The sequence below is a fragment of the Notamacropus eugenii genome, chromosome 2, assembly GCF_028372415.1.
Source record: "Notamacropus eugenii isolate mMacEug1 chromosome 2, mMacEug1.pri_v2, whole genome shotgun sequence".
NCBI classification, from domain to species: domain Eukaryota; kingdom Metazoa; phylum Chordata; class Mammalia; order Diprotodontia; family Macropodidae; genus Notamacropus; species Notamacropus eugenii.
This window is the reverse complement of record NC_092873.1, coordinates 349,789,182-349,924,214: the sequence shown is the minus strand read 5'-3', so window position 1 is coordinate 349,924,214 and position 135,033 is coordinate 349,789,182. Positions and strand designations below refer to the sequence as shown.

Below are 135,033 nucleotides of genomic sequence, written 5' to 3'. Positions count from 1 at the left end.
CTGAGGGCTGCCTGATGCCTTCACCAAGAGGGGTACAGGGACGGTAGTGGAGGTGAACCCTGGGGAATTTTGTCTTTAAGCTGATGCTGCTGGTGTCTGGTAAAGCTTAGGTTATAACTACCCAGAAGGGCCCGGAGCAGAAGAAGAGGGGTTGAGAGTTGCTCAGTCAATCATTAGAGACTAGTGACAGGAGAGGGTGAAATGTGGAAGTTTGAGGAGATAGTGTCCAAAGGGTAAGTGGAGTTGTGTTGAAGATAAGCCCTTCAACTGGCTAGCATGGAGAGGGTGGGATGGGACATATCTTCCTATACTTTGCTTGGACATTCTTGGAGTCACGTCATGGCCCGTTATTGGTTTGAAGGCCCTCATTTTGGAGACCACTGAACTAAAGGCCCTCAAAGGTCCCTTCCAGTTTTAAATGTATGATCCTAATATAAATTATTATTACCCGAATATCCTTATAAGTCAAATCTTCTCCATAACTTTTTCCTCTTGAAAGTGGGGAATTGGACTAAATCAAGTCATTCCCATATTTTTTTAAACCACCATAAAATTTCATGTACATGATTTCAGGTTGGGAATAGGTTGGCAAAGCTGGAGATCAATAAAGTTAGGGCAGTCAGGATAATATCAATATCCATTAATTGAGAAAATGTATAACAACAAGAAGCTACTATAAATTTAATGTTTTTAAATGAATTCACCAAATTTATTAACCCCAATAGCATTCACATACATTTGAACATTCATAATACACATGTGTATGAGGCAGATTAAAAATTAGCTCCATAGAAAGCAGATTTGCACATTTGTTTGAGCTTTCCATTGATTGCACTGGCACAAGGAACTTCAAGTGAAGAACTTCCTCTACCAAGGCAGATCAGCACCTTCTCTACAACTTATAGTCTTGCAGGAGAGGGGAAATGTCTTGCTTGGGTTTATACAGAGTCAGTATTTTAACTCAGGTCTTCCTGAGTATAAATGTAACTCTCTGTCCACTAGACCAAACTGCCTTTCCCAGTATAACATTTGTCATGTTGAATCACCTAAGTTAAATCAACAAGAATGTATTAATTGCTAACTATGTGCCAGGCAGTGTACCAAGCAATGGAAATACAAATATAAGCTCCCCCTCCCCCGCAAAAAAGGTAGTCCCTGTCCTCAAGGAGCTTACATTCAAATACAGGAAAACAACCCTTAAAAGCAAGCTAAAAAGCTAGGAAGGGAAGGGTTGGAGGGATAAAGAAAGAAGTCCAGCAAATTGGGATTGGATCCCAGAGAGGAATGAAGGAGTGAGCATGGCTGGCCCAGGCACTTCCTTAAAATGAAGATTTGGGGGAGGAAATGACCAATAAGAGTATTTAGGAAGAGGGTCTTCTAGGATGAGAAAGCAATTGTGACATGGGAAAGAAAGAAAACCAGAGAGTCAGGATCAGAGCCCAGAGAGGAAATACATGCAAATTGCCAGGTATAGAATTTCTCCTGTGGATCTCCATTAATTGCTAGTATATGTGTGGAAACTCCCTTCATCCCCTACTCATATTTCAGAAGGATGCATAAGGGAAAATGGAGAGGAGAAGGAGAGAAGGAGAAAGAGAGAGAAACAATCACTGGCTTGTTTGAGAGAGACAGAGACAGAGAGACTGTGAAGGGAGACTTCAACTCTTTCAACAAGATTCTATCTCCCTGATTCTAAGTCACCAATCATCTTGGAGACAGCCCCATTAACTAGTGAAGAATTAAAAGGTTTTCCTATGTCCTTAACAGTGTATATATGCCTCTCTCCATGGAAGATGCTCCTCAGATGTCCTCAGGCATAGTTCATGCCCTATAATCTTATCAAGTAGACTGGGGAATTTCATCAAGTTTAGACAGATTTAATTATGTGTGTGCTGGTCAGTGCTTAACAACTGGGGGGAAATGTAAGGTGCAACACACTTTTAGTTTTCACTATTAACATTTTCTCCATCACTTTTTAAAGTCTAAATAATTAACAAAACAATAAATCAGTAGCATTGTGCTAAGGGATAAATGCTCACACCGAAAATTTAACTATTAGCTTTCATAAACAGGTTCCAACCCATCAAACACTTCAGAACTTTATCTGCCTTCCTTGCATATTACAAAATAAATACATGAGTGAATAAATGAAGGCGTGAGCATGGCTGAAAGTGATAGAAGTCAGGGGATCAGGAGTAGTAACTGGGGAAATCAGGAAAGTTATTGAAGGAGAAAGAGTATCCAGGTCTAGGTAAGATCCCCTGCATACATAGGTACAGGGGCAGGAGATAGAGTGCTTCTAGCTGTAATATTAGTAAGAAAGATTAACAATCAGCCTTGGAAAGATAGGTTAGATTTCAAAAACATGGCTGATAGGCTTTGTTTTTCTTAATGATACATATTAGTTACAAGTGAATAGTTTTCTTTGTAGGCAATGATAAACGTGCAACCAAAAGATAGCATCGCTGAAACATTTCCTTATTCTATTTTAGGAGGCAATTGGGATGAAATGACTTGCCCAGGGTCACATAACTAATAAGTATCTAAAGTCACATTTGAACTCAGGTCCTCCTGACTCCAGGGCCAGTACTCTATCCACTGTGTCATCTAATTGCCCTGAAACATTTAAGGCATAGAGAAAAACAAAAAAGTATGAATGGAAACATAGAACAATTTTGTGTCTATCTTATTTAATGATAGTGTAAGATACATTTCTTTAAAATATATAAAACTATTTCAGGTTTTTTCTGTCACGTCCAACTCTTTGTGACCCTTTTGGGGTTTTCTCAGCAAAGATACTGAAATAGTTTGCCATTTCCTTCTCCAGCTCATTTTACAGATGAGGAAACTGAGGCAAACAGGGTTAAATGACTTGCCCAGGGTCACACAGCCAGAAAGTGTCTGAGGTTAAACTTGAACTCAGAAATATAAGTCTTCCCAAATTCAGGCCTAGACTTCTATCCATGGCGCCTCCCAGCTTTGAGACTATTGCAGAAGTGCAAATGCAAGAGCTTTTAACCTTTTTTTGTGCCACAGATCTCTTGAGCAGTCTGGTGAAGCCTGTGGACCTCTTTTCAGAATATTTGTAAATGTCCAAAATGAAATACATTGTTGCAAAGGAAATAATAGGTTAATGAAGATAAAGATACAGTTTTCTTTTTTCTCATCCAAGTTCACAGACCTCATAAAATCTATCCACAGACTTCTAGACCCTACATTAAGAACCCCCGATCTAACTGAGATTTAATGCAGCCCTGAAGGTGAGTAGTTAGATGTGACAGATGTTGAGAAGATAGAACTGGCAAGACTTGGCAACTGATTGGCTATAGGAGAATCTTTAGACTCTCTTTTTTTTAACCTTCCTCTATAGTATCTCTTCCCCAATGATAGTCCCCCCCCCTGCAAACACACTCATGCACACACACTCATATACACATAACCATACACATGGTTGGTCTCAGTTGTTTCAGTCAGTGAGTGTGTATTGAGAACCTGCAGAGCTCTGTCCTAGATCCTTCTTTTAATTCCTACCATAGCCCCTCTACTCAGGAACTCATTTCTTCTTAGCTACAATATTGTAACAGCCTCCTAACTGGTCTTCTTTCATCTAGTTTCTCTCTTCTCCAATCCATCCTTTACACACTACCTGCCTAAGTAATCATCCCAGTTCAGGTCTCTCTAGTGATGTGATTCCTCTACTCAGTAATCTTCACTGCCTCTCCATTACCTACTGACTTAATATAAACTTCTTTTTAAAAAATACTCATTTTAAACTTAAATACATAGAGACCAAAAAAAGAACATTTCCATGTATACAATACAACATAAAAAGAGGATTCAATATAAAACCATGCAATTCCCCTTCAGACTGCTTACTTTTTTTGAAAAACTATATAATAAATACTAGACATCATTTTCAAAGCTATATCATTTTTCTGTGCTTCTTTCTAAGTTTTCTTTTGTTCTCTGCTATACGCTCTATTTCTTTTTCTCCCTCCCCACTCTACTCTAGAGAAAGCCACAATTAGACACAAATACATGTTATATTTATTATATGTTATATTACATATTATGTAAATAGTATATGTATATAACCATACTGTACATATGTCTATTTATCAGTTCTTTCTCTAGATGGGGATAGCATCTTCCTTCTCAGGTTCTTTGTAGTTGATCTGAGTATTTATAATATTCAAAATGACTTAGTCATTCAAATTTGTTTTTAGAACAATATTGCTTTTACTGTATACAATGTTGTCTTGGTTCTGCTCATCTCATTCTTTATTATTTCATGTGTCTTTCCATGTTTTTCTAAAATCAATCAGCTTATCCTTTCTTACAGCACAATAATATTCCACCAAAATCATATACTACCACTTGTTTAACCATTCCCCAATTGATGAGCATTCCCTCAATTCGATATAAACTTCTGATCAAGTAGAAATAGGTAGTAAGAAGACCAAACAAAATGATAAATCAGTAGCATTTTGCTAAGGGATAAGTGCTCACACAGAAAATTTAACTATCAGTTTTCATAAACAGGTTCCAACACATCAGACACCTCAGAACTTAATCTGCCTTCCTTGCATAGACAAAATAAATACAGACCTCAGCCTCAGCAGCAGGTACCACAGAAATGTGCCAACATGGCAGGTCAGGGAGTTTATAGAATCATAGCTTCTTGGGATCTGAAGTAACCTTAGGTTGTCATCTAGTGAATCCCCTCAGCAGAATTCTGGCCCCTTTCCCAACCCCACCAAAGTGCTTAAATTCTGATACTACCTCAAGAGACGGTTCAGTTCAAGACAGCAGTTGGAGCAATATCTCAAGAGTATAATCCCAGAGAAAAGAGAATAAGCATGTGACTGACACTGTGCTAAGTTCTTTACACATATTATCTCATTTGATAGAGGCAGATGCTGTTATGCTCCCCTTTTTATAGTTGAGGTAACTGAGACAGGCAGCAGTTAAGTGACTTGCCCAGAGTCACCTAGCTAGTGTCTAACTCAGGATTTGAACTCAGATCTTCCTGAGTCTAGATCTAGCACTGTGTGCTATGGTGCTACCCAGCTACAAGAAGGGAGGGGTAGGGTGGAATTAAGAGATTCTATCCTGGGGTCCTCCATATCCAAATGAGAAAACTTACATGGGCATACATCCAGGCCAGCGCCAAGCCATGACAGGACCTCTTGACTTCTCTCCATATTTAGGCTCTAATATGTGGTTATGTCACCTTTTCTGTATTTCGTTTCTACCCAAAAAAATAATGGAGCCTAGGAGCCTAGGAGCTTTTAGAGCAACCATAAGATATATTCCTGTTGGGGTTCCACACTCCATCTCCATAAACACATTCCAACTCAAACTCAAAGGAAATAGGCAGGAGAGTTAGGTAAAGGAACTAAGAATTTACTGTTGGCAGAGGTGGCCAGTTCTCAGGACCATAAATATTGAAAACAAAACACCCCCATTATGGCCCCAGTCCTAAACACTTCACTCATAGTTTTCACTGGAAACATTCCTTGCTTTTCTCCTGCTCTTGCTACTTCAAACATGTTGGTTTCCCCACTGTTTAGGCCAGATCTGATTTAGTCCAGGCTCAGGTTTGGAATGAAATAAATACTTGTAGACCAAATAACAATTTGCAAAAAGAACTCTACTTGACAAGAGCATAGAAAGGAGAGTTTTAAAAAATATATTATTACTTCAGTTTGATACATCTCCCCTCCACTATACGTTGAGGTATGTTCACTAGAATGGCAGCAAGGAGTCCATCAAGTCTGAGGACCCCTTACTCCTCTTTTGCTGGGCTTTTTATGTATCAAGTCACTATAAAAGCTATTTCAACAGTTCAAGTTTAGTCCCCTGAGTCAAATAAGTTTCAAGGACAGCTTTATTGCCTTATAGAAAAAACTAGTTTAAACTACATGGCAGGTATTTTCCACTCTTAGTAGTCTTGTTCCTAAGACATTCCACTCCTTGGTGGCAAGGTCCCATAGGTCTTAAAGGAAATCTTCTACCACTTAAGTGTCCTTAGGGAACAATACTGGAGAATTCTGCCTCAAGTATTTTAGAATCCTGGTAGAGACAGCACTAGAGAAGAAGAAAAATATATAGACACCCAAAAAAGTTAATTAGTCAACAAGCATTTATTAAAATCAGTCAACAATCATTAATAAGGCACTTGGCATGTGCCAGGCACTGTGCTAAGTGCTGGGGGTCCAAGAAAGGTAAAAACACAGTCCTTGTCCTCAAGAAGCTTGTAAAGACAGCAAGAAATAGAACTGTCTCATGGAGGAATGACAAAACAGAGCAGAGACTGAAGACCATAAATGTCAGGTTACCCTACCCCAATTTTCACTCTGTCCCAGCTGCATTGAAGAGTTGAAAAGTGTCCATATTCTCCATTCTCACCCAGGCATACCTGGGCCCTCTTATAATTCCTTTACTTGAACCAATCTGATACACCAATTGTGTATTATTTCATAGGACCAGTATTTGTATATGTTTCATGTGTTCCATGTAAGCTCTATGAGGACAGTGACCATATATTATTTCAGTTTTGTTTTTCTTGTAGCACCTAGCACAATGCTCCATACACAGTATAGTTTAATAAATACTTGTTTAATTGACTTGATGTACTAACTATAATAGATGTTCAAAGTAAGGATATATCACTATAGGCAGTCAAGAAATTCTTCACAGACTTCAAAAGACTGGATGGCAAAGGATATCTCCTACCCCTTAGCGGAAATGTGGTTGGGAGAGGTATGGAAAGAGTCAGGCATGGCCACTACATGGATTATGCAGAATCACAGATTTATAGCTGGAAGAAGGGAACAAGCATTTATGAAGCACCTTCTGTGTACCAAATACCATGCTAAGGGCTTCCAAATATTATCTCATTTGGAAAAAAAACTGTAGAGGTCATCCAGTCCAGCCTCTCCATTCATTATAAAGATGAGGAAACTAAGCCAGTAAGTATCTTTGTCAGAATTCAAATTCAGATCTTTTTGATCTCAAATATAGTACTCTGTCCACTGTATCACTGCTTATCTATACAAGGAGGTCCCAACTAGTTCAAATTATGAATCCCCTAAAATGGTTTCATTCTTCAAATTCATATTGTATATTTTCATTGGGGTGAAATCAATTACTATACATAATTATAATTTTAAATAAATGTGAATTCAAATACATGTAACTACTTCAGATGATTCATTATTCACATTAATGTGGACCTGAATATACATCTTTATTTTATTGGAGGGGGATTTTTGGGCAGTGATAGTGATGTTAAAAAAAATATTGTTTAAAGGAAAAAAAAATATAATACAATGAGGGGGTCCCTTTGATTTCTGAGAGAAATATTTAAAGCAAAGACTTCATAGCCTTTGAGGTGAGACTTGGACTGGACCCTAAAGAAAGGTGTAGAAGGGAAAGGGAAGGTTACCACAGACTAGAGAAGTAGTGGAGACAAAGACCTTAAGCCAGTCCTCCATTGGTAAGTCTCTTCCCCAGGATGACTCATCTTCTCCAAAAGGAAAAAGCAGATGCTGACACTCGATCTATAATCAGAATACAGGTGAGAAAGTAGCTGAGGGACACCTGATTGAGGTAATAAAGTAAAGTGGAAAGAGCTTTGGACCTAGAACCAGGAGAACTGAGTTCATAATCCAGCTCCAACGCTTACTATCTGTGTGTGATCTTTAGACAATCACAGTCTCTGAATCTGTTTCCTTCTCTGTGAAATGGGGATGGTAATAACATTTGTTCTATCTGCTAGGTGGTATAGTAGATAGAGTGCCAGGCCTGGATTCAGAAAGACTCTCCTCTGTGAGTTCAAATCCAGCCTCAGATCTTACTAGCTAGTGTGACACTGGGCAAGTCATTTAACTCTGTTTGCCTCATCTATAAAGTGAGTCGGTGAAGGAAATGGCAAATAACTTTAGTATCTTTGCTAGGAAAACCCCAAATGGAGTCACAAAAAGTCAGAAATGACTGAGCATCATTTATTTGTGTTGATGTGAAGAAAGTACAATATTTTTGTAAATCAGTCAGCATTTAAGTGCTTACCTATGCAGCATTTAATGATCTAAACACTAGGGATACAATGAAAGGCAAAAACATAGGATCACAAATCTAGAGGTAGAAAAAAATCTAAAAAGCCAACAAAATTCAGTCTCTTCACTTTACAGACAAGAAAACTGAGGCACCAAAAAGGTAGGATTTTTGGTTTTATTTTCTTTTAAGATATACCTAGGGCCACACAGCCAGTTAGGTGTCTGAGAAAGGATTTGAATGCGGGCCTTTGTGACTCCAAATGTAGCACTTTATCCTCAGTGCCACCTGAATCCCAGTCCTGTCCTCAAGGAGCTTCCATAAAGTGCTATACAAATTGTAACGAGCCACCCTTGTTGTTGCTTTCTAAGCTTACCGTGAGACAAAGGGAAGTTGTTTTAGGGAGCTCCCAGGTTGTCCATTCTTCTCATTACCCAGCAATGGTGGGTGGATGGGGGTGCCCTATAACTCCCTCCTTGGCAGAGCCACTTAACCTCAACTCCTCCCTGCTGCCTCCAGTGTTTTTCTCCTTGATCTGCTTTACAAGCCCAAGTCCCTCCTACTGAAGGCCTAGCTTGTACTAACTTGCCTCTTCACCTCCACCCTTATCCTTTTAATAGCTCCAAACTAAAGTGCTGCCTTCTCTCCCCACTATTCAGTTTTCAGTCCTAACCAGGGCATAGAGTCTACAAGGACTCAATCAACCATGCTGGCCATTCCCCTCCCTCCTCCCAACTTCCTGGTTGCTAAGAGCTCCCTCCCCTCCTCCTGGAGGAGAAAAGAGCTGAGAGAGACAAGTTGGATGTCTCCATTTTCAGTGGGCTGAGGGAGATGACTCATATGCATTGATGCTTCCATGGATTGAGGGACTAGAGAGATGAATGGGATGCAAGGCAGAGGGAGGAGCTGAAAGTGGTTCTGGGGGGAGGATTGTTTGGTGCCTTTATTCTGCCTGTGTCAATTTCTTCAGCAACATCTGCAGTGCGTGGGGTAGAGTGATTCCATGGGCTGGCAGGCTGAACTGACGGTGTCGGGTGCTGACGTTGGATTTCTGCCTGCCGGCCTGGCCCCAGGAATCAGAAGTGTTCATGAATGACTCACCTGCTTATCAGGGTGATTCATTCCTCTGTCGGGGATTGGGGAGCAGTCTCTCTGTGGGCACACACAACTACACATCAACAACTTGAGTAAAATCTGTTCATAGCTGGTGTCAGGAAAGAGGGCAGCATCTGTTCTATAGGCTTCCTGTGTGTGAGAGATGGAGAAAAGCATGTTACTATAGACACAGACATGATTTGACATGATTCGATTGAAGTAGATCCACACATAGTAGAATCAGGTGCTTTACAGTCAAATTTGACTATGCATGTGAGGCTAAAGACAACATTATCATATACACAACTCCACAGATAGGTACATATGCTACCAGGGTGTAACTAGCAGACTGTAAGTGCCCCAGGGAACCACTCACGGAGGAAAGGGGAGATGCTATCACTCCCCAGGGGCTTCTTCCTTTGTACCCATTAGGATTCTGGGGGGTGGGCTAATGCTGAGGGTAACACTAATCTCTCTCTACCAACCCTCCAGCAAATTAATTTGTGTCCTCACAACTTCAGCTACTTCCAGCTCAGATAAAGTGTGTGTGTATGCCTTGGACTAGATCGGTGCTTTCATTGGCAAGAAAATTCTATCAATGCAAATCAGCATTGGCTCTGCAATTTAAAGAGCTGCCAGAGCACAAAGTACAGGTGACTTGCCCAAAGCTACACACACAGCCAACATTTCAGAGGTCTTCCTAACTCTCAAGCCAGCTCTTTATCTACTACTCCACACTGCTGCACACAACTGTCTACTGTACAAACACACACACTCCACATACCCAAACAAACATCTGTATAACTCCATACACAGCATATGAATGTATGTGAAATGTCACAATACAGCATTACACCCATAAGTCAAGCCACACACCATACACATCTAAACATACTCTCCCTGTAGATATAGGCTTACTCACTGAACCACACTAGTACAGGTATGTACATACATATACAAGAGCATGTACATGTGCATATGCACGCACACATTCACATAACAAAAATAGAAAAAAGCTCTACTCTTAACAAAAGTGCATAAAAATATATTGAAATAGATGCGAACTGCCACCATTGTAACCATATGGCATATACCAAATACATGCATGGATATAAACACAAGCTTAGTATATACATAGACAAATGCTGTAATGTAAGGTAATGTATAAATTACTTTATTACATGATGATGATGCTACCAACCCAATGTTAGTATGTTCCACAATCCTCACTTCCTTCCCATTACAACATTGGATTCCCATCCTGGGTACCTTGGTATAGGTAGTTGAGGCTTTGACTTATCCTACCATGGGATGGGCCAACCTGGTCAGCCATCTCTGCTACCATATGGGTAGTACCCCCTCCCCCTTCCTAGCACACCTTTGTTGTGTTCTCCCTTTAAAATTTAAGTCCTCAAGGTTAGGTTGTCTTGCTTGCTTGGCATTTAGTACAGTGCTTGGCATATAGAAAGTCCTTAATAAATGTTTTATTCAACTAGCTATCCATCCACCCACCCATCCATCCATCTATCTATTCTAAGTTGTAATATTTTCAATAGTAGGGATAGATTGTAGTGAATCATTCACACTCTTTTGCCTCATTGCTTTTGCAACCATAATAATGATTACTCAAGATCTCAGAGCCCTTTAAAGTTTACAAAGCTCTTTTCTCATAATAACCCTCTGTTTAGCATGGTAGTTGGCATATAGTAGATACATTAAAATACTTGTGAAATGATTGAGTGAATGAATGAATACTATGAGATTGGTAATACATGTATTATTATCCCTATTTTAGACAGAAGGAAACTGAGGATCGGTGATGGCCATGGTCACACATAGATAATGTGGTCACACACCTGGGGCCAGGCCAGCAGGCAGAAATCCAACATCAAATCAAGATTTGAATCCAAGTTTCTTGGTGTCAAGTCTAGTGCTGGTCTACAATATCATACTGCCTCTACAGTACCCTTGTTTTTGAGCAAGTTGGTCATTAGTAAGGGCAAAGTGTGTAGCCATGGGTCAGAGCAATGCTAACTAGTTCCCATTAGGTAGAATACATAAAAGTACTTAAAGTATGATCCCTATGACCTGATTCTGGTCATCACTCTGTCACTTACCTGGTGACTGATTGTGGGCAAATAGTTTGATTCCTCTAGGCCTCATTTTTCTCATCTTTAATATGAAGGGATGGGAGTAAAATAATCTCTAAGGTCCTATTTAGGTGAGAAAGGCTATATTTGTATAGCAAATATTAATCAAGCAAGGAAATATTTATCAAGTGCCTATGATGTGTCAAATACTGTGCTAGATCCTAAAGATACAAAAACAGAAATGAAAGCTTTTGCCCTCAAGGAGTTTACATGCTAATAGGGAAAACATATGTGTTTATACATATATGAAACACATAAACATTATACATATAAAGCAGATACAAGGTAAATATTCACTCCTCTCCTCCCCCACCTCCATTTCCCCACATATCAGTATCATAGAAGCTCAAGGTTTGAAAGGATCTCAGAGGTGATCTAGTACTGAAACAGGAATCCCTTGTACAAGATACATGATGAATGGTCATCCAGACTTTGCTTGAAGATCTTAAATGAGGGACAGACTACTACTTTCTGAGACATCTCATTCCACTCTAATAGTTAGGGAATTTGTCCTTCAATTAAGCCTAAATGTGTCTCTTTTCTACTTCTACCTTTTGTTCCTAGTTTTGCCCTCTTGAGCCAAACTGAACAAATATAATGTCTTTACCACAGCATTTTATTCTCCTTCCTGAACTCTATGGTCCAGCCATACTGCTGTATATACTTATACATGTACATGCTATCTCCCTCAATAGAATGTAAGCTCCTTGAGGGTAGTGATTGTTTCATTCTTTTTGTTTTCTGCAGCATCTAGCACAGTGCAGAATAGTAAGTGCAGAATAAATGTTCGCTGATTGATTGATCTCTATAACTTGAGCTCTTGCTTATTCTCTTTTGTTTTTGAATTATTGTTTTTCTCTGGAATCAGGAATAAGAGAGAGAGAAAGACATAGATAGAAGATAGAGGAGAGGGAGAAGAGGAAACAGAGAAAGGCAGAAGCCTCTCTACAAGATTGCTTCCTCTATTTCCTTTTAACTTTATTTTATATACAGTAAGCTATGTTATTGTAACATTCTAAGTTTGCTTCGTTTCTGAATCTGAAGGATGCAGTAGCTTGTGAAGAAGAGAGCCCAGATGGGATAGGGGCTTATGAGTTAGATACATAAGCATAAGTTATAACTTATTATTTGAGCAATATTATATTAATTTTGGACCTAGCAATTGAATGTTAATCCATACTGATTAGCATTGCCAGAGAAGCAAGGGCTTGGCCGGGGGAGAAAAAACTAGGCATTTGCAGGCTGAGTGCTATCTGGTGGCTAATAGGGATTCTGCAGCCTCTTAGAAAGGCTCTCTTGTTTATATAGCAGAAAGAAACTGACAAAGCAACTGGTCTAATGGCTCAAGAAAAGCATCACTTGTTGAACAACTCAGATACTGCATTCCCTTGCTGGATAACTAATATAGTGACATACTGTCTCTCTATAGGCTTAAAGAGGACTGTATTCAAGACTCACAATCCAAAGACACCAGTGAAGGAGGTCAGGGTCATGAGTGTCACATCCCATTAAATTTTATTTTACTAAATTTTGCTAAATATTTTAATCTGTAGAGGTCTTTTGAAATTATGACTGTAATTCAGCATGGTAGCTATCCTTCCTTGCTTTGTGCCATCTGAAGTTCCATCATAATCATCATTAGCACTCGATTAGAACTTTAATATTATTATTTAATATTATTGTTGACCCTCACAACAGCTCCAGGAGGGAAGTACTATTATGATTCCCATTTTAAAGATGAAGAAACCAAAGTAGACAAAGTTCAAGTGACTTGTCCTGAATCACACAGCTGGTAAATGCCTGAGGCTGGATTCGAACTCAGGTCTTTCTGACTTCAGGCTAAATGCTCTAAACCAAAATGTTAGACAGCAAAGAGACAAGTATTTGTGGGTTTCCTGTCTCATTCTAGGTTGTGTTTTAGGACTTCCTGCTGTCTAGTACTTCTGATTAAATCTCTCTCAGATAGTTTTGCCTAGCCTTTCACCTTTTCTTTGCACCTCCTTTTCATTGTGGTCCAAGTCTCTTGACACCCTTAAAGTTTGGGTCACCTGTTGTACTTTGGAGAACTTAGAATCAGTCAAAGGAAGACTGTTGAACTGAAATAACAGAATCATTTTGCAAGAAGGCCCTCTCCAATCCTAAACTCAGATGCCTCTTCTTACCTGCTTTCTGCATCATCCCTAAAATTTTTCAAATCTAAAATTTCCACTTTTTCCTTATTCCCTAACCACCAATTTAGGTCAGATTCTCATCGCCTCTCATCTGGATTACTGCTATGGTTGTCTAATTGGTCTCCCTGCTTCAAGTCTCTCTCAACACTGCATAGCTGCCAAAGTGATTTTCCATAAGCACAGACCTGATCATATCATTCCCCTCCTCAATAAACTTCAATGGTTGCCTGTTGTCTTTAGTATCAAATATAAACTCCACTGTTTAGCTTTTAAAGTCCTTTATAATCTAGCCTCCCACCTGTTTTTCCAAGCTCAATGTATATTACTCCCCCTCCTACACTTTGTGATTCAACCAAACTGACTTCTCTTTGTTTCCAATATTGTTGTTTGTCCTTCCTTTTTGAAGAGGACCGATGACATCACAGCAAGGGATTTACATGAGACAGAGTTGCACAAAGTTGGCACCTCACTCTATCTTCCTGAGTCATTGAAGTCCAGTGGCAAAACAAAAATCCAGACAACTGAGATGGCCTGGGCTGCAGTGGATGACCTTGTGGTCTTTGATGCAGAACCAAGCTCTAAGTACTCCACAGTGCCTGTTTCAGAGGCCTTCATGGCTGTTGGAACAAATTGTTCTCATCCATCCATTCCACCAGGGGAAATCTTCACATGCTTGGGATAGACAATCTCCTAATTCATCTATGGATTTGAGGCCAGTCAGTTATCGTCAACCTGGTTTAGCTCGTCTGCTGAGACAGTTTTACCAGGGTGTAGCCACTTCTTGTGCAACTTCTTGGAGCCACAGGTGAGAATAGAGTGCCAGGTGGACACCAAAGGTGGATGAGCAGTCCTGAAAAGGACTTGCTTGGCCAGCCCTCACACCAAAGCTTCTAATCCTCCGAGAACATTCTATACACCCCAGTTCCTCTTATACAAAGCACTCTGTCTCACATCTCCATTTGTACTGGTTGTCCAGCATGCCTGGAATGCACTCCTTCCTCAGCTCTGCATCTTAGAATCTTTCTTCCAAAAGTGCTCATGGAGCACTTTCTAAGTGAAGTTTTTGCTGATTCCCCCAACTACTAAAGCCTTTCCTCACTAACCTATACTGTATTTAACTTATTCTTGTTCAGTTGTGGCCCTATTTGGAGTTTCCTTGGCAAAGATACTAGAGTGATTTACCATTTCCTTCTCCAGCTCATTTTATAGATGAGAAAGCTGAGGTAAACAGGGTTAAGTGACTTGTCCAGTGTTACAAAGCTGGCTAGTAAGTGACTGGATTTGAACTCATGAAAATGAGCCTTTCTGACACTAGGTCTGGCATTCTGTGCACTATGGCGCCCCCTAGCTGCCCCAGAAGCACTTTAGTAAGTGCTTTTTCATTCATTAATTCATAGTCCAGTCAAGTGATGATGGGAGCCTGAACTTTCTCCATACTCTTCTGCTACATTATTACACTACAATTTGTTTAGGCATTCCCCCAACTGATGGAAATACATTTTCCTCCCAAGTTTGTTCTTTGCTACCACAAAAAGTACTGCTACAAATATTTTTGTGTACATGGGAACTTTTCTTCTAACTTGGACCTCAATTGGTGCTTTACCATTTCTAGGTCAAAGGGTATTAGGGGCATTTTTAGTATAATTCTAAATTATTTTCCTGCATGTTTGGATCTATTCACAGCTCTACCACTATTTGTGTTTCAGACCAATTTTCAAGATATCTCAATCCAAACCAATGACCTTACCTGATTTCCTGGAGGCCCATCAATCAGTCATTCAGCAAACATTTTGTTAAGAACCTACCAAAATGGGGTCACAGTCAGACACGACGGAAATGACTCAGCAGGAGCAAGAACAACGACAAAGCACTTCTAGCTGCCAGACACTGAGGATGTTGTCCTTGTTCAGTTATTTCAGCTGTGTCTGACTCCTCATGACCCCATTTGGGGTTTTCTTGGCAAAGATACTGGAGTGGTTTGCCATTTCCTTCAACAGATCATTTTACAGATGAGAAAACTGAGGCAAATAGGATTTAGAGACTTGCCCAGGGTCACACAGCTAGTGTCTGAGACAGATTTGAACTCATGAAGATGAGTCTTCTTAACTCCATGTCCGGTACTCTATCTACTGTGGCATCTAGCGGCCCCTAATCACTGAGGATACAAATAACAAAAAGAGAAAAAAAAGCAAATATAGTCCCTGCCCTCAAAGAAATTATACTCTAATGGGAGGAGGATAGGAGAACAATAGCCAGGGGGAGACACACTGGTCTACTTGTCTGAAAGTTACTGAGATGGTTAGTACGGCCACAAGGGAGTAGATTTACACACCCCATGCTGTGAGTAGGTTGACATACCCTAACCAGAAAAAATGGCAGAGTTTATTTGATCACGGTTCATCATTCCAAAACTACAGAGGGTAGAAAGCAAGAGGGCTCCACCAAGCTGGGGGAGAGGGAGACAGAGCAGAAGTTCCTCCAGGTCATGGTCTCTGGTACTGTATTTGGCAGGCAGGATGTTGCTGAGGGGGCTGCAATAACCTAATTGATCATTTTGTCTCTCCCCTCCACAGCATATTCTCTGTGAGACTGCCAGGCTATTATTCCCAAAGCACATAGGTCTGGCCATGTCTCCCCTGATCAAGAAACTCCAGCGGCTCTTTCTTTCCATAGGATAAAATACACTCTTCTGTTTGACTTTTAAAGCTCTTATCAATCTGGCACCTTCCAGGCTTATTATATATTACTCTCCTTTATGAATTGTACATTCCATCTAAGATGTCCTTGCTGCCATGTTGTTTCCTATACCTATGTTCTATCTTCCATCGTGTCTTTGAATATTCCCAGAATCCACTGTTTTCACCTCCCCCCCTTAAAATCCTTAGTTTCCTCAAAAATTTATTTCAGTTGCTATCTCCTATGGGAAACCTCCCTATTCTCATCCCCACTCCCCAGTTGCCAGTACCCTGACTCCTAAAAAGTTACTTTGTATATATATTTAATTTCTATGGACATATTTTTCCATGTAAAATATAAGCTCCTTGAGTAAAAATTATTTGTTTTTTTCTATTTCCCTAGCACCTAAACACAATGGCTGGCATATAGTCAGTGCTTAATAAATGTGTGTTGACCTGAATTGAAATGGGAGCACCCTGGTCAAAGTCCTGGTCACTCTGCCTTGGTTTTGACTCTGGTAGTGGCCATGTGAACGGAGGGAAGGGAGAAGGATTGGAGAGGTGTTATTGCTAGAGGTATAAATTGCAGCTTGGAAGGAATCCTGGTCAGGCTGCTATATGGTAAGCCCTCCTTTGACCACCAGGTGCTTTGGTGCTTTGACTAAATACAACTGGGGAGGACATTCAGGGCAATTTGGTCTCTCTGTGGCTAGGTCAGTTCTAGGTTGCAGTGCCATGTCAAATCCAGAGGAGAGAAGGGAACTAAAACCCAGAAATGTTTTTATCCCCCTAGGTTGGGAAATGAGCTCTTAGCTTAGTCATTAGCACTTAGTAAACACTTAATAATTGATTTTCATCTAGTCATTCCTATTAGAGTTACTAAAGAGGGAGGGGCAGGGCAAAGAGTGACAGGATTACTGAATTCTGTTCCCAGTACCTTTCTAGGAATTCCTTCCCCACTAAATTTTGCTTCCACTCAGTGGGTGGATTACTACACCTGGAGTCAGCAAAGTCTGAGTTCCAGTACAGCATCAGACACCTTCTAGTTACGTGACCCTGGACAAGTTATTTCACCTCAGTTTGCCTCAGTTTCCTCATCTGCAAAATGGGAATAATAACAGTACTTACCTTCCAGGGTTGTTGTAAGGACCAAATAAGATAATTTTTGTAAAGCACATGACAAGTCTTACAACACTACATGGGCACTAGGCTTGGAATCAGGAAGACTCATGAGTTCAAATTCAAACGCTAACTAGCTGTGTGACCCTGGGCAAATCACTTCACTCTATGTGCCTCAGTTTCCTCATCTGTAAAAGGAGCTAGAGAAGGAAAGGGCAAACCATTTCAATGTCTTTGCCAAGAAAACTCCAAATGGGGTCACCAAGAATGGGCCAGAACTGAATCACAAACAGCATTATATAAATGTTATCATTATTATTCCACCTGGATTGATAAGGAGAAAATAGTCCTGTGTCAGGAAGGATCAGAACTTGCTGGGAAGGTCCACAGAGATGGTCCTACTCTAACCTACAGGCTTCTTGGGTTATGGGTGCTGGACAGCCCCATTATGAAATACAGAAGTACAGCATAGATCTCTAAGCAATCTTAAGCTATGTATATATATATATATATATATACACATATTTTAACCAAAGAACCTTCAAGGTATGTAATTTTGCTGCTTCTCTGCTTGGTCTCTAATGATAAAATGAAGTAGGAAAGGGAGGGTGAAAGTAGAAATTTTCCATTCGCTTGTTGCCGTTTGTGAAGCTATGGAGGCTTTGGACCTGAATTCTGCACTGGGCTTTTGATGAGGGGACTCCTGCAGATAGGGGGGACATCTTTTTCTATTGACCTGCTCTCTCTCCTGGGCTGGGTTAGGGTCGCCCTCCAGTGCCATTTTGTGGGTCTGGGTCCTGATAGGACGCTCAGGCTCTTCAGCCACCCACCGGGCCAGCCTGGACTCCGAAGCGCTTCAGGAGCACCGGCAAAGCCTAAGAGGACCTAAGGAGCGCCCACGTGCAGAACAAAGATCCAGACACAGAATAAGAGGCAAAGAGGGGGCTGGGATTGGGGTAGCACCTCTCTAGTGCCTCGGAACCCGACTTTGCTAACTTATTCTTTAAGCGACCTTGAACAAGTTCTTCCCCCTCTCTGGACCTCAATTTCTTCCTCTGTAAAATGGGAGCACGACTTGCTCATCTCTAAATTCCCTTCCCCCGTAAACTTAGGACCCAGGGGCACGCAGTCTCTCCAGAAGACGTCGCTGGGGGGCAGCAGAGAGCTCTCGACTTTGCCTTTAAGTTAGAGAAGGAAGAGGAGGAGTTTGCGTCCTCCGGAAGAAATCAGACCCTCCCCGAACCCCTCTCCGCCTCCCTCCCCTTGCCGGCCTCTCCTTTAAGACGTCGGTGACGTAGGCGAGCGGCGGCCGTTTCGAATCCAGGCCTCAGGAATTGTGCTTCTCCAGCTCCCGATTCGGGAGCCCTTCACTCCAGCTGCAGGAGCTCCGGCCTTAGCCAGACTGTGTTGCCGGAGCCTGGGCCTACTTGTTCCTGTCACCCGCCGCGACGAGCCCGGGCCTAGGCCCGAGCTCGAGTCCATGGCGGAGGATGAAAGGGAGCCCCCCCGCTATCGTCATGGTAATCTCTAATGGCCTCGGGCTTTTTCCTCTTTCCTTCCCCCCCCCCCACGTGGTAAATTAACTAGCGCGCCCGTCCCGCCCCTCCCCCGCCCTCCCGGCGCGTTCGAGGCGCTTTCCCCCCGATCTTGGCCCTGCCCAGAGGAGCTGGGGCAGCGGGGAGGGGGGTGGGGGAGCCTTCTCGCTCCCTCCCCACGAGCCCCGCTGAGCCCTGCCCTTTGATGTTTCCTACGGGCACCCCTCAGTTCAGCTCAGTCCCCTTCTCTGTGACCTTGCCTGCCCTGTCTGCCGGACCCCGGATTGTCTGCATCAGTTTCAGCCCCATCCGACAGGCATTAATTAAAGGGCCGGGGGAGCTTTGCATTTCATCTCCCCTGACCCAGAGCGAGGGGTCTGATTTTTCGAGCCTTTGAAAGGGTATTTCCAGAATCCCAAGGCTGAGACAAGTTCCCCCAGCCCCCTTTGTTTGCGACTTTAAGGCCTGGCCTGAGGAGTACTGCTCATAAGAGGTCCCTTGTTCCCAGCTTTGACTTTGGGGTGACCCGAGCGCGATTCAGTAACCTCCCCTTTGCAACCTCTGGCAGAGTGATTCAGGATAAGCTATATTATGGGGAGGAAGGCTTCTGAGTATTGGAAAAAAAATCCTGCCCCTGCCCTTCTCCGATGTTGCCCATCCTCCTCAAGTTTCAGCAAAAAACCAAAACACATCATAGTCCTGACAGTTTGTTAGGCCATTAGAACTGGCAAGAGAAATGGTGAGGACAGAATGTACTTGTAAATAGTAACTTTCTCACTCACATGTTTCTCCCTCTTCCCTCCTTCCCATTTATTTTCCTTTCAGGCTTGTAGTTTGCAGAACCTATTTGCTGTGGAAGATGAATTTGAAGATGAGGTGAGGAAGCCTTTGTGATCTGAGATGAGAGATATTCTCACTTGGGTTGTAAACATCTTGGCCTAGAACATATCCACCTGACTCCAGTTCCTTCGGTTGACTTTCATAGTGGATTTTCTCAGTCTTTGAGAGACTGGAAAATGGAGAAAAAGCTAAAAGCCTAGTCATGTGTCTTGAAAAAAAGCCCATCAAAAGGTGGTTTATTACTTTAAATCTCAGAATGACATTCTGTTGAAGTATATGTTTATGACATATTTAAGATAGGGAAGGAGCATTTTATAAGCATTTTGAGAGATAGCATGGTGTGATTTCTACCACAGATCTCATGAGCTCAGGAGTTACAAAGTACAGTGGGCCAAGCCAATGTCTGTACCACGTTCAGTATATATTAGGAACACCCCAGGAGGGATTGGGGTGGGGTTAGAGGGCATCAGGCTGCCAATGAAGAAGCAGACTGGTTCAGGTTTGAAACAGACTAGATCAAAGCTCCTTTATTGATCCGTAGTGGAATCTGGCCTATGACTAGCCTTTGTACTTCCACTCTGGGTAAGATGAGGAGTCTTTTTTGAGAGGTAGAAGAAGGAAGGAAGGAAGGGGTGGGGGAGGGAAGGAGGAGGAAATAGAGAGGAAAAGGAAAGGGGGAGAGAGAGAAAAGGATGGAAAGGGAGTACATTAGAAAAAAATCAAGACCTGGTTTCTGCTCCTGGCTTTGCTATTAAATAACTGCCTTATCATGGGCAAACTACTTATACCTCTCTGGACCTTAGGATTTTTGTCTGTAAATGTACTATATGATTTCTAACTCTTCCAACTTTCAGATTCTAAGAGTGTAGGTTGTTATTAGCTTGTGAAACCCTGAGAACTTAACTTACTTCTTCAAGGTCATGTAATTCAGGTAGAACCCAGGACTGGGACCCAAATCTTTTGATTCTGAGGCCAAGACATTGAACCTTTTTCATCTTTGTTTACTCATTACTGGACTGTGAACTCATCTCTCTAGAGAACTTGTGTAGAAACTTGTATCCAGTCTAGGCCAACAAGTCAGCTGTAACTTATAGTCTTAGAGCTTTTTGAGGCATTCAGAGGGTAAGTGACTTGTCCAAGGTCATACAAGCAGAATAACAGACATTTTCTGAGTATTTACTAGATGCCAGGCACTGTGCTAGTATATGTATATACAGCCAGGGTATGTGTCAAACTATACAGGGGTCTCATGCATCAGCTGTTGTACCCATGGCACTTAATGTAATATATGCTTTTCCCCCCTTTCATCATCATCAAAATGCTTTTGTGCATAGTTTCACATGGCACTGTCATAGACTTTGTATGAGGAAAGCTATGTAAAATCACTCCTTACTCACTAGGCTAAGAGTTTACATGATTCTCCTCTTGAGGGAGGAGGAAATGGAGTCACTGAGAGGGTAGGGGCTTATTTCAGTCAGTCAGTAAGCATTTATTAAGTACTTAGGTCACCTCCTTCAAAACTGGTATCTTTGGGTTGCTTCATGGTATGGGAACTCCAAGTCTCTTATTTTCTCAGCTATGAAATTCAGAATTGTCAGGTTTTCTTGAACAGAAGGTTTGCTCTTGCCTTGTCTCTCAGCTTTGGAGAGGTGTGATCACAGGCTAAAAAAAAAAAGACTGTTGAAATAACTCCTTTTTAGTCTTGCCAGGTGACAGCAGAACCTTCCAGTTGCAAATTGGGGACAGATCTGAGCCTCAGAGTTGGATTGGGGGAAGGTGGAGCCTATGTTTGAGGATTCATATTTCTCCATCCATGAAAATGAGAAGACAGTCTTTCCCCCATCCACCATGAATGGACTTGTGCCTAAGAAGGCTCACTTAGGAAAGCAGGGGAATCCATAAACATTAGGCATCATTTGGGCTTTATCATAACAGTTGTTCTTTTATGATCATTAGTTCTAACCCCTAACCTAATCCATTCTGGGGTTTACTGTTGTGATAATAGACAAGGCAAAAGACCATCCTCTTCCTGACCTCCTAGCCAACTTCCTGTTGATTAAAGTGAACAGTTCTGATTGATTCTAGGGAACAGATCTTTTGAGCCTGAAAGTGCCAACTTTGCCTTGTTTACCAACTAGGAGCTTCACTTGATTTAACCTGCTAGAAAAAGTAGCTAACTTCTCTACATTTTGTGGGTGTAGGATCTTTCCAAAGTTGCCTGGAACTATATGTACTTGTGTGGAGCTGGTGAGGTCCACATTGTCAGTAGGAGCTAGGAACTAGGAATCTATTCCCAGTTCTGTCAATGGAAATGCTCTGTGACTTTGGACAGTTCACTTTTGGTCCTTTGTTCTTTCAGTCCCCTAATTGCTTCCCAACAACAAGGATAATAAGGTGACATTTCTAAGGTACTTTGAAATTCTTGGATAAGGACTAGTTTGCTATGAAACTGGGTGGCCCCTTGTTTCAGGCTACATTGACTCATCTTAGTGATTGCTAAATTGATTGAGATCTCCATCCAAATGGGTTGTTATTCTTGTAGTAACATCATGCATTGAAAAGAGCATAAAACTCAGTCTAGGATGTTATGGGATTAGACTTCAAGGTCAAAGTGAGAGGAGGTGACAACACTGTTGGTTTGTCTTGCCTTCTTTTCTGTCTCTATTAGTACATGTATCTAGAAGAATGTGTGCAAGAAGACTTACCTTTTTGATTCTCTCATTTGTCTTAGATGTTAACACCTGATTCCTCTGGTCCTTTTGGCAGGATTTCTTGTCAGCTGTAGTGGACACTGAGAACAAGTTCACCAGTTCGCTGTCTGTAAATCCAGGATGCCTGAAATCTATGTGTTCTGAGGTCAAAGCTGCCAAGCAGGCATCGACATCTGGGCAACTGATTTCCTGCTCCACTCTTCCTTCAGGGACTTCGAGTCTGTCAACCCAGGGTCTCAGACTCCCTACCCCTAGTATGCCCAAGGCAGAAGGGCATTCTCCTAAGAAATCAACACTCCTAAGACTGTCCTCTTCTCCTAGCTTAGCTGGAGGAGCTAGAGATCTAGGCAGAGTGATCCCAGAAGGAGTAACCACAGAACCTCATGCACATTTTTCTCTTGTGAACAAATATCCAGTGGCTGGTACCACTGTGACAAATAAACAGGATGAGTTCAATATGCTATCATGCATGGAACTGAGGCAGGGGAATTCAGATGTGAAAAACGAGTTTCCAAGGCAGAAGGAGGACCATGTGCAAGTCAAAAGGCTCCGAGTGTCAGAACTGGGAGAATCTTGTTGTCAAGGGTCAGTAGTCACCAGACTGGCTGAGCCCCTACTCTCAGCTCCCATCACCCACCATGGGACCCCACAGCACATTATGAGACCTGGTGCTTCCAGCAGCCTTACTTTCCCGACTGGCTTACAAACTCCCACTCAGTCCACCTCCTGGCAAGCTGGTCCTAGGGGCAGTCATCTACATGTGCCTCAGCCTCTCCAAGTTGCTAAGTGTTATCCTCAGAATGTTTCTCAAAATAATTCCCTAATACCTCAGCCATACCAATCTCCACATTCCTGGGAAAGTGGAAAACCTAGAGTTCTGGGGCCAACTATTCCCAGTCTAAACTCTTCCATTTTCCCAGTGGCTAGATCTGGCCAGAGACCCTTAGAGTCCCGAGCTCTGGTCTCTTCTGTTGAGTCTCTTGTCTTTACCCCATCCACTTCCTGTTCTTCCCTGGCAGCCTCAGGGATTCTTCAAACCCCTGTAGTCACAAACCACCTTGTACAGCTGGTTACTGCTACCAGTCGGACACCTGGGATGCCTGCCCATATGCCCACTCGGGCTAAAACCCGCCGCTTTCCTGGACCAGCTGGCATCTTGCCTCACCAGGTAAATGACTGGAATTTTCAGGAAATTTGAGAGGATAGAGAGCTTCTGCAACAACATGTCTTGGCAGCATTTGATCTGATTGATCAGGAAGTAGCATCCCTACCAGTGAGGAACAAGAAAGGGACAAAAATGGTCCTTCCAATGCAAAGGGGCTAAAGGAGGTAGGAAAATGATACCACTCCTCTCTTGATTCTCCTGGTAGAAAAGAGATGCAAGTTAGCAGTAAGGAAGAAGGGAGTTGTATCTATAAGGACTTGACAGTCACACCATATTTAGGATCCTGGATCAGTGGAGATGCTGTGGGCTGGTCTAGCGGCAACAAAGACCCCTGCTAGGAGAATTTGATTCCCAAACAACATTGACCAACTCTTTCAGTTCCCTTGCATTTTGGGGAATGTCTGAGTAGTCTCAACTTGCTGATGGGGATGGGAGTGTATTCCGAAAAGGAATTTAAGGCTAGAGTCCACTGAAATCTTTACTTGAGAGCTAGGAACTTTTCTTTTGTCCTGCACCACACTAGGGGAAGATGTTTAGTCTTGAGAATAGCTGGCTAGCCTGAAGAATGGGAAGCAGTAGCACTGTTTTGCTCTGGGGGGAGGATGTGTAGGTTAGCTGGCCCTAACAAGTAGCCTCTTCAACCCCATGGGCCAGTTGCAACTTCCTCATGTTCCTCCAAAGATCCCCAGTGGCATATTTTTTAAGCCTGTTAGTGAGGCTCCTGCGACATAGAAAAATTTAATGTGTTAATTGTCCCTTATAGTTTTCCTGAACAAATTATGTAACCCAGACGCAAAGCTGTTCTAGTAAATAACAGCTGCTGAGTTTATTATTCAAACTGCATTCTCTGTCTTTCCTTTTAGCACAGTGGAAAAAATCTGGAGGAGGTCATGATATCAACTCCTCAGACTCCAACTCATGGTGCACTAGCTAAGTTCCGGACAGAGGTAACTTGCTCAATGACCATGGTCGCTTTGCCCAAATCAGAACTAGATTTCATCATTCAGTGGGATGGTCATATGGGAAGAAGCATTCCTGTTTGAGAATGAGTTCCCAACAATTTAACAGTTTGAGCATCTTCAATGATATTGTGGGATCAAAGGGGCATTTCAAATTGTAGGCTTAGAAGAGACAGCCACAAAAGGCCCCATTGGATAGGGACCTCTTCTCATATCAGCCAGACTCCTAATTGATGGCACAGATCTACTTTTATTCTCTTTCCTCAGACTGGAATCTTTGCAAATATAAAATAAGGGCTCTAATGTCTCCTTTCCGCAAGGTTAGGGGTAAGAGACAGTTATTTTGTTAAATCACGGAGAATGACTGATTGGGTGACTAGAGCTTTTTCTGCCAGTAAATCCGTGTGTGAACAATGGGTAAATCATTTAACCTCTCTGCAACTCAGTTTTCTTATCTGTAAAATGAGGTGTAGGAGTAGCAGGGGTAGATTTGGGCTATATGGTCTCTAATATATCTTCCAGTTATAAATCCTTAATAGGTTCCCTCTAGCCAGATCTCTGAGTCTATGACTTAGTCATCTACCCCAAACTCTGATTCTAGTTTGTTGTCCTTTCATTTGAAGGGTTTTTGTCTTTGGTTTTAATGTTTTAAAATAGTTTTATTTAGCATCACCTCCCTCATCTATTGAACTCTCTATTTTTCAAGTGTCACAGTAAATAACAATCTAAGCTCAAAACATCCATAAGATGGTTTTGGGCCTTGATCAGCCTTATAGAGCTAGAGCCAGAGGGACACTGAGAATAGAGCTAGGTAAGAAAAGGAGCATGTGTCATTTTATTTTTCAGCTGACAGATGTCTTTGGGAACTGAATTCCTGTTGCACCCAAAGCTCTTTCTGGGCATATCTACACCAAAAATTTAAAAACTTTGCCTTTTTAAAAATCAAAACCCTCTAAAAGGATCTGACAGCATTTTCTTGAACTGTTAGTGTAAGTACTTCATCTTTAAACTTTGGCATGGATAGGAAGAGATGGAGATTGTGTTTTGTTTAGGAAAGTGATCTCCCCTTTCTGCCACCTACTTCTAAGCCAAAGAAATTTTAGTGGGATGAAAACTCACTCACCAAGGTTCCACTTCTTACCCTTGCTCCAGGAAATACCCAGTTCCCAGCCCTCAGAGGAGGATTTTGAGCATGGCCCCTGGCTGACTATGAAAGCTGAATTGGGACTAGATGACCAAGACCCTGCCTGCTTCCTCCACGAGTACAGTATTGTCATGGTATTGCGGAAGGTAAGAGGGAAGCCTTTCCATCTCATCCCTCCTTCCCCCATGGTGGGAAAGGCATCTCTTTGTTTTTCACAAACCCGTCCCTGATCCATTGGCCCCATCCCCCCTTATATATCCTTGACCAGGAAGGGCTTTGTCATTGCCCGTCTCTGGGATATTTCTAGGCCCCAGAGTGGGTTTAGTGAGACAATAGGAGTAGGTTGCCTTTTAGTTTTGGGGTATATTTCATAGTCCATTTATGTGTATCATCATCTTTTTAAGGGTGCCTTTTTATAGAATAAATATACAAATATTAAAAGAAAAGAAGGTAGAGAAGGGGAAGATTAATCAGCCTCTAGGCAATATGGAGAGGCAGAGTTGAGCGCTCTGTTTAGATTATCCTTAGGACAGAAAGTGATTTCACTTGGGTTTGTATAAATGGCACCTCCAACCTGTAGATCCCAGCTCCTCATCTGTCCCACCCCACCAGCAGCCTCTCATGATCTCTACTGATCCCTTTAAATAGGCTGCCCTGAAGCAACTTCCCAGGAACAAAGTTCCTACCATGGCTGTGATGATCAAATCTCTGAGCCGAAGTACAGTAGATGCCAGTGTGGTGTTCAGAGATCCTACAGGTGAGCAGCAGGGCCTTGTAGCCCAACTGACCTGGGGTGGGAGGCCGCTTCCATGACCTCAAAGTTCACAGCAATAGATGATTCTTAGTCTTTTAGAAATATACTAGAATCTTGGATGGTAGGAGCTGGAAGGGACTGTGGAAGCCAGTGATCTTGATAGCATATCTAGCCATTTTATCCTTTGCTTGGAACATTTGTGGCAACAAGGAACTTACTGCATCAGAAGACAGTGTATTACATTGTTCATTAATTCCTAATTTCTAGAACATTATTCTTCCATGTTGAACCAGGCTGCCTGCCTGTCTGTGGCTTCCATTCACTGGTTCATATTCCCTGCTACACAAAATCTGGTCTCTCTTCTAGATGACACATATATCTGAAGGTTGTTTTTCTGTTCTCCCTTCTACCTCCACCACCAAATGTTCCTTGTTTTTTAAATTATTGCATTTGTTTTCAGTGTTCTACAATCACTTCCATATAGCTTAGATTTTTTTCCCCTACCTCCCTACTCCTTCCCCCCTACCTCCCTACTCCTTCCCTGAGACAGCATACAATTTTATATAGGTTCTACACATACATTCCTATCAAATACATTTTCACCTTTGTCATGTTGCATAGAAGAATTAAAATGAATGGGAGAAATCATAAAACAAAACATAATACAAAAGAAAATGGTCTACTTCATTCTGCTATTGAATTCCATAGTTCTTTCTCTGGATGTGGAAGGCATTTTGCTTCAAGAAACCTTGGGGGTTTTCTAAGTTCCTGAATTACAATGAAGTTCCAAGTCTACCAGAAAAATTCCTTGCACACTGTGGTTGTTCCTGTGTACAAAGTTCTCCTGGTTTTGCTTCTTTCACTCAGCATCAGTTCATATAAGTCTTTCCAGGCCTCTCTGAAGTCCTCCTGTTCATCATTGCTTATAGCATAGTAGTATTCCATTACATTCATATACCACAATTTATTCAGCCATTCCCCAGTTGATGGGCATCCCCCAAATGTTCCTTTTCTTTAAATGAAATATTCCATGGTACAATACATGGAGCCTTAACTCTGGAGATAGGCCCTGGGTTAGCTGCCCATCCCTGACACTACCTTCATCACCTTAAACAAATCACTTACCCTCTTGCACTTCAGTATTTTCATCTATAAAATGAGGCAGTTGGATGAAATGGACTCTAAGGCACCTCCTGACTCTAGATCAATGATTCTACTTGAATGGAGCTCCGGTCTCATCAGTGTAGGTACTCTTTCTAAAACTGCAAATCACAATCCATCATACTTTCTCATTCTGTGTATCTTTTGTCCATGTCTTCCTGGAAAACTTCCTTAAGAGGTTTATGCAATGTGCCTTACAAGAGTCTTCTAGGTATCTTAACATTACATAGGTACCAGTGTGGCTTGAAGGCTGTCTGTTATCCTTTGCTCATGTTATTTGACCAACTTAATTTATTTTTTTTCCCCATAATATTACAATCCCCAGGTCTGCTGATTTATTTTTCATTGGCCATATTTTCATTTGGCTACTTCCTGTTTACATAATAGAAGGTACTTTTCATCTCCAACTTGATTTCTTGTGTAATCTTACATGTCTATGTTGGTATCTTTTAATTTGTTTTTTTTTGCATGCATTTCATCTTGGGATAAGGTGATGCAACCTATTTATGTCTACCATGAATCTTCTGTTGTCTGTTGGATGGCTTCCAATTTATTCTTTGGAGATGATAGTATTTTACAATTCATAGCCACATAACATCACAATTAAAATGATTGTGTTAAGAATATGGTGGGGGTTTTTTTACTTAATAAATTTTTTAGTGAAATAAAGTTGAATTTGATATACTGTGATACATAGCTACAGTGTAGCGTCTCAGTAAAATTTTCTTTGAATCCTCTCATATACACTATACTATGGTTATCTTATTTGAGAGTGCATATTACATTACATTGCATATTAATAAATTAACATATGGCTTACACAAAACAATGTACTATAGAAACTTAAGACAATGCCATTAAGTCAAAAGATCTTTGTATGTGAATAATCTCTTTTCGTTGTAGAAACATTTCAGTGCATGCTACATCTTCCGTATTATCACTTGAAATTTACACGTGCTGGTTTTACTGACACTTCAGCTGTCACAATACTTTGTATCCCCAAATTTGATAAGCCACCTCTGATTAAACCACATGTAAATGCCAAATAGTTAGGAGCATGATCTAAATACTGTTTTCCTGTCTACATCTGAGTCAGGATTCAAAATTTGTTGCTTTGAAACACGTAGATGCCCTGATGATTAGTCCTTAAATTATCACTTTGTTTCTTGAAAACAGTGGTCTGGAAATCTTTGCAAATGAACTTCATGATATCTAATTCATCCTTGAACCTTGCAGTATCCTTTGTAAACCTTTCTATCAATCCATGTCCTACCCATGTTCTCCATCTTAGTAATGCATTTTCCATTTTCCACTTCCCCCTGATCTGTAGACTTGCGGACGCTAGTCACCATCTCGTTGTGGAGAAGCAAGAAAAGTGGCTTGTCTGCCATTTTTCTCTGACTCCAGGGACCCCGGGAGGGTCGAGGTCAGGGCCCATGCATGGCCATCTCTTCCTGGGGTGGCTGTTCCAGAGCTTGAACCTGCAGGCAGCCAGGGGTGAGGACTTTACCAAGTCCTCTGAGGTGCTGGCCCTTGACCAGGAAGCCCAGCCACAGGCATGGCCATGACCCCTGTTTTGTTTTTTGTTTTTTTTAAAGATAGGTTATTTTAGAGGAGAGCTTAGGCTCATTTAAAGCACTAATTTGGTCCTCTCTCTACCACCTATTCAGTTCTCAGCCCAGCTCACTGTTCATCTGCAGTGTCCACTTGATGTATATGTACTGATGGAGTAGCTCTACAAGCTGTCCATCCAGCTACAGATCATAAACTTGTGCAAGTCTTTCCAGGCTTTTCTTTTCTTTTTTTTTTAATGTATTTATTTATTTCTAGTTTTCAGCATTCATTTCCACAAGATTTTGAGTTCCAGATTTTCTCCCCATCTCTCCACCCACCCCAAGACACTGCATTCTGATTACCCTTTCCCCCAATCTGCCCTTCCTTCTATCATTCGCTTCCCTTCCCTTATCCTCATCTCCTCTATTTTCTTGTAGGGCAAGATAGATCTCTATACCCCATTACCTGTATCTCTTATTTCCCAGTTGTATGAAAAAACAATTTTTAGCATTCATTTTTAAAACTTTGAGTTCCAACTTCTCTCCCTTCCTCTCTCCCCACCCATCCCCACTGAGAAGGCAAACAATTCAATATAGGTTATACATGTGTAGTTACGTAAAAGACTTCCATAAAAGTCATGTTGTGAAAGACTAACTATATTTCCCTCCATCCTATCCTGCCCCCCATTTAATTCTGTTCTCTCTTTTGACCTTTCTCCTTTTTCTGTTTTCCCCAAAAGTGTTTCCTTCTAATTGTTCCCTTCTCCCCTTTGCCTTCCCTTCTGTCATCCCCCCCACCCCAACTTGTCCCCTTCTCCTCTACTTTCCTGTAGTGTAAGATAGATTTTCATAGCAAATTGAGTGTGCATGTTATTCCCTCCTTAAGCCAAATGTGATGAGAATAAGCTTCATGTTTTCCCTCTCACCTCCCCTCCTTTCCCCTCCATTGAAAACTTTTTCTTGCCTTTTTTATGAGAGATAATTTGTCCCATTCCATTTCTCCCTTTCTCCTCCCAATATGTTTCTCACACCATAATTTTATTTTTTTTAGGTATCATCCCTTCCTGTTCAACTCACCCTATGCCCTCTGTCTATGTGGATATAATCCCTCCAACTACCCAAATACTGAGAAAAGTCTCAAGAGTTACAAATATTATCTTTCCATGTAGGAATATAAGCAGTTCAACTTTAGTAAGCCCCTTATGATTTCTCTTTCCTGTTTACCTTTTCATGCTTCTCTTCATTCTTGTTTTTGAAAGACAGATTTTCTATTCAGCTCTGATCTTTTCATCAAGAATGCTTGAAAGTCCTCTATTTCATTGAATGACCATTTTTTCCCCTGAAGTATTATACTCAGTTTTACTGGGTAGGTAATTCTTGGTTTTAATCCTAGTTCCTTTGACTTCTGGAATATCCTATTCCACACCCTTCGATCCCTTAGTATAAAAGCTGCTAAATCTTGTGTTATCCTGACTGTACTTCCGTAGTACTGGAATTGTTTCATTCTGGCTGCTTGCAATATTTTCTCCTTGACCTGGGAACTCTGGAGTTTGGGTACAATATTCCTAGGAGTTTTTCTTTTTCTTTTTTTTCTTTTTTTTAAAAATTTATTTATTTAACTTTTAACATTCATTTTCACAAAATTTTGGGTTCCAATTTTTCTTCCCATTTATCCCCTCCCCCCACTCCAAAACACCAAGCATTCTAATTGCCCCATCTGCCCTCCCTTCCATCATCCCTCCCTTTTCTTGTCCCCATCTTCTCTTTTGTCCTGTAGGGCAAGATAACTTTCTATACCCCATTACCTGTATTTCTTATTTCCTAGTAGCAAGAACAGTACTCCACAGTTGTTCCTAAAACTTTGAGTTCCAACTTCTCTTCATCCCTCCCTCCCCACCCATTCCCTTTGGGAAGGCAAGCAATTCAATATAGGACATATCTGTGTAGTTTTGCAAATGACTTCTATAGTAGTCGCGTTGTGTAAGACTACCTATATTTCCCTCCATCCTATCCTGTCCCCCATTGCTTCTATTCTCTCTTTTGATCCTGTCCCTCCCCAAGAGTGTTGACTTCAAATTGCTCCCTCCTCCCATTGCCCTCCCTTCCATCATTCCCCCCACCCTGCTTATCCCCTTCACCCCCACTTTGCTGTATTGTAAGATAGGTTTTCATACCAAAATGAGTGTGCATTTTATTCCTTCCTTTAGTGGAATGTGATGAGAGTAAACTTCATGTTTTTCTCTCACCTCCCCTCTTTTTCCCTCCACTAAAAAGTCTTTTGCTTGCCTCTTTTATGAGAGATAATTTGCCCCATTCCATTTCTCCCTTTCTCCTCCCAATATATTTCTCTCTCACCCCTTAATTTCATTTTTTTAAGATATGATCCCATCCTATTCAATTCACTCTGTGCTCTTTGTCTGTGTGTGTGTGTGTGTGTGTGTGTGTGTGTGTGTGTGTGTGATCCCACCAACTACCCAGATACTGAAAAGTTTCAAGAGTTACAAATATTGTCTTTCCATGTAGGAATGTAAACAGTTCAACTTTAGTAAGTCCCTTATGACTTCTCTTTGCTGTTTACCTTTTCATACTTCTCTTCATTCTTGTGTTTGAAAGTCAGATTTTCTTTTCAGCTCTGGTCTTTTCATCAAGAATGCTTGAAAGTCCTTGATTCCATTGAAAGACCATTTTTTCCCCTGAAGTATTATACTCAGTTTTGCTGGGTAGGTGATTCTTGGTTTTAGTCCTAGTTCCTTTGACTTCTGGAATATCATATTCCACACCCTTCTATCCCTTAATGTAGAAGCTGCTAGATCTTGTGTTATCCTGATTGTATTTCCACAGTACTTGAATTGTTTCTTTCTAGCGGCTTACAATATTTTCTCCTTGACCAGGGAACTCTGGAATTTGGCCACAATGTTCCTAGGAGTTTCTCTTTTTGGATCTCTTTCAGGTGGTGATCGGTAGATTCTTTCGATATTTATTTTGCCCTCTGGTTCTAGAATATCAGGGCAGTTTTCCTTGATAATTTCATGAAAGATGATGTCTAGGCTCCTTTTTTGATCATGGCTTTCAGGTAGTCCCATAATTTTTAAATTGTCTCTCCTGGATCTATTTTCCAGGTGAGTTGTTTTTCCAATGAGATATTTCACATTATCTTCCATTTTTTCATTCTTTTGGTTTTGTTTTGTGATTTCTTGGTTTTTCATAAAGTCATTAGCCTCCATCTGTTCCATTCTAATTTTGAAATAACTATTTTCTTTGGTGAGCTTTTGAATCTCCTTTTCCATTTGGCTAATTCTGCTTTTGAAAGTATTCTTCTCCTCATTGGCTTTTTGAACCTCTTTTGCCATTTGAGTTAGCCTATTTTTCAAGGTGTTGTTTTCTTAAGCATATTTTTGGGTCTCCTTTAGCAAGGTGTTGACCTGCTTTTCATGCTTTTCTTGCATCTCTCTCATTTCTCTTCCCAGTTTTTCCTCCACCTCTCTAACTTGATTTTCAAAATCCTTTTTGAGCTCTTCCATGGCCTGAGCCCATTGAATATTTATTCTGGATGTTTGGGATACAGAAGCCTTGACTTTTGTGTCTTTCCCTGATGGTAAGCCTTGTTCTTCTTCAACCGAAAGGATGGGAGGAGATATCTGTTCACCAAGAAAGTAACCTTCTATGGTCTTACTTTTTTTCCCTTTTCTGGGCATTTTCCCAGCCAGTGGCTTGACTTCTGAGTTTTCTTTCCACCCCCACCTCGCCTCCAGATCCGCCCAGCCAGCGCTTGGGGTCTGAGATTCAAATGCTGCTTCCCAGCCTCAGGGCTTTTGGCAGGGGCGGGGCTGCTATTCAGTGTGAGATTAAGTTCAGGTGCTCAGGTGGGGGTAGGGCAGCCACATGGGACTCAGTTCCCTCAGGGGGTTTGTGCAGAGACCTTCAACAATGGATCTGAGCTCCTGCCTGCTTTGGGAGCCCTTGTCTGCTGCTGCCTCTGCTGCTTCCTCCTGAGGGGGCCTGAGTTATGGAGACACCCTGCTCCCCTCTCTGCGAGCCAAAAAGACTCTCTAACTGACCTTTGCTGCTTGTGGGTGGAGGGACCTGTGTGGCTGCTGGAGATTCTGTCCCTGAAGCCTGCTGGGATCTACTCCTCTCGGTGCCACTCTCGGCCAAGGCAGGGCTGGGCTCTGCTCCAGGTTTAGTGCACGACAGACCTTTGGTGTCGGTTTTTCAGGTCCCTCTGGAACAGAAATCTCTTCCACTCTGTTGTTCTGTGGCTTCTGCTGCTCCAGAATTTGTTGGGAGTTCTTCTTTACAGGTATTTTATGGGCTGTGGGCTTGGAGCTAGCATATGTGTACCTTTTTACTCCACCATCTTGGCTCCTCGAGTTTTTCTTTTTGGATCTCTTTCAGGAGGTGATTGGTGGATTCTTTCAATATTTATTTTATCCTCTGGTTCTAGAATATCAGGGCAGTTTTCCTTGATAATTTCATGAAAGATAATGTCTAGGCTCTTTTTTTGATCATAACTTTCAGGTAGTCCCATAATTTTTAAATTGTCTCTCCTGGATCTATTTTCCAGGTCTCATTTCCAATGAGATATTTCACATTGTCTGCTATTTTTCATTCCTTTGATTTTGTTTTATAATTTCTTGAGTTTCCATAAAATCATTAGCTTTCATCTGCTCCATTTTAATCTTTAAGGAATTATTTTCTTCAGTGAGCTTTTGGGTCTCCTTTACCATCTGGCCAGTTCTGCTTTCTAGGGCATTCTTCTCATTGGCTTTTTAGATCTCCTTTGCCATTTGGGTTAGTCTATTTTTTAAAGTGTTATTTTCTTCAGCATTTTTTTGGATTGCCTTTAGTAAGCAGTTGACTCATTTTTCATGATTTTTTTGCATCACTCTCATTTCTCTTCCCAGTTTTCGCTCTACTTCTCTTACTTGATTTTCAAGATCCTTTTTGAGCTTTTCCATGGCCTGAGACCAATTCATATTTTTCTTGCAGGCTTTGGATGGTGGAGCTTTGACTTTCTTCTCTTTGTATGCTTTGGTCTTCCTTGTCACTAAAGTAAAATTCTATAGTCTGATTCTTTTTCCAGTTTTTGCTCAGTTTCCCAGCCATTTACTTGACTTTTGAGCTCTTTGTCAAGGTAGTTCCCTGCTTCCAGTGGGGGTGGGAGTGTACTGTCAGCCACTCAATTCCCCCACAACCTGTGGGTCTGGAGCTCCAGAAACAGTGGCTGCAGCTACCCCTGCTGTTGCTGTTACAGCTACCCCTGGAATGGGTTCCTCTGCCCCCTCTCCCCTCTACCTCCCTAGGGCTGGGGCTGGACCATTCCACTCTTCTGCACTGGTCCCACAGGTTTTTCCCACTGACCTTCCAATTTATCCTCAGTGTTTTGGGGTCATGAAGTCTGGAAACTACCACAAGTGCGAGAGATTCAGCCTCCCCCAAGGCCTGTTCAAGTCTCCTCTGAGCACTCATGGCCCTCACTGGACTGCGTTCTGCTCCCAGCATGGCACGATAGACACTTCCTGGCAACCTTCCAGGCTGTCTTGGGCTGGAGATATGCTTCACTCCACCGTTCTGTGGGTTCTGCAACTCCAGAATTTGTTTAGATCCATTTTTTATAGGTATTTGGCTGGGCTTGGCAGGAGTGCTCTAGAAAGCCTATTCTGTTACTCTGCCATCTTGGTTCCCTTTCCAGGTTTTTCCAAAAGCATCCTGCTCATCCTTTCTTATAGCACAATAGTGCTCCATCACAATCACATAGCACATTTTGTTCAGCCATTCCCCAATTGATGGACATCCTCCCAAGTTCCAATTCTGTGCCACCAGAAAGTATTTGCTATAAATATTTCTGTACGCATGAGTCCTTTTCCCTTTTGTTTTTTTTCCTCTTTTTCGATACAGACCTAGTAGTAACACTGCTGGTCAAAGAGTATGCAGTTTTGTAGTCCTTTGGGCATAGTTCGAAATTGCTGTAAAGAATGGTGTGTGTGTTTGTCCTTCGTTGCCAAAGAAGACCAGGCCATCAGAGAAATGATGACATGACTTGCACTTGATTTTGTTTTCATTGAGGGAGGGCTGTGCAGGTCACCAGCCTCACTTCTCCTCCAGAGTCATCTGAATCCAGTGACCAGATATTCATCAGGGTGACTGAAGAGAACCCAGGATGAGGCAGTTGGGGTTAAGTGACTTGCCCAAGGTCACACAGCTAGTGAGTGTCAAGTGTCTGAGGTGAGATTTGAACTCAGGTCTTTCTGACTCCTGGACTGGTGCTCTATCCATTGCACCACCTAGCTGCCCCAAAGAATGGTTGAATCAATTCACAACTCCACTAACAATGCATTAATGTTTCATTTTTTCCACATCCCTTCCCAGCATTTGTCAATTTTCCTTTTCTGTCCTATTAGCCAATCTAATAGGTATGAGGTAGTACCTCAGAATTGTTTCGATTTGCATTCCTCCATTGGATAGCAGATTAGAGCACCTTTTCATATGGCTTCAGGTAGCTTTGATTATTTTATGTGAAAATTGTTCATATCTCTTGATCATTTATCAATTTGGGAATGGTTCCTTTTTTTGTAAATTTGGCTCAGTTCTCTACATATTTGAAAAATAATGCCTTTATCAGAGAAACTTACTTCAAGATTTTTTTCACAATTATGATTGCTAAATGTTATTTACCTCCGTCTAATTTGCCTCTCCCCACCTGATTTATTCTATTCTTTCTCTTCTTTCACCCTGTCCCTTCTCAAAAGTGTTTTACCTCTGACTACCACCTCCCTCAATCTGCCCTCTCTTCTATCACACACCTCCCCCCCTCCCCCATCCCTTTCCCCTCCTACTTTCCTGTATGGTAAGATAGGTTTCTATATCCCATTGAGTGTGTTTGTTATTCCCTCTTAGAGCCAATTCTGATGATAGTAATTCACTCAATTTCCCCCCACCCTTCCCCATCTTCCCCTCCACCATAAAAGCTTTTTCTTGCCTCTCTTATGTGAGATAATTTTACCCTATGCTGACCTTCTCCCTTTCTTCCAATATATTCCTCTTTCTAATCCCTTAATTTTATTTTTTAGATATCATTCCTTCTAACTCATACCTGTGCCCTCTTTATATATATATATATATATATATATATATATGTATGTATATATGTATGTATATACACACACAAATACACACTCTAACTGCCTTAATAATGAGAAAGTTTTTATGAGTTACAAATATCATCTTCCTATGTAGGAATGTAAATAGTTTAACATCATTAAGTCTCTTTTGATTTCCCTTTCCTGTTTACCTTTTTATGTTTTTCTTGAGTCTTATATTTAAGTCAGATTGTCTATTTAGCTCTAGTCTTTTCATCGAGAATTCTTGAAAGTCATACGATGTCCATTGTTCCCCCTGAAGGATTATATTTAGTTTTTCTGAGTAGGTGATTTCTCGGTTGTAATCCTAACTCCTTTGACCTCTGGAGTATCATATTCTAAGCCCTCTCTCATTCTTTAATGTAGAAACTGCTAAATCGTGTGTTATCCTGACTGTGGCTTCCCAATACTTGAATGGTTTCTTTCTGGCTGCTTGCAGTGTTCTTTGTTTGACCTGGGAGCTCTGCAATTTGGCTGTCATATTCCTGGGAGTTTTCATTTTGGTATCACTTTCAGGAAGTGATCGGTGGATCCTTTCAATTTCCATTTTAGCCTCAGGTTTTAGAATTTCAGGGCAGTTTTCCTTTATAATTTCTAAAAAGATGATGTCTAGGCTCTTTTTTTTTTTTTTGATCATGGCTTTCAGGTAGTCCATTAATTTTTAAATGATCTCTATTGATTGTATTTTCTAGGTCAGCTCATTTTGCAGCAAGATTTCACGTTGTTTTTAATTTTTTTCATTCTTCTGTTTTTTATTGTTTCTTATTGTTCACTTCTACTTTTTAAGGAATTTTTTCTTTAGTGAATTTTTGTGCCTCTTTTTTCCGTTTTTGGCCAATTCTGCTTTTCAGAGCATTTCTTCCCCTCATTGGCTTTTTGTACCTCTTTTGCCATTTGGACTAGTGTGTTTTTTAAGGTGTTATTTTCTTCGATAATTTTTTGGGTCCCTTTTACCAAGTTGTTGATTCTTTTTTCAAAATTTTCTTGCATCACTCTCATTTCTCTTCTCAATTTTTCTTCCTCCTCTCAATGATTTTCAAAATCCTTTTTGAGCTCTTCCATGGCCCGAGACCAATTCATATTTGGATGTTGGAACTTTGATTTTATTATATGCTTCTGAGTGTGTGTTTTGATCTTCCTTGTCCATCATAATAACTTTCTGTGGTCAGAGTTTTCTTTTTTTGTTGTTTGCTCATTTTTACAGCCTATTTCTTGAGTTTTAACTCCTTGTGAAAGTGGGGCTCTGCTTCCTGGGTGGAGGGTGCACTGTTCTAAGCTTCAGGGGTTTTGCACAACTGTTTTCAGAGGTACTTCAAGGGATCTCAAGTTTTCAGTTCTTCCAAGGTGGTATGATCTAAGGAGAGGTGCATTTACCATTCTCCTGGCTTATGTTCTGGTCTGGAGTGACCACAAACACTTTTCTGCCCTGGGACTGTGATGAGGGTCCCTGCTCCATTGTGGTTGCAAGCTAGTGTGTGCTAGTACTCCTCCTTTCCCTGGGACTGCCTGCCAGGACTGCTACCCTGATCTGAGTGTGGGCAAAACAACAGAGTCCTGCCCCTAGTTCCAGCAAAAGAGATTGCTGTAATCTTCTTCCAATCAGTTGTTCAGCCCCTGGAACATCTCTGGGTCAAGAGCTCTGGAAGCAGCTGTTGCCACTGCTGATTCAGTGGCTCCCAAGGCCTGCTCCTGATTTGCTGGTATCTGGCCTGCACTGATGCAGCCTGCACTGGACTATTCTCCGTTCTCACCCAGGTATGATAGACCTTTCCTGCCAACTTTCTAAATTATCTTTGGCTGGAAATTTATTTCACCCTGGCCTTTTGTGGGTTCTGCCACTTCAGGAATTGTTTTATGGCATTATCTAAAGGTGTTTGGAGGGGTTTCAAGGACAGCTTAGGTGAGTTGCTGCCTTTTCTCTGTCAGTGGCTTTGTCTCCATTATAAAAATCCTTGCAGATCTTTTCCATCACCTAGTGTTGTTCTCCTTCCAGTGTTATCTTTCATTCAGTACCCTTGAGATGACTTTGCTAACTTAATTCTCTCACCAAACTTTATTTAGTTTTACTATCTTCTGCTTCTTTCTGATGTGTGCTGTTCTTCCACTTAAGAGTTTACAAATAAATTTTTATTCTAAACTAGTATTTCCCTGGTATTTCCCTTAGTTTCAGTATCTTTCTGCTTGGCAAATAATTTCAAGTCTTTGCTGATTTAGGTTCTTTTTATCTTTTTGTTAAGGCAATTGATTTACTTTTTAGAAAAAAAATTATTGGTATCTGTGGTTTTTATGCTACCATTTTGGAATATGTCCATCCTCTTCCCCCTACCCAGGAAACTTCCTTGTAACAGAGAATAAAAAAGAAAGATGGGAGAAAAAGCAGTTTAGCAAAACTAACCAAGACATCAGTGAAATCTGATAGTGTATCTTCCCTACTCTTATCCTTCCATGCCATCAAAGAAAGGAGCAAAGTGTATTTTCTCTTCCCTTCCTGAGACCAAGCTTTGGTCAGTATAACTAGCTTTACACAGTATAATCACTCAGTTTTGTTGGATTTATTATTTTCATTTACAATTTACGTTGTAATAATTGTATATATTGTTTTTTTGGCTCTGATTACTTCACTTTGCATCAGTTTACATAAGTTCTATGCATCTCTGAACTCTTCATATTTATCTTTTTTAATGTCAAGGTAATATTCCGTTGTCTTCATCTACAACAGTTATTTAACTATGCCCTAATCAATAAGTGTCTACTTTGTTTTCAGTTCTTTGCTGTTACAATAAATGCTGTTATTAATATTTTGTCACATAGGACCTTTCTGTCTTTGACCTCCTTGGGATATGATGGCAATTGATATGCATCAGCTAAACTTATGAATGATTTTTGTGGAATATATATGTGTCAGGAATTCTTAACTTTTTTAGTGTCATGGTCCCCCATTTTGGCATTCTGATAAAGCCTGTGAACCTCTTCTGAGAATATTTTTAACTTTATAGAATCAAATACACAGGATTACAAAGGAAGCCAGTTATATTGAAATACCGTTGTCAGGGGGCAGCTTGTTGGCACAGTGGGTAGAGCATTGGCCCTGGAGTCAGAAGGACCTGAGTTCAAATCTGGCCTCAGACACTTGCTAGCTAGGTAACCCTGGGCAAGTAATTTAACCCCAATTGTTCCTCCCCCAGAAAAATACATGGGAGTATACTTGCCAAGATAAACCTAGGAACTACATGAAATATGGTTGTCAGAAGTTCCATTAACCTCTGATCTATATTTTCATTATCAGTAACTTTTAATCAGCCAGTTTGGAGTTGTTTTAGTTGTATGCCATATCTTTTGTATTTATTTTTCTAGCTTTATACTAATTTTGATCTTAGCTCTACCAAATCAGTGGTCTGACTATAAAACTGATTCAAAAGTGACTTCTACATCAGGGATAAGTTGTTTTCTGTGGTTGAAAGATAACTAGCTTAATTTTTGTGGTATGACCACTGCATGTCCAGTGTTTTCTAATTATTTTCTCAGAATTTTCATGTTCTACAGGTGTGAGTTTTTGTGTAGTCTATAAGTCTTTGTCTTCTCTGTCTTTATTCCTTACTTTTTTTTTTTTTGCAGGGGGGTGGGGTTGGCCATTGTCACTTATTCCCACTTTTGTGTTGAAGTCATTTGGGATCAAAGAATATGTTAATTTTATTTGAAGGTCTTCAGAATGTTTTTCCTAAGATTTCTTTACCTGTTCATCCTCTGAAACAGGTGTTGGTACATACTTTGCAATTAATTTCCTAATTGTCTTTGTACAAACACTTAGCATGAGCACTGCATGAGATGAACAAGAAGGGTGTTTCTTGTTGCCTTTGAACTCTCAATAAAACTTAACTCCAGCTTCTTCATTTTTCTTTGCAATGAGAATCTGTGAGCCATCTTTCCATTTAGTTGCAACTTCCTTCTGTCTTTTGGTTATGATTATAATGAGAACATCAAGTTGACTTGATTCACTTTCCGTTAGTTTGTCCGTTTGTTGCCATTGGACAAAGATCTCCCATTTAGAGGACCAGCAGATAAGTTAGTTTCTAGATGGTTTAAGAACTTTGATTCATAGTACACTTTTCTACTCCTTTGCCACTGTCATTGCAGAAATGAAAGGGGCTTCTTTGGTATTTCTGTTGAAATTATCTAGGGTTCTAGGACTTGGGGACATTTTGTATTTTTCTTTGTTTCATAGAAACAAAGAAATTTCAAAGAATTCATCACCAGTGGCCAGTGTAAGAATGATGAGTCTTTCCATACTTCAGGAGACTAGTTCTCAGAGAGTAGGCTCAAGCTCTTGCTGGGAGTGTCTCATGAACATTTTCCCCTTCAATACTTCTCATTGTTTTTTGAAGCAATATTGCTTTTAATCTTTTTCTGTCCTCCTACTGTGACATATAAAAAGTTCAAGAGACATAATTTCTGAATACTTAATCATTTTATTAATCATGCTAGCATATAATTAATAAAGGGTCAGTGATACTCTTGATTGCCAAAGACCTTTTTTGAAACTCACTTAATACTTATATGCTCTTGGAAGAGTGGGTATTCCTGAAGGTGGCAATCAACTGATTGGTTAATAATAAATGAGATGGATGAATATTATAATGAGAGGTAGGCTTATTCTAATGAGAAGCTGGGGGAGACATGACTCTGATCACTCAGTCTTGGTCAAAGAGACTTATCTATACCCATATCACCCATCTAGGGTAATCTAAACAAAAGGGCGAGTTCATATTTTCCTCGATCTGGTTGAGTAAAACACAATGGGTCAAAATCCATCAATTCACCTAAACTAAAATTTCTTTACCTTTTGAACAGATCTGTTTTCCTTCTCAGGAAAGGGTACTTCAAAGGCTGCCTGAATAACCCACTGATTTTTGAATGAGGAAGTAGAAAAAGGAAAAACCTTGGTCCTAATTCAATAAATGGAGAGAATCAATAAATAGAAATAATCATTTCTCTCACTCCATGAGATTTTGCAAATCAGTCAGTCAAGAAGCATTTATGAAGTCTCTATAGTATTTCAGACACTGTATTAAGCCATAGGCACACAAAGACAAAGTTAAAAACAGCCCCTGCCCTTAAAGGACTTACATTAGAATGAGGGAGATGACAGGTATGTATATAATACATGTAAAACAGATATAAGGCAGTTTTGGGTGGGATTAAATTAGCAGCAGGGGAGCCAGAAAAGATGTTGTGAGAAGGTAATATTTGAGTTGATTCTAGAAAGAAACCAAGGATTTGAAGAGGGGCAGAAATGAGGAACAGGAGTCATTCTGAGGAGGAGGGACAGAAAGGAGGGGGCACGTGGTATGGAACTGGGAGGAAAATAATGCTTAAGAATGAAAAAGTAGGAAGTGGTTAGGTGGTGAAGCCATTGAAATGTCAAAACGGGAGTTTATGTTTGATCCTAGAGGCAATAGGGAGTAACTGGAGTTTATTGCAATAGTGACATGGTTGTACCTGTACTTTAGGAAAAGGACTTTGGTGCAGTGTGCAGGATATGCTGGCATAGGGAGACCAAATAGGAAGCTACTGCAATTTTGTAACAAGGTGAGATGTAATAAGGGCCTGAATGGTGAGTGTGATTGTTAGTTGGAGAGGAGAGTACATATACAAGAGGTTGATTGAAACAAGATTAATATGTGGAGGATAATACTGAGGGCATGAAACTGCAAGAATGGAAGGGCAATGCTACCCTTAGTAGGAACAGGGAAGTTCAGTTAGAGGGGTAAGTTTGAGGGGAAAGATACTGAGTTCTTGCTTTAGACATGTTGAATTTGAGATGTGTATGGGACATCTTGTTGGAAATATCCAAGAGGCCATTTGTGGTGTAGGACTGGTGTTCATGAGAGACACCAGAGCTGAATATATAGATTGATGAGTCGTCTGCATAAAGGTGGTAATTGAATGCTTAGTTATTAATAAAGTCACCAAATGAGATAAAGTAGAGAGAAAAGAGGAGGTCCAGGGCAGAACCTTGGGATACACCCACAGTTAGCAGGCATAATATGGATGTCAGATTAACAGAATTTTCTAGTCTTATAGTTAGGAGGAGACCACCAAAAAAAAAAGAGAGAGAAAAGAGAAAGTATCCAGGAGGAAATGAGGTGGTTAACTGTATCTAGTGCTACAGGAGGAAGTGCTTTTAAGAATATCATATTCTGCAAAGTCCTGTGTGATACTGGCTGTAGCTCCTCAATATTTGAATTGTTTTTTTCTGGCTGCCTGCAGTATTTTCTCCTTTACTTGATAGTTCTGAAATTTGGCAACGATATTCCTTGGTGTTTTTAGTTTGGGGTTCCTTTCAGGGAATGAATGCTGCATTCTTTTGATGACTGTTTTGCCTTCTGGGTCTAGGACTTCTGGGCAGTTTTCCTTGATGATTTCTTGGATGATATTGTCCAGGCTCTTTTTTCATCATGGCTTTCTGGTAGACCAATGATCCTTAGATTTTTCTCTCCTGGATGTGTTTTCCAGGTCAGTTGTTTTTCCAATTAGATATTTTACATTTTCTTCTATTTTTTCATTCTTTAGATTCTATTTGACTGATTCTTGATATCTCATAGATTCATTAGCTTCTACTTGTCCAATTCTAATTTTTATCAAATTGTTTTCTTGACTTAACTTTTGCATCTCCTTTTCCATGTGTCCAATTGTTCCTTTTAAGGGGTTATTTTCTTCAGATAGGTTTTGTACTTCCTTTTCTATTTGTCCAATTGTCCTTTTAAATTCTTCTGTGATTTCTTTTTTCATATTTTTAAAGTCATTGGTCAGTTTTTCTTCTATTTCTCTAATTTGGCTTTTAAAATCCTTCCTGAGCTCTTCCAAGAAGACTCTTTGTGTTTCAGACCAGTTCATATTCCCTTCTTGTTTCAGATGGCAGTACAATCTCAATGCTGACCTCTTTGGTATTTGTGTTTTGGTCCTTGTCCCCATAGAAAGATTCTATGGTCCTTTCTTTTTTGCTTTGCTTCTTACTCATGATAATCACCATTTTCCTGGCTTTTAAAGTAGATCTCTGTGTCTGGGGTACTGGGGGCTCTGTGCCACAGTTTTTGTGCCTAAAACTTGAGGCTTTCTGTGTTGTGGCCTCTGGTTCTTTCAAGCTAAAAGCTAAAATGCTGCAACTCACCTGGTGCTAAGCTGGCTGATGTTGGAAAGCAGAGGCCAGGTGAGATCTTTTTGGGTTTCCCTGAAGTTACCCTGGAGCTAACTTGTTAAGTATGGGGAAGGGGTGGTCTGGCACAGGAGGTCTCCTCTGCTGAGGTAGAGCATAGGTAAGCTCAGCAGTTGGTGATCCTGTTTGCACTAGTGTCTATCCAATTCCCCTGGGGTGCTGAGGCACACTTGGGGTCCTGGTGTTGGCAGTTGTTGGCTTCACCTCCTTAGGGCTCAGGATCATCTCCCAGTTTGTTGAGGTGGGGCTGTCTGGGACAGCTCTGATCCTGCACTGGTCCTCTTCAGCCACAGCAAGACAGATCCTCCTTAACAATCTTCCTAGCCTCACAGGCCAAGAGTCTGTTTACCCCTTCAGCTGCTCCCACTGTTCCAGGATTTTTCCCAGGGAGATATTATCTGGGCTCATCAGGGTCAAAAAGGGGAGAGAGATAGCAATTACCAATCACTCTGCCAGCTTGCAGTGCTTTTAAGATGATAAAAACTGAGAAGATACCATTAAAATTTGGTGATTGAGATTATTGGTAATTTTGGGTAAAGCAGTTTCTGTTGAGTGAAGTCAGAAGCAAGATGGGGGTTGATAAGAATTGAGGGAGGGAAGTGGGGATAGCAGTTATAGACAGCTTTTTCAAGGAGTTTGACTGAAAAAGGAAGGAAATATATAGGATGATAGTGAAGTGTTTTGTTTTTAAGGATTGAGGAAACTTGGACTTGTTTGTAGGCAGCAGGGAAGGAACCATTAGATAGAGATTGAAGGTTAGAGAGAAGGAGATGATAATGAAGGCAGTCTGATAGATAAAATGGGAAGGGATGGGCTCAAGGATACATTGTGAGAAGAGCTTCCTTTCTTTCCCTTTCAGTTGAGGTAAAGAAAGAGAGTTCTTAGCAGTTAGCTAAGAGGGTAGGGAGAAGGCCTAGTGTTGAAGGCTTAAGAATAGAAGAGAAGGTTTGAAATGGCTGCTGTGAAAAGAAGGCTAGAGAATCAGTTACGAGTTGAGTAAAAGGATTGCCTTGCTGCAGTGAAAGCCCAGCTGAGATCAGAAAACATAAATTTGTAGTGGACCCAGTTAGTAAGACTCTGAGACTTCCTCCAGCTTGGTATGTGAATAAGAATGTAGAAGGTGGGTGGTGGGAATAATCCAGGGTTGGGATTCGGCAGTTGAACAAATTAACAAAATTTGAGAGTAGAGGACTTTGTAGAATTGAATTGTTTCACTGAGAAGCTAAGATTGGGAAGAATGTGTTGGCAGAGCAGGGGTAATGGCCTGGCAAAATACTAAGGATTCTATAGGTTTGGGAATTAAAGGCAGGGAAAGAAATAGAATGATAGGAGATTATGATCCAATAAAAGAAGTTCAGTGTTGTTGATCATAGGTGGAGAAAACTTAGGCATAATTGCAAGATCAAGGATATGACCATCTCTATTTCCCTGAGGTAGAGTGGAGAAGGAGGTCATGGGAGCAGAGTAGATTGAAGAACCTGGAGGTTGGAGTATTTGCTGGAGCTTCAACATATATGCTTAAGTCTTGTAGTATGAGAGTGAGAGGGAAACTGTGAGGTGCTGAACTCATTAAAAAAGAGGGAAAATGTTCTGGCTCACAGTGAAAGGGACTTCATCATCTATTTAGTGCATGCACTATTTAGTGCATGAAAGGAATCCCCCTATAATATACCACCAATTTGTGCTTGAAGACTTCCAAGGAAGGGAACCCACCATCTTTCAAGGAAGCCCACTTTGAGGCAGCTTTAATTATTAGGAAAATGTGAGGCATCTCATGTCATAACAAGTCATAACTGACCTGGAAAACAGGTTGAGGAGAAAAAAATGTATCATTGGCTACCAGAATGCCCTGATCAAAAAAAAAAAAAGCCTAGAAATCATATTTCAAGAAATCTCAAAAGAAAATTGCCCAGATTTCTTAGAACCAGAAGACATAGTAGAAATAGAAAGAAACCACTAATGATCTCCTGAAAGAAACTTCAAACTGAAAATTCCCAGGAACATCATAGCAAAGTCCAGAGCTTCCAGAGTTAAAGAAAATTTGCTGCAAATAGCCAAAAAGTAAAAATTCAAGGAGGAGGAGGAGCCATGGTCTAGATTACATATGATTTAGTAGTTGCCACTACTAAAGGAACGTAGAGATTTGAATGTGATATTCCAGAACACAAAGGATATAGGCCAACAACCAAGAGTGACTTACCCAGAAAAACTGAGTATAATCTCAGAGGAGGAAAAAATGGATCGTTAGTGAAATAGACTTCCATGTATTCCTGATGAAAATACCAGAACTTGTAGATATTTTGAAGTCCAAACACAGGAGTTAAAAGAAACATGAAAAGATACACACAAATGAACAATGATAAAGGACTAACCAACAATAAATAACTTACATTCTAATATGGAGGGATCATATATATGTCTCCTCAGAACCCTGTTATCATTAGGGGTCATAGAGGGAGTTTAATTAGATAAGACCTGGGAATGGTTCTATTATGTCTTGATTTTCTTGAAAACTGAATGGAAGAAAGTGGGAAAAATGGAAGGAAGATTTGGAAAAATCATCTCATATAATTAGAGGATTTGGGGTGAAGAGGAATTGGGGTAGAGAGGCTGCAACTTGAACTTCACTCTCATTTAAACTCCTTAAAGGAGGGCAGAATAAACAGAGTTGGATGCAGAAGTCTCACTTTACTGATCAGGGAAATAGGGAATGGAGAGAAGGGAGAATTGGAGGGTAGATTAAGAGAGGGGTTAGTCTTAAGCAAAACAAACTAAAGGTGCCCAAAATTATGTGTACCTCTTTCTGAGGAGGCAAAGAATGAGAGACTGGGCGATTTCCATAAATTGGAGAATGGCTGAACAAATTATGGTGCATGCATGTGACAGAATTATGGTGTATAAGTTGCTGCGTAAGAAATGATGGAGATGGTTTTAGAGAAACCTGGGAAGCTTTGTATGGATTGATGCGAGTTGACATGAACAGAACCAGGAGAACAATTTATATGATGACAACAATATGCTAAAAGCTAACAACTTTGAAAGAATTAGGAGCTCTGATCAGTTTAAACGACCAACCACAATTTCAGAGGACTCATGATAAAACAAGCCACTTATCTCCTAATGGAGAGGTGAAGGACTCAGTGCAGAATGAGACATATCTATTTTTTGAACTTGGACTTATTTTGCTTAAGTATACATGATTATAACAGGTTTTGTTTTTCTTTTGTTCTCATTGTGGGGAAAGGGGGAACTAAGGTGAGAAAGAGAAAGGACTGGTTTTTGCTAATTGAAAAAATATATATAAAATTTGAAAATAAATAAGAGCTATACTCTTCTTAACACAACCCAAGATCATTTTTTGGCTTCTATATAACACTGCTGACTCATAGCTTGCAGTCCACAAAAACTCCGAGATCCTTTCAGAACAACTGTTTAACCTCATTTCTCTCATCTTATACTTGTGAAGTTGATTATTTTGTACTCAAGTGCAAGACTACATTTTGTCGTATTAGATTCAGCCCCAAAGCTCTAACTTGGGGAGGTCATGTTGGATCTTGTCATCCAGTGATCTCCCAGCTTTGGGCTGTCTCAAATTTGAGGAGCATAGCATATCTGCTTTTATCTTAAGTCATTGATAAAAATGTTAAATATCCCAAAGCCAAGTGCAGATCCCTGGGGTTCTCCACTGGAGACCTCTTGCTATACCAATATCAAACCTTTAGCAACTACTCTTTGAGGCCATCTTACCAGTACGGCATCTGTCTGATTGCATTATCATCTAATCCATATTCTTCTCCACAAGAGTAGTATGTGATACTGTACCTTATCAAGTGCTTTATTAAATCTAGGTAAACTATAGTTGTAGCATTTCCTCTCATCTGCTAATTTGTAATCCTGTCAAAAAATGAAAAGGTTAGTCTTACATGACCTGTTCTTTTTGTATCTATCTATCTATTTATCTATCTAATCCCCCCATTACATGTAAAAACAATTTTTTATATTTGTTGAGTTTTCAAAATTTTGAGTTCCAATTTCTTTTCTCCCCTCCCTGAGGCAGTAAGTGGTCTGATATAGGGTGTAGTTGTGAAACCATGTACAACACGACCTGTTCTTCATGAAACTAAACTAGCTCTTTGTAATCACCATTTTCCTTCTAGATTTTTGCCTACCATCTTTTTCATGATCTGTGCTAGAATTTTCCTGAAATCAAAGTCTAGCTCACTGGCCTATATTTTTCAGGCACTGTTCTCTTCCCTTCTTCCAAAAATTGGAGCAACATTTGCCCTTCTAAAACCTAGTGGTACTTTTCCTGTTTTCCGTGATCTTTCCAGTGTCATTGACCCTGGTTCAGCAGTCCCATCAGCCAGTTCTTTCAGGTCCTGAGGATGTCATTCATCTGGGCCTGGTGACTTGAATTCGTCAAGGGAATCTCAGTGTTCTCTTCCTATCTCCTTACTTACCTTAGGCATCACACCCCTGTTAGTCCTTCTTGTTCTGTCATTTCCAGTGTATGAAGTTCATTCTCATTTGCAGAGAAGATAGAAACAAGGTAAGAAAGAAGCATCTTTGTCTTTTCTTTGTTGTCATGTATCATCCCATCTACTCCAAGCAAAGCTCCTATCTCTTCTAGATTCTTGTTTTCTCTCCAATTTGACTTTTTAAAAAGCTATTCTTTGTTCCCAGCTTCCCTCCCTGGTCTCAAATCATTTTGAGATGTGACATTCCAAGCATTATTTTTAAAGCACTGTGCTGTGCTCCTGTATGCATCCTGTTATTTGGCTTTGCTTTCATATTCTGTACATTTTTCTTAAATTTAAGTTGGTTGAGAAGTTCCCTGTACGTCCACATAATCTCTTCAGACAAATCCCATTTTTTTCTCCCCATGGGATTGTTTCTCTTTATGGTTTCAGAATTTCATTCTTAGCTTCTTACGTCCCTCCTTGGATGACTGCCCCTGAAACATTTTAGTTCATGGCATCCTCTATACTTTTGCCCCTGCTTGCACTGCCCCCCACCTTCCCATCCTCATCCTAGAGTAGTTTCCGAGACAGAAGGTTATTTAGAAAGAGTAGGAGAAGAGAGAAGGGCTTTTAGCCAAATAATGAGAAGCAAATAGTGTAGATGGCTTGGAGGACTTTGGGATGAGTGAGATAGGTTGGAGGTTGAACTGGGAAAGGGAAAATTTGGGAGAAACTGGAGAAAACTTGAAGTCATGCAGTCTCTTGGCCCACTTACTAGTCTAGAGTGTACTTCTTGGATGAAAGGGAAGTAGGATTAAAGACAAGGAGAAACAAAAAAGATCAGGAAATAGATCATGAAGAGGTAAACTGAGGAAGGAAAAGGTAGATGACATGACAGAAAAGGTAAGTTAGAGGATTAAACAAATTAATGGAGTGGTGGGTAGAACAAATTGGGGAACACATAGGAAATTTAGTGTAAGGTTGGAGAGAAGAACTTTTCTTGAGTAGTCTGAGAGTACATTTCATTTGGAAAAGAGAATGAGAGAGGGTGCCAGTTTGCTCATCGTAGGGGACATTAGTCTAAGCACAGTGTCAGTGGATGGGAGGAGCCTGTTGAGTTGGCAATTCTTTTTGGTCTCACCTCATAGTCTCCCTGTCTACAGGGTGTGGACCCCTGAGAGGTGCATATACCTGCTTTACCACAAGAATCCCTGCTATAAATATCCCCGGTTCTATTGAGTGATCATTTATCGTGTTTTAAGATATCTTTCGATCAGCTTCGTAGGAGCACACTCTAGCTTCTCCATGTCTCTTAAAATTTGGCACCTAAAACTGAATATACTACTGTACATGTAGTGCTGCTCTATTCGCTGTCATTTTGCTCCTAAGAGGTTAGGAGGAGGAGGAGGGGGAGGCGCTTGGGGTATGGCTACATGTGACCTGTTTTATCTGTCTCTGGTCTGTTGCAGGAGAGATGCAAGGTACAGTGCACCGGCTGCTGTTGGAGGAGAGACAGAATGAGCTGAAGACTGGCTCTGTCCTGCTGCTGAAGCAGGTAAAGGAATTAGAGTAGTAAGGACCATTTATGTTAAACCAGCCTGACTTTGGAGATTGTCCCAAATCACAAGAGTACGTTGATATAGTGCTTTAAAGTGCTTCACCTATGTTAGCCTGTCCCAGTGCTGTGACTTCCACATAATGGCTTAGCTGGCTACATTTTCTCCGGCAACCGAAATATGACAGTTCTGTGACAAAACCTTGAGCACTTTGTTCTGTAGCTTTGGGCCACTTAGAGAAGAGCTGGCCTTGATAGAGTGCTTTAAAGTTTGCAAAATGCTGTCCATCCATTATCTCATATGATATCCTGTTTCTGCTGAGCTTACTCCTATTTCTTTGGTGTTGGTTCTTCCTCCCTAGTGCTGGAGAGAGGCAGGAAGAGGGACTTGGGTCATGGTATAAAGATTTCTGCATGACCATGGTGGAGAGCAGTCCGAATCTTATGTCCAGATGGGTGCCACTAAGGGGGGTTAGCCTTGAGTACCTATTGGACTGTGACCATCTCCTTCCCACGTTCCCCAGATTGGAGTGTTCTCCCCCTCACTTCGCAATCACTACCTCAATGTGACACCCAACAACCTGGTCCAGATTTACAACCCAGATTCAGGAGATGGGAAAGTCCCCAGGAGCTCTCAGCCCCTTGCCAAGGTAAGAAGGCCTTCAGAGACTGGGCAGTTGGGAGAACACAAAGGATCCCTTCTTTTTTCCCTTTCTTTTCTCCCATTTCTTTCCCTTTCATCTTCTAACCCGTTTTCTTCCTTAGTATCTCCTGCTTCCCAGAGGGGCTAACACGGGGAGCAATGTTCTTTTGAATATGACTCCTCTTTTCCTGGGTCCCCATTCCTGACAAAGTAGTAAGGTGAGCATGTTGTCTACGTGAGCAGGCCAGGTTCCCTGCTGTCCTCAAGTATCTTATTGAAGACTTCAGAGTTTGAGGTGCTGACAATCACTGTAAGTTTAACTAAGAATTGGGGTCCCCAGGGTGGAAAAGGTGATGGAGAGCCAAAGAGTTTGCAGAGCCAGGCAATAGGCCAGCCAACCTAATGTGTTATAATAAACTCACTCCTTTCTGCCATTGCTGTCTTGGAGAAGGGGGAGGATATGGGGCTTGGAGGACTTTGAGTTGAAAATGGAGAAACTTGGGCCCAGGGCACTGTGTTACTCTGGCTGTGCTGAGAGCATAGTACTTTGGATGCTCTGGGGCATCAGGCATGACCTTTTCTTTCCCTACCCCATACGCTGCCCAAACCCTCCCTTCTTCTTATCTGAGGTTTGTGCTGGGTTCAACAGGATATTGCTCTGGCAGTGCCCTAGTGTCTTTGGGCTTGCCTTAATGTAGTGGGCTGAGTTCTGGTTCTAACTTTGCCCCTAATTAGTTATGTGGCCCAGACAGGCCTGGCTAAAATTTTTCTCTGTATTGTTATATAAGGGGGTTCTTGGAGACCCCCATATGACCATGGATTGAATAACAATAATAATGATATCCAACGCTTAAATGACGTTTACAGTGTGCCAGGCACTGCCCTAAACACTTCATAATTATTGCCCTATTTGATCCACACAACAGTTCTGGGAGGTAGGTATTATTATTCCCATTTAACAAATGAGGAAACTGAGGTAGACAGAGGTGAAGTGACTCACTTAGAGTCACACAGCTGCTAAGTGTCTAAGGCTGGATTTGAACTCTAGTCTCCCCTCATTCCAGGCCTAGCAATGTTTTATCCACTGTTTTTATCCACCTCTCTCAGGGCTCTGACAGCCCTGACATTCTGTCTCCGGTTATGTCTCAATTTTTCTGACTCTTCCCTTTCTCAGAGAACCAAACCATCTACTCTTGATTCTCTATGTATAGTTAAGTAAAGTTTTAGGAAATTTGTGGGTTTTTTTTTAATTGATAAGTTTTCCACCGTCTCCTCACTCCACTTTAAAAAAATTCATTCCCTAAAAAAGGCAAGTAAGCCTGTCGGATGACATGATTTCCATGGTTACTTATTAATCCCAGGCCAGTTTCTCCAGAAGGGTGCCATCATTCAATGTGTGGTCAGGGAATTCAGATGCCCTTTGATATCAACTCATTTAGACAGAATTGGGAAGGAGAATTTGATACCTGAAACTCACAGATGTTTCAACATGAAGCAAATGGCTTTTTGGAACATTGGATATTTTGGGTAATTCCTGCTACAGCTTTTCTCCTTTAGCAATATGACTAAAATATGGCTATATTTGCTTGAGCTTAGAAGCCCCTTTGGGCAAGTGTGCCCCCTGATTGTGTGCCCCCTGACTCTCCCTCTCCCACCCTGATGAAGGCTGAAAAACTCTAGATACTCTATTTAATTCTTTGGGGCATTTTCAGATTTCTAGACCTGTCCAGTCAGAACCTCTGTGTCAGCCTCTTGCCCTTGAGAGCTCCTCTAGTACTCTTCATTGTGTTGGGCAACCGGGAGAGGAACCCAGCACAGCCAGAGAGGAGGTGGCCCCCACAGAACTTCCTGAAGAAGGTAAGAAAGTCAGCCTCTGTCCAGGAGAAGAGACATCTTTATTGCTGCTCTTTCATAAAGAATGACCCAGTCAGGCTCTTGACTACGGCCAGTTTTGTCCTTCTGTCTTTGGAGCTTTGGATCTCCCAAATCCTACTTGGTTGAGTCTTGTGTTGCAGGCCACCTGGCTATGAAAAGGATAGCACCCTGTGATTTGGGGGGAGAGGATTGTAAATGATTATTGGGGTGTTTAGGGCAGTGATTCTACTTATAGCTTTGGTTGTTGGCAGTAATAGGTGGAATTCTTATCAGTGTGACCATAGATGTGTTACTTAACCTTTCAAATCCTCACTCTTCCCAGCTGTAGAGTGGCAGTAATAATATCTGCATCACCCATCCCATGGTTATTATTGGGAGAGTGATCTGTAAAATTTAAAGGACTATAGGAATGTATGGTGGTATTTGGTGTGTGTACGTGTGTATGTAGGTGCTTTAAAGTTTGCAGCATATTTGGCATATCTTATTTCACTGAAGGCCACAAAAAAGGGAAACTTACATGGAAGGATGGGAATGCCCCAGGACCAGGGGTTGGATACTTCCCCAGAAGAAGCTGGGTACATCTAAAGGCCAGTCAGCTGCAATGTCTGGGGCACCTTCTTCTAATCCAAGGACACAGTCCCCACTAGGGTATCATAGCAGAGACAAGTAATCCTAGAACACTTGAGTCCCCAGTGTGTGTCTGCATCTCGAGCCAAGCTAACTACTGTCATCCTTCCTTTTGTGCTGTGCAGATGATCTGGATGAGCTTCTAGGTGAGCTGCCTGAGGACTTCTTCTCTGAGGACAGTGGCTGGTGAGACAGGACCACAAGGAGCTGGCATTGCCTTGTTTGTTTTAAGTCAGGCATGGACATGTCTAACCTTGTGAAAGAGTGGATGATGGCAAGGCACTGTGTTCTTGCCTTAGCAGATAACCTTGTGAGCATATCAGCTGTCCCTCTACTACCTGTTTCCAAGAGAGCTCTCCTCATTTTCCAGGTCAGAGTATCTCCTTCTTAACAGTTTCTGTCCTTGGAGACAATGGGGGTCTTATGTATAATCCAGCTTGGCTCTAGAAAACATCCATTCAATCAAAGACTTGTTTCCTTGTCCTTTTATCACTTTGGTCTCCATTCTTTGGATAGTTGGAGAGACAGAAACAAATAGGGACATGTTTAGAACTGCTTAGAACTACTGTTTGCCTCCCTCATCTCCCCACCTGGTGTTACATTATCAGTTCATTTTCAGTCAGAACCATGTATTCTTCTACTCATCCTATCCCAGAAAAACTACTTCACTTAAGCCTGAATTATTTATTTTCCCCTAACACAAGGGCTATGCTGAAGTTCCACAGTTTAACTGGTGCAGGAGGCTTTCAGGTTTAGGGTCAAGGAGTTAAGAGTATTGTGCCATATTCTGAAATAAAGTATGGTGCCGTTTTGGACTTTAGGCTATGCTCTTCTGCCAAATTCTCTTGTGACTTCTTCTGTATGTCCTTATATGTCCTACTCATCTTCCTGGATGCCATAATGTTGTGAGGGAGGGCTGAGCACTCATCCCAGAGAGCCTTCGTAGAAGAAGACACTATAACCTTAACTGTTAGTCTCCTACTGCAGTGATTTCAGTAGTTTACTCCCAAATCAGGGACTGATCAGAGAGGAGGGTGGGACACAGTTCTTTATATTTGTCCCATCCCTAAAATGTCTCAATTAATGCAGTTGGGGAAATAGAGTTGGCCTCACATCTGCTGCTCATTGCCAGAAAAGGAGAAAACCCAAAGGTTAGGCCTTCCGGGGTTAGGTTTGAATTGCCAACTTGCTCTCAAGGACCACCTTATTTAGGCCTGGGGCTTCTCTCTAAAACGTTAACTTCCCGTTTTCTAAAATGTATCACCATTGTGAAACTAAAGAGAGAAAAGGAAAGGCTGAAGGGGATGGAGGAGGCAATCAGTTATTCAGTAAGCATTTCCAGCTCTTGGACACTGTACTGTAACGGATGAAACAACTCCTATCACAGGGATTTTACATTCTAAGGTGGGAAACTACTAACTGTACATATGTATATGTGTATATGTCTATTCAGAATAAATAGAAAATTAATAAATACAAGTAATTAAATGTAATGTTGCTTGAGAGGGGAGACACTGGCAATTGCTGATACTAAGAAAGGCTTAATGAAAAGTTGGTGCTTGAGTTGGGGGTTCAAGGAAGTGAGAGATTCTAGGAGTCAGAGGTGAGACGCATGGACATTTCAGACATGAAGAGCAGCCAATGCAAAAGCACAGTGGGGTAGCCTGAGGGACTGATGATGCCTGTGCCATATCTGGCACTGTGGACTAGCCCTGATCTATTTTTCTTACGTGAATATTTTACTATATCTAAACTGGACTTTTTTCCATCTCTCACATCACCTAATCATTTTTATCTCTACCAAGGTAATCTGCCTAGAATATTCCTGTCCTTCCTCCTGCCCCAGTCTCATCCCATCAGACCCCCATCTAACTTTCAAGGCCCAGATCAGTCTTGTCTCCATGAAACTCCTTCAGGATCTTCCAGCCCATAGACCTTTCTCTTCTGAACTCTATTAATACATGTTGAAAAAAATAGCTATAGAGTTTAGAGCTGGAAAGGACTTTAGAAATGTTCTTAGTATACAGAGGAAGAAACTGAGGCCCATTGAGTTGAAGGGACTTGTCCAGGTCATCCTAATAAACAGATTCAGGATTCAAATTCATTGCTATTTTTCCTATACCATAATACCTCTCATAAGGCACGGCACATTCTACCTTGCACTGTAGTTACTAGAGTTATGTGTCTAGGCCTTTCAGTTACAGTGTAAACTGGTGGAAAACAGTGATTGTGTCCTTTGTATATCACATAGCACCTTGCTCAGAATCTGTGCTCAGTAAATATGAAGCAGCCTCTGTATGTTCATAGTAAAACGGAGGGTAGAAAAGAAAACCCTGTTCCACTCAAGTTGCTTAGCTCCTTGGGGAGCATGAGAGATGGACAGAGATACTCTGGGTCCCACGATGAGGGTGCCCTTCAGTTTAGTGCTCTCCACTGGTCAAGGATGGAGAAGGTGCCAAGAGTGGGTCTGGCAGGGGAGTGCGCTGTTTCAATTCCACTCCCTCCCATCCACAATTCACCTTGAGTATTTTGTGCTCCTTCGAGAGAGGATAGGAGTACACACTACCCACTTTGGCTCCCTTCGCCCCACCCTGCTTTGCTGATCTCCAGCCATGAGAATTCAGGTGTGGGTTGCTAACTGCTGTAACTAGATGACTGCAGTTTAATTATACAATAATGAGTTCCAATAGGGTTAATCATAGCTGATTCTATAGAGGCACCTTTCTCTGATTTCCAAAGCACTTTCTGGTCATGATCTCATTCCTGCACAAAGCATCTCAGAGAAGAGGGGAGGGATCCTTTACCCACCCACTCACTTCCCTAACTATTTACCCCTATCTACTCAGGACAGGTGGAACCAGAGGCAGGGTGAGGTGAGTGGGCTGGTTTAGGAAAACAGTAAGATGATAGAGCCAAAACAACCTCAAGTGCTCAGGTGTTTAAACCAAAGTAGGACCCAAGTACACTTATTAAGCAGGGCTGGGGGTGTGGGGGTGAGAAGGGTGGACAGCTGTAACATCAAACATAGCTTTGGCAGGGAAGAAACGTGAAGGCAGAGAGCTCTGGATAGGTTTAAAACAAAAAGAGGCCTTTAATCCCTTGGGCAGTAGCACAGCATGGTGTATCAGGAGGGAGGAGGTGCTCAAAAAACTGAGGTCATCCAACAAGTTCAGTTACCCTTGGGTTATATCAGGCTCCTGCTGTGTCTTAGGATAACTGTGAAAGACCCCTCCTTTACCTTAGGAAAGCTGGCAGAAGCTAGATTGCTGCTCCCTGTACTGACAAAGATGCTGTTTCTTGGCCTCATTCCTCCCTCTAGAGGTGTCTGAGTAAAGCTGCCATCTCCATGTGGAGACATGAGTTTGCTATATACCACTTCCTTGAATCTTAGTGTTGGAAAGACACCAAGTCCAACCCAAGCAGGAACAAACTGTAAGCTATCCCCGAAGAAGTAGTTATCCATGGTCTGCCTGAAGACCTGTTTTACTTTTGGACAATTTTCTCCCTTCCTATAACTGCTCAGGCACCTAGGAGGTGATCAGACTTGCCAATTCAGGAGGAGTAGGAGCTTGGCTGAGGGAGAGGAGAATGGACTGCTCTTTGGCCCTTTTCAGGCTATTATTTGTACCCTGGTTTATTGCCTGGGCTAGAGGGAGAATGGAAGGGAAGGAGATAAAAGTGTGGGCAGTGGCTAACTGTTGGCCTTCTCCTTTTAAGTCCCTGTGATGAAGGAAGGTTTTGTACTAGGTTTTGTACTCTTGTCCTGTTTGGAGGCTGAAGGCATGTCTCCTTGCTAACTTTGGTGACTGATTCCATCTCCCTTTACCTCCTGGGTCTGTCAGTCATCCAAACAACTGATGAATGGAGCCTCTTCTGACTAGGAAAACCCAGGCCACTTGATTTCCCCCCACCCAAACTTGGTTTACTTACCCAGGACCTTGCCATTGGGATCCAGAGAATAGCCTCAGCTGGGACCTTCTGTACATCCCAGCATGGAAGTAAACATGTTAATAAGACAGCATGGCCTCTGGAGGGGGCTCAGGCCCAAGTTTCTCTCTACTGGGACCATGACGCTGCACAAAACCTGTTGATCAGATTGCCGGGGAGGCCTATTTATAGCCTCAGCTGCTCCTGAACAAACAGCTTTGGCAAAGGGGGCTCCTCAGAGCGAGATGGGAATGTAGTGTGAGCCTGATATTGCTTGGGTGCCCGCTCTCATAAATTGGGTCCACCCCAGCATGGCGAGGGAGACATTCCCCTTCACTTCTTCCACTTTGCGCTCACTTCGCCTGCAGCAAGAATGGCTGGAATGGGAAGATCGGCGCCGGGCAGCTGCCTGGCAACGCTTCAACCGGAGGTGCCCCCCAAGCACCCGGACCCAACTTACCCGGACCCCTTGCTATTGCCGTGATCCGGCTATCCATAATGCCCTGTTTGTGGGTGATCTACAACGGATCCAGGCCCTGTTCCAGGATGAAGCAACAGCCAACATGATTGTGGAGACTGTCAGTGACCAGCTGGCATGGTCAGCTGAACTGGGTAAGGGCCATCAAGAAGGCACCTACATGGGTAGAAAGAGGGCAATGAAAAGAATGTCATTGGGTAAGCATTTTAGACATCACTCCCTACCCACTGCTGGCATTGACACCAAGATGGGACCTCCTCCTTTCCCCCAATGGAGAATGTTCCCCAAGTTCTTAGGAAATACTGTTCAGCTTACTGCTCCCTATTTTTTTTTTTTTGGTAGAGGAACAGTAGTGACTTGTGACCCTCACCAATGTCCAGTGTTTCATCTGGTATCTTGAGAATTTTCCTAGCCATCTTGGTAGAAAATCCTTCATCCTGTCCACCCCATAGTCCTTCTGTTCTCATGCCCCATGGGGGAAATAGTTGTGTCCATCCCTTTCTTCCCAGTTTTGTCTTATTCTCCTCATGACCCCTATTTAATGGTATGTATTTCTTGTTCCCCCTTCCCTAGGACTCTGGGTACTCACCCCAAGGACCAAGCAGACAACCCCATTACAAATTCTGGCAGCCCGAGGCTACACCAACTGTGTCCGCCACCTGATCCTTCAGGGGGCTGATCTGGATGCCCGAATCGGGGGGCAGACAGCCTTGCATGAGGCCTGTGCCCAGGCCCAGACAGACTGTGTGAGGTTGCTGCTTGAATTTGGAGCCAAAGCTAATGTGCTATCAGAGGAAGGCATGGCCCCCCTCCACCTCTGTACTACCCCTGAGTCTTTACGGTAGGTTCCTTTGAGGCTGAGATTTAACTTGGCGTAGAATAGTTGGATAGTCATTTATAGTTTTGTTTTTCATTTGATTTCCCTACTAGATTGAAAACCCTGTGTGTGGGCAGGGACCATGTCTTTTTCTTTGTGTACATGTCCCAGTGTCTTGCAGAAAAGAAGGCAAGTTCTCTTGCTCAGCAGAACTCTAGGTTACCATAAGATGGGAAGGGAATGTTGGCTAAGGGAAATTAGGGAAGTCCAGAGCGGAGCTAGAGGAAGAAGCTGGCCAAGGGAGTCCCTGTACAAAAGGATGCTGATGAGCTTTTATGTCCATCAATCTTTGTAGCTCTAAAGACTTTCAAACTCCTTGGATCCTTACTTTTATCCTGAGGGGTTGGAGGAACAGATCCAAGGGGCTTAGGATCTTCGGTAGGGAATTGACTCTGGTTTTCCTGTTACCCCCTCCAGATGTGCCAAATTACTACTGGAAATGGGAGCGTCTGTGAACCTGCCCTCAAGGGAAAGTAAAGTTACGCCCTTGCATGTGGCTGCTGGTCGGGGCTTAGAAGAACATGTAGCCTTGTACCTGCAGTATGGGGCTGATGTGGCCCTGCGTACAGGCCAAGGCGAGACTGCCCTCAACTCAGCCTGTGCTGGGGCTGAGGGGCCAGGACGCCAGCATGAGGGGGTAGTCCAGCAGCTCCTGGAGGCTGGGGCAGATCCCCAGGCAGCAGGCCGAAAGCGCCACACACCACTCCACAATGCTTGTGTCAATGGTTGTGAGCGTCTGGCGGAACTGCTGCTGTATCATGGGGCAAAGGCTGATGTTCCCAATGGGGCCGGACACACACCCATGGACTGTGCTGTACAGGCAGCTGAGGATGTCCCCAACAGGAAGCCTGAGGTCCTTATCGCTGTTCTGCTGGACTATGGGGCTCAGCCCATCCGCCCAGAGGTGATGGAAGACAGAGGGACAGGACAGTCTGGGGTGGGGTAAGGCTAGTTGGGGGGGGGGGGGGGGTATAAGGGTGTGGCAGGATGTTGGCCTTTGGGGCAAGATGATGATTTCAAGAAGAAAGCCAGTCAAGGGGAGGACAAAAGAGGAATGTCCTGGAGGTTCTGTTGTCTTGGCCTTGGTGATGGCTTATCTTAGCTCCTCTTAGACCTTTTCTAACTCCTAGTTATGTGCTTAATTTGGGGTGGAAATAAGGGGGTAGGAATTGAATTGTTTGGGGTCCAGCGGATAAGGAATAGGGAAAGCAACTGGAAGCTAGAAGGTTGGGGAACATGCCTTAGTGGGAAAAATGCATGGAAAAGGGAAGAGAAAAACCCTAATCATATCCTACTCTCTCCATCTAGTTCCTCTAGGACTCAGGAAATGTGATCTCATTCACCTGGGTCTGGGATAAAGGGAAGATGAGTAGTACTTGCTTCTAGTGTCCTGTCTTCTCCTTTGCCCTCTCCCACAGATGTTGAAGCTGTGTGCTTCATCTCCACAAGCCCTGGAAGTACTGCTCAATGCCTACCCTTGTGTCCCACCTAGTGAAACCTGGGTGGAGGCTGTGCCCCCAGAATTATGGCAGGTATGTCTGGTGGTATGTCTCCTGTAGGCTTAACCCTATGCAAGGCACGAGAGGAGAAATGGACACCTCACCTTCAGAGACACCCCTACCCCCACCCCAAGAGACAAGACACAGAGTTGTCTGAACAGAGCTCTTCCCATCAGTGAGTGGAGGCAGGGAGAAAAGCTGGCAAATGGTTTTAGCCATGTAAGGCTTACTTGCAGGAAGGAACTGGGGAGGTGTGTTGGAAAAGGAGGAGGAGGACCTCATCTGAAAGAATGAAATATGAATTGCTTACATGAAAATCATTCTAGACTCATCCTGAGAGCCTAAACACACCTTTCCTCCTCTGCTGTCCCTACCCTCCACCAGTCCCCCAAATCAGTGCGCTCTTTTGTACCTGTTGCCCAGGTACATTTCCTAAATCGTTAGGGGCCCCTGAGAATGGAGTTGGGCAGTGCCCATCTCCATCTGACCTAGATTGTCCTCTTAACAGGACAGCTGTGAGGCAAGGATACTGAGTGAATTAACTTTCTGTCCTGGCTTAGGAGCATGAAGCCTTCTACAACTCAGCCTTCCAAATGGCAAACCAGCCCCGGCGGCTGCAACACCTGGCAAGGCACGCCCTGCGGAGCTACCTCAGGAATCACTGTCGCCTTGCTGTATCCCAGCTTCCACTGCCCCCTGCCCTGAAGGACTACATGCTCCTTCGGATCGAGGGGAGCATTCAGTGAGCTTGAGTTAAGGAAGGTGCCCGAGGCCCAGGTCCTGTTTGTGGCTGTACAACCCTTCTCACTTAGAGGAAGAAGCTCTTGGAGAGCAGTGGTTTTCAGCCCTTTAAGGGCATGGGACCACACTCAAATAGAGCAGAGAACATCATGGAAAACCTCGTCCCCTCACCCCCAAAAAGCCCAATTAATGAGGATGCTCAATGGGAATTTTTATTAAACAAGAGCAAATAGCATGACAAACCTAAGTATGCATGTTGTCATAACGTAAACAGGAACCCCCCCTCACAGCTTGCTTGGAGGATAGATTTGTCAAGACAGAACCAGTGCTTGGGGAGAAGCGGGAGGTGGGAATCTCAGGGCTCCATTCTTCTGTCTCTTACATGTAAAGGGCATTGCTTTGGGGTATGGCTATAGAGAAGCTAGAACCCAAAGGATTTCCTGCCCCATCATCTCATGGACAGAAGCAGTGGACAAATGAGTAACCAGTGTCATGTACTCTCGAGTCTTGCACCTTCATATCCTCTTAGATTCCCCCATCTTCCTGTTCCCCGGCTCCCAGTCAAGGCACATGGCTTGCAGGCAGATGCCTCGTTTTCTACTCCATTCCCGTTCCGGACCAGTACAAGAGATGGCTTGGCCCGGGCCGGAGGAGAGGGGATGAAGAGAGATGGGGAGACTGCCCGTCTCTCCTCCTCCCCTCCAGCCCGAGGCTGGTCCTTGTGAACAATCGGTGATCACAGTCCGAGCCATCCTTATGTTCAGGGTCTCACTGGGGAGATGGAGGAGTTGGGCAACGAGATCCAGAGGGAATATGGCATCCAGATCTCGGCTCCACCCGTGTGGATTTGTTGAATTTTAAGTTTCCTGTGTCCGAAAAATGAAGGGGCGTGATCGACTAAATGCGCTTTGGTCAGGCCCCTTCCAGCTCCTAACCCTCTGGTCCTACCTGCCAGCTGTGTGACGTGAATCCCCTCCTCTCTAGAAGCCTCAGTTTCCTCCTCTATAAAACGGGGCTTAGACAAGGGCTGTCTTTTAGGTCCTACCCAGCAGGCCTGAAGCAGCGGAGGAGCCCATCGAGGCCGACCCACCTCCAGCGGCTTCTTCCCGCTCACACCCAAACAAGTCCAGGATGCGCTGCCCCCGCCCCTCGATGCCGCCCATTGCTGCTGGCCATGCCCTTCGGAGGGGCCCGCCCTCCTTCCCTACTGGTCTCTGCCCGCAGCTTCCCCGGAAGTCGGTTGTTCAAAAGGACCCTGTTACAGCGGCTCCTAGTCCTCGGCAACGGCGACGTAGAGAGAGCGGAGGCGGGACTTCCCGCCTAGGGTCCAAGTAGCTTCCGGCGCGAGCCGGAAGACCCGGTCCTGAAAGGAATTGGGGCTGCCGATGCCCCCCCGCCCCACCTCCCCCGGACGGGCAGGTGAGATCTGGGACTGTCCCGGCGCATTCAGGACGCCTGGACAGGTTAGGTGAGGGCCCTCGGGGAACGGCAGCCGGGCCGGCCCCCCTGATCCTGTGCCGGGCGTTCTGCTCCCTTCTCCAGCCTGTACCCTCCGTTTCCCAGGACCCCCCGCGGCCACCCCTCGGCCCCTCCCTCTGGGTCCTGGCCCCGCCCCCGCCCTGATTTTGCGGGGGTGGTGGGGTATGACCTCTGACCCCACCCTGGGAGCGTCCTCGGGGCTGGGAGGCAAAAGACGGGTGAGGCCCGGGACATGAGCGCGAGCGCGGGCCCGGCCCGGTCCAGCCCTGTTCCTGGGGAGTGGGGGGGGGGAACCGAGAGGGGAGCTGCCCCCTTGAGGAGGGCAGGGGTCCAGTCCAAGTCCGGGGAGGAGCCCGCCCCGTCCAACCAGCCATCAAGCCCCCCCTTTGTGCCAGGTGCCGTCCGATCCCTGCTGGGGATGCCTGCCCCCCGGGAGCTTAGCTTAGCCGGGTGGCGCAGGGGCGGCGTGCGAGGGCCCTTGGGGTCTTGTGTCCAGTGCCTAGAGCGAGCCCAGAGGGAAGACCCCCGGGGTCCCTTCGTGCCCAGACGGGAGGAGAGCAAGCGTGGGGCCCAGGGCCGTGTCCCCGCTCCGGCCCGAGTCTTGTCCTCCCTCACGGTTCCGGACACGCTGACCGCTTTCCCAAGCCTGCCGTGTCCTGAGACTCAAAACTGGGTCCCCAGCGCCCTAGGGGCAGGGGGAAATGAAAGGACAAGTTTAGGAAGCTTTAGGTGACAGCGTTGGGTCCTGAAAGGACTCCCCTGTTCCTCGGAGGCGACTTAAGCCAGGTCCGCGAGCTCCCCCACTCTCACAACAGCAGATCTGCCTGACCCCCCCAAAGCAGACTTGAGAAGCACTGACCAATGAAGAGTCCGGCGTGACCCGGGGGAGCCGGGGCCCAAAGAATGGTTTGGGGTTAGAGAACAGACCCAAGTAGGGATTGTCTTTCATGGTATTTGGAAATTTGAGGTTCACACTGGAGGACAGGTTTTATTCTTGGTCATAGAGGATTCTCCCCTCCATAAGCACCAGAGTCCATTTTCCCTTGAGTTGGGACCGTAGTGACAAAAGCAGGAGACCACAGTTGCCCTCTTCAGGCCCCAGCTAATACTCTCCTCCTTGTGCCCCTGCAGCTCAGACCCAGTGAGAATTCCAGCCATGGAACCACCTGATACCACCCTCATTGAAGGCGTGGGCAATGAGGTGACAGTGGTGGTAGGTGTGGTGGTGTTGGTGTTGGCCCTCATACTGGCCTGGCTCTCCACCTACGTGGCAGATGCTGGCAGTAGCCAGCTCCTGGGCACCATTGTGGCAGCTGGTGACAGCTCTGTGCTCCGTCTCGGTCACGTGGAACACCTTGTCGGGGGGCCGGGCACCTCGGAGCCAGCTGAGCCCACCCATCTTGAAGAGGGTACTGAGGAGAAAGCTGAGGAGGAAGGTGGGGGGGACTCAGCAGGTGAGCCTGGTGCTGGGGGCGGGGTTGAGCCAGGCCTGGACCGCCTGCTTGACATACAGGGGCTGCCTGATCGGGCAGCTAGTGGTGAGGGCAGCAGTCCAGAGGCTTCCCTGAGGTCTGAGGGTAGCACCCATCTTCTGCCTAACCCTGGCCTCATCAACGTTCGGCTTAAATTCCTCAATGACACAGAGGAGCTGGCAGTGGCCAGGCCTGAGGACACCGTGGGCACCCTCAAGAGGTAAGCAAGGGAAGGTGGGTTCCCTGGCCCTTAGGTAGGAAGGCTGGTACAAGACCAGCACACCTGAGAGGTCTCTGGGAATGTGCGATTAAGCTACTCTCCCTTCCTAAATTTGTCTTTTTTTCTGTCCCCCAACTCTTGTCCATCATTCTAACTTTTGCCTCCTGTTTTCCTAGCAAATACTTTCCTGGGCAGGAGAATCAGATGAAACTGATTTACCAAGGCCGCCTACTGCAGGATCCCGCTCGAACCCTGCGCTCCCTAAACATCACTGACAACTGTGTAATCCACTGTCACCGATCACCCCCTGGGCCAACAGCCTCTGGCCCCTCTGCACTGCCCACCTCGCCCAGCACAGAGCCGCCGGGTCTCAGTGTTAATGTGGGCAGCCTCATGGTGCCTGTGTTTGTGGTGCTGCTGGGTGTGGTCTGGTACTTCCGTATCAACTACCGACAGTTCTTTACAGCACCTGCCACTGTCTCTTTGGTAGGGGTCACTGTCTTCTTCAGCTTCCTGGTCTTTGGGATGTATGGACGATAAAGACATCATGGGTGGGAGAAGAAGAGCCACAGTCTTCCTTCCCCTCCCTGTTTCCCTGCCCAGAGTTGGGTGCCAAGGACCCCAGGGCCAGTGGTGGTCAGTAAAAGGGATGTGGGCCCTCCATGGGAAGGAGGCACATGGCCTCTTCCATGCCCTTGACTCTACCCCAAGCAGGGTGACCATGCCCCTTCCCCTGCCCATCAGCAACTCTCAGGTAGAAATGCGGCCTCCCCTCCTCCCCCCCAGACACACATACCCCTGATGCCAGTGTGAGTGATTGCCCTCCCCTTGGGTGGGCACTTGGTAGAGGTGCAGGCTCTTAGGTGACCCTAGGATATAGAGGGGCTCCCTGCCAGCTGCCCTCATCTCTTTTGTGTGCCACCAGCTTTGCACGCACTGGAGCCCCTGGCCTGTCCAGCTTCCTGCATGGTTGCTCTCTGTATTGGGTAGCCAGCTAGGGGAGTGTAGCAGCATCAACAGCATGTTTGCCAGGGGCAGCAGGGCCCCTGTGCCTAGTCATCAGCCAAACCACCTCCTCCTTTCTTTGGTCAAGTCAATAGTTTCTTTGTAAGATGACCAAATTTAGTCTGTTTCAGGAAGGGGGTGGGCAGGGCAGGGCAGGGCCAAGGTATCTCATTGGACCAGCTCTTTCCTTCAGCCCCTTGGACTTCTGAGTAGTGATAGCAGGATGCTTCTCACATTCTGGAATTTCCAAGGTTCTCCCCTTTTCTAGAGCATTTTGCTTGTGTACTTTTTTTTTTTTTTTACAAAATTCTTTAGTTAAGACAGAACTCTGGGAGTCAGAGGCGAGACCCTAGGATCAAGAAATGCAGGAATAGGGCTAGGACTGCTACTGCCTCAAATCCATGGCCAGGACACAGTAAAGAAATGTTGGCACTATCATGCCGTCTATGACTGAAATAACTTTGCCCTTGTGGCATGGAGACTTCTGCCCCTGGGGCTCCTGACTCGATGGCCACTGCCTATGATTGAATAAAGTTTTGCTTTTGTGGCCAGCCTTGGTCGCTCAAAGTTGCTGCTGAGCTTTCATTCCGTTGACAAATGGGTAAATCTCCAGCCCTTCCCCCAGAGTGATTGTGGAGGATGAACAAGCATAGTTAACAACAGGAAAATGCAATTTATTTACACCAGCAGCCAAGGGGGATAGGGAATACACAGCGTTTACAAAGTTAGCTACCTGTACAAGATGGATTACATATGCAAAAATAAAATTTCAAAACCACAGGACAGCAACACCCCCTCCCTCCCAATGGCCCCAGCATGCAATAATGCCAGGTAGGTGGCCCCTGGGCATGCAGGGAGGGACTGATGCATGGAAGGAGAAAAGCCACCGGCCACACACACAAAAAATCAATACAGAACCCCCACACACATACTTGGACACATGATAGACTGACTACAGGATGGACAATACATCTAGCTGAGAACTGGGGGAAGGATGGGAAGCAAAATCCACATAGCCTGTTACAAGAGAAGGGAAGGGAAGGGAGAGGCCTGGAAAGCTCCTAACCCAGCAATTAAAGGGCAATAAGCCCTCTTTCCTCAAAGGGAAAGAAATTGTTCTCTAAAGATCCCAGCTGGGCCAGGCTCATCTCATGTAGCCCAGCAGGGAGTGGGGCTGTGCCCTGAGAGGTGAACTGTAGTTGGGTAAATCAACATTGGGAAATCTCCCGAACTGCTTCCTAGCTCTACCTCTTCAGACAGTAAGGGCAATGGAGGAACCACCTGGGCCTTGGTATAATAAAAGGAGCATCACTGGGCCCTGGCAGCTACAACCACCTCTCACAAAGTGAGGGTTCCATGCCCCAACCACCCAGCATGTTTGCCTCTTCCTCTCCAATACCAACCTGCTTCCAAGACATGATTTGGAAGGGCTAAGGGGTACTAGGCTTCCTCCTGTAAAGAGGGAGGGATTGCCCTGGGCCCAGCCTGTACTTTAACTCATTCAGGTTTGGCTTTATTTCTTCCTTTAAAAAACAAAACCAAATTCTTGGGTTAAAAACCAACCTGTAACCAGGCCCAGCCAGGAAGTTGGAGATGGTGGGAAGGGTGCCCCAATCTGCTACTTCTGCTAGCTATCCAGAACCCACCTAAATTTGTTAATCCAGTCCTGACTACTCATGCTAGGATCTAGCAGGCCAAATCAATGATGAATTCCCCTATTCTGGGAGGAAAGATATACATGCCCACCCCATTAGGTTACTCGGGATATTGTCTGTTTCAAGCCTAGTAGTATTCCCACCAACTTTCAAAACTGATAAACATCCCAAACCCCTAGCCTTTATGATTCTGAGTGGTAGGGTAGAGAGAAGGGAATACTTCCTTCCCAACTTTGCAGAATACACTGGACAATATCTGGTCTCCTACCACATCTCTTTCTCTTCTGGTACAAGCCTATGGGTACCACATCTACCCTCTTCCCACCCACTATATAAAATCAGGACTCTCCTCAGAGTGTCAGACTACAAATCCAGAATAAATAACTTGGGGAAAAAAGCTAAGAAGGAAAGGCAAGAGATGAACTAAAGCACATAGGAATGAAAGAGGGCGGCAAGCAGCAAATAAGGACCTGGGGAGTCCTATCAGGACAAAAGGGTAAGCAGGGGAAACTTGGGGCCACCCTGAGGGTGAGGCTGGGCCCTTTCCCAGGGCAGGGGATGAGGTAAGAAAACATTTCAAATAAAGCAGCACCGTTCCCACTCACTATGGGGCCCTGTCCCCCAAGGGTTCTGGGATTTAGGGAAAAAGGAAAAGGAAAAGTTCTGAGAAGCACTTTCCCCTTCCTCCCCTCTCCCTTCCCATTCCCTGAAGCCAGAGGTTTCTGGCAGGCCCTCCTGGCTCTCCAACAGAGGGGCAGCTCCCATGGCCCGGGTGGCCCCTAAGATACTGAGGAGAAAGGTGGAGAGGGGAACCAGTCTGAACTGCCCCAAGAAGGGAATATTCTGTGCCTACCCACCCACTCCAGGAAGAGGGGTCACTGGACAGGACTCTGGAAATGGGCAGCACAGTAGCCCTCAGCCACAAGCACCAGACCCATTCACATTGTGCAGGGGCAGACAGGCCTCTTTGGGGCTCAGTTCCCAATGCACAGCCCCCTGAATATCCACAATGCACCTTCCATGGGATTTCATTCATTCCCTGGGGGGAAAGGCAGGCAGTGTATGCACCCTAGCATGGTATCCAAGTCTGGCCCCCTCTCCTCAATCCCAGCTGGACATCCAGGAAATCACAGAATAAATAGAAAAACACTCTCCCCCAAAAAACTTGTTCAAGGCAGAGTATGTCCAGGTCTGAGTACTGCACGCCTGAGGGTTGTGCACAGTCAATAGGATCCTGCCATCATGCTGTGGTTCAAACCAGGAGCTGGCACGACCCCCCCCCCATACTTCACAACCCCAAATCCCCAGCCTTTGCTGAAGGCTGCCACCTGTCAACCAGAATGGGGGGTGGGGGGAGATTGGATCAGACAAGGGAACACCCTCCAGCCTCTGGTCAGTTGATGTCATCATAGATGCTTGGGGTGGGGGGCGCAGGGGGCTTCGGCTTCTTCTTCTTGTTGGAGCTGAGGCCTGGAGCTGCCCCCACCACACTCAGATGGGGTTTCTTTTTCTTGGTCTTCCTTGATTCGGAGTTATTAGTGCCTGAGGAGGAAGGCACAGAGAATGAATCTGGGGAAGGCTATTTGAAAATGCCCTGTTATCTAATCTGTAGGGCACACATTTCTACACCTCTACCCCCCTCGTGGGAAGAATAACACTCAGAGACACTAAGAATTCTTTACTGCCTCCCTAACAGTTTCTCCCCATTCCCCCAATCCTCACCCCACCCCCCAGCCAGGTTCTCACTCGTCTTGGAAGAAGCAGAGTCGGAGGGTGAAAGATCAGAGGAGCCGTCCCACTGTAACCGGCTCATCAGGGCCTGGCTCTCCGCCACATCAAAGCTGTCATTCTCTACAGAGCCCTCTGCCTCAGGCAAAGGGCTGTAGGTGAGAGATATTAGGGACATTGGTCATCACCTGAGGTCACTCTCCACCCCCACCCTAAGCCCAGCATCCCTTTACAGTTGCTGCTTACGCTGAGGGGCCCAGGAAGTAGACACGCACAGCCCGCCTCTGCTCATCCGTGTGCTGGGGGCATCGAAGGGACCTGTGAGGGAAATGTTCGTGACAGCCCAAACGTAGCCAGGAAACTCAGATGCCTACATTCTTTGGGCCCTCTGGACACATCCTCTCTTGGTAAAGGAGGAAGGTTTGTATAGGAAGCTCTGATTCCTTTACTATGCAACAAAGTATGAAGTTTTACCTACAATGGCAGGCAGAGTGTATCTAGTATATCTCTGTGACTCCACACCAAAGGAGAGGGAATCATTCCCAGAGACATCTGAAACCCATGGCCCATCTCAAGGGTTAGGAGAGAAGATAATGCTATTTAGCTTGGCACTCCTTGGAGGGTAGAGAAGCAAACGCTCCACATTTCCCCACTCCACTCGTCCCAACTCCGGCCCCTGCTTACCTAGTGCACATTTTCTTTGTGTGTTCAGAGATCACCCCACATTGCTATAAGAAGAACACAAAGCCAAGGTGAGGACAAAAAGACAAATCTACACCATATTATTAATTAGCCCCTCCTCCCTAAATTCTAGATCCCACATTTTAAAATGATAGCAACACGCCCTCCTCGCAATCCCCAGATCAGAACAGATGAGGCTGTCAGCCAGATGGAATCATTAGGAAAGGGCTGTCCTGCCACTCCCTTCACCTCCTCCACCATTTTTCTCTCACTTCACAGCTTCCCAGACCCAGATACCTCCCCTTCCTAGGATCTCACTGTGGTAAGCAGGGTTCGAAGTTCCTCAGGACCTAGGGTTTCATAGTTGATCCCAGAAGAGTTGCTATACTGTGAAAAGATTAAAGAAGGTCAGTGAGAGGTAACATGAGGAAAATGAGTTGGAAGCGTTAATCAGGCACTAGTGGACACACAACATCTCTTAAGTTGCAAGGTTCTACAATCACAGTTTTTCAAGTCAATCCTTTCAAGCTGCACAGGAGAGGAAATCAGGCAGGAGGAGGTCCCCAAACTACTCACTATTTCTGTTAGAACATCATGCAATTTGCTCTAATATGAGGAGCAACACACTCCCAACTTGAGACAATTGAATCCATATGGTGAAAAATTCACCCCACCCAAGGATGAAAAAATGTAGAGAAACTGTCAGAGATGGGACAGGCCCTACTTACCTTAAAAGGATCTGAATTGCTGCTAAGTTCCCCTGAAGAAGAAAAACAAAACAAAACAGGAGGGTGACTGGATACCAAGGTACAGGCAGATGGGCCTGTAAATAACCAGGAGGATGTAAGGGGGACAGAAGGGTCACTGACTCTCCCTGGATGGCTTTCTTAGTCTCTTATCCCCAGAGTCACAGTCATAAGTCCTCCCTGGCCCCACTTACCATTTTTGTGTTTTAATGACTTGGACCTTCGAGGGGAGTTGGGGTTCTGGAAAGTGAGAAAAGGGTTAGGGTATAGTGGAGCAAAGAAGCAGGAAAGGCAAAGGGGTTGACATAAGAACACCCGAAGTCCCCAGTCTACTCCCCCAAGTCCCCTTTAAGCTCTAGTACTTAGCTACCCTGTTGCCAAATCAACCAAAGATACCCTTAGCCTGAAGCCCACAAAGGCCCCCTGAAGGCCCAGAGGGAAGCCTATCTTCTCTGTGTACCCCCCACTCTACTATTCCTCTGTCTGCCCATCTCTCACCTTGTCTGATTTTCTCTTCTTTGCTATGAGGAGAAAAGGAAGATGATTGCAATTACCTGAAGTTTCCAAATCTAAGACACCCACAAGGAAAAGCACAACATATCCCCACAATAGAAGCATGACCTGAATATCGTCCGGCCCCCAGCCCCTGCTCCCCATTTCCCCAGGTTGATCTACACTACCTTTCTTCTCTGAGCCATAGAACCAGTCGTTGTCATTGATGTCATCATTGTCTTCCTGGTCACTCTCAGATTTATTCATGTTGTTGCTACTGGCGATCCTGTCCAGAGGAGAGGGGAGATGGTCATGGGGATATCTTCATGACCCCCACCCTAGAGCTTCCCTCAGGCCCCTTCCTCTGCTCACTGTGGTGCCTGCCCACTCACCGACGGTTGGCAATGCGACTGCTATTCCGGCCCATGCCCAGACATTTCTCCAGGTGGGGAGCAAAGCGGGAGGCAGCAATGCTGCGGCTGCAGTTGGGGCAAACACATTCCTTGTTCTTCCACTGATTGTACACTTGCCCAAAGATATCCACACCAGGCTGGTCTACAATCTCTGGGGAGGTGAGGGTCACAAAGATCAGGGTAAGGAGGAGGATCCTTTATATACCTTTAGTAAACAGTCCTGATTTCACACACAACTGCCCCTTGAGCTATGACATGCAGCTCCTCATGGGCAGAGATGGACACATGGGACTGGGAGAGAAAATAAAGATCTGCTGTTTCTAAGGAAGGCTCTGAAGGTCATGTCTACCCACCGCAGAATTTAGCAATCATGGTGCAGATGGCACAGGCAGGAAAGTAATACTAAGCCTCAGCCAGGACATGACAAAGAATACACTCCTACTTGCACACTGCTACCCTGTTTACCTACCTCCTGCACCCCAACCCTCACCCCCAAGTCAGAAAAGGCAAGGCTGTTTTTTAAAGCATTAGGTCTTTTCAATTCCCACTCAATTCCTAGACCCGAGAGAGTTAGTCCATAAGATCCAGCCCTATACCACAACTAACCATAAGAACCCCAAGCCACACAGCAAGGAAAATTAACTCTCCCCAAGGCCAAGGTTCACACTCTACGGAGACATGAAGTAAGCCTCGAGGATAGAATTTGTATCATTTCCACCATCTGAGCCTCACCAAAGTCCTTCATGCTGTCAGGGTCTGTGTCATCTAAGAAGAAGTAGCCACACTTGACAGCCCGGTGCACCTCAAAGCAGAGTCCCAGACAAGCATCTTCCACCAGGTCTGTGTAAATCTCATGAGCGATGGCCTGGGCCCCCCAAAAGAACAAGAGTGATTGCAGGGGCCCTTTTCACTTGAGCCTTACTTCCCTAATGTTACCTACAACTGCTTCAGACCCAAGCACGAGAGGCCCAGCCTCCATCCTGAATTCCTATTCTTCTTTCTCCCAGTTCTCAAGGCTTTCAGTTATTCCTTTCCCCAAAAAAGTGGTTATCCCATATTCCTGGAGCCTAACGTTGATAGCTGAAAGGAACTTCAGAGATCATCTAGTCTATCCTCAGAACATTTCATTCAACCTCCTCATTTTTCAAAAGGAAAAACTTAGTTATGGAAAGTTGATGTGACCTGTCCAAGGTCACACAGGTAGAAAATGGCAAATGCACAATTTGAACTCAAGCCTTTTCTAACTCGAAATCCTCCGGTGCCTTTTCTACCCAACGGTTTCTCTTTGCTGCTGATAATGAATATAGATAACCAGAAAACAAAGATGACAGACAAACAGATGGGAGAGAGCTCTCACCTCCAGCTTGCTGTTATCCAGGCCAGACAAAGACATTTCCTCCATTTTCATTTGCAAACTCTCGTGGAGAAGACGTTCTGACTGCTCATAGCACAGCAGGAGGCCACACAGCTGTACACATGGAGGGTTGGGGGAGGAAGGGTAGCTTAAGTCCAGAGGATCTCTACTACCTACTCTCCCCCAGCCCCAGCTCCCCTCTCCCTTCATAATTTACTGATCCCTGAGTTCTTCCACCTTGTTTAAAAATATTCTTTCAGTGGTTGGAAACCTGAAACTCTCTTGAAGTAGGGTGGAAGGGAGAAAATTATACAGATTCCTAAGCTTGACCCTTTCCACCATCATACACACATCTCATCCCCAAAGTGACTTCTGTTTTGCCATGGTGGCCACAGAAGGCCTGGAGCTATGCCACCTTAGGTAACTCCCTGTCCTAGACCTTTGCCGAATTCTCACATAAATTTAGAGAAAGAAGGTATCTTACGGATTTTCTAGTCCAACCACTTCACTTTACAAATTAAGAAACTAAGACCCAGAATAGTTAAATGACTTACCCAAAGTCATAGTAACTGGCAGGAGGACCCTGGGTCTCTCCTCATGAAATAAAACCAAACCAAAGCAAGGAAGCTAACCTTGTAAGAAGGTTAAGATAAAGGAGCAAGGAACCGGGCAGGATTTTTGCATTACAGTGCAGAGAAATGGATTTTGAATCACAGAACCAGGGTTTTAGTCTTGGCTCTATCACTTAATACTTGTGACCTTGGGCAAATTACTTAACCTACTAACCTTAGGGCCTCCCTTTCCTTATCAGTAAAGTGTAGAGGGTGGAACTGAGGAGCTCTTAAATTCTTGCCAGTTGTACACCTCTTATTCAGCATTGATTAAGGATTAAGAGCTAGGAATTGGAAGATCTCCCCCAGCCCCCACCCAACAATCCCATGCCCAAGGAGGACAGCATGGCAGAAAGCAGTAACCCATCTCACCGGTTCCCTCCTCCCAACAGTGGAGTCTCTGGAGGTGTCAAGGAGCCCCCCTCCCCCTTTAGGGCTAAGAATACCCTAGGGCTTGTGAATGGAGGTAGGAACGAGGCACTTAGGTTGGGGACTTTAGTTTTTCTCCCCCACCCTGCCCGATACTGCATTGACGCTGCATCACCCTGGGGGGGGGGGGGGGTAGGGAGGAGCCCAAACCACACCAGTTCCCATCTCTTCCAGTCCTGGGGAGAAACAAGGTCCTGCCCCACCCCACAACCTCCCAGGCCCGGGCATCCTCCCTGCCCTGCCCCGCAGGAAGGGGTGCTCCAGGGGACTATTGTCCGAGCTCCTCAGGGCAACCTGGTCTTCCCTCCCAAACAAAGGGCAGCGCCTTCCTCGGCCCCGGGGGCCTCCCCCATCCCAAGACAAGCGCGGGGGGAGGGGAGGAGGGAAAGAGGGCACGCCACACCCCGGGACCGAGAAACACCCACTGCTTCCGGGACTTGGGGGAGGGGCGGGGAAGAGAACGCGGGCCCGGCAGCGGCGGGTCAGAGGGCGCGAGGGTCAAGGGTCAGGGGGCGGAGGCACGGGACCCCAGGCCCCTCCCCTCCCCCCTCACTCACCCCGCCCGGGGGGCTGCGCCGGGGCCCCGGGGCCTCTCGGCCTCTCAGGGCCGCGTCCTCCGGCGGCGGCGACGGCGGCGGCTGCTGCTGCTGCTGCTGCTACTTCTCCGGGGACCCATGTCCGTCCGTCCGTCCGCCCTCGCCTCGCCTCCCGGAGCCGGGGGTCGAGCCGCCTCCTCCCCCCCGCCGCCGCCTCAGCGGGCGGCCATGGCCCCTTCCTTCCCCTCCCTCCTGGCCTCGCTGCCTCGTCACCGCCTCCTGCTCACCTCACCCCGCCCCTCCTCCTCCAACCTCCCCCCCGCCCCGGGACGATCCAGCCCGCCTCTCCCGGGCGGGGGGCGCGGCGCGAGGAGCCCAGAGCGCGCGCGCGCGAGGTAAGCCGGGCGCGCGCGCCACCCCGCCCCGCGCTCGGCCTCCCCGCAGCGGCCTCGACCCTCGGGCCCCTCCCCTTCTCCCGCTGTCCCCTCCCTCACTTCCTGTCTTCCTGCACTCTCTTCCGCGCGCGCAGCGGCTGCTCGAGCTAGCGGGGTCCCGGCGCGTGCATCTGCCCCGCGGGCCGCCGCTCGGCCGCATTGGCTATTGGGGGCGGAGATGGGGCGGGGGAGGCGGAGGGAGCCGAGCGGAGAGGAGGAGGGCCACGCCGCGGCCGAACGTCCCGACGGCCGTACCTCCCTAGAGAGTGTGCGGAGGGGGCGGGGCCTCGATTGTCTTCTCCTCGCCAATAGGAAGCACGCATCCCCGCCGACAGGCCTATAGGACCGCACGGAGCGGAAGCGGTGTTTAAAGCAGGGGTGCGCGAAGCTTGGGGAGGTGGATACTTTGTTGCAATCCCGGCCGGCTAACTGGGCGGGGAGCCGGTGGTGTTGAACTCTGGTGGCCGCTCCCCTCCATTCCCCTCCCCGCTCCCTGGGGACGCCTCTGGACCCGCAGTCCCCGCCCTTTTCCCGGGGAAACCCCGCCTCTCGCATTGCAGGCCCAGTGTTCTGGGGAACGTGGCTTAGTGAATGCCGCTGGTTCTTGCTGATTTACCCTTTTTCTGGGCTGCGAAGAGGGTCCCAGGACTTCTAGCTGTGGGGCCAGACGCTGCCCCTTGAACCCCCCTAACTCCCCCCCTTCCCCGCCTCCCAGTGTCTACGCCTCCACCCCCCAACGTGCCTTTCAATCGCCCCTCCCACTGTACCAAGGGTGCCACCTTCCTCCATCTATTTGTCACCTGGTCGAACTCCTTATTCTCTAGCGATTGCCAAGCCATTGTTAGTCTTTTCATTAAAAAAATAATTTCAATGAATAATAGTTAAAATTTTCACATACAAATGTATCTTTGTTCTTCCCACCTCACACCTTCCTTCGTTGGGAAAAAAGAAAAAGCCCTTGTAAGAAATATGCATAGTCAGGCAAAACAAATTCTCTTACTGGCCGTTTCCCAACACGGTGTTGTAATCTACCTCCTGGTTCCATCACCAGTCTCTCAGTAAGTGGGCAGCACATTTCATTTGGGGTCCTCTGAAATCCTGGTTGGTCATTGTCTGGTTCAGAGTTCTGAAGTCTTTGACAGTTCCTTGTCTTTAAATTTATTTTTTTTTACATTAAAGACTTGTTTTCTTTGCTTCCCACTTCATCTCCACTGAAAAAAAAGGAAAAAGCTCTTTAAGCAAATATGTATGGTCAAGCAAAACATTTTTAAATTGGCCGTGTTTATAAAAAAAAAACGATGTGTTTCAATCTGCATCCCAAATCCATCACCACTCTCTCAGGAGATCAGCGCGTTTCCCGTTGGGTCTTGGGGAAATATGGCTGGTGATTTCATCGATCAGAATTCTTAAGTCTCTCAAGTTTGTCTTTACAATGTTGTTAACTGTGTAAGTTCTCCTGCTTTTGCTCATTTCATTCTGCTCAGTTTATTTGTTATCCCATGTTTCTCTGATAGCCTCCCTTTCATCATTTCATTGAGAACAATAAAATTCGTTACATTAATACATCATAATTTGTTCAGCCATTCTTCAACTGAAGGTCATTCCCCTATTTTCCAGTTCTTTTCAGCTACAAAAGAAAAAAAATAAGCTGCTATAAATATTTTTGCATATGGGTCCTTTTTCTTTGACCATTTTGTAGCATAGCTTAGGTATTTCTACGTTAAAGGGTCTAGTAATACAGGCCTACTTGTGGCAAATGCACAGTTTAGTAACTTTGGGGGCAAAGTTCCAAAACTGCTTTCCATAATGACTGAATCAATTCACAGCTCCACTAACAGTGCATTTTCCCCTCATAACCCCTCTCACATTTGTTATTTTCCTTTTATGTCAACTTTGCCAGTCTCTTAGTCTTTTCTCAATGAACTCAAGGTTCTTCTCCAACCTCAAACCCAATCTTCATATTTGGGGACTTCAAGATAATTGGCAGTCTCCTGAAACAACTAGAGCTCACAGTTTAAGTGCTTCAACTCCCATGACCTCCATCTTTTCTACCCCTCAGTTGCCTAGAACTCCTCAAATAATCAGATCATCACCTGTAATGCAATTATTCCATGTCCTGCATCTAAATCTCTGAATTCCTATCGTCACTACCTGGCACCTCTTAAATCTGTTTTTTATGCTTATGGTGGCCTCCAATCTTTCTATCCCTTCCTGTTTTATTCTCTGTCTTCCTTTCCATGCCTTCATGACCTTGACCAGTTCAACCACATACTGTTAGTTACCTTAGACTCTTTACCTTTTGGTCCTCTCATCAGCTAGCTATTCCTTGCCAAACTGCTGGATTACTGCCACCATCTGCTATCTCTCTTCCTGCTCATGTCTCACAGAAGTCCTTTGGGGAAAGTCAGACACCATGAATAAAATTAGTGTAGATGGAATTAGAAGAGAAGCAGTTCATTGGAGAAAATATCTTTGCAACACATATCTATAATAAGGATATCTAAGATCTGATATACAAGATTTAAATGCATAAGAACAAGAGTCTTTCGCCAATAGATAAATAATCTGAAGAGGTAGGTTTTTTTTTTTGAGCAAGGAAAGAAAAATCTTTTTTTTTCTTATCACTTTCACTTCCTAATGTATTTCTCTCCTCTCCCTACAAAAAGCCATGCTTTATATGACAGGGGGCTGGCCAATGAGAGCCCAGCTTGGGAACATGTGCAATCTTCTTTGCCTGGTATAATCCATATGCATAATAGCATGTCCTGCTCCCCATTTCAGAGCATGCCCAGGTATTCTATAACTATTTGCTGTCTGATTACTATGTGCTGAAGAAAAGGCTGACTGCTGAGCCAGAAAAAAATAGACTATGCATGCAAAAGGTACTAACTAGCCAAATGGACCTCCCTTTCCCAGCCTAGTTAGAATTGGTCACTCCATATAGCGTTGGGGATACAAAGAAAGACAAAAGACAAGAGCCCCTCCCAGTCTAATGGGAGAGACAACAAATAAACAACTGTGCAATAACAAGCTATATACAGGATAAATAGGAAGTAGCCGACAGAGGGAAGGCACTAGAATTAAGAGGAATTGGGAAAGGCTTCCTTTAGAGAGTAAGGAGCAGGAACTTCTGGGGGCTTCAAGGTGGAGGAGGGGCCTTGGGGCTGTCTCTCACCTATTTGCCAAGAAGTCAAAGGGGCATGGCCCAGCTATTTTGATGTCCCTATTGTTCAGTCTTTATGCCCCTATTTGGGGTTTTCTTGGCAAAGGTACTGGAGTGGTTTGCCATTTCCTTCTCATCTCCAGCTCATGTTACAGATGAGGAAACTGAGGCAAAAAGGGTTAAGTAACTTGCCCAGAGTCACACAGCTAATGTCTAAGGTTGAGCTTAGATCATCCTGCATCCAGGCCTGGTGTTTTTCTATCCACTGTGCCACCTAGCTGCACCCCCCACCCATTGTTTTTGTCTGTTAGTTATATCTGACTCTCCATGATCCCATTTGGGGTTTCCTTGGCAAGGATACTGGAGTGGTTTGCCATTTCCTTCTGCAGCTCATTTTATAGATGAGGAAACTGAGTCAAACAGGGTGAAGTAACATGCCTAGGGTCACCCAACTAGTAAGTGTCTGAGGCCAGATTTGAACTCAGCAAGATGAGTCTTTAGTCAGCTACTAAGTATCTAAGGTAAAATTTAAACTCAGGCCCCTGCACCATCTAGCTGCTTCAAAGATAAGAATAGTCCATAGTAGAAAGAGCCATGTCTTTGGAGTCCAAGGACATGGGTTGAAGATCCTCCTCTGATGCTCCTTATATGATTTTGAAGATGTTGTTTAGGCTCCCTGGGCCCCAGTAAAGTGAAAGGGAAAGGTGGAGCCTTTTATTTCTAGACCTATGGCCTGTCATTGTGAAAATACTGATAGTAGCACTTCTTGTAGTAGTAAACATTTGGAAGAAAAGGGAATGCTCATTGGCTGGGAGATGATTGAACAAGGTTGGCATGTGAATGAGATTAAAATCATGCTTTATGAAATTACCTCTGAATATGAAGAATTCAGAGAAACTTGGGAGGACTTATACAAACTGATTTAAAGCAAAGAAATCAGAACAAGAAGAACAGTGTATGTAATGACCACAATTATGTAAAGGAAAATAACTTTGAAAGACTTTACAACTCTGATCAATGCAGTGACCAATTATAATCTCGAGCAGCTAGATGGTACAGTGGATAGAGTGCTGGGCCTGAGCTTAAATCTGACCTCTGATAGTTAGTAGCTGTGTGATCCTGAGAAAATCAATTAAATTAATCCTGTTTGCCTCAGTTTCCTCATCTATAAAATAAACTTGAAAAGGAAATGGTAAGCCACTCCAGTTATCTTTGCCAAGAAAATCCCAAAGGGATCACAAAGAGTTGGACATGACTGAATGACAAATTATAATTTCAGAGGATTTGATGGTGAAGCCTGTCTCCCTTCTTTCTGCAGAGAGGTGGCAGACAGAAGTGTGGAATAAACACATACCTTTTGAGACAGGACCATTCTGGAGATATGCTTTACTCAACTGTATTCATTTGGTTATAAAAAAAAAGGGTTCTATGGGTGTGAGGGAATTATTGAGAAGTGTTAAGAATGTGAGGAAAAAAGCAACAATAAAATTTTTACCCCCCCCAAAAAAGTACCACATAACCAAGTTGTCTGGATTTTACTGGTTTTATGTCATCTAATCATTGGGACTCTTACAGCACAATAATCCTTTTATTTTAGACTGAGTCTGATTACAACTCTGTCTCTCTGTCTCTATCTCTGTGTCTCTGTCTCTCTCTTCAGACTTCTATCACTTCTTCCCCCTTCCTCCTTATAGTATCATAGGCTTGGAGCCAGAAGGAACCAAATTGTTGTTTAATTATTTCTGACACTTAGTGACTTCATTTAGGATTTTCTTGGCAAAGATACTGAAGTGGTTTGCCATTTCCTTCTCCAGCCCATTTTACAGAAGAGGAAACTGAGGCAAAAAGATTAAGTGATTTGCCCAAGGTTACACAGCCAATAAATGGCGGAGGCCAGATTTGAATGCAGGTATTCCTGGTTCCAAGTGTTCCTGATTCCAGGCTAGGTGCTCTACCACTGCACCACCTACTTGCCCAGAAGGAACCATAGTCATTTAATCCAATTGATTTTATTTTGCAGAGAAAGAGGAAACTGAGACTTCTTGAAGGAAGTGACATTTGCAAGTCTTCAGAGACAGTAAGTTGCAGAGCTTAACCAAGGTTCTTTGACTTCAAATGTAGAACTCTGTCTTCTGACCTACACTGTCTTTTCCATCATTCCATACCTCAGATCCCCTCTTCATTATTCCCTCAGTCTCCTTTTTTGCTCCATTCTCTGACAAAAACGTGGGGGGCTTCTCCTTGCCAAGGCCAGCTCTCTAAGTGTACTGTGGTAGCTGGTAATGAAGTGGGTAGATCGAGCACTGGGAACGGGAGTCAGGAAGACCTGAGTTCAAATCCAGCCTCAGATGCTTACTGACCCTGGACAAGTCACTTAACCTCTGTTTACCTCTGTTTCCTTTTCTGTAAAATGGGGATGAGAAGAACAGCACCTGCTTCACAGAGTTGTGAGAATCAGATGAGATAATATTTGCAAAAAGTGTTGGGCACTGCACCTAGCAGGTCGTAAGTGCTTATTCTCTCCCCTTTCCCCTATTGATACCATCTCCTCCCAAAGCTAGCCCACTCCATCATTCCCTCCCCTCACTTCCTTATCTCTAATCTCTCCATATGTACTAGTTCTTTCTTTTACACCTATAATTATCTCCTGGTCTCTCTTCATTTGATACAATCATTCTTTCATGTTAAAGTGGACATGGGGCACCATGGAAAGAGCACTGGCCTGGGAGTTAAAAGGTGTGGGTTCAAATTTTGGTTCTGCCCATTATTACCTGTGTGATCTTGGGTATGCTAATTAGCCTTTTTGAGCTTTAGTTTTCTCATCTGTAAAATGAGGGGGCAGGACTCCACGGGGTCCTTCTCAGTTCTAGATCTGTGATCCTATAATCCAGGGAAAGTTGTTTACATTGTTGCCTCCCACTCACTTATTAACTCATTGCAATCTGGCTTCCAACTCCACCACTTGATTGAAACGGCTCCCTCCAAGGTAGACTGTGATCTCTTCACTGTTAAATCCAATTTTCCTCATTCCTCATTCTCTCTGCAGTTTTTGACACAATTAACCACTCTTTCTTCCTGGATATTCTCTCCTCCCTTGCCTTCTGTGATGGTATTCTCTTGGTCTCCTTTGCTAGATCATTTCATCCTCCAAAGTATGGGCATCGTCCAAGCCTCTGTCTTGGTCTTTCTGCCTCTGTTTGTCTGTCTCTCTTTGTGTCCCTATCTCTGTCTGTCTCTCCCTCCCTCCCTTTCTCTCTCCCTCTCTGTCTCTCCTTCTCTATACCCAATCTTAATCTCTCTTTTGAATTTTAGTACTATTAGTACCAACTGTCTGGTAGACATGGCCACCTTGATGTCCTTGAAAACATATCAAACTTCACATGTTTAAAGCACAAATCATTATATTTCCCCCTAAACCTTTCCTTCAGATTTGCCCATTTTTATAAAGGGCACCTTCACTGTTCTAGTCATTCAGGCCTGCAATCTTGGGGCCATCTTTAATTCAGCCTTCCTTCAGCCTCTGTATCTGGTCACTTGCCAAACCTCCTTGATTCCGTTTCTGCACTGTCTCTTGAATTTGTCCTGTTTTCCCCATTTACAAGGCTACCACCCTACTTCAGACCCTCATCACTTCATGCTGAGACTATTGCAGTAGCTTCCTAATAATAATCCTCTTTCTGCCTTAGTTTGTCTTTCACATGGCTGGCAAATCGATATTCCTAAAACAAATGTGGTGCGTGTTGCTATGAGAGCATTTCATTTCTGTCTGTTCCTCTGTCTCTGCCCATCTCTTTCCATCCCTCTCTCTGTCTCTCTACCTGTCTGTCTGTCTATCTCTGTTCTCAAAATTCTCCTAGGGGAAATAGATTCAGGATATCTTATGACTAGATCTCTGTGTGTGTGTTGAGGTCTTAGAATTCACCATTCCTTTTATCCTTAAGAGGATCTCCCTGACCAAAATACAGGTGTAGGGAACAAGGAGCCACAGGAACAAAGAAAATTTGAGGCTTGGACCTTGGATAGGGAACCACATGAGGACCAACCCTCATGCTTGCTTTACATGTTGGATTGGATTATAAGCTCCTTGAGGGCAGAGGCTGTCTTTTCTCTTTTTTTGGATCCCCAGCACTAGCACTTAACACCCTGCTTGGAACAGAGTAGGCCTTTAATAAACATTTATTGATTGATGATAGGGCTAAGACTAGGGTGACACGAGGCCCTTAGTTGGTGGCTTGAGTAGAGATGGATGTGGTGGACAACTTAGTTATTATAGTCCCTCATTGAAAAAACAAAACAAAACTATAATGCCACGTTGACTTTCTTTAAGCTTTAGGTAGCGGTAATAAGGCTTGAGATAGATAGGTGGGTCCAGGGATAGAGTGCTGTGTCTGGAATCACAAAGACTGGAGTTCAAATCCTGATTCAGAAATTTACTAGCAGTGTGATCCTGGGTAAATCCCTTAAGCTCTGGCTTCCTCAGTTTCCTCATCTGTAAAATGGGGATAATAATACATCTTCCAGGATTGTGGTGAGGATCAAAAAAGATCATCCACGTGAAGTGCTTTGCAAACCTTAAAATACTACTATTGTTACTATTCTTAAGAAAGGCAGCAATGAGCTGATTTGGGCTACTTACACCTCTGCAGTGCTTGTGGTATCATTTAGTGACTGTGACCACACAAGTTACACAATTCTGATCATCTTCCCCCTCCCCCCCACTCTAAAATCTTCAGTGGCTCCCAGTTGTCTCTAGGATGAAAAACAAAACAGAAACCAAAACCTCAACCTGACATTTAAAAACGTTCTCTGACCAAGAAAGCCCCCTTGTTTTTTTCAGTCTTATTTTATGCTATCCAAATTTCATACTTTCTCTGTTTCAGTCAAAGAAGCCTACTAGCTGTTCCTGATAAGCAGCATTCTTACCTGTAGCCACCATAAATATGCACAAATGGTACCCTATTTTGGGAATTCACTTCTCTTCTCCCCTTTCCTCTGCCTCAAGGAATCCTTCCAAGCACTTGTTCAAGAATGATCTCCTACATGAAACCTTTATTGATTCCCCCCACTTAGAAGCACGTTCTCCCTTTTAAAATTACTTTGTGCCTCTATTTGTACAGATGTAGAATATAAGCTTCTTAAGGAGTATTTTATCTTTGACCTAGTGCCTAGCACACTCGTTGTTGTTGAGTTGTGTCCAACTCTTTGTCACCCCATTTGGGGGTTTTCTTTGAAAAGATCCTCAAGTGGTTTGCCATTTCCTTCTCCAGCTCATTTTACAGATAAGGAAACTGAGGCAAGCAAAGTTAAGTAATTGTCCAGAGTTACACAGCTACCAAATATCTGAGGCTGGATTTGAACTCAGGAAGATGAGTCTTCCTGACTAGGCATATCACATTGTAGGTGCTTAATGAATATTTTATTTTAATTTGAATTGATAGGAGCTAGGCACACCTAGGCTACTATGCAGCTTCAGACACTTACTAGCAGTATGACCCTAACAGGTCACTTAACCTCTGCCTCAACTGTAAAATAGGGATAATAATAGCACCTACTTCCCAGAGTTGTGGTAAAGATCAGATGAGATACTTTGCAAACAAGCATTTTATAAATGTGAGCTATCATCATTGTCGTCATCATCATCATCATCATCGTCATCATTATCATTACCAGCTCCCCCCACTGCTTTATTTTCTTTGATCTGGAACCTCCCTCAGCTTTCTAGCCCTGTCCATTTGGTGGCAGCCACAGTCAACATTCTGGCTTCCTCTTCAGTGTGGGTTAGGCCAGAACAGTATGGGACAAGCTGAAGGGGCACACAACCACAGTGCCAGCCACTAGGTGGAGTTTTCAGAAATTGGCAAATAAGCTAGAGGGCTATGATGTAATGCTGGAGGTCCCAATCTTTTTTCAGGCCTTGGCTCTCTTGGCTTTCAGCACATCTTCCTGTACCCTCTAATCAATATGAAAAGAAATAAACTAGCTTTTACCATGCAAATGCACAGAAGAAAATCTCCCAGTGTCCTTGTTAACAGCAAGCAGCCTTGCACACCCAGGATGGCTGCTAGCACAGGTTCTTAGATCTGCTTTACTAGGGAAGATATCTGTTTAAGGGGTCAACAATCTTCTTTAATTACATTCACTAGTTCAGGGGAGAAACTTCAGAGAAAACAAAAACTGAAAATATAAGCAAAGAAATAAAAACCAACAGACAGGGCTCTACTGCCGGAATCAAAGCTATATTGGGGTACACTTTGCATACATCCCTGGATCAAGACAGCCTTTACCTCCGAGCAGTTGGGGCAGGGTCCTGAATATACTCAAAGTCTAGACCAGGAAATCACAAGGTTCATCTCATAAGTAGCAACCCCCCCCCCCCAGCAAAATACCAACTCAGAGTATATATACACTTTTCAGAGCCAGAAGCCATCACAACTCTTGTGACTCAGTGCCTAATTAGAAATTAGCAAAAGCTGTGAAAGCCTTCCTACAGAGCAAACTTCCCCTAAGTAAGCTTCTCTTAATGGGCTCCATGTGAGGCCTATTAATGGGCAGGAAAGATCTTATATCCCATTAACATTACAACCTTCTACTCAATATGAAAGGAAACACATTCTAATACATATAAGAAACAAAATAAATGACCCCTATGGGCTTGGACTGGGTCATCTCTTAGGGGTTTTTTCCAGAGCTAAATATGATGTCTTTCCTTGTGCAAAAAAGTGAATAGGATTCTTGAGCCTACCCCTCAACCATCTCCTTAGTCTAAGTGCTATGAATGTAGCAGAGACTACGGAGAGAACACTGCATTTAACGGTCAAGGTCTCACTTTGGACTCTACTAGCTATGTGATAATGGGTTTAATTTCACAAGCTGATTTCTTCATTCACAAACTGGGAGTTGACACCTATTATACCTACCTCAAAAGTTGATAGTGAGGATCAAATGAGAGAATGACTTAAAGTGCTATACAAATGCCTACACTTTTATAGAGCTATTACTATTTAAAGGAGAGGAAAGCTTTCTGCTGCCCCATCCCACACCCCAGGCCACTCTACCTAGTAAAGCCTGGGAGCTTGGTGGGTCTGGACTACGGGTTGGCTGGCTGTGAGTGCAAAGACTCTTGGGATACCATAGAAGATGATCTAATTATGGGCTGTTCAGTATCAAGACTCCAGAACCTCAATAGCTGAGAATATTACTAAAAGCCCAGGTTAAGGAATTACAAGAGACAAAAGGACTGAGGATCCTAGAATTCTATTTGAACTCCCACTCTGATTGTTTCAAACCCTCTAAAGCAATCATCATGGTCAGGGAATGGGATGTTCTCCATTAGTTACTCTTCCAGATGACTGAGGCTTAGCTTTCCAAATAGCACAAAAAAAATTTTCTTAGCCTTTTTTAAAAAATGGAAATCCAGGACCTTAGTTCAAATTGTCGTGTTGCTTAACCTGTTTGCTCATCTACAAAATGGGGATAATAGAACCTACATCCCAGGATTGTTATGGGATAACCTGAGATTTATGCATTCTTGATATTTTGATGACTGTATATAACGGGTTTCCTTCATAATCCTATCTTACTAATTTAAAATCATTATTCCAAGAAGGGGTTTGTAGGTTTCACTAGCCTGCCCAAGGGACCATAATACAAAAAAACTTAAGAATCTTTCAATTGGAGAAAAATCTTTCTATTTTCAGCATTTAGCACAATACTCTGGACTTAGCAGGTATTTAGGAAAGACAGTCTTTAAGATAGGAGTGTGTGGAAAAGCTTTCACCTGCTTATCTGTTTTTCCCCTCATAGATTTAGGTTGGGCAGTTACTAAGTGTGGAGAAACCACTGATCCTGGAAAGAAACCTCCATTGAATGGGAAACCTAGGACTAGAGATAGGTGCTTCCCAGTACCAGATGGATTATAGAATGAAACTTTCTCCCAGTTATCACCCTCAACCTTCTCCTGCCTTTCTTTTTACCATCATCCAATTTCCCCAGGTCTTCATCCTCATCCTGGTACCAAGCTCTTTTCTTTTTCTTTCTTCCCTTCTTCACAAGCTTATTCCTTAGAAACCTGATGGGAGAATCTGGCAAATGCCTGTCTCATAGTAGACAATTAAGATCTTAACTGAAGGGGGTTAACCTAAGAGAGCTTGAAAGGCCCAAACTACCTATATGTAATAAGAGGGTGGGATCTAAACTCAGAGGACTCCATAACGACCACACTTGCACACTCAGGAGCAGGGAGTTGGATATGTAAGTAGGGGTCAGGGCAAAACCACCTCAAGTTCATTGCATTCTGAATTTATTCTTTCACCAACTCTGTCCCTAAGTCACTTCCAGTGATGAGACATCAGCCAAACCTTTTTTCACTTTATTATACAAAAAAAAGGGGGGAGGGGGAAACAAAACTTCCAAAGTTGGCTGAAGCCAAACATCTCTAGCCATCCCACCCTCAGCACCCCCCCCACCCCGCCCCTTCCCAGTGATAGAAATCCAAGTTGTGGCCATAGTTGTTGAAACCTACAAAACACTCTTTAAATATTAGAAAAAAAAAAATAAGGGGGCCTCCATAACCCTCCCTTAGGCTCTCCCCTCAAAAAGAAAAAAAAAAAACAAAACCAAAAACCCACCCTACCAACTTGTCCCAGTGCCAAAATGCACTTAGTGTGACCTCTTACAGTACCAACACCCCCCCACCCACCCATCTTCGATCTTGTCTGCACTGTAAGAATTTTTCAATTCAGGGGAAAAAAAGTCCCAGGTTTGGTTTTTTTTGTTTGTTTGTTTGTTTTTTATACTAAAACATAGTCCACTTGAAACACAACAGTGGTAGGGTCAGTCAACTAAGGGCAGGAAGTGGGATTGATTTCCCGCTGGGTGTTAGGGGATGGAGAGAGACAAGCAAACAGGTTGCAAAAAGATGAACCCCTCCACCATCTCCAGGTGCAGGACAAAGGGATAGGGGAGGCCCCCTTCCCCCTGCTTCACCCCCAAGCATCCGTGTTTTCCTGAGGTCAGGGCATAGATTGTCTGGCTACCTTTGGGAGAGTCTACCAATCACTCCATTGGGTCTGTCTTCTCCTCTTCCCACCCAGCATCAATTTCCAGTTTCCCTCTGTCCCTTAGTTTTCCCAATCATGGAAGATAAAATGAAATGGAAAGCCTAAATAAGTCACTGACATGATTGTTGTTTTTAAATCCAAATTTAGTCAAACATCTAAAAAATGATATTCACAGAAATAAATCCAAAGTGGCTTGGGGGTGTCAGGTAGGCTAAGGAATTGGGAATGGGGTGAGAGAAGATCAGCTGCATCCAGCAGCCTTTAGCAAAATGAAACATTGCAATAAAAACCAGGCTGCCTCCGGGAACATAAGGGCCCAGCCTGAAGAACAAGTGAAGGCTGAAAAGTTCTCAGTTCACCCCTAGACCTCAGAACCTGAGGTGGGTTGCCTATTGCCAGCCTCTACTCCTCAGCCTAGCTAGCCAGAACCACTTCTGCCTCTCCTCCCCAGAAACAAAACTCCTTAGGGCCTAAGATACCCCACAACCTCATGCCATCTAGGTCAGAGAATCATTACCCCCCCAAAAGAAACCAAACCCCCACACATACATACATACATACACACACACAAAAACCCGAGGAAACAAGGGAGTAACTCCATACAGCTTTCCTGTCTTCTCCCCCCTTCCCCCACCCCCCAAACAAAGTGTCTACCAGGCAAGAATTTGGAATTTGTGAGATTGGGGACCTGCCTTTTTCCCTTGGGGGCAGGGTAGGATAGACAAGACAGGGGAGCCTCCAGTCCGCTTCCCATTTCCCTCCTTTCTACCTAAAGGCCCAAGGGGTCAGACCTCATTTCTTTCTGTCTCTCTCACACACACATACACAAACACACAAACACGCACACATGCTATATACAGGCCACACAGTCACACTTCCACACTCAAGACAATTTAAAAAAAAATGACAGCTCCCCCCCAGTCCCCCCTAACCCCCAAACGACAGAACAGACAGAGACAGTAGCGGAGATCGGTAGGAAACATCTCGTTGACAGCTCAGAGCTTAAAAAAAATTATATACACATATATAAAAAAGACTGCTGCCCTGAGGGGCAGGAGAGCATCTTCCTGCAAGGAGGCTACCAGGGCAGGAGGACTCAGGACCACCCTCATCTTCTTAAAGGACCCCCTGCAAATGTCCCCATACCCCCAGTTCCAACAAAGTGGTCAAGGCAACCAGTCACACAGGGGGAGGTGGGGGGTGAGCAGGGGGTACAGCTCCACAACTCCCTCCCCTGAATGGGGAAAGTGGGGAGTGAGAAGAGCCACATTCCACCCTTCAAAGTCTCCCCACCCCTGAAAACCCATTCCAACCCCTATGTAGCCCTCCGTCCCCCCAGCCCCATTCCAATGTCCATGCTAGGAGCTGTAAGTGCAGTGAGATCCATGGTCCAGGGTGGGCAGCTAGGGGGTGGGGACTGTGACGAGATCCTGGGAGAGGGGAAGAGGAAGAAGGAAGGGTAGACACTGGCTCAGTCTGATGGTCATTCCCCTGGAGGCTCCCCCAGGGCGAATATCTCTCTAAGGTTGCAGAGTCCTAGCCTGGGCTCCCCCCACCTCACCCCCCCCCCCCCCATGCATTTTGCTTTTAAAAAAATGAGGGTGGGCAGGAGCAGAACTAGAGGGGTGAAAAAAAAAATAGGAGCCACAGAGGGGACTCTCCCTTCAACCCCTCCCTAGCCCACAGAGCCCTCCCCAGCCCCCCAAAGGCCTTTCTAGGCCCCTGGGGGTACAGAGGCAGGCCTGGCCTCCCCCCAGGGCTCAGTTGGAGTCTGAGTCAGATGAGTCTCCTGAGGAGGATGAGCTGGAGCTGCTTCCCTCCGACTCATTGTCTTCATCTTCATCCTCATCCTCATCCTCGTCGTCATCCTCTTCATCATCATCATTCTGAAAGGGGTTAAGGACAGCACCGTGATTTTAGGAGAGGGCAAGCCAAAACCGAGGCTCACTCTCCCTCTTTCCCTCATTTCCTTGGCTGCTGCCTATGTGAGGAGAAAAAGAACCTTAACCCCAGCAACCATTAGAATGTGCCCTGAAAGGGGTCTTCTTCATCTCTATCCCCACTGAATACCCACCATGACCTCAGCCTACCCCCCACCCTCTGCATCAGTTCTCACCTCATCCCCATCCTCGCTCTCATCCTCACTGCTAGACTCAGAAGAATCGCCCCCCTCGTCTGAGGAGTCCCCATTTTCATCATCATCATCGTCTTCTTCATCTTCTTCCTCTTCCTCATCATCATCGTCATCTTCCTCTGACTCCTGAGGGCAGGAGGGAGGAACCATTGAGGTCCACTAGGAGCTTCTCCCTGGACCTGCAGAGATCTTGCTTCCTCCTTCCTGCCCCCTTCCCTCCAAAACCCCTTTTATCTCCCCACTTTCCCACTCACCGACTTGGACTGCATGGTAGGCTTAGATTTAGGGTTTGGGCCTCGAAGCTTGGTCATGCTCTTACGTTTCTGTAGGCGGGTGACGGGAAGGGAAACAGAAACAGCACTGAATTTCAAGCCACGTTAGTTTCAGTGAATTTCCTTTCAACTCAAATGAATCTCTCTGCCTGGGCCTTCCCTCTATCACCAAGCCCACCCAGATCCTCATCCCCGGACTCACATTAGAGATGTATTCTTTGTAAGCAGCACGGTCCTGGGGGGATAGACTCTGGAGGACAAGTAAACAGAGAGAAGCATGAGAGGCAGCAGCAAAGCAGGGAAAAATTCCCTTCTACCTCTGTTGAAATCTGGGTGATCCCTCCTAATTTCTACCCCACAATCTCTCCCCCCAAAAAATGTCTGCAAAAGATTTAAAGGAAGAGTGGGGCAAGGATAGGGTTGGCAGAAGAGTTATCTATTAATATACACCTCTCTCCTTTTATCTCTACCACAAGCTTCCATGAACATGAGGGCTATGAAACTAGTAGCCTAACCCTGACACTTTTGAACATTTCATTTTTTAACCTACTTAGCTAGAACCTATAGAAGTGGCCTAGTAGGGCAGGTAGGGTCTAAACACCTGTCCTCCACTTGCTACTTGGTGGAACAAGCCCTGGTCCAGAGTTCTATGTATGTCTCACATAGTTTCTAAGGGAGTGCAGGCAGGAATCTTGCCTTCTCTTTGCGCATGTGTCTTTCCCCCTCTTGTCTTTCCCTCTCTCCATTTGTCTTTCCTTCCTTGTTGGGAAGAGACAGTAGTGACAGAGATAGGGCTAACATGCTTGTTGGATTTGGAGTCAGGTGACCCCAGTTGTTAGCCTTGGACACTGACTAGTCGTGCTGTGGCCAAGCTTCCAAAACCTCTAGGGAGTCTCATTTTCCTCATTTAAACGAGTGTTGTCAATAGCTGCACCGTCTGCCCCACTGGGTTGTCAGAAGGGTGGCCCTTTGCAAAGTCTAATCTTCTATTCTACTGTTGGCTGATATTACTGAATAATTTGAATTGAAGCCGAATATGATTCATCACACAGCTGAATCTGAGCAGCTCGCATCATGCACGTGGGTCTTTTGAATGCTGGATGTCTTCAAACTCCTTTATTTACTATGTTCTGCCTCCCCCACTGGACTATGACAATAAAAATAATAACAATAGTGGCTAGCCTTTACACAGAGCTTCAAGATCTGCAAAGTGCTTTAGGAATATCTCATTTGATCCTCTCTTAGCACTTTTTAGCACTGAAAAGTAATTCTTTCTCTTTTACCCAGGAAACCTGAGGGTCTTCCCCTTCTAGTTTGATTTTTTTTTTCTCTTTGATTAAAGGGGCCATCCCTTGAGAAATTACTTAAAGAAGCTTATTCATTGAATGGGTGCATCTCACTCAAAGTGAGAATGCTATAAGACCTTAGCCTGAAAGGGCCAGGGTCTCCCAGTGCATCCTGATGAATATCTGGCCACTGGACCCAGATGGCTCTGGAGGACAAGTGAGGCTGGTGACCCTCCACAAGCCTCCCTCACTCAAACCAAAGTCAACTGTGAGTCATGTCATCATCTTGATGTCATGCTCTTCTTTGAGAATGAAGGACAAACACAACACAACATGATCCTCACAGCAACCTGGGAGACAGGGGCTATTATTATCCTCATTGTGCAGAGGGGGAAGTTGAGATTAGGTGCCTTGCCCAGAATCCCACAGCTAGGAAGTATATGAGGTAGCATTTGAACTCAGGTCTTCCTGGGGCTCTATGTACTCTGGCACTCCCTAGCTGCCTCTAGGTCTAAGTCCTTTCTTGCTGCTTTGCACCCAGATACGCAGGTGGTTCTTTTCTGTTGATGATGGAGCCAAGACATCTGATTTATACAATTGGTTTCCAGGAGGGAAGGACCTGGACAAATAAATAGCAAGATTCTACTCAAATCTCTGTAAACTGATGGAACTAAAGTCCAAGGCCATACAATGGAAATCCATCACCAGGCCAGAACCTCCATTGCGATGATTCTTAGGTAGCACTAATGTAATAGAAAGAACATAGAGGTTTGATAATAGGGGACCTTGGGCTCAAATCTCAAGTTTTAACAATTACTAGCTGTGAGGCTCCACCCAAGGAGTGAAGTAAACCAGAGCCCCGGTTTTGGAGTCAAGAACACTTGGGTACAAATTCTGCCTGACACTTATTGGCTGTGTGATCCTGAGCAAATCAGTGAACTTCTCTGTTTCCTCACCTGTAAAATAAAGGTGTTGGACTATACCTCTAAGGTGTTACTAACGTCCCTGTGCCTCAGCTTCCTCATCCATATGATGGGGGACTTGGCCCTTTTGGCTCTAAATCTAAAATCCTATGAATTTTTCTAGCTTGAGTTTCCTTGCCTGTGACCCAGAGAGAATAATATTTGCACTTACCTACACTTTGCGTAGCTATTGTGAGGAGAGCACTCTGGAAACCTCCCAGTGCTATGACTGATTTTGTGGGTTTCCCTCCCCCCATCTCTCCTTCCTCTGTACCCCAGCTCTCACCTTGACCCAAAGGTCCAAGTGCACCTTGTACTGCTTCTGTTGCTCTTCTGCTAATTTCTTGTAATGCTCCTTCTGGCCCTGGGAAATCCGCTGCCACCGGCTGCCAATCTCCACCATCCGTTCTTTTAGGGGCAGGTGATTCAGCTCCCCATTGGACAGCAGCTCCTGGGAGAACTTCTGGTAACCGTTCCTAAGTGGGAGGAAGAGACAGACAGGCCCCAGTCACGACGGCAATCCCAGGAGCTTTCTGATTGGAGAAGGTCCCCCCCATGTCCTAGCCCCAACTTTTGGATGTTAATCCCACTCCCTTTCCCAGGTCATGACTTACATGGGAGGCTTTTTAGGCTCCCCCTGGAACTTCATCTTCTTGGAGGAATTAGCAGTTGCTGGGGGAGCCCTCATCTCACTCAGCTCTCTCTAGAGGAAGAAGGGGAAAAGCTTGAATCAGTACACAAATCCTATCCAGCCACCCAACCCAGCCCTCAAAGACAAGCTGTAGCTCAGGGGTGGGGAACCTGCGGCCTCAGGGACACATGTGGCTCTTTAGGTCCTCAAGTGTGGCCCTTTGAATCCAAACTTCATAGAACAAATTCCCTTAATAAAAGGATTTATTCTGTAAAGCTTGGACTTAGTCAAAAGGCCACACCCAGGGACCTAGAAGGTCTCCAGGCTACAGGTTCCCTATTCCTGTAGCTCCTTAACCTGGCCCATTCAGAGCATGCTAGGATATCATGCAATTCAACTCTGTAAACCTTTATTAAGCATCTATTAGGTGCCAGGCACAGTGCTAATCCCCATCCCAAGCCCATCCCTAGGAGGAAATAAAGCAGGGGCAAGGAGCCTAGCAAATTATGGGGGTGAGGGTCAATAACAGAATATGGTTGCCCCCTAACAAAAGGATGGTCTTAGAGAAGCCTGAGAGAACCTGGATCAAGTGATGCCTTAATAACCCAGGGCTGGGCACCAGAGAGGGAGCTGGAATGACAGTAAGAAGGACTCTCCAGCCCACCAATTATCCCAGGCCACCTGGCTCGGACCTACCTCATATCTCTTCTGGTCCTCAGCTGCCTTCTTGATCCACATAAGTTTCTCCTTCTTTTCCATATTGTTCCAGGTTACTTCCATAGCTTTCAGGGCTTTTACCCGGTCATTCTGGCCAAGGAAAAGATGGTCACATGTGGGTAGGGTTCTGGGGGTGTGTGGGTGGTGTTGGGGATCTCCCCCTTGATCCACATGCACCCCAAGCAGGCCTGCTCACTTGGACTCTAGGAGGAAGACACTCCCCTCCCCTTGTCAGAATCTCAATCAGCCCCACTCCACTCAACCCGCCTTCCAACCTTGAAACGGGCCAGGTAGTCCCCAATGACACTCTGCTGCCAAATCTCCTCTGCGGTCTTGGGTGACTCGGGCAGCTTCCCTCGCTCCTCCCTCTCTGTGCCGGGCTTCCTCTCGGACTGTGCTTTCAGGGCTGCCTCTCTTGCTTTGTACTTGGCCTGGGGTAGGTAAGGTCAGAAAGGAGCAGTCAGGGCCTTGGCTGCCTCCAGCAGGCCCACCACTCCTTCTACCCTCAGCCATCCTTCTCAGAATGATGATACAATGGACAAAGGGAGAGAGATGTTTCAAGATGTCTATACCAGGGCAACTCTCACTAAGGTTCTCCCTGGGGGACCTCCTCTGCTTGAGCTGTCAGTGAGGCCTCCAGATGGTACTGTGGAGAGTGCACTGGGATTTGGAAAGACCCGAGTTCAAATCCTGCCTGAAGACACTCACTAGCTCTGTGACCTCTACATTCTTGTTTCCTCTGTAAAATGAGAGAGTTGGTCTCCATGGTCTATAAGGTCCTTTCTAACTCTACATCTATGATCCTTTGATCTGATACTATAGGCCAGGTGCTAAATCTAAGGTATACAAGTGCATTACAAAATATTATCTCATTTGATCCTCACAACAGTGGGAGGTGGGTACTATTATTAATTCCATTTTACAGAGGAAGAAACTGAAGCAAACAGAGGCGGAATGACTTGTCCAGGGTCATGCAGTTAGTAAATGTCTGAGTTAGAGCTTCCTGATTCCAGGCCTGGTGCTCTATCCGCTGCACCACCAAACCGCCTCTAACAATTTGGCTCAAAATGTTGGCTTAGGAGGAAGGGCAGGTATGGGTGTGAGGGACAAAGGCAGCTAGAAAGCAGCTCTTTAGATTTTTCAAGGAGTCAGACACCTTTTAATGGGTTGCCTCCAAGCAGCTTTCTCCTTCCCCAAAGGCAGCTCTAAGCTAATGATCATACTAACTTTTCTGGGCCTCAGTTTCCCCCTCTGTAAAATGAGGGGGTTAGACTTGATGGCTTCTAAGATTGTTATCTTTCCTGGCAGGAGCTAGAAAAGTGGGGGGAGGTGCTCTATGATTCCCCCCAACCTTCTTCTTCTCAGAGAGGTCATTCCACATGCGGGCCAGGAGCCGGGTCAGCTCGCTCTCTGACAGCTCAGGCCGCTCCTCCTGCAGCTGGCGTCGCTTTTCCTCCGAGAAGATGAACATGGCGGAGACAGGCCGCTTGGGTTTTTCGGAGCCGCCCTGGCAAAGACAGGGACCTTAGCAGGGACCTGGTAGGGACCTTAGAGGCCATCAAAAAGCACAGGGCACTGAGTGACTTGTATAGTTTCCAGTGGCAGGGAGCCTGCATCTGAGGAAGTCGCAGGGGTGGTGCCTCACCTCGGCTCTGAGCCCAGGGCACCACTCCCCTCGGTCCACCCTTACCTTGCTGCCATCTGGAGAAGGTTTCTTTGAGGCAGGGCTGGTGGCTCGTTTTCTGTTGATACCTAACATCTTCTCCTCTCCCAAGACACGCTGCTGTTCTTCCTCAGGCAGGCTCTGAGGGGGTGGGAGGGGGTACAGGGTGTTGGAGCTGCTCTTTTCTTCCTTGTCTGAGCCGCTAGAGGGAGTCAGGAATCTTTAAGCTTCCACCTAAGCTCTGCTTTAGGATCACAGGGATCACAAGTCCATAGCCGTGCCTCAGATGCCAACCTCATTTTTTTTTTTTTTTTTTTTTTTTTTACAGATGAGGAAACTAAGGCTCAGGGACTGGAAGTGGGTCCTCCAAGGTCACACAGGGCATTAAGTGCCAGAGGTGGGGTTTGAACCCAGGGAGGTCCTCAGACTTGGGAGCAAGGGCTCTAGGAAGGGAGAATAAAATGGCTATAACAAATATTTATATGGTATTTACTACATATCAGGTACAGTGTTAAGTACAGTAGTAATAATAATGATAGTAATAGTTAGCTATGTGATAACTATGTGCCCAGCACAGTGCTCACTGCTATGACGATGATGGCTAACATTCATACAGCACTTACTGTATACAGGCACAGTGCTCACTGCTATGATGATGATGGCTAACATTCATATAGCACTTACTGTATACAGGCACAGTGCTCACTGCTATGATGATGATGGCTAACATTCATACAGCACTTACTGTATACAGGCACAGTGCTCACTGCTATATAATTATCTCATTTGATCTTCACAACAAGGCTGGAAGGAGGGTGCTATTATCCCTATTTTACGGATGAGAAAACTGAGGCAGACAAGGTTCAGTGATCTGCCCAGGGTCCCACAGCTAATAGGTGTCTGCCTCTAGGCCTGGCACTATATCTGCTGCACCCTCTCACTGATGAACTACTGCCTCCTAACAAACCTCCTGGCCTGACTTGGCTTGTATGAATGTGCTGACAACTCCATGCAAGCCCATGACATTTAGGAGAAAAACTATAGAAGTCTGTCTTGTTGCATTGCATTCCCCCTAGTCAGACCTGACCCCAGGATCCTCTGGGTTCTCCAGTGACCCTACCTCTATCCCTCCTCTCCCAGGGGCTGCCAATGTCCAATACTCACCTCCAGAAAGCGCAGGAGTTCGATTTCATAGTCTTTCTTTTTCTGGGGAAGCAGGGAGGAGTGTTAGTTATGGAAGCTGTCTTTTTCACTCTTTTAAGGGGGAGATGGCTGGGCAAGTCCAGCGTTAGGTCAGGGAAGGCCTGTGCACCATAGAAATGACTTACCCTTTTTAAACTTCTAAAGTTTCCCCCCCTCAGTGTCTACAAACACCATTAATATAGGGGGAATTGGGGGGGGTGTAGATTGGCGGTATGATAGAAAGGGGCACCCACGGTACAGGTTTGAAAAACAAACCTTGTATGACAAAGTTCCTGACCAGGAAGGAATCTCAAGATCCTATGTTCTGAAGGGCAATGGTCCTTGTAGGGAGAAGAGATAAGAGCTCTGGGTTCTGCTGTTATTTTAGAGAGGATGTATGGGGGGTTAGAGGAGGGAGGAGAATGAGAGGCTGGGGAATTCACTAACCATGCCAGCAGTTCTCAAAGTGTGGTCCAGAGGTCCCTGAGGCTTCCCTAGACACTTTCATGATGTTCATCTATTTTATAGTCACAACTATTTTCACAATAATACTGTTTCAATGTCTAACATGGTAACTATCAGTAGACATAACCTACATAAACAAAAGCTCTTTAGGGGCTCCTCAATAATTTTTAAGTGTATAATAAAGGAGTCCTGACACCAAAAGGTTTAAGAACTGATGTACCAGATTGACAATTACTAATTGAAATTTTTGTATCGTGGTCTACTTTGATAGTCTGACAAAGCCAATAGATTTCTCAGGTTTTTAAATAATTAAAGTAAATTTCAGCTAGATATTAATGGGAAAAAAAAGATGGAATTTTTGGAGGGATTCAAATTCATGGGTCCCTCCTTTGTGGAGAGTGTGAAGATCTAGTTACGAACCCCTGAACTGAGCTATCCACCATTAATGGATGGAGAGAGGCAGATAGCTTTGGGTGTCAGCAGTGATTGGGGTGTGTGGCTAGTCCTCTATTCTCAACCCTCCCACCTCCCATATCCTCTTCCTTTCCCAAACCTACACTCACCTGGTCACACTTCTTGTGGTAGGCATCTTTCTCCTTCTGGGAAAGGAGCTTCCATTGCTGGCTACAAAGCACCATTCTTTCTGTGCTTGGTACATCCTTCATGTTGGCCATCAGCTCCGCACAGTAGAGAGAGTAGCTATTTCTGGGGGGAGTATGTGTACAGGTCATTAAGAGCAAAATGCCCACTTATGGTTTTAGGGGACAAGTCATCTAGTAGAGGCCATGTGGAAGTTACCAACCACCCCCTAGCTCTCTGTTCCTGCCCTCCTTTTCCCCAGTCAGGGAATAACTCTTACGGAGGTGGCTTGGTGGGTCGCCCGTCAAATTTGTCCTTGAGCTGACGCTCTGCCTTTGTAAGAGTGGACTTGGTGATGCCTTCCTCGCTGATGTTGAGTTCGGGATGCTTCTGGATGTAGTCCCTCATGATCTCCTGCAGAGTCAGGGGTAGGGTGGAGGGAGGGGCGAATGGGGGGAAGGGGTTAGCAGGGATAGGTTGTGGGAGGCCAGCCGCTTCTGGGCAGAAAGGGGAGGAAGAAGCTGGGGGGATGGGAGCAGCCAGCTCTCTGGCCATACCCTTACCCCCTGGCAAAGGGGGTTGGGGGTGGGTTGGTTTAAAAGCGCCCTGCCCTGCTCTAGCCTGAGCCTTTAAGAGGGGTCAAGGGTAGGAGGAGGGAGAGGAAAGGGGGCCACGATGGCCCCTCCCTCTATTTGGGTACAGGGATTAAACGCCTCCCTTCGCTCAGCCTGGAAGTAACTTCCCAAAAACAGAGCGAGGTGGCCATAGAATAGAGTGGGTGAGGGTAGAGGGGTGAGGGGGCCCTCTGGGGGTCCCCTGCCCCGCCCCAAGTCATGAAGAGCTGGGGTGAGGGGCTGGGGGGCCCAGTGGTGGAATGCAGCGGAAGCCTGACCTCATACTCCTTCCGCTGCTCCAGGGCCTTATGAATCCATTTCAGCCTCTTTTTGTCCGAGAGCTGAGACCACTGCTTCCCCAGGGAGTCCTTCACCTCCTTCGTAGTGGCCTGGAAACCAAAAGCCGTCAGACACACACAGGCAGCCCGGGCAGGGGGAGGGGGGCAGAGAGACCCCCTCCCCCAAGGAGGGGGGACAGGAAGCCACGGGAGGACACATCAGCGTCCTCCACGGGCTGGAAGGGAAGGGATGGAGAGGAGGGTCCGAGGAAGGCTCCCCTCTCTCCCTCTCTCAGGATAACAAGCGTGCGCAGACACTCTCACACACGCACACTGTCCAGCCCCCGGCCTTGTCCATGCAATTCACCCCCCTGCCCATGGGCTCTCCTTTCCTGCTCCCCACCGCCGTGCATGGCCTCACCTGGCGCAGTTTCCCAACCCTCCCTCCCCTTACCCCTCCCAAACCCCACACCACTCACATCAGGGCGAACTTTCAGATACACCTTCTTTTCATGGGTGTACCATAGCTGCTGGGGGGTTTTGGGTTTCTCAGGCACATCCGACTTCTTGGCATTCTGGATTAGGTCAGGGTGATCCTCCCTAGCCAGAGGGTACCAGTAAGTGGGTGCTGAGATAAGGACCCCCAAGTCAACTACTCCAATCCCCCCTCTCATCCCTATCACAAGGTACTAAGGGTCAATTTGGCCATAAGCTATGACCACCTCCCCTACCTCCCCATCAGGCTACATTCTCCACCAGGGTCTGCTTAAGAATCAAATCCTTCCACAAAGTAAATACACTGCCCTAGGCTGGTTGCCTTCTCAGGTCAGCAAGTCCCCTCTCCAACCCCACTCCCTTACCTGAATCGAGCCAGGTTTCGTTCAAATTCCTGTTTCTCTCTCTGGAAGTCTTGAATGTACTTCATCTAGGGGAGGGGAGGAGGGGTTACCATTTGGGCCAAGGTCTACCTTTCCCCACACAACAATATGTCCCAGAAATTTACCCCAGTGGGAGATTAGGCTTAGGGAAGGAAGATGGTCAGGCTAGCCAGAGAGGGATGGTCTGCCTGCCTTTATTAGCAAGGGCAGAGGCAGAAGACTCAAGGGCACCACGACAGAATGCCAAGTCTGTCTCTCTTACACATCAGCTCTTCTATCCTTTCTAAGTACTGGCTCCAAATCTCACCTGACACTACCTGTGTGACTTTTGGGAAGCCATTAACCTGTTTCCTCATCTGTACAATGTGCTGTACAGATGAGATAGCCTCTTAAGGTCCTTTCTGGTTCTAGAACAATGATCCTATCAGCTTTTTCTGTGCCCCACTTTTTCCCTGCTGCACTGTGAGATTTCCCAGTGGGGCTAATGAGAAAGTTTCAGGCATCAGGGCAGTGAAAAAATAACACTGAATCTGAACCTGGGTTCAAGGCCCTACTCCAGTACTTCCTAGTACTGTGACACTGGCCAAGTGACGCATTCTTTTGCAGTCTACCAACTTCCATAAGCCTACTGAGAGTCTCAAATGAGAGGTTACATAAAGTGTTTTATAAACCCTAAAGCACCGAGTCAGCATGAAGTAGTCCTACTTTACTTTATAGGACTCACCTGTTCCTGAAAAGATGACTGAAAGTGGAATATTTAAAATCTGTAAGGGGCAGCTGCTATTTATGTTTATCAAACCCTGATTTACTTTGCTTCTGTCAAGCTAGTATGCCCTAAATGAACTGCCTTATTTATAATTAGATTTTTGACTCTTGGGTTTCCTCCAGGGTCACACCTTGGAACTCCTATCCCTTGTCTCATGGCCTGTCTCCATTCTAATTTCTTTTGTATTCTATCTCCCAATTTTATATCGCTTCTCTAATCTTTCCCTCTCCCATACAAGACATTTCCTGTCTAACCTTTATTCATAATCATGTTTCTTCCTATTGTTTTCTCCTTCCTATCTCAAATCATAAGAATTATGGTTGGTGGGGCAATTATGAGATCATGTAGTCTAAACCCATCTTACAGAGTGAGGAGTTGAGAGGCACAAGACTTAATGTGTCCATGGCTACAAAGAGAATAAGAAGCAGTTTGAGAATTTGGTCATCCTCCACCCCACTTCCCACTGATTCTCTCAATCTTCTTCCCTTTCTTTTTCTGAATTCTATCTTTATACTTCCCTATTTTAAAAATTATGCCTTCTTCACTTCCCCCACCTCCCCGCATTGAAGAATTCTAATGTGTTTATCCCTTTTCTTCAATTGCCTCAAACCTCCATTTTATCCTTCCCACCATTTTTTTCAACCTGGGATGTTTCCTAACTTTCTTCCCCTTTTAGTGTTTTCATTCTCTCTTTAAGACTACTTTAATTCTTATCTCTTAGAGAAAACAGAATGACCAGTTTGGAAGGTCATATAGCTCACTTAGGGTAAATCCTTCATTTCACAGGCAAAGAAAACTGAGACAGCCTAGGAGGGATTGGTCACACTCTGAGCATGTGCAAAAACCCAAGTGACCCAACTCCCAGATCTATGGTTCTTTCCATGAGACCATGCTGCTTCTTCCTCTCCCTTCTAGGTTGTTTGTCTATCCTTCTCTGTGTGTACACGTAAACAGTAATGTATAGACATATATGCATAGGTGAATATAAGCACATAGCTATGTAGTCACCTCTTGCTCTTTTGGTCAAACCAGGGCAAGAAGCAATGATTTAAAGAAATGGGGTTCCCATCTGATTCTGAAATATTTACAATTATTTTTGAATGATAAATTTATCTTCCTCATTGTCTGGCTCAGAGCAATGCTATTCCCTATGTATAACTTGTTCTCATCTCCTATTCTCCGCCTGCCTCCGTTTTTCTTTGTCCAGTCTCTTCTCTCTTTCTTTCCCTTCTTTGATTCCTGCTTCTCTGTCTCCTTTTTTATCTACATGTCCTAGCTATCCTAAATTCTAGCCACCTGTGCCAACCTTCTCTTCTTCCCCCAGTCTCTTCCTTAGGCTCCATCCTTAACCCTATGGTTATGTTGTGGTTTTTCTCCCCATTTCTATATTACTGGTTCATTGTGGAAGTTCTACATAGAAGCTGTCAATCACTGTGTGGTTTGGTCAGTCCCAGCTCATATGCAGCTTCCTGCCCATCAGTTTTCCTGAAACTTAAATCTTAAGCCATGAGTGGGTGTACCTACCTCTAGCATGCTATCAGTGTCTTTAAGAGAGCATGCCTTTATGCATATCTGTGTTTGCAGAAGAGCCAAGTATGACTATAATATGGATTTGAGTTTTGGACAAACTATATGCTTGACTGCCAAGTGTTATGGGGATGCATGTATGTGGAAAAAAGTGTTCAAAAATAAATGTTTATGGGACAGAAATGTGTGTATGTCTTGGTGTGCACATACCTGTACCATGCCTCCTTGAGAGAACACATGGTCTTGTACAACAATAGTAAGTCTATTCCCACCTGAATTCACTTATATATGATGGGACCTGTGAGTGAATGGGTGTGGTTCAGTCCCAACTTGGAGCATCCACTGTGTGTGTATGTGTGTTATGTGTCTTGTGTGTATGCCTGTGTGCCCTCTGTAATACAGGCAAGGTAAAACCATTCCTCCCGCCTCTCTGTCCCCCACCCCCCACCTTCTTCTTCTCAGGAAGCTCCTTATACTTCTTAGACAAGATCTTCGTCAGATCCAGGTTGCTCATCTCTGGGTGAAGTTTTGCATACTTAGCCCGCTTCTCCATAAAAAATCGGAAATAAGGTGTCAGAGGCTTCTTGGGGAAGTCCGGATGTTTCTGGAAGGAGAGAGGCCAAAGTGATAGTCAGGTTCAGCCTTCTCCTCACCCTACCCCAAACCTATTTCCCTTCTATCCTCATCAAGTCTCAGAAAGACTCACCTTGAGTTTTTTGCCTTTGTAAGGATTCTTGACATGTTCCTGAGCATCCAGAATAAGTTCTGTCAACGTTCGGAATTTCCTTACCTTAGGGAAAACAAAAAATGGTATTGGGGATGTCAGAGGCTGGGATTACTGCTCACTCAAACCTCATTTCCTTAGGTAATAACCATGTTGTCAAAGTAAAAAGCAAAGCCCCAAGCTAGGTAACAGGCACTCTTATTCATCAGGAAGAGAGAGAAAAAAGAAACAAGGAGAAATGGCGGTGGAGGAGACAAAGGACTAGTAAAAGATGGTCACATCTAAAGATACACAGAACCATCTTCTCCCCCCAGTTACCAGGTGAAAGACAAGTCATACTCTTTGCAAAGCCAACCACCCTCCCCCCCATCAAGGTAGATAAGGATACCCATACTGAACAAATTATGGTAGTCTGCCTTAGGAGACTAGAGCAGATATTAGTTTAGCAAAGATGGTTACCTCATTAGAGATCTCAACCCATTTGAGTTTGCACATGTCCCCAGAGAAGTCCTTAAAGGCAACTTTCTCCCAGTCCATGTGTGATTCTGTGGTTTTGAACTTGGAGCTGTCATTAGAAGGCAGATTGTTCTTCATGCATTCCAATAAAGTCAACATATCTTCCTGGGACCAGCGGTCTGTTGGGAAGGGAGGCAAGTAGACGTCACTATCATATAAGCTCCCTGAAGGCAGGGGCCATTTCATTTTCTTCTTGTCTTTGTATTCTTCTCACCTTGCTAGGTACACCTGGCACCTAGGTGTTTTCATAAATATTTCTTTGCTGAACCACACTGACCTCCAAAGTCCAGCTTCCTTTAGGACCCAATTTGTCTCCCTGAGGAATACATGGCAGAAGGCTCATCATTCCACACACAAGAGGTGAGCTGAGGCCAGCTCCAATTTGCTGTCCTTAGGAATTTTTTTTCCTGTTTCCCACCACCTCTGTGAAATAGTAGGTAGCATCCAAGTGATACAGCCATACCTCCTATTTCCCTTTGACACATGAGCAGTGTTTTTATAGGATTACATACTGGGCAGGGACCTTAGATATCATCTCTTCCAACCCTCTTATTTTATGGATGAGCAAACAGAAACCCAAAGATGAAGTGAACTGCCCAAAGTCACACAGTAACAAATAGCAGAGCTGGAATTTAAACTTAGCCTTGCTGTGTCTTCATGTGGGATTAGTCCTAGAATCTTTCCCTGTACTACTTAATATCAAAAAATAAACTGAAATCATATGGAAAAGAAAAGACCTCATTAGATTAAGGAACAGAACTTTAGCTTAGGCTAAGTAGAAGGAGGCAGTTTATAACCTGGGATCCTTTCTGAGGAGGATAGAGAAGAAAATAATTTTCTATCATATTATTCTAATGGAAAAGGGAAGAGCAAAAATTTGCAGGGACATAGAGGATGTCCTTCCCAATGGGGCCGGATGTAGGGACTGCTGCACAGCCCACAGAGTTCAGCTGGCTTCTCTAAGAGGGGAGGAAATGGGGGAGGCAATGCGTCATAACAGCTGCCAAGTTGTAGTTGAGGTTTAACACCCTGGCTGTGGATGTGGGAGAGACCCTGAGAAACTCACACAGATGTTTCTTTATCACATCTCGAAACCAGAGGGTAAATCAGGGACATCTTCAGTGCCCCTGATCCCACAAGAAAGGAATACACAGGGAAATTTCTATAGAGGCAGGAATAATGGATTCCTAATGAGATTGGGGTGGGAGGAGAGAACTGCCCCTTGGCTGGACAAAGAGGTGGACTGGTAGGAAACTGAAAAGCTACAGTCTCAAGCAGAGGGGCAGTATTCCTTGGGGAGGTTCTGGGAGGGTATGTGGCCGGGGGGGGGAGGGGAGAAGATTGGGTGCCTTGGAAAAGAATGTCTAGCCTTCTTGGCTCAACTCTCTAAGAAACCAAAGATGGGGATTTGAAACAGCTGTTCCAAACAAATCCAAGTCCAAACCCAAAGCAAGCATCTGGGTTTCTTTTTTGTCCTGTATCTGTATTGGTTTAGGGATGGTGAGGGAGAAAGAAGAGAGCTGTTAAGCAGCATTCCCAAGGACTAGAATCAATGGTTTATTAATTTTCATTTTTATCCAGTAAGTAACCTGCAACAGACATAGGTCCTTCCTAGCATAGGTCACAGGAAGCCATAATCCTCTCAGGGCAACGCCAGATGCTCCAATCCCTATCCCCTCCCCCAACCTCCCCTTTCTCTGACCAGGCTGGATTTTTTCAGTATTCCAAGAGTGAAAAGGGATTTGAACATGGTTGCTCAATACAGTAACCACAATGTAACTATAAAGTAACCATAATGAAGCCACTCCCCCAACCCTAGAAAATCATATCAATTTAGTAAAATTGAAACCTGTCACCTTCCCCCCCAAATCCCCCTCTTCATAGCCAAATCCCCTCCAAATCCAAAGTGAGAGGTGAATTGTCTATGGCCTCACATCAAAGGGATACTTCTACCACTTCCACAGCTGGGTGGAGCCCAAGAGAAATGGGGCATTTCATTCTGTGAAGATTGAATAACTTAAGCAATCTCTTATTCTTAAACATCAGGATGGAAAAAGGGATATGTGTGTGTGGGGGGGGAAGATAGATGTTTTCTGAAATGGAGGACAAATAACTTAGATCTATCCAGTCTTGGAGAGCAGCTGCTTCAAGGGTGTCTACAGATTTGTAATGTCTTCATTCAACAAACATTTATTGGAGACCTACTATGTGCAGTTTTCTGAGTTATACAACGATAAATAGTAACAGGCTGTTTGCCCTCAAGGGGCTTCCAAAGTCTTATTCTTTGTGCTTTATGGGATCCCATCCTTCAAGCAAAAAGGATGCTTTTGCTCAAAGTGTTAAGTAGTAAGCACTGCTGAAGGCAGTACAGGGAACTGGTGGGAGTGAAAAGAACATCCCACCCCAAGATTATAGATCTCACACCTTAAGATGGGGGGAGGTGGTGTTGGTGAGAAACTGAGGCTCCCCACAGAGAAGTGACTTTCTAAGCACTGGGTGGGGGTTGGGGGTGAGTGTAAGGGTTCTCCCACCTTGGCCTTTTGGTACGGCCATCTCCAGGTCGGTGGGGCAGTCAGCTTCTCCGTTCATTGTCCAGCTGTCCAGCTTCTACTTCTGTCCTGTTGAGCCAGCCCGGGAGTGAAAGGCTTCACCCTGGAAAGAGCACACCCATTCCCCAATTCAGCCAGGCTGGGAGCACCGGAGGCTCTCCTTCAGCTTCTCCCCCTGAAAGAAAGGGGGCAGTCTCCACACTTCCCACCCACCCTCTGGACTACCCCCTACTCTATGCCCACCCCTGCAGCAGGGCTCCGTCTAGGGGAGGTGGGCAGGCTTGCAGGAGTCCTCCCAGGCCCCCACGTGTGTGGTTGCTCAGGGCTCCAGGGTGCAGCGAGCTCCACCCCAAGGAAAAAAACAAAACTCTCTCCACGCGCGGAGGAGGGGGTGGCCGGAGGAGAGGGGGGAGGAGAAGGGCGGGTAAAGGGCGCGCGCCGCCGCGGGAACAGGGGCGCGCGCGCCAGTCTCCTCCTCCTCCGCCCCCCCCATTCCCTGCTCCCCCCGCCTCCGCAGCCCGGCGGGGACCCGGACGCTGCGCAGGCACCGCCAGCCCCGGAGCGCCGCGGCCGCACCGCCCCCGGGGACCCGGATCCGGATTCCTACCGCCCTCCCCCCCTTCCCCGAGCCGCCAGCCCGGGCCAGCCCGCCCCGGGCCGAGCAGCTGGAGCTCTCCCCTACCCCCAGCCCCGGGGGAACCCGCCGCCCCCCGATCCGGAGCCGGGCTCAGCAGCAGCCGCGGCCCCAGCGGTCGGAGTCAGCACCTCCTCGTCCCCCGGGCCTCGCGGCCCAGCCCGGGCGGCGCCCCCGCCCCGGCCCCCGGGGAGCCGAGCCAAGGCCGAAAGGGAGGGAGGCAGCCAGGCGGGGAGGCGGGCGGGCGGGCAGGCGGGGGCGTACAGGACTCGCCGTCCCCGCCGCCCCCTCCGGCGATCCGGGAGAACTGCGGCTCCCGCCCCGGGAGGAACGCGGGCTCCCCCGCCCCGCGGCCAGGCTCGGCCTGGGCCTCCCCGCGCCCGGCTGCCCCGCGCGTCCTCCTCCGTCTGCCCAGCGTTCTCTTCCCCCCCAGCCTCCTCCTCCTCCAGCTCCCCCCGGGCAGGATTTCTCCCGGGGGCTCGGGCCCCCTCGCGCGGCCTCCAGCTCCGTCCTCCTGCTCCAGCTCCTCGGCCCCTGCCCACGTTCTCCGGCCCTTTCTCCCCTTCCGTGCTCCCGGGGTGCCGTCCTCCCGAGCTCGGCCCTCGCTCCCCTCCCTCCACGTTGCTCGATCTCGCCTTCCGGCGCAAGCTCTCGCTCTTCCTCCCCAGCCCTGGTCCCGCGATTACCGGGCGCAGCTCGGCGTCCGGGCGCCCCGCTCCCGCGGCTCCCTCCTCCCCCGCTCTGCCGGGCACAGCCGCAGCTCCCTCCCGCGGCAGCTCCTCCTCCTCCGAGCGCGGCTGGGGCGGCGGCTGCTGAGGCGGCTGCTGCTGCTGCTGCTGCTGGGGCGGCGGCGGCTGTGGCTGCGGCGGCGACGGCTGCTGCTGCTGCTGCTCCTCGCGGCGAAAAGCACAAAGCACAGCGCCCTCCGCCTGCAGGCAGCCAGCCCGCCCGCCGGCCGGCCCCGGGCTCAGCGAGCACACCCCCCGTCGCCGCTGCAGCCTCCGCCGCCGGAGCGGGAAGGAGGAGGGAGAAGGGAGGAGGAGGAGCGGGGAGGGGGGGCGGGAGAAGCGGGGCAGCGAGCGCGTCCTTCCCCGTAGAGCGCACACCGACCCCCGGGGAGCGAGCGCCCGCCCGCCCCGAAGGCTCCTCTCCCTCCCACAGCCCAGCCCGGGCGGGCTCCACGGGGGGCAGCTGGGAGGAGGGGCGGGGAGCTGGGGGGGACCCGGGCGGCCGAGGCGGAGGGAAGTAAGGGGGGGGAGATGGCGGCGGCAGCGGTGGCTGGTGGCGGCTAGGGGGGGGCCGAGGGAAAGAGACACGCAGCCGCCCGGATGGCGGTGGAGATCGGGGCCGGGGAGAAGGAGTGAACTGGCGGCGAGAGCGACCTCCCCAGACCCGTAGGAGAACTAGCAGCCTCGGCCAGAGCTGGAGGGCGCAAGGCCCGGGCCCAGGAGAGGGGACTCCCTGACCCTGGGAAGGAGCAAAGGAATCTCCATAATCTATTTTCTGCAGAGCTGGCACAGAAATTTTGCTTCTCCGTCTACCTCCCGGGGCATAATCCGTGCCCTCTTCCCTCTGCTAGCTCCTCGTTACTACCACTACCTTCACCCCCAAATCGGCGCTGCGGGGCCGGGGAACGAGCTGGCCGCAGAGCGGCGGCTACCGCTTTCTCCCCTTTCTCGCCGGGCTTCGCTCGCCTTCTCAGAAAAACACTGTCCCAAAATCTTGTTTAAAAAAAAAAATCACAGCAAACCTCCCTTCCCCCCCATTTTTTTCCATTTCTCTCTACACCCCGGAAACGCCGCGGGAATCGGGTCTGAAGTGCTGCCTCCAAGGAGCAGGCTCAGTTCGGCTCGGCATGGCTCGCTCGGGCCTTCCCCGAGCGCATGGAGATCCGCCTCCCGCAGCTCCTCTCTCCGTTCCCCCATTACCCTGAAATACGGCGACGCAAGGGCTTCCTTACCCGGCTCCGTGTATCTAGGTGTGGGGTCGAGGGCCGCGGGGGATCCGGGGAGCGGTGGCTGGGCGAGGGAGCGGGACGTAGAGCCGATCCGCAGCTACCGCTGCAGCCGACGCCAGGGGAGCGAGTCGCCAGACAAAGCCCGCGATGGCGAAGCGGAGGGACGGCTAATGGCGAGCCACACGCGCGGCGCTCCGCCCGCCCCGCTCCGTCCGCCCGCCCCGGCGCAGCGCAGCAGCGCTCCGAGCGCTCGCCCTGTCAGTGCCCCAGCCCCACCGCCGCCGCCTCCCAGGCCTTCCCCGGCCTCTCCTTTCCCCCTCCTCTTCGGCCGAGCTCCCTCAATCTCCCCCCACCGACCCCTCCCCTCCCGCTGGGGGGCTGGAAAAAGGAAAAAACCCCACCACTTTTCCCCTCTTTGTGGCTTTCCCCTTCCTTCTCGCACTCACCTGCGGAGCCGCCGGGAGGGCCGGGGGTGGGGGGCGAGTGGGGCTGGTGCCGGGGAGCGCTGGTTGAAAGCTAGCCAAGCTCTGCAGCGCCCGACCCGGGCGTGGACTCCGCCGCCAGTCCCCGCAGAGAAATCGTCCTCCTACCCCCGCCTCCATCGCTCTGCTTTTTTCTTCCAATCAGCCGGGCGCTTGGCGGCTCCTCCATCCTCCAGCCAAGCTCCACAGCCCTACAGCGGACTCCACTCCTCCATCTGCTCTCTCCGGCTCCTCTCTTCCCTACCCTGGGCTGGAGAAGAGGGGAGGGGGGTGGGGGGGGAGAGAGACGGAGGTGGATTTATTAGGAAACCTGCTTCTCTTTTCCCCGCACACCACCCCTCCCTCCCTTCTCTTTTCTCCCTGGCTTCTCTCCCTCTTGCTTCTTTTCAACTCTCCCTTCTCGCGACTAGGGTGTTGTGTGTGTCTCTGTGTGTGTCTGTGTGCGCGTTTTTTTTTTTTTATTGCTCTTTGCTTTTGCAACACTGAAGCCAAGAGAAGAGGAGGAGGAGAAAGGGGGGGGGTATGATATGTCTAAATTCTCTTCTTATATTTCCAGAAAAACAAAAAAGCACCCCCCCCTTCGGTTCCAGCTCTGTTCCTTTAGGGCCTTCTGGTTTTTATGCCCCTCCGTGGAATTCGTAATACGCGTGATTTTCTCCAAAAGTTCTCCCCTAGGGTGGGCGATGATGCTGAAGAGGGAGGCTTGTCACCAACCAGAGAGAAGACTCCCCCTACCTCCCACCCCTAGGCGAAAAAAACCCCCAAACCCGAGCTCGAGAGCGAAGGGAGAGCTAGGAGCGAGGCGGGGCTCCGGGGAAAGGGCTGGGGAGAGGTGCAGATGGGGAGCTGGATCGGCCTTCTCTCCTCTCTCTCCCTCTCGGTCTGTCTCCTTTTCGCCCCAGCGAGATCCCCCTTTAATTTTTTTTCTCCCCTTTAATCTAATTTCTTCCAACTCCACCTTTGTTGTTATGGGCGTCACGGTCCGGCTAGCCAATCCCCACCACGGGATCAGCTTGCTTGTCAAAAAGGCCTGGGTCATCCCGGAGAAAGGGCGGCTGGAGCAGTCTCAACCCCCCCACCCCCGCCCGGCGCGAGAGGCGCGGGAGGGACCCAGGCAGCCCCAGCCCCCGCCTGCCGAAGCTGGCCGGGATCCCCCTCTACTCCTAGGCGGCCTCTTTCCTGTTAGGCCTGCGTCAGGGGCGGGGAGAGAAGGAGGAGGCATTTCTCAGCTTTAACTGTCCCTCCGGGGCCTGGGGTTTATCGGAGACTTGCAGGGGGTGGGGGGCGCCTGGGCCCTCCCTCCTCCTCTGCAGGAGGTTTCTGCTGGCCGGTTGGTTTTCTGTCTCCTCGGCGGAGGAAATGGCTCTTTCAGCCCTGGGAACCCGAGGGACCTTCTAGGAGGGGAGCTCCTCCACGAGGCTTGTACTGGTGCCTGGGCCGGGGTGGGCGGTGGGATGGCCTTTCTCCTCGGGCGGAGGGCAGCGAGGCTCGCCCTGCACTCTCACGCACACTCTGGTGCGGATACAGTTGCTTTTCTCACCCACAAAGCATGTGTTTAGGGGATGGCCGGACGCTTGTGTATTCCCTCCTGTTTCCAGGGAGGATTCAAAACACGTTCCCAGCATAACCTCATCACACATCTGCCTGCTTACATAATGGGGGGGAAGCCCAGGCCAAAACTGGTGCTTCTGAGTGCTACATTCTCCGCTAGGGATTATTTCATTTAGGATATCCCTGTATCCACATTCGCTGTGCCTGGAGCACAACCGAATCAGTGTCTGTGGATGGTGACAATGTAGCAACGGTAGATGGATGTTCTGTGCGCTCACCGGTGTATTACTGGCATGGTATTTCCAGCTGAAAGGGCCCTTGGAAGTGACCACGCAATCGGCCTCCCTTCTCGCGTCCCCTACGGTCCAGGAGGAAACTGAGGCTCAGGAAGATTTCCCTCTCCCGAATTAGACCTGGCTCCTAGCCTGCACTTACGTGCTGCTGGGCCAAGACACCATTATGTAAAGTACTTTGGAATGAAGCTGGGTTATTCCCATTTACAGGAATGGCAATTATGGAGTTTTTATTCCTTGACTGACAAAAGTCAGAGATGGCTCCCTTCCCATTTGGAAGCAGGCTGTTTGGTTTATGTCCACTGCCTTCCTCTTGAGGTTAGGAAGTGAATACAAGAGACCTGGCAGATTGGAACCCAGCTTCATCGAGCCTTCTTCCCCTAGCAAACCTTCTCCCTACTCACCCCCTCCCCAACCCCCAGGATAACCTGGCTTGAAAGGCATGAAGTAAGATAATAGTAAAAACAGTTAATCAACAGATTGACTTCATTCAAAAGCTCCTAGATTTAGAGGTGGAAGGAGCCTTAGACCCTATCAAACCCAACTCCCTCATGTTACAAATGAGAAACAGGAGAGACCCTGTAGAAGTTAATGGACTTGCCCAGGGTCATGCATTGAGTACATGAAACCGAATTTGAACTCAAACTTTCCTGACTCATTTCAGCTGCATTCTGGCCACTCACTCACTTCTTCACCTAGCTGCATTAAAGTCTAGATAGGGTAGACTCAGTGAACTCTGGAAATGTTTCAATTCACTTAAACAAAGACTGATTAAGGTTCTATTATGTGGAATAGCATTGGAGAAGCAAAGCTTGCTTTTCTTTCTTTTTCAAAGTGGCACAACTGTCTACCCTCATGGAACCTATATTCCACTAGAGGAGATAGATACAACATGAACACACGTAAAATACAAGGTAGGGTTTAGAGCATGATGACAATTCTTTTCTTTCCCTTTAATTTCTTCCATTTCCATTTTTGTTGTGGTGGGCATGGGGATCCGGCCAGACAATCCCTGCTATGTGACCAACTTGTTTGTGGAGGCAATGGAAAAAGGCAGGCAAAATGTACTCTAGAAAATATTCTAGCAAAATATGTAGATTTTTGAAAATCAATTTTTTGTTTTAATTTTCCTCAACTTAAATGGCAAAAAAAGTGAGTTTCCATACACGTAACAAAATAAAAAAAAAAGATCTTGTTTATGAAACCATGAATCTCCATTTTATACTGTTTCTAAAAGTACATAATAAATTTCACATGCTAATTTCAAAACCGGCTTGTCTATGCTTTCTGATAAACTTCCTTCTTTTCTGCAAATTTTTAGAAAAAGTTTCAATGGCTCTCTTTTTTAAAAGAATCACTTTTATTAAGCTTTATTGCCCCCATAGAGTTCCATCCCTAATCCCAATTAAAAATACACACAGAGATAAAAACAACTCCTTAATGAACAAACATAGTCAAGCAAAATGAATTCACATAGTGACCGCATCCAAAAATGTATGCCTCAGCACCTTTAGTCCATTACCTCTGTCAGGAGATGGGTAACATGCTTTCTCACAGGTCCTCTAAGAGATATGGTTGGTCATTGCTTTGATCAGAGTTCCTGCCTTTCAAAATTGTTTTCCTTTGTAATATTATTGTTCTTGTACAAATCATTGTCTTGTTTCTACATTAGTCTGTGCTGTCCAGATTTCTCTGAAATCTTGCTTTTCTGTAATTTTTTTTTTACAGAGTAATAAGAATTTAGGCATTCCCCAGTTGCTGAACACACCCTTTGATTCTAGCAGCTCTTTGCTTTTCTCCCCCCCCCCCCCCAACCGCCCCCCCCCCCCCCACCCCGTTACATCCCTCCCATACTGTCTTAGGATCAGGAAATTTGTTTTGTTTGTAACTGTTCTCTCCCAGCTATTATCCTTCCCCTTAACCTCAAATTATACACCACCCTCCCCCACCCTTGTTTCCCTATTGAGTTTAATGTATTTCTACATTAAATTGTATTGTGTGTTCAACCCACCTTTGTTTCAAATAAAAGTAAGGTGTAGCTGATGCCCATCCCTCTCGCTCCATGTTTGTGTGCTCTTTAAATGTGTAACAATTATAAGGAATATAAAATTCCACCCCTTTCTTCCTCCTTTCTACACTAGTATATTTCCTTTTATTTTACTCTTTTCCTTCTTAAAACCTTTAGAACAGAATCAATCTACCATCAGGCCCTTCTTTTTCTAATTTAATTCCTGCTATATAATACTCTGAAGACATTGAGGTTCTGAAGGTAAATGTCTTCTCCTATTGGAGCTTCAGTACTGTATCATTATACAACTCCTTCCATTTGCTGAACTAAATTTAGTTTTCTAGGTTTTTCTGGACTCATGCTGATATTTCGAAATTTCTACTTGGCTCTAATCTTTTCATCAGAGATACTTGAAACATGAGAGAAAAAAAATCCTTCCACCTTTTCCCTCTCCATAGGATTATATTCAGCTTTGCAGGGTAAATTATTCTTGGTTATAAGTCCCATTTTTTTTTTCCTTTTGGAATATCATGTTCCAACATCTTCCATATATTATGAAAGCTACCAGGTCTTGTGTGATCCTGTTTGTGGTTCTTTAGTATTCAAAATGTTTCTTTTTGGATGCTGGCAATATTTTTCCTTTGATATAGAGGCTCTGGATTTTGGCTATGAAACTCCTGGGATTTATCCTTTTGATATTTTTTTTTTCCAGGAGGTGATTAGTAGATTTTCTTCTTTCTTCCTTTGTTCTTTCAATAAATCTGGGCAGTTTTCATTCATTTATTCATTCATTTATTTGTTCGTTTATTTATTTCATTTATAGTTTCTTAAAATATTGTGTCTAGCCTACGAAAAAAAATAATGGTTTTCAGGGAGTCCAACGACATGACAATTCTCTCTCTTTGACTTCTTTTTCAAGTCAGATTTTTTTTATATCAGCTTACATTTTTCTCAATTTTTTCAATGTTTTTATTTTGTTCTAATATTTCTTGTTGTCTTTTGGAGACATTGACTTTTGGTCCATTCTAGTTTTCAGGGAGTAAGTTTGCTACTTTCTGTCTTAATCTATTAATTCTCCTTCCAATTCTTTCCTCCAGTGATTTAATTTTTTAAAAATTTCTTGTAGATATTCATGGTGTCTTTGTGGAAAATTCATTTTTTCCTTTGAGTTTCTGCTTGCGGTTGTTATGGAATTGCTTTCCTAGGCTAGATTTGTAAACCTCTTTGGGTCTAACCTAATTTTTTAATACTAATTAGTATCTCTTGGTCATTTGCTCATGTTTTCAGCTTTGGTTCTTGAACTTGGACTTTCTGCCAAGGCCTGGTGTAGCAGCAAGCACCTTGATAACATCCAAGATGGCCTGCTAGCACAGGTTCTTAGATCTGCTTTTCTAAAAAGAAAGCAACTTTTGAGGGGTCAACAATCTTCTTTAATTACATTCACCAACAGAGGAAATATAAGCAGAGAAATAAAGACCAATAGGCAGGACTTCTAACTGTCTGACTATGAGGGATACCTACATCACAGATCAACAGATAGATCCAACTGTCTGACCATTGCATACATACATAGTTACTAGAGAGAGAAGCAGCAACATCTGGGTTTTCAAAGGGGGGGCGCTCCTTAATGGATACCCAAAGTTTCACCTGGCACCTTCCAAAATATAAACCTCAAAGCAAAACCTCACCTTAGGATATATGTATGTGTATGTATATATATATGTATGTATGTATGTATGTATGTATGTATGTATGTATGTATGTACTTTTTAGAGCCAGGAGTCATCACAACTCTCCTGCTTCACCTAATTAACAAAAAGTGTGAAAGCCTTCAAGTAAGCAAACTTTTCCTTTCAACAAGTTTCTCCCACAATGGGCTCCATGAGGCCTATTAATGGGAGGGGAAGATCTTTAACTCCCACGAACATAAATCCCATTAACATTACACCTGAATTCTGCATCTTGCTTTGCTTTTTTGGAGTAAGGTGCTTAGCTTGGCCTCCTCCTCAGTTAGTTGGGCTCCTGTGTCAATCTCTATCTCCTAGGGTTAGAACCTTCTGATTCTTGGAAGTGCAGGGTGATGGATCTTCAGGGCCTCCTTTATTTTCTCAGGACTAAGTGCTAGGGAGCTCAAAGCCCCAGAGCACCTGGGTTGACCTGGGCTGAGCACTATAGCATCACACTGATCACTGTTGCTTCCCAGGTATTTGAAGGCCTTTCTCTTCCTTTTCTCCCTCCCTCCCTTCTTTCCTCCCTCCCTTCCTTCCTTCATTCCCTCCCCCCCCCCCCCACCTTGATCTGTCTCTTTCTCTTTCTCTCTCTGTCTGTCTCTCATTCCTTCCTTATAATCCCCCCTGGTATTTTCTTATGGTTCATTCTAAACACCAAGACCTGAAGGCTACACACATCTTGGGCCTGTTTGTGGTCAAGCTAAAAAGATTACCAACTTTTTTGCCTGAGCTAGCGTTTATTTTACTGGCAACCGCTTTCCTATAGTCTGTGTTCTTCTGAATGACTTTCTGGGCATTTCAAAGGTGAAAAAAATAATTTACTGTAGTTTCTCCTTGTATTACTTGATCATTATTCTGTCTGGTGCTGAGGAGAAAGACCATTAAAATTCCTCACTCACCAAATGTGAGGTGGAGTGATTATAACACCCGGTAGGAGGAATAGGCCTGATAATGACCCACATGTCTTCTTTTCAGAGTACCAGTCTAACTTCTATCACCAGACTGGCCACAGCAATTCTCAAAGACCCTCTATTATGATGCAGAGGGCATACCAACTGAATAAATTACAAATTAAAATTAAGTGTGACTAGGACTCTCCTCATTGGTGGCAACTGATTACTCAGTGCTCTGTAGTTTAAAAAATAAGGACTGTTCTTCAGATATGAGATGATCAAAGGGCCTGTGAGGTCCTTTCCTCTGGTTCTCTGGTTCTACAGATAAAGTTAGGTGGTCCCTGAGTGAGGCCTCCAGAAAGAAGCTAAAGGTAGTGATGGAGTGGGGTGGGGATACATTTTAAAAGTGGAATACATCCTGTAGGGAGTCAGGCAGAGGCATGTTGAGTTTGGGAAATGACTAGTAGTCCAGTTTGTCTCAAACACAGAATTCATAGAAGAGTAACATGGAAGAAACAAGACTAGAAGTGCAGGTTTGACTGGAACATCAAGAGCCAGATTTGTGAAGAGACTGTTGTGGAAGTATTCCCACTAAGGTCTCTGTCTTTTAGGAATTTTTAAGAAATGATATTGCATTATCCTGGGCTAAAGTCACTGGTCCCACCTGAATGAAAAACCTTATCATGGTCTAATCAGCGTCATGGAGACAAAGTCTAGTTCTTGAGTCCTCAGTTGTCACTGGAATCAAAGGTCTAATTAGTTTCTAAGGGAAATTGATTCAAGTTCAGAGAGGAATCTGGATTCCCTGAGACTAAGAGACTTAGACTTTTTTATTAATGAGGAATTGGTTTCTTATTAAATTCAAGCAAGAGAAGTTTCTCTTGGGTTTATCTTTGACCAGATTGAAAGGGGAATAAGAAAGGAAGGAAGGAAGAGAGAGAGAGAGAGAGAGAGAGAGAGAGAGAGAGAGAGAGAGAGAGAGAAACACCTTTAAAAAATGAAGAAATGGCACTCACTCAAAAGTGAGGCAGCCTGGCATAATAAATAGAATCAGAAGGACATGAGTTTACATCCTGTTTCTAACCCATACCAGTTGGGGGGTTCACTTAACTTTTCAATGACCTAAACTACCTTTAAACAAATTTTCTTTTATTCTGAGCCTGACCAACAAGAACAAATATGAGCATTTCTGTACGCCCAGAAGAACAGGGAAAGATTTTATATGAATTGCTTGCTTTAAAAAACAATAAAGTCAATATGTCATTTTCAAAACTATCCTACTTGTCTATATCTGCTTTTGAACCCCACTTCTCTTCTATGTTTTTTAAAAATGCTATAGTAACTTCTTTCTTTTGGTCTTGTTTTGGCATCATTATTACTAGTCTTCCTCTTTACTAAAGCCTTTAGAAAAACAAATAACAAAAAACCTTGTTGCAGTCATAAATAAATAAACAGTCAAAATAAATTCACATATTGATCATGTCTGAAAATGTCTATCTTCAGCTGTACCCCAAGGTCTCTACTTTTCTACCTCCCTGTAAGGTGGTGGGAGGCATATTTCATTGCCAGTCCTCTGAAATTGTGGCTGGTTATTGCACTGATCAGAGTCCTTAAATCTTTTGAAATTGTTTTTCTTTGTGAAGTTGTTATTGTATAAAAGTTGTATTTCTTTTCTTTCTCACTTAACTCTGAATATTTTCTTATAAGTCTTCCGAGATTTTTCTGAATCCATTCCTTCTGTAATTTTTAATTGCACATTATTATTCCTTCATATTCCTATAACATAATTTCTTAAAATTGTTTTCTAATTATGATAAAAATTTTTAACATTTAAAAAATTTTGAGTTCCAAATTCTCTTCCTCCCTCTTACCTTCCACCCCCTACAACCTTGAGAAAGCAAGCAATTTGGTATAGGTTATACATGTCCACTTATGTAAAATATTTCCATATTATTCAGGTTGTGAAGGAAAATACAGAGCCCATCCCCCCCCAAAAAAAACCCCGAGATAAATAAAGTTAAAAAAAGTAAGCTTTGATCTGCATTCAGACTCCATCAATTCTTTCTCTGGAGATGAATAGCATTTTCATCATGATTCCTTTGGAATTATCTTGGATCATTGTGTTGTTGAGAATAACTAAGTCATTCACAGTTAATCATCATACAGTATTGCTGTTACTATGTATGATGTTCTCCTGGTTCTGCTCACTTCACTTTGCATCAGTTCATGTAAGTCTTTCCAGGTTTTTCTGAAAGAATTCTGCTCATCATTTCTTATAGCACAATAGTATTTCATCACTATCATATACTACAACTTGTTCAGCCATTCCCCAATTGATAGATGTCCCTTCAATTTCCATGGCTCTGGAGAAGAAAGTGAGGCTGGTGACTTTGCATGCTCCTTCCTCACTTAAATCCAATTCACTTCGAAGTCATGGCATCACCTCCTTATTGTCAAGGTTCTCTTCAAGAATGAAGGACAAGCAACCACAACATCTCTGCCACCACAAAAAGAGCTACTATAAATATTTTTGTATAAATCGGTCCTTCCTCTTCCCTTTAAAAAAAAAAATCTCAGAGATACAGATCTAGTAGTGGTATGGCTGGGTAAAAGAGTAAGCACAGTTTTATAGCCCTTTGGGCATAGTTCTGAATTGCTTTCCAAAATAGTTGGATCAGTTCACAACTTCACCAATAATGCATTAGTGTCTCAAACTTCCCCCATCCCTTCCAGGATTGTTAATTTTTTCTTTCTGTCATTTTAGCTAAATTAATAGGTGTAATTAGGTACCTCAAAATTGTTTTAATTTGCTTGTCTCTAATCAATAGCGATTTAGAGCATTTTTTCACATGACCATGGATAGCTTTGATTTCTTCATCTGAAAACTTTCTGTTCATATCCTTTGACCATTTATCAATTGGGGAGTGATCTGTGTTCTTAGAAATTTGATTTGGTTCTCTCATATACCATGACTTCTGCAGCTATTATTCAGTTGATGGACCAACCCTCGGTTTTCAATTCTTTGCTACAACAAGAAACACCACTGTAAATATTTTTGTATGTATGGCTCCTTTCCCTCTTTCTGTGGTTTCTTTGGGCATCTGCCTAGTAGTAGTATTGCCAGGTCATAAGGTATGTAAGCAGTTTAACTACTTTTGGGATATAGTTCCAAATTCTTATCCAAATCAATTTACATCTCCACCAATAGTGCATTTATATGTTTATCATCCAACAGTTGTAATTATCCATTTTTTTCTTCTTTACCAATCCAATAAGTGTTCAATTTGCATTTCTCTTTTCTTCAAGATTTGGAGCTTTTAAATAATGTGGCTATTGATAGCTTGTTTTTTTTTTTTGAAAACTGCCTATTCATATTTTTAAATAGATATACCTAGATGAAAGATAAAATATTTATTAAATATTTATTATGTGACAGACACTGTACCAAATATGAGATACCATTACAAGAAAATAAACCCATCCCTATTCTCAAGAAGCTTACATTCTAACAAGAGAAGTCAAAATCTAATGTGACTTGAAAGATATGAGGAAGGGAGATAGCTGGCAGGGAGTGGTTGAGCTGGAAGTGAAATGAGCAGCATGGTGGAGTCTTCTGAAGAAATGATAAGCAAGATAAGTACTTACTTATCAAGGAGCTGGTATCATTTATCTTTGATCACTCATCTATTGGGAAATGATTTTTATTCTTATTTATATGAATCAGTTCCTACATATCTCAGATATTAGACATTTATTGGACAAATTTGTTGTAAAGATTTTTTCTCCCAGATGCTTCCCTTCAAATTTTAACTGTATTGATTTTTTTTGCAAGTGTATGTGCAGAAGATTTCAATTTTATGTAAACAAAACTGTCCATTTTATCTTCCGAGACCCTCTCTATCTCCTGTTTGGTCATGAATTCTTTCTAATCCATAGATGTGAAAGGAATCTTTTCCTTTGTTCCTCTAATATACAATAGTATATGGTAGGAAATGTTGTTTTGACTCTGATTTCTTCTGGACAGCTTTACAGTTTTCCCAGTAGTTTTTTTGGAAGAGTGAGTCCTTGCCCCTGTCACTGAGGCCTTTGGGTTTTCTGAACACCATGTTCTTTTGCTTCTGTATGCTATGTGTCTAATCTGCTCTACTGATGATCAAATAATCTACTTTTGTTGCTGTTCAATCATTTCAGTCATGTCCAATTCTTTGTGACTGCATTTGGGATTTTCTTGGCAAAGATATTGGAATGGTTTGCCTTTTCCTTCTCCAGTTCACTTTACAGTTGAGGAAACAGAGGCAAACAGGGTTAAATGACTTGCCCAGGGTCACACAACTAAGTGTCTGAGATCACATTTGAATTCAGGTCTTGCTGACTCTGGGCCCAGTGCTCCATCCACTAGTTACCTGCTTTTTAACCAGTATCAAATGATTATTGCTTTATAGATTAGTTTGTGATTGAGTAATGCTAAGCCCTCTTGCTTTGCACTTCTTTCCATTATTTCCCTTGAGATTCTCGACATTTGGTTCTCCAGATGAATTTTGCTATTTTTTTTTTCTAAATCTGAAGGGGGAATGCTTAGAAGGAGCAGTTAAAGAATGGTTACTGGCTTGGGGAAAGGTACTTCTTAAAGGATATGCCAGTGTTGACCTTACTATTGTTCCTTTTAAACAAATGAAAATCTTTAAACATAAACTTTATACTTCAGGTCCAGCACTCTATCCACTGTAATACTTAACTGCTTCTAAAAGGAAGAGTTCTGTTTAAAGAAGTTAATTAAATTTTATTTTTCAGTGAAATAAAAGTTGATTTTCACCTCCCCTCCATTGGGGGAAAAAACCCAAACCCTTATAACAAATGTGAATAGTCAAGCAAAAGAAATTCCTGAGTTGGTGATTGTCCAAGTGACTTAAACTCAGATCTTCCTGAGTTAAAGAATCGAAGTTCAGGAGTTGAAGGCAATTGTGGAAGTTGGCCCCAAGCCTTTACTGGAAGAGCAGCGTGGAGGTGAGAGGTTTTTTTTAAAATTAAATTTTATTTTATTTTTTTTCAAAATATAAGAATGTATTTTCTCTTCCTTCTGCCACCCTCTTCACCCTAAGGTGAAAAGAAAGAAAACAAAATCGTGAAATAAATATGCACCATCAAGCAAAACAAATTCCTTCAATGACCATGTCAAAAAACATGTACTGTGTTCCACATATTTAGCCTATCAGTTCTCTGTCAGGTGGTAGAGAGTTCACCATCAGTTCTCTGGAATCATGGTTGGTCATTGAATTAATCAGAGTTCTTAAATCTTTTAAAGTCATTCATTTTTGCAGTGTTGTTATCATATAATTGTGGATTTGTTGCACAATCAGTTTCCAGATTTCTTTGAGACTGTCCCTTTCATCATTTCTCCTGGTACGATAGCATTCCATTATTACAAAATGCTATATTTTGTTCAGATGTTATATTTCATTCCCCCATTGGTGGGCATCCCTCTAGTTTCTAGTTCTTTGCCATCACAAAAAGAGCTACTACAAATATTTCAGTACATGTAGGTCCTTGACCTTTTGGGCTATAGACCTAATAATGGTATTGCTGGGTCAAGAGTTTTGCACCCTTTAGAAATGGGCATAGTTTCAGATTGATTACCAGAAGGGCTATAGCAATTCACAGCTCTACTAACAGTGTGTTATGCATTAATGAGACTATTTTCCCAAACTTCCTCTCTTTCTGCCTCCCTTTCCTTTTTTTTTTCAAGATCATCAAAACATGCAAACCTCCCTGTTGGCTCTCTGTTCTACTTGATTCCTTCTATGACCCTGGTAACATTAGGATTCTGAAAGAACACTTGTATCATTCTTCCCTCCTTATAATGTCAACAGTTAATCCTTATAAAGTCCTTTCCAATTACTTGTATTTACCTTTTTATTTTCCTCTTGAGTTCTACATATTTCAAAATTTGTAGCATCTCTGGTCTTTTCATCAGGAATGCTTACAAGTTCTCTATTTCATTAAAGATTCATTTCCCCCTTATAGATTATACTCAATTTTGTTGGATAAGTTATTCTTTTAATTCTGTATCTTTTACCTTTTAGAACATTGTATTTCCTACACTCCACTCCATTATAATCATGGCTGTTAAATATTGTGTGATCCTCAGTGTGGTTCTCATGTATCCATTTGGATCTTTGTATATGGTGAGAAATGTCGATCTAAAGCTAATTTCTGTCAGATTGCTTTCTGATTTTCCTACAAGTTTTTGTTTATTAGTGAGACCTTACACCAGTAGTTGGGGTAGCTAGTTGGCGAAGTGAATAGAGCCCTGGGCCTGGAGTCAGGAAGACTCATTTTACTGAGTTCGAATTTGACCATAGAGATCTATACCTGGCTCTTTGCTGCTGAATACTTCTGTCATTCACTGAGCATCACTGGAGTGTAGATCTGGAGTTATGAAGGAATGAGAAGCCCTTCTAAGTCCAATGCCCTCCTTTTATAGATGAGAAAACACAAAGATGAAGTCATAAGAGTCATGTTTATCAAATTTGCTGATTCAGTTCCACACACATTCCCACCTACTATGGGCAAAGCAATGGGCCAGGTGTTGGATATAAAGACAAAAAAGCAACGATTCTTGCCCTTAGGAGCTTACGTTCTATGGGGAAGATACAGGCATATATCTACTTTAATTGTGCTCTACTTTATTGTCCTTGGTAGATACTGAGTTGTGTTTCTTGCTGTTATTTGTTAATTGAAAGTTTGTGTTGACTCTGACAAACAAGTCTAATAGCGCCATTTTTCCAATAGCATGTGCTCATCACATGAATGTGTCACATCTTGATAATTGTTGTAACATTTCTAATTTTTCATTATTATTATATCAGTTATGGTGATCAGTGATCATCGATCTTCAATGTTAATATTGTGGTTGTTTTGGGGAGCCACGGACTGTGTCCATGTAAGATGATGAACTTAATCAATAAATGTTGTACATGTTCTAATTGCTCCACCAACCCGCCATTCCATCTCTCTTCCTCTTCTCAGGCCTTCCTATTCCCTGAGACACAAAACTATTGAAATTAGGCCAGTTAATAACCCTACAATGGCCTCTAAGTGTTCAAGTGAAAGGAAGAGTCAATCAATGCTACAACTTGCTTGTCTTATTTTAAGAAATTGCCACAGCTACCCCCAGTCTTTAGCAACTACCACCTTGATCAGTCAGCCACCATCTACATCAAGCCAAGACCCTTCTCCAGTAAAAATATTGTGATTTGCTGACAGCTCAGATGCTGCTTAGCATTTCTTAGCAATAAAGTATTTTTTCATTAAGGTATATACATAATTTTTTAAAGCTATAACACTATTGCATATTTCATAGACTATAGTGTGATATAAGCATAACTTTTTATATACACTGGAAGCCAAAACATTCATGTGACTTGGTTTATTGCTTTTTTTGCTTTTTTGCTATGGTCATATCTCCAAGGTAGACCTGTATACTTTGTACACAGATAAGCATAAAGCCACATAATTTGAGGAAGGAGAGAATACTGACAATTGTGGGACAGGAGGTGGGGTAGAACTTGAGCAAAAGCTTGAAGGAAAAGAAGTATTCTAAGACATGGAGATGAGGGGGGAGTGTTTTTCAGAAATGGGAAATGATTTGTGTAAATGTAGATGGCACAAAGTTGGGAAGAATATCTAGAATGTTCAAAGACAAAGAAAAAGATCTAAAAAGATCTTACCATGTGGAAAAAAAGGGAGATGGAGAAAAAATCTTAATAAGGTTAAACTTGGTAGAAATAAATAAAGAATCTTACACTGAATTTCAAAAGTCAGCTAGGAAAGTTCATATAAAAAAGATCCGGGCATTATTTTATTTTGTTTTAAGTATAATAATCAGTTGATAGAGTGCTGGGTTTGGAGTCAGGAAGATCTGAGTTCAAATCCAGCCTCAGATATTTATTTAGCTGTGTGACTCTGGGCAACTCACTTAACCTTGTTTGCCTCAGTTTCCTCATCTAGAAAATGAGCTGGACAAGGAAATGGCAAAGCACTCTAGTGTCTCTGCCAAGAAAACCTCAAATGAGGTCACAAAGAGTCAGACAAGATTGAAATGACTAAACAATGACAACAAAGCATTTTATAGCATCATAATGTTTGCAAAGCACTTTTTAGATTTGTTGTTGAGTCATCTTATCCCAACAACAACCCTGGGAATTAGGTGCTATCATTATCTCCATTTTACAGATGAGGGAACTGAGGCTGGCAGAGCTTAAGTGACTTGTCCAAGTTTATAAAACCAGTAAGTGACTGAGGTCACATTGGAACTCAGGTCCACCTGAGTCCAGTTCCAGCGTTCTAGTTACGGTGCCATCTAGCTACCTAAGATGGAGCAATATGTCAACCACAAAATTCTTATGCAGTCTTAGATTTTACCAAGAGGACTAGTGTCTGGAATGAAGAAAGTGATAATGCTACTGGAAATACTACACCTGGATATTGTATTCAGTACCAAGTGCCACATTTTAGGAAAGACTTGAGTGAGGGATTTCCCTTTTCAACCATGGACATTTGTGCTGAGAACAGATGCCATGAGCTTCTAACTCCATCTTCTTTTATTTTCCCTTCTGTCCCTTCTGAAATTGTCTAAGACACAACAAAGGGTAAGTTATATATATATATATATATATATATATATATATATATATATATATATATATGCACATATAAATATTTTATACAACATATACATATATTTCATTAAATATTTCCCAATTACATGTAAAAGATTTAACATTTATTTTTTAAAATTTTGAGTTCCAAATTTTGTCATCCTTCCTCTCACCCCTCTACCACCCCTTGAGAAGGCAAATAATATGTCAATTATATGAAGTCAAGCAAAACATTTCTTTATGAACCATGTTGCAAAAGAACATATATACAACCATAAGAAAAATTAAGTTAAAGAAATGTGCTTCAATTTGCACTGTTCATGAGTTCTCTCTCTGGAGGTGGATAGCTTTTTTTTTTTTTTATCACAGGTCTTTTGGAATTGTCTTGGTTCATTGTCTTGATCAGAAGAGCCAAGTCTTTCACAGTTGATCATCATTACCATATTGCTGTTACTGTGTACAATGGTTCTGTTCACTTCACTTTGCATCAGTTCATATAAGTCTTCCCAGGTTTTTCTGAAATCATCCTACTCTTCATTTCTTATAGCATAATAGTATTCCATCACAATAATATACCACCACTTGTTCAGTCATTCCCCATTTTCTTGTAGCCTTTCCCATTTCTTATAGTGCAATAGCATTCCATCACAATCATCAGCCATTCTCCAATTGATGGGCTGATCAGCCCAGGGTAATTTGAATAACCATTCCCAATTTCTCTTGAGGAAGAAAGGAGATGGAAAGGGAGCCAGAGGGCCTTTCTGAACTCCAAAAACCTGAGTGGGAGGGGCTGATGCAATGCACAGAATCCAAAGAACTTGAAGAGGAAAGAGGCAAATAGCTCCAGAATCCACACCAGCCAACCTAGAATAGAAAACAAAGCCCCATTTGAGCCACTGGAGAGAGATATTTCCCCAGTCAAGTGAAGGGCCCCTTTGTATGGAGGGAGGTGGCCTGTAGGACCAGGGTGGAAAACAACAGAGGATTTAAAGACTCTAGGGACACTACTCTGGGCCTTGTAGTTATGAAGAAGCTGCAACATTGATGGCTGAAGCTGTAGGACTTCACAGGGTGGGCTCTGTGGGCTGTATTAGAAATAAGGTAATCAATGACAAGAGAGCAAATATGAGGCAGGGAGATGGAGAAGAGGATAGAGACATTATGAGGCCTCCAGGGAGTTCTGGACAGCAATGGGAAGGACCTGTGTCACTTGCTGAGGATCTAGGATGTAGGAACAATGGATCATTGTTAGGAAACAGTGACTGGACAAGACCTGCCAATGAAGGAGAATCACAGAGACACAGAGGAGACAGATTGCACAGTTCCTTGAATAAAGGCTGTCTACCGGACGAGGGTAAATCTCAATTCTATTTTCACCTGGGTAAGACTTTTCTGTTTCTTTTACAGCACCTGTAAGGGGAGGGGATGGCTAAGGGAGTCCTTCACCCATTTAATGAATTCTCTTATCAACCTGATGAGATTGCAGGGTGTGGACCTTTGTTTGAAATTATATTTGTTTTTAATTCAGTAGTAGGGTTGATCAGGGAACCTCTGATAATTTGAATTTCTCCCCTGCACACTTAATGAAATTGTAGGAGATAACAGACATATCATATAGACAAGTAGTTATTAAAATTTTGTTTTTATTAAGGCACAAGACTTCCAGAAACAATTTTTTTTAATCTAGATTATTTTAATCGAAGCATTTTAGCTTAGAGAGGACCAAGGACCAGCAGGGTTAGCCCATGTCTTTGAAAATCTTTCTCCTCTTTAAAGTCTTAAAAGAAATGTAAAGAAGTTAATAAATCAAATTTTATTTCAAACATCAATCAAATTATTATTATTCTATAGGAATCCAACTGTGTGCTGAGGAGCTGAGAGAGAATTGACCCTAGCAGCCTAGAACTGAGCTGCTGGTGAGTAGAGAGTTGGAAACGGATGTGAGAGATGATATGTGGGGAGAACTGATAAGACTTGGCAACTGATAGGCTATTGGAGGTGGTGAGGGAAAGTAAAGAGTCAAGGATGTCTCCAGGGTGACTGGAAGGATTGTGATATTGTGATATTCTCAAAATAAATAGAAAAGTTTGGGAGAAGGAAGGGTGGATGTTGGGGGAAACATGATGAGTTCGATTTGGGACATGCTGATGTACATTTAAGTTTATATATCCATCAAGCAGTTGGGTGATACAGGACTGGAGATGAGGAGAAAGGCCAGGGATGAATATATAGATTTGGGATTCATCTGTGTAGTGATTATAACTGAATCCAGAACAGCCAGGGAGATCACCAAAAAAGAAAGTGGAGAGAAAGAAGAGAAGAAGGCCTAGGAACCATTGGGAACCATGCGTGGCTGGGGGCAGAAAATGGATGATCTTCCTGCTCTAGATCTTTGATCCTGTGACATAGGAGAGAACAATGTTTTAAATAGGGCAGCAAGCTGGCACAGTGGATAGAGTATCAGGCCTGCAGTCCGAAAGACTCTTCTTCCTGAGTTCAAAGGTGGCCACAGACACTTACTAGCTGTGTGACTCTGGGCAAGTCACTTCACTCTGTTTGCCTCAGTTTCCTCATCTGTAAAATGAGCTGGAGAAGGAAATAGCAAATCATTCCAGTGTCTTTGCCAAGAAAATCCAAAACAGGTTGTGAAAAGTTGGATGTGACTGAGACGATAGAACAACATCAAACTACCTACTTCTTTGGGCTATTATGAGAATCAAATTCTATAATATAATAATAATTAATGATAATGATAATAATAATAAGGTAGTGTCACATAGGGGAAAGAGAATTGGTCTCAAAGTTAGAAAAGCCTGAGTTCAAGTCCTGCCTTTGACACATAATGACTGTGTGTCCCTGGGTAAGTCTCTTAACCCCTTCGTGCTCTAGGAAATTCTCTAAGGCTAAGTTGTGGAGAAGGTGCCAGTGTGTCAGTCCATAGATGGAGTTTTCTTATCAATGAAACCATAAGTGTAGTCCAGGGATTGGGAAGCTGTGGCCTCAAGGCCATATGTGGCCCTCTAAGTCCTCAAGTGTAGCTATTTGACTGAATCCAAACTTCACAGAACAAATTCCCCCTAACAAAAGTATTTGTTCTATAAAACTTGGACTCAGTCAAAAGGCCTCACCCAAGGACCTAGAAGGCCACATATGGTCAGGAAACTGCAAGTTCCCCACCCCTGATCTAGTCCATAGCTAATAGACAAATAACTAATAAAATAATATTAAATAATGATAATGATTATAATAATAACATATGGCCCTCTATAGACCCTGGACTATTGGGCTTTTCCACGTGCCCTACAACTAAGCTCTCCTATATATGTTGCTTCCAGTATTGGAATGTGGTAGTCCTTGACAGTCAAGACTATCTCATTTTTCTGTTTATATCTACAGCATTGATTTATATATGGTTAAGTCCTTAGTGAATGGCTTTTCATTCATTCATTGATTCATTCATTCATATGTAAGTGTAAAATGCTGAAGTATATAGGAGGTCATCATTATCACAATCATCATTTCTATTATTTAAGTTCAAATCTTTAATCTTGGCCTTTCCTTATTCTCTATAATCATAAGGGGTATAGAGTTATTCTAGCCTGTTCTGGCAGTTTTAGGACTAATGGGAGGCTTTTACAAATAAGCCAGGCCAGAAATTCATGTAGCAATAGGCCTTTATTATAGCATGTCATGCCCCACGCCTAAAATGAGATACTTGGGGGCAAGAGGTGACCTCAGGGGGTGGGGAAGCAGGGATACATTGAGTGAAGTCACTGGACTCTTGGACATAATGATGTTCAGAAAATAACAAGAGGAAGAAAAGAGAGATCAGTGGGAGGCCCCTAGTGGGGTGGCCTTTGGGTTACTGCTCCCAATTGATATGTGGAATGGCTGTGGTCCTATCATCTCCACAACAGGGTAACTTGCCAGGACAGATTAGGGTCTTACAGGGTTTTACAGGGAGAAGATACGCTTAGTCATGTCTGGGTAGTTTCTCACCTTTGATATTGCAGGGAGGGAGATGGTGGCCTGCAGAATTGAGTAGGGAAAGTTAAGTAAAACAGAGTTTATGTAGACACATCTTGCCTGCTTCTGGCCAATCAGCTGTGTTAGCCTGGTTCTTGGATGCTTTGGGGCTGTTGGAGGCTGACTGATTCAATCTGGTGCAGGATCAACACAAAATTAAATGCTTGTAGACTATCAAATAGTTACTTAAAAGAAGTTTACTTAGCCATAGCATGGAATGTATACTCAGCAAGGATATAGCCTTGATTCTCTTTCTGTGCATTTGGCATGGGGATGAACTAAGGTCAGAAAGGACTTCCTGACTCCTCATGCATTCGTTTTTGCGTGTAGGGCACTAGAAAGCTGCATCAATAGTTTGAGCTTTGGCCACCTGGGCTAATTAAGTCTCAAGGAAAGTTTCAACACCTTTTAAGGAAAAACTAGCCCTGTCTGTGTGGTAAAAGGCCTTGGGATATTGCTCCTAACACATACCACCCCCTTGTGGCATTTAAGCAAACAGGGTTAAGTGACTTGGCCAGAATCACATGGCTAGATTTGAATTCAGGTTTTCCTAACTTCAGGCCCAGCCCTCTAACCATTGTACCACCTAGCTGCCACCCCTCCTCCTGGACCCCCCCCACATAGAGAGAGAAAAAGAGAGAGAGAGAGAGAGAGAGAGAGAGAGAGAGAGAGAGAGAGAGAGAGAGAGAGAGAGAGAGAGAGAGAGAGAGTATGTGGTGTAGATAAATATTAAATTCAACAGGAAAACAGGCAGGGATAGGGAAAAAAGGGAAAGTAATGTGTAAAATGGATTGTAAAGTCAAGGAATTTTATTGTGGTTGCTCAGTCATTTTCAGTTGTGTTCATTTTGTGACCCCATTTGAGGTTTTCTTGGCACAGATACAGAATAGCTTGTCATTTCCTTCTCCAGCTCATTTCACAGATGAGGAAACTGAGGGAAACACAGTTAAGTGACTTGTTCAGGGTCACACAGCTAACAAGTGTTTGAGACTGAATTTGAACTCAGGAAGAGAAGTCTCCCTGACTTTAGGCCTGGCACTCTACTTACTGGAAGGAATAGTTAGAAGTAAAAAAAAAAAAAAAGATCCAAAATTTCAGAGGTTTGATCATAAAAGGGAAATTAAAAAGAGAGAAGTATAAGAACCTGAGATTGGGGTTTGAGTTTGGTGAAGAGTAGAGGAAGAAATATCTCTAATAAACACCTCATTTCTAAAATATATAGAGAAGTGAGTCAAATTTGTAGAAATACATCTTATTCTCCAACTGATAAATGGTCAAAGGATATAAACAGGCAGTTTTCAGAGGAAGAAACCAAAGCTATCTATAGTCATATGAAAAAATGCTCCAAATCACTATCGAATAGAGAAATGCAAATCAAAATGACTCTGAGATACCGCATCACACCTATCAGATTGGATAACATGACAAAACAGGAAAATGATAAATGTTGGAGAAGATGCAGGAAAATTGGAACACTAATGCATTGTTGGTGGAGCTGTGAGCTGATCCTACCATTCTGGAGAGCAATTTGGTGCTATTCCCAAAGGGCTATAAAATTGTGCATACCCTTTGACCCAGCAATACCACTTCTAGGTCTATACCCCAAAAAGATCATAAAAATGGGAAAAGGACCCACATGTACAAAAACATTTATAGCAGCTCTCTTTGTGGTGGCCAAGAATTGGAAATTGTGGGGATATTCATCAATTGGGGAATGGCTGAACAAATTATGGCATATGAATGTAGTGGAATTCTACTGTACTATGAGAAATGAGTAACAGGCAGACTTTGGAAAAACCTGGAAAGACTTATGTGAACTGATGCTGAGTGAAGTGAGCAGAACCAGGAGAACATAGTACATAGTAACAGCCACATTGTGTGATGACTGACTTTGATAGACTTAGATCTTCTCAGCAATGCAAGGACCTAAGACAGCTCCAAAAGACTCATGATGGAAAATGCCATCCACATCCAGAGAAAGAACGTTGGAGTCTGAATGCAGATGGAAACATACTATTTGCTCTCCTTTTCTTTTGTTGTTTTGTTTCTTCTTTCTTGTAGTTCCTCCCATTAGTTCTAACTCTTCTTTACATCATGACTAATGTGAAAATATGTTTAATATGAATGTATTAATAGAGCCTATATCAGATTGCACTCTGTCTAGTAGAGTGGGTAAGAGAGAGAGGGGGGACATTTAAAACTCAAAATCTTATGGAAGTGAATGTTAAAAACTAAAACTAAATTAATTAATTATATATTTTTTAAAAAGAGTAGAGAAAGAGAGAAGTAGGAATAAAATATTTTAATTATAGATTACTTATTCTGGTCAGATTCCTTCTCTTTCTCCTCACCTTATGTTGTTTGCAAGAAACATACATAAAACATAAAGACCCACATAGAATTAAAATGAAGAGCCAGGGTGGAATTTATTATGCTTGAGATGATTTTTTAAAAATTAAGATAGTAATCATGATCAGAAACAAACCAACAGTACAAACAAAGATAGTTAAAAGGATAAGCAGGGAAACTACATTTTGATTAAAGATACCATAGATAATGAAATAATGTCAATATTTTGTGTCTATAGCTGTCCACATATATCAAATGGCATATCATCTAAATATTTAAAGGAAAAAAAATCATTGAATAGACAGAAGGTGACAGCAAAATTGTAATATTGGAGGACCAGAATATGTTCCTCCCAGATCTAGATAAATTTAATAAGAAGATAAATGAAAAAGAAGTTAAGGACATTGATACAATTTTGTAAAAGTTACAAATGACAATCTGGTAATTACTAAAAGTATATAGAAAGGAATATACATATTCTTGGCTGGAATAACACATTTATGAAAATTGACCTTGTGTCAATACAAAAAACCTTATAAACAAATGCAGAAAAGCAGAACTATTAAATTCATCCTTTATCAAGCACAATGCAGTAAAAATAACAAGAGAACAACTTATATAATAACAACAGCATTGTAAAGACAAATAATTGTGAAAAACATAAGCACTCTGATCAATGCAGTGATCAACCATGATTCCAAAGTATACATGATGAAACATGCTATCTACCTCCTGATAAAAAGGTGATGGATGCAGGTGATGGATTAAGACTTATACTTTTTGGATGTGACTAATATCAAAATTAACTTTGATTAGGCATATTTTTACAAGGGTTTCATTTTTCTTTAATTGTGAAGGTGGGAGGGAGAGAAAATAAATTTTGCTAATTGCAAAAAATTAATTTAATTTTAGAAAGAAAACAATATCAATGAATTATTAAACATAGAAGAGAGCAGAAGGAAGTTCAGAGGGGGACATAGACAAGCAAGGCAGTATTGTAAGTACCTTACTAAATTTGAAATATTGAAAACAGTTGTAAAAAATCCTTAAAATTAAATTAGTCTAATTAAGAGAGGTATTCCTTTGTTTAACATTGACCACAGTAAAAGGAGGATCTAACAAATGTTAGAGGGAGTAGTTGATTTTGAAAAGAGATTTTCTCCAAGAGTGTGTGGTATTAACATTACTACTCTTTTTGGTAAACCCCTAAACTTAAACTACGTGTAGATATACCTATGTAGTCTTCACCCAAGTTCAGGTCTGGATGTGATGTAGCTGATGAGCAGAGAAGTCAATCCCTTCCTTAGCTAGACTGGTTTCTTGCTGGACTAGGTCACTTAGGTTGCTCCTAGGGCTGGCTCCTCACCAAATTCAGCTGCTGTGGGTAGCAGCAGATTCTATTACCTGGACTTGCTGGACTTCTGATGGTTCTTCCAACTTTCAAAGCTTACAAGGTCATGCTCTTATCTGTTTTCTCTCCAAATGCTCATTAACCTAAGATATGGTGAATGAGTATAACCTTTTTTGTGTTGTGATCCCCTTTCACAGTCTAGTAAAGCCAATGGATGTATTTTTAGAATAATGTTTTTAAGTGCATAAAATAAAATACACATGATTATAAAGGAAAACAATTTAATAAAATCATTATCAAAGTAGTTTAAAAATTAAATTCATAAAACTCTTAGTTCCCTGTGGACCCCACCTGTTCTAGTATCAGGAAAAAATAAACATAAGAGACAAAGTAAACAGAGATACCATGCATTTCATGACCCCCAACCTGGGATGTCACCACAATTCTTGCTTTGTTTGTTGCTATGAGAAGAATGGGAGAGACTGTCTGTTTGTATCCTTTGTAGATACTCTCAGTTTTGGCTCAACAGCCAAATTAAACCCTTTTTGTCACCATGTGGTAAGATTACAGGAAACAGTCAGAGATGTCCTCATCAGGCTCACTAAGTCTTCACATGAGTTAGTATTAGGCAAGAAAATATTACACATGCCCTAAGGAAAGATTCCTCATTGACAGATCTCTCCTCTGCATGTATAACTTTTACTTTGCTAGGTAATTTCATTTTGTGCTTCCTGATTCCTATAAATTGCAAGTTGGAAGTTGCTTGGGACAGAAGGTATCCTAATTTAGAGATGGAACTCTGCCCATCTGGATCTCCTCTAAACAGAAATGCTTTCATATCAGTTAACAGTCTGACAGATTTTTGCTAAGAGAGAGTATTAATTGTTTTCTTCCACAATATTTACCAAGCAATTTAAAATATCCAAATGAACAGAATAGGAAATGATGTCCTGAACCTAAACTCAGAAAGAGAGAGAGAGAGAGAGAGAAATGAATCATCAAAAGGAAAAACATTCTAAGTTGATTTATTTATGGATGAATTCTAGCAAATCCTTAAAGAGCAATTAATCCTTACATTACATAAATTGTTTTAAAAATTAAAGATAGAAGGCACTCCACTGCATTTCTTTTATGAGATAAATATGGTCCTGATTTCCAAACAATGGAAGGATAAAGCAGATAATGAGGCCATTTCATTAATTAATTTTGATGTACAAATTTTATGTGAAATTTTAGGATAGAGAAGACAGCAATATATCAGAAATATTCATTATAACCAAGTTAAATTTCTATCAGAGATGCAATCAAGTTTCAATATTAAGAAAACAATTGACATAATTAGTCATATAAATAATAAATTTTAGACAACCTATGATTAAAATGCCTTGGACAAAATACAATCCTTATCTATGATAAATATCCTAAAAAAATAAGCATGGAAGGATCCTTTAATTGTCCCAGTAAGTTTTTTGTTCAGTTATATTCAACTTTTTGTGACTCTCTTGGGGTTTTCTTGGCAAAGGTACTTTAGTGTTTTGCCATTTCCTTGTCCAACTCATTTTACAGATGAAGAAATTGAGGCAAACAGGGCTAAGTGACTTGCCCAGCTTTAGAAAACTAATAGGTGCCTGAGTCCCAATTTGAACTCAGGAAAATGAGTCATTCTGACTTCAGGCATACTCTGTCCACTCTGCCACCTACCTGCCCCCCAGTAAGTTTAGCCATAGGTCAATTCTACACTATTATTTGACACAGTGTTGGAAATGTTAGGTGTATCAATAGTAGAAGACAAAAAATTAGAAAGTATTAGCAAAGAGAAAGCAAAATTATCTTGTTCTACATATAAGAAGTTGGCTTACTTAGGGATCCCTTGGTTTAGTGAGGAATCCTCATCAAGGAGATTAAGAGTTTTAATAAAGTAGCAGGATATAAAATAAGTCCATAAAAATCATGAGTATTTCTGCATATTACTAACAAAATCCAGGAAGAATTGATAGGAAGAGCAATCATTTTAAATGAAAGTACAGATTGCATGAAGTGTCTGGAAATTTACCTATCAAGACAAACTCAGGATTTAGGGAAATACAACCTCAAAACACTCTTTACAAAAAACAAGGAAGACATGAAAAATTGGAAAGATATTCAGTGTCCAAGTGTGAAATATGCAGAATGAAGTAAACAGAACTAGGAAAATAGTAAGTATAATGAACATAACTGTATATGGAAAAAATGATAGGACTCAAACCGAGTCTTATACAATTATATTGATTGACTGACCTTGGCTCCAGAAGAGAGGTGAAAATATATTCCTCCTCCTTTAGGATTCTTAACCAAGAAAGAAATGGGGATAATCACAAAAAAACAAAATAAATTATATTGAATATGTTGCGTTAGAAATTCTGAGAGACAAAATTTCTAGCATGATCAATTTATTAGTTAGATTAGCGGTAACCAATAAATTGGGTCAATGGTCTCTCTTGATGACCAAAAATCTGGTGTGAGGGCTGACAGGGCCTTTTATAAGCAAGATGACAGAGCAAAATCTCAAGCAACATAGGCGTATATAGCTGGCTATTAATGTCGTAGTCAGAATTAAGATTACATCATTTTGACATCCCCCTTTCTGAAACCTCTTTAACCACAGCCAAGGCATTTAATTCTAGTCACAAGACAATGGAGCAATTAGGTGTCACAATAGATAGAGTGACAGGCCTGGAGTCAGAAAGACTTGAGTTCAAATATGACCTCATACACTTATTAGTTGTGTGATCCTGGATAAGTCACTTATCCCTGTTTGCCTCAGTTTCCTTCTCATAAAATGAACTGGAGAAGGAAACGGCAAACCACTCCAGTATCTGTCCCAAGAAAACCCTCAAACGGGGTCACAAAGAATCAGACAGGACTGAACAACAAATACAAGACAAAGTTTCTCAGGGGATGGGAGTAGTTGCTACAACAGTTTAAATTAATAACATTTGACTTCTTAGGCTAACTGAATTTCTCTAGAAAGTGGGTAATAGATGGGATTATAAAGGTGGAGTTCAGTACAAAACAAAAACTTAAACTTTAGGCAAGTTTCTTTGGAATATGGGTGGTAGGTGAAGTTTGCAAGGGGAACCATGAAAAAGAATATTAAATCAATAGAAATAAAATTAATTTTCAATTTTACAATTATGTGAAATTTCAAGTTTTTTCTAATGAATAAAAAGCAGCTAGTTTATAAGAAGGAAAATTGTTGATTGAGAAAAACTTTCATATAAAAAATTTCTGATAAACATCTGCTATCCAGGATATAGTGAGAGCTAACATGATACATGAAACTAAAAACCATTTCCCAATGAATAATTAATCACAGTATATTAAAAAAAGACAGTTCTCAACAGTTCCTTTTATTACCAATCCTACAAAAGATTGTTCCAGAACACTAATGATAAAATAAGTTAAGATCAAAGCAATTCTGAGGTTCTGCCTCATTCCCAGAAAATTGAGAAAATATGGAAATAGTCAATGTTGGAAGAGCTACAGAAAGATAGGTACACTAATACATTTTAAGTGAAGCTATGGTTTGGCTCAACCATTTTGGAAAGCAATTTGGAATTATGCTATAAAAATGACTAAAATGTCGATACCTGTTGACCTACTTCTAGGTCATAGAATTTCTACTTCTAGGCATATAATGTGATCCCAAGTAGGTCAGAAATGGAATGAGGAGTCCCAAATATAGCATAATATTTATAGCAGTACTTTTTGTGTACTGAGGTAGAACCAAAGGAGATGGTTAAGATGGAAACGGTTAAGCAAATTGTGGTATATAAATATATGGGAATATTACTATGAAACAATATAAGGAAAAAAAGAATATAAGAAATTCAGAGAAGTGTTGGAATACTTATATAAAATGATTCAGAATGAAATAAGTAGAATTAGTTATTAGTCCCACAATGTAAATTAGAATAAAAATCCCACCAAATTCTTACAGTGTGGACAAGCTTGACCTCAGGAACAGTGGAGAAAATATACTTCCCTCCCTTTTTTGCAGAGGTGGGGAACTATGGGTTTGGAGTATTGAATATCATGTCAGATATTATTGATATATTTTGGTTATTCATATTCATATTATCCTCTGGTTTTCTGATCATCTTATGTGTACATGCCATATAATTATAAGCTTCTTAAGGATATGGACTGTATCTCATGTTTCTTTTGATTCCCATCAAGATATTAGGAAACCCCCAGTTTGCCAGAGCTAAGGCCCAGCAAGAAAGCTGTGCTCTGAGCGTGGCATAACAACAATTCTTTGAGTTCCCTCTCTGGATGATCTCACTCTCTGGCAAAATCATACAATTGTTGTATTGCTCTGACCAGCACCAGGTGTTCTCTGTACCTGGACAAGTACCTGCTGTATCCATGTTCCAGTCATGAAGCCCTACTACAAATCAAACTTGTCTCATCGTTGCTGTTATGTCTCACTGTCAGAGCTACAGTTCACTGCAGAGTCATTGGTGTGTGTATTGAGATCTCCCCACACTGCCTCAGTTCCCCCCACTGGCGTGGGGAAGGGCCCTGGCACATGTGTTTCTGCTTACAAAGCCATTTCCCTCACTTTGAAATTAAACTTCTCTTTGATCCTGACTCTGTTGTCTCTAGCCTGCTCTGTTCTGCTCTGGCCATCCATAGATTAGAGGTCAGTTCGGTCCAGTTGATACCCTACAGGGCTAAGAATGACCAATGGTGTGGGCACTCAGTAAATGCTTCTTGGACTGGCATAAGTAGGGCTGGAAAGAAGGTGAGGAAAAAGCTTGGGAAGACAGGAGAGAGACTACTGATTCTAAGACTGGAGAGGGTGAGATAGAGATAATGAAAAGGCTTGTTCAACTAGGGTAGAAAGAGCAAACCAAGGAAGTCTCAAGAGACAAAGTTGTTCTGTGTCAGGATTCCTGAGGAAGATACTTGTGGACAAGGAAGTCCCAGATAGCAAGAATCTGGAAGCTAAAATATGATTAGTGTCAGCATGCAATATTACCCCATGATGTAGCAGATCTAGGTTTCAATCCAAGCTCCAGAGACTGTTGTGGCAAATCACTCATTTTAACCTGAGTGCTAGCTACAAAATGGTATAATAATATTTCCCATAGGGGGTGTTATGAGGATCAAATGAGGTAATGTATGTAACTTTCTTCTTAATTCAAACTCTGGTTATGATGTAGAAATGGGATTGAGGGGGATGAGTTGGTCCTAGAAGCCTTGAGGGTCAAACTAACAATACAGTGTTTTTCCTAAGACTATACCAGGATCAGGCCCACAGATTTTGTATGAGCTTTGCAGTGGTGGATGAGTCATTTAACATGAATTCTAACTGGGTAGGTATTCTTTTGGCATTCTCAGTAAGGGGAATTTCATGAAGTAGACATAGTGAGCAAAAATCCATGGCAGTGACATTGTCTAGCTCTGAGTGAAGGTAAATGTAGCTCAGACTTATAACTTTCATTTGAACTGATACATCCTTTCCCCTCCATGTTGGGGAAGTGGGGAAACTCAAACGGGGTGGATATCACTTTGCTATTATTCTGTTTCATTAAATGACTTTTTGCTCTTAATTTATCACTTCAACTTTGTGAGTTGACATCTGGCCTCAGACACTTACTGGATGTGTGACCCTGGGCAAGTTACTTAACCTTGTTTGCCTCAGTTTCCTCATTTATAAAATGAACTGGAGAAGAAAATGGAAAACCACTCCAGTTTCTCTGCCAAGAAAACC

The 135,033-nt window shown here is 43.8% G+C and overlaps 5 protein-coding genes, 2 long non-coding RNA genes and 1 pseudogene across 14 annotated transcripts; 4 read left to right on the top strand and 4 right to left on the bottom strand.

The window, feature by feature from the left end:
* Nucleotides 1–18,519: 18,519 nt before the first annotated feature.
* On the top strand, nucleotides 18,520–54,085 carry HROB (homologous recombination factor with OB-fold). The gene is made up of 10 exons (XM_072646041.1): nucleotides 18,520–18,788; nucleotides 19,629–19,679; nucleotides 22,410–23,522; nucleotides 24,383–24,466; nucleotides 25,631–25,768; nucleotides 26,271–26,379; nucleotides 49,372–49,457; nucleotides 49,982–50,107; nucleotides 51,813–51,957; nucleotides 52,728–54,085. Exons 1-10 carry the CDS (start codon nucleotides 18,759–18,761, stop codon nucleotides 52,790–52,792), a joined length of 1,947 nt encoding a protein of 648 aa, XP_072502142.1. The 5' UTR covers nucleotides 18,520–18,758; the 3' UTR covers nucleotides 52,793–54,085.
* On the bottom strand, nucleotides 28,375–29,003 carry LOC140528312 (trafficking protein particle complex subunit 6B pseudogene; annotated as a pseudogene).
* Nucleotides 51,977–61,262, bottom strand: LOC140528313 (uncharacterized). The gene is made up of 3 exons (XR_011975141.1): nucleotides 61,073–61,262; nucleotides 56,990–57,163; nucleotides 51,977–52,143 (listed from the first exon to the last, which is right to left on the bottom strand). It is a non-coding gene; the product is annotated as an uncharacterized lncRNA (long non-coding RNA).
* On the top strand, nucleotides 56,603–60,366 carry ASB16 (ankyrin repeat and SOCS box containing 16). Its single transcript, XM_072646042.1, has 5 exons — nucleotides 56,603–57,141; nucleotides 57,581–57,848; nucleotides 58,302–58,788; nucleotides 59,303–59,416; nucleotides 59,944–60,366. The coding sequence occupies exons 1-5, from the start codon at nucleotides 56,841–56,843 to the stop codon at nucleotides 60,127–60,129; spliced, it is 1,356 nt and encodes a 451-aa protein (XP_072502143.1). The 5' UTR covers nucleotides 56,603–56,840; the 3' UTR covers nucleotides 60,130–60,366.
* An 85-nt stretch (nucleotides 61,263–61,347) lies between the features above and the next one.
* On the top strand, nucleotides 61,348–64,870 carry TMUB2 (transmembrane and ubiquitin like domain containing 2). Of its 4 annotated transcripts, none has more exons than XM_072646046.1 (3): nucleotides 61,348–61,543; nucleotides 62,735–63,295; nucleotides 63,472–64,870. In XM_072646046.1, exons 2-3 carry the CDS (start codon nucleotides 62,760–62,762, stop codon nucleotides 63,833–63,835), a joined length of 900 nt encoding a protein of 299 aa, XP_072502147.1. In that variant the 5' UTR covers nucleotides 61,348–61,543; nucleotides 62,735–62,759; the 3' UTR covers nucleotides 63,836–64,870. The 4 variants fall into 4 exon arrangements, with proteins under 4 accessions (XP_072502147.1, XP_072502146.1, XP_072502150.1 ...); XM_072646045.1 differs by having other exon boundaries at nucleotides 61,430–61,592; XM_072646049.1 differs by having other exon boundaries at nucleotides 61,496–61,587.
* Nucleotides 64,871–64,953: 83 nt separating this feature from the next.
* ATXN7L3 (ataxin 7 like 3) lies at nucleotides 64,954–73,238 on the bottom strand. 2 transcript variants are annotated; one of them, XM_072646043.1, is made up of 13 exons: nucleotides 72,967–73,238; nucleotides 71,373–71,483; nucleotides 70,748–70,880; nucleotides 69,995–70,166; nucleotides 69,791–69,888; nucleotides 69,609–69,631; nucleotides 69,305–69,350; nucleotides 69,093–69,124; nucleotides 68,683–68,751; nucleotides 68,368–68,411; nucleotides 67,930–68,001; nucleotides 67,702–67,835; nucleotides 64,954–67,497 (listed from the first exon to the last, which is right to left on the bottom strand). In XM_072646043.1, the coding sequence occupies exons 2-13, from the start codon at nucleotides 71,421–71,423 to the stop codon at nucleotides 67,349–67,351; spliced, it is 1,023 nt and encodes a 340-aa protein (XP_072502144.1). In that variant the 5' UTR covers nucleotides 71,424–71,483; nucleotides 72,967–73,238; the 3' UTR covers nucleotides 64,954–67,348. The 2 variants fall into 2 exon arrangements, with proteins under 2 accessions (XP_072502144.1, XP_072502145.1); XM_072646044.1 differs by lacking the exon at nucleotides 72,967–73,238 and adding an exon at nucleotides 72,156–72,268.
* Nucleotides 73,239–86,570: 13,332 nt separating this feature from the next.
* On the bottom strand, nucleotides 86,571–106,511 carry UBTF (upstream binding transcription factor). 4 transcript variants are annotated; one of them, XM_072646038.1, is made up of 21 exons: nucleotides 106,382–106,511; nucleotides 103,327–103,447; nucleotides 100,739–100,914; nucleotides 100,262–100,345; nucleotides 100,004–100,159; nucleotides 97,245–97,309; nucleotides 96,864–96,984; nucleotides 96,385–96,495; nucleotides 95,773–95,906; nucleotides 95,477–95,618; nucleotides 94,431–94,472; nucleotides 93,294–93,407; nucleotides 92,955–93,110; nucleotides 91,879–92,034; nucleotides 91,583–91,693; nucleotides 90,870–90,958; nucleotides 90,542–90,731; nucleotides 88,210–88,257; nucleotides 87,990–88,058; nucleotides 87,718–87,861; nucleotides 86,571–87,487 (listed from the first exon to the last, which is right to left on the bottom strand). In XM_072646038.1, exons 2-21 carry the CDS (start codon nucleotides 103,382–103,384, stop codon nucleotides 87,362–87,364), a joined length of 2,292 nt encoding a protein of 763 aa, XP_072502139.1. In that variant the 5' UTR covers nucleotides 103,385–103,447; nucleotides 106,382–106,511; the 3' UTR covers nucleotides 86,571–87,361. The 4 variants fall into 4 exon arrangements, with proteins under 4 accessions (XP_072502139.1, XP_072502138.1, XP_072502140.1 ...); XM_072646037.1 differs by lacking the exon at nucleotides 106,382–106,511 and adding an exon at nucleotides 105,939–106,067; XM_072646039.1 differs by lacking the exon at nucleotides 106,382–106,511 and adding an exon at nucleotides 104,665–104,781.
* Nucleotides 106,512–122,597: 16,086 nt separating this feature from the next.
* Nucleotides 122,598–133,900, top strand: LOC140523996 (uncharacterized). The gene is made up of 4 exons (XR_011973538.1): nucleotides 122,598–122,930; nucleotides 123,401–123,465; nucleotides 128,837–128,921; nucleotides 133,641–133,900. It is a non-coding gene; the product is annotated as an uncharacterized lncRNA (long non-coding RNA).
* Nucleotides 133,901–135,033: the final 1,133 nt, after the last annotated feature.

Bases quoted from the DNA above. Each gene is read 5' to 3' on its own strand.
- ASB16 (XM_072646042.1), top strand. From the start codon at position 56,841: ATGGCGAGGGAGACATTCCCCTTCACTTCTTCCACTTTGCGCTCACTT. The intron at 57,849-58,301 runs GTAGGTTCCTTT...TACCCCCTCCAG, and splicing joins ACTACCCCTGAGTCTTTACG to ATGTGCCAAATTACTACTGG. The intron at 58,789-59,302 runs GTGATGGAAGAC...CCTCTCCCACAG, and splicing joins CTCAGCCCATCCGCCCAGAG to ATGTTGAAGCTGTGTGCTTC.
- HROB (XM_072646041.1), top strand. From the start codon at position 18,759: ATGAAAGGGAGCCCCCCCGCTATCGTCATG. The intron at 19,680-22,409 runs GTGAGGAAGCCT...TCCTTTTGGCAG, and splicing joins AAGATGAATTTGAAGATGAG to GATTTCTTGTCAGCTGTAGT. The intron at 51,958-52,727 runs GTAAGAAAGTCA...TGTGCTGTGCAG, and splicing joins CACAGAACTTCCTGAAGAAG to ATGATCTGGATGAGCTTCTA.
- TMUB2 (XM_072646045.1), top strand. From the start codon at position 61,510: ATGCCCCCCCGCCCCACCTCCCCCGGACGGGCAGGTGAGATCTGGGAC. The intron at 61,593-62,734 runs GTGAGGGCCCTC...GTGCCCCTGCAG, and splicing joins AGGACGCCTGGACAGGTTAG to CTCAGACCCAGTGAGAATTC. The intron at 63,296-63,471 runs GTAAGCAAGGGA...CTGTTTTCCTAG, and splicing joins ACCGTGGGCACCCTCAAGAG to CAAATACTTTCCTGGGCAGG.
- ATXN7L3 (XM_072646043.1), bottom strand. From the start codon at position 71,423: ATGAAAATGGAGGAAATGTCTTTGTCTGGCCTGGATAACAGCAAGCTG. The intron at 69,889-69,994 runs GTGAGTGGGCAG...TCCTCTGGACAG, and splicing joins AGTCGCATTGCCAACCGTCG to GATCGCCAGTAGCAACAACA. The intron at 69,351-69,608 runs GTGAGAGATGGG...CTCACTTTCCAG, and splicing joins AGAAGAGAAAATCAGACAAG to AACCCCAACTCCCCTCGAAG.
- UBTF (XM_072646038.1), bottom strand. From the start codon at position 103,384: ATGAACGGAGAAGCTGACTGCCCCACCGACCTGGAGATGGCCGTACCA. The intron at 100,160-100,261 runs GTGAGTCTTTCT...CTCTCCTTCCAG, and splicing joins ACAAAGGCAAAAAACTCAAG to AAACATCCGGACTTCCCCAA. The intron at 92,035-92,954 runs GTTGGGGGGAAT...TACCTACCCCAG, and splicing joins ACCTCTCTGAGAAGAAGAAG to GCCAAGTACAAAGCAAGAGA.